At 37.4% G+C, this 142,500-nt stretch overlaps 5 protein-coding genes and 2 long non-coding RNA genes across 25 annotated transcripts in view; 2 read left to right on the top strand and 5 right to left on the bottom strand.

The window, feature by feature from the left end:
- The window catches only part of LOC141380883 (uncharacterized), an 18,803-nt gene extending 9,928 nt beyond the window's left edge, over positions 1-8,875 (top strand). The window contains exons 3-4 of the long non-coding RNA XR_015526170.1: positions 6,699-8,236; positions 8,573-8,875. This is a non-coding gene — a long non-coding RNA (uncharacterized LOC141380883). The remainder of the gene's footprint in view (positions 1-6,698; positions 8,237-8,572) is intronic.
- The window catches only part of syt12 (synaptotagmin XII), a 22,091-nt gene extending 10,432 nt beyond the window's left edge, over positions 1-11,659 (bottom strand). Inside the window, 1 exon segment of the mRNA NM_001128733.1 lies at positions 11,517-11,659. The gene's annotated coding sequence lies outside the window, so the exon portion shown is untranslated.
- Positions 11,660-14,361: 2,702 nt separating this feature from the next.
- prc1a (protein regulator of cytokinesis 1a) lies at positions 14,362-32,927 on the bottom strand. 2 transcript variants are annotated; one of them, NM_001004494.1, is given in 15 exon segments: positions 14,362-14,800; positions 16,393-16,421; positions 16,530-16,688; positions 16,775-16,873; positions 18,760-18,870; positions 18,957-19,103; positions 19,183-19,278; positions 21,724-21,860; positions 23,949-24,096; positions 24,404-24,553; positions 26,847-27,017; positions 29,339-29,572; positions 31,497-31,619; positions 31,705-31,837; positions 32,840-32,927. In NM_001004494.1, coding segments are annotated over 15 exon segments (1,797 nt in total). In that variant the 5' UTR covers positions 32,851-32,927; the 3' UTR covers positions 14,362-14,751.
- A 5,655-nt stretch (positions 32,928-38,582) lies between these two features.
- ubap1la (ubiquitin associated protein 1-like a) lies at positions 38,583-58,689 on the bottom strand. 4 transcript variants are annotated; one of them, XM_087311571.1, is made up of 7 exons: positions 54,704-54,803; positions 48,341-48,465; positions 44,490-44,616; positions 43,194-43,856; positions 41,042-41,209; positions 40,863-40,964; positions 38,583-38,890 (listed from the first exon to the last, which is right to left on the bottom strand). In XM_087311571.1, the coding sequence occupies exons 3-7, from the start codon at positions 44,610-44,612 to the stop codon at positions 38,756-38,758; spliced, it is 1,191 nt and encodes a 396-aa protein (XP_087167697.1). In that variant the 5' UTR covers positions 44,613-44,616; positions 48,341-48,465; positions 54,704-54,803; the 3' UTR covers positions 38,583-38,755. The 4 variants fall into 4 exon arrangements, 3 of the variants coding, with proteins under 3 accessions (XP_087167697.1, XP_087167698.1, XP_087167699.1); XM_087311572.1 differs by having other exon boundaries at positions 44,490-44,613; XR_015526020.1 differs by lacking the exon at positions 48,341-48,465 and having other exon boundaries at positions 38,583-39,706; positions 40,577-40,964; positions 44,490-44,613; positions 54,704-54,857.
- peak1 (pseudopodium-enriched atypical kinase 1) lies at positions 51,398-122,544 on the bottom strand. Its single transcript, XM_087311351.1, has 5 exons — positions 122,373-122,544; positions 69,512-72,705; positions 64,597-64,814; positions 60,459-61,189; positions 51,398-58,799 (listed from the first exon to the last, which is right to left on the bottom strand). Exons 2-5 carry the CDS (start codon positions 72,592-72,594, stop codon positions 57,654-57,656), a joined length of 5,178 nt encoding a protein of 1,725 aa, XP_087167477.1. The 5' UTR covers positions 72,595-72,705; positions 122,373-122,544; the 3' UTR covers positions 51,398-57,653.
- Positions 88,374-99,097, top strand: LOC141380882 (uncharacterized). The gene is made up of 4 exons (XR_015526142.1): positions 88,374-88,582; positions 89,509-91,448; positions 91,952-95,697; positions 96,843-99,097. It is a non-coding gene; the product is annotated as an uncharacterized LOC141380882 (long non-coding RNA).
- A 10,405-nt stretch (positions 122,545-132,949) lies between the features above and the next one.
- hmg20a (high mobility group 20A) overlaps positions 132,950-142,500 on the bottom strand; it is a 93,054-nt gene continuing 83,503 nt past the window's right edge. For 7 of the 15 annotated variants that reach the window (XM_087310446.1, XM_087310444.1, XM_087310445.1 and 4 more), the window contains 7 exon segments: positions 141,655-141,864; positions 139,003-139,135; positions 138,523-138,560; positions 136,836-136,911; positions 135,410-135,625; positions 134,285-134,417; positions 132,950-133,299 (listed from right to left, as the gene is read on the bottom strand). In XM_087310446.1, coding sequence (XP_087166572.1) covers positions 133,296-133,299; positions 134,285-134,417; positions 135,410-135,625; positions 136,836-136,911; positions 138,523-138,560; positions 139,003-139,135; positions 141,655-141,864 — 810 coding nt within the window. In that variant the 3' untranslated portion in view covers positions 132,950-133,295. 15 annotated transcript variants of the gene reach the window in all.

Below are 142,500 nucleotides of genomic sequence, written 5' to 3'. Positions count from 1 at the left end.
AAATTACATTGAAAAAACAATCTATAGTCCAAATTACATTGAAAAAACAATCTATAGTCCAAATTACATTGAAAAAACAATCTATAATACAAATTACATTGAAAAAACAATCTATAGTCCAAATTACATTGAAAAAACAATCTATAGTACAAATTACATTGAAAAAACAATCTATAGTACAAATTACATTGAAAAAACAATCTATAATACAAATTACATTGAAAAAACAATCTATAATACAAATTACATTGAAAAAACAATCTATAGTACAAATTATTACATTGAAAAAAACAATCTATAGTACAAATTACATTGAAAAAACAATCTATAATACAAATTACATTGAAAAAACAATCTATAGTCCAAATTACATTGAAAAAACAATCTATAGTCCAAATTACATTGAAAAAACAATCTATAATACAAATTACATTGAAAAAACAATCTATAGTCCAAATTACATTGAAAAAACAATCTATAGTACAAATTACATTGAAAAAACAATCTATAGTCCAAATTACATTGAAAAAACAATCTATAGTCCAAATTACATTGAAAAAACAATCTATAATACAAATTACATTGAAAAAACAATCTATAGTACAAATTACATTGAAAAAACAAGCTATAGTACAAATTACATTGAAAAAACAATCTATAATACAAATTACATTGAAAAAACAATCTATAATACAAATTACATTGAAAAAACAATCTATAGTACAAATTACATTGAAAAAACAAGCTATAGTACAAATTACATTGAAAAAACAATCTATAATAAAAATTACATTGAAAAAACAATCTATAATACAAATTACATTGAAAAAACAATCTATAGTACAAATTACATTGAAAAAACAATCTATAATACAAATTACATTGAAAAAACAATCTATAGTACAATCCGCTTGTTAATTGGTGACGTGTTTGTGATGTATGTAATACTGTTTCCGGGTCCAAGCCGCCGCTTATTTGAGTTGAAAAATTATTCGTTTATGATCACTTTTTATTCCTATCACACATTAAAGTTAATTTTATATAAAGTCATAGAGTACACAACAGTCTCTGGGCTTGCTGCATAACAAATACCAAAATTTTAACAATTTATTAAAAAATTAATCACTTTCTGGCCATCGGATATTAGACATGGACATATATATATTGTGATCGTGATTTTCGAAAGTATTACAGCACTAAGTAAACGTTTATTATTACCATTTCATGAGTCTCCCCATACAGTTGAATAGAGCCCTTGGACCCGGAAGCCGCTTCGCGTGACATCACACTTAACAATACAATACAATACAATACAATACAATACAATACAATACAATACAATACAATACAATACAATACAATACAATACATTACAATACAATACAATACAATACAATACAATACAATACAATGTTATTACAATGGTAAACATTCAATAAAAGTAGCGCTACGTTATTGCGTATCAAATAAATCATAGTATTACTTTTGTAAATGGCCAAAAACATTGTATGACCATGGTATTTTTAAAATCACAACTCATTTATTAATTTTCCCCCGGCTTAGTCCCTTATTTATCAGGGGTTGCCACAGTGGAATGAACCGCCAACTATTCCAGCATATGTTTTACGCAGCAGATGCCCTTCCAGCCACAACACAGCACTGGGAAACACCCATACACACTCATTCACACACGCATTCATACACTACAGCCAGTTTAGTTCATTCATTTCACCTATAGTGCATGTCTTTGAACGTGCAAACTCCACACAGTAATGCCAACTGGCCCATTAGGGACTTGAACCAGCAATCTTTTTGCTGTGAGGTGACAGTGCTAACCACTGAGCCACTGTGCCGCCCAAAATAATAACATACATTAGTAATATACTGGTAAATATAATCAGTTCTCAAGTAGAAAAACTGAAATATTATTGGCACAGTGATGACTAATCGCAAGTTACCGCAGTTTTAATATAGTAACTGCAGCATCTACGGTATTTATGATGAAATGCAATGGTTGCCATGGTAAACTGGTACTTTACTGACATTTCAAACCTGAGAGAGAGAAAGACTTCAGACAGGAGGAAGTCAAGACTGGGTCTAAAAGGAGAGAAAGTGAGAGGCGTGTTTGCTGTGAGTCACACCATGGTTTAAGATGAAGAAGAAGTGGGAAACGAAGAGAAGACGATTATGACAACAGCCCAATTAAAGCATCAGAGACGCCAGAGCTGAAATGCTCATCCGCCCGCAGGGTTATGATTCGGGGCGCTGCGGCTTTGACATGTCTGCTGTGAAACTGAATGTGTAATGAATATGTGTTGAAGCAGCAGTGTCAGGAATATCAACAGCTCTAGCGTGTGCGTAACAACCCACGCTTGGTCTGTAATGAACAACAGGAGCACAGATGGACACACACACACACACACACACAGTTGGAACAGTGCGCTCTGTCTGGACGCTGAAGCCAATATCCCAAAATAATTTCCCAAATGGCACATTCACTGGTGAGCTGTAAACCTTCATCTTGATAAACAATGAATCACGGTGAGCTGAGATCCTGAGCTTTGCTTTCTTTCCTTCAATTTGGGTTTCTTGCTTTATAGATTGAAAAAAAAAAAAAAAAAACCGCTGATCGCTTCTCTTGGCTTTTTTTTTTTTTTTTGAGGACTCCATTAGTGTAATAAGATTGACGTGGCTGCGGACAGGTTAATGTCTTTATGTTCCAGACGTAAAGGCTTTAAAGTGATGCATCAGGAGAAATTAAGCTGCGGTCACACTGGGCTTTTCCTCCCATAGACTTCTATCCATATGCACGCGAATGTGTCAGACCAGAAACGCAGGGTCATGTGTCAAGTTTCGCAGGTTGCTGCGGTGCAAAGTTGAAGCTTGGTGAACCCTGACCTGCGAAATTGCATCACTAGACTGCGTGAGACCAATCGAAGATCAAAACATGACCTCTCTGGACAGAAATTAAAAATATGGAGCAATCGCTCACTTTTTAAACGTCTAATCATCTTGTTTAATCCCGCCCCTTTTCGCTGAGCCGTACGACAGAATTTCACAAACTCTATTGTGACCGCAGCTTAATGTTGAGAAAATATATAAAAATAGATGTAAATTTTAAACTTTATTAAATTGGAAAATGCTTAGACTATATATATTTTATTTTTGTTTCCTTCAAAATCCATTTGAATCTGTTTTTAATAATTTTTATTCTTTGTTTTTATTGTTTTATGCTTTTTTCTTTTATTCTTGCTTATGTAAAGCACTTTGAATTAGGGCTGGGTGATGTGGCAAAAATGCAACCTTGATAATTATTTTCCATATTGAACGATCACGATAATTTCGAAACAATATTTCGATACAAGTTGTTAACGCTTCTACATGTAAACGAGTCCCCAACAATGGCTGAAGCCACAAAAATTAAAGGGTCCATTAAATGGCATTACATTTTCAGCCGAATAATTTTTGGTGGCAGAAAATTCGGTACATCTCTAATATCAACACACTTTTAGATTCCCATTGTTGCACATTTCTGCTGTGTGATTGGCTCTTAGATTAAAATAAAGTACAAAAGTCAAGTGCTTATCATTGTTACTGACAAATTTTCATTGCGATTCGATATAATATCGATTATCGGCCAAGCCCTACTTTGAATTACCATTGTGTATGAAATAGGGCTGCACAATATATCGCTTCAGCATCGATATCGCAACGTCATTTGCATGTGTTTCTGATGCCTGTGATTGTATAATGATTTTAAAAGCATTCAGGCATGAGAAATTGCACAGCTTGTGACTTTAACAACGATTCATTTTATTGAATTATTATTATTTTATCATTTAATTACTGTACCTGAATATTATTAGAAAACTAAAAAAACAGTTTATTTCAATTGTATCTTTTTCTTATTTGTATTTATAGATCGTATAGATCATCCCAATCAATCTAACATTATAAATTCTTTCCGAATATAGATATTAAGTCAATTTTTCCAATATCGTTCAGCCCTTGTATGAAATGTGCTATTTGAGGAAATTTGCCGATATGTGAAAATGAACTTTAAAAGAAATTATATATTCATCTTAATGTTTACTAAACAAAAATACTTTTGGCTCTGTATAAATTCTATGAAGTATATAAAGTCTATGGTTAAGAGAAGTCACACTAAAATGCAGTTCACTCTAATAATAAATTATTATACAAAAAATTACTGAACTTTTATTAACATTTTTGAAACATTAAATGATTTAATTGCATTTTTGTGTGCTTAATATATTTATACATTTACATTTGTAAAGCTAATCTTATTTGGCTCAAAGCCAAAATGCTCTAAACTAGGGTTGTCTCGATATCTATTTTTTGTTTTACAATATATTGCACCAATATATATATATATATATATATATATATATATATATATATATATATATATATATATATATATATATATATATATATATATAATGAGAAACGATATTATTGTCATTTAAGGACCATTTTATGCCACTCATTATATAATGCCAGATATAATGCAAGTACACTCTTCCAAAGAACACAAAATATGTTATTCTTCAGAATATTTAATTGAATTATAGTCATTTGAACAGTGTAATAATCAGGCATTGGCATCAAAGTGTGAAAACGCATATCCTAAATAAATAATAATAAATGTTAACCAAAAACTGTGAGGTAAAGAGTAACAGAGGCTGCGATATCTGAAAATATACTACTGACACTGACACCATCAATGGAGATACAGCAGTTGCACAATCAGCTATAATGTTCATAGAATTGTTTTTTATTTATGGGCGACATACAGTTGAAACCAGAAGTTTACATACACTTAAAAAAAGAACCATAAACATTATTAAAAAAATGTCTGATGGTAAGTTATACTAAACGTTTACTATTTTAGGTCTGTTAGGATTACCAAAAATGATTTACATTTGCTAAATGCCAGAATAAAGAGAAAATTATTTTTAGAGAATTATTTATTAATTTTTAGACAGTCAAAAGTTTTTATAAATTTTCTTGGTATTAGTTTAGCATTGCTTTCGAATTGTATAACTTTGGTCAAATGTTTTGGGTATCCTTCCACATGCTTCCTGACAGAACTGGTGCAACTGAGTCAGATTTGTCTTGCTCGCACAAGCTTTTTCAACTTTGCCCACAACCTTTTTATGGGATTGAGATCAGGGCTTTGTGATGGCCCCTCTAAAACATTCACTCTGTTGTCCTTAAAGCACATTTTAACTAATTTGGCAGTATGCTTAGGGTCATGGTCTGTTTTGGAAGGTTCGATTTCCTGGCTGATTTCTTGAGATGTTGCTTTAGTATTTCTCCATAATGTTCTTTCTTCATGATGCCATCTATGCTGTGAAGTGGACCAGTCCCTCCTGCAGCAAAACAGCCCCACAACATGATGCTGCCGCCCCCATACTTCACAGTTGGGATGGTGTTCCTACGCTTGTAAGCTTTCCCTTTTGTCCTCCAAATGTAACACTGGTCATTATGGCCAAACAGTTCAATCTTGGTTCCATCAGACCACAGGACATGTCCCCAAAAATTAGTCTTTTTTTCCCAGTGTAAATTAGCAAATTGTAATCTGGCTTTTTGTGTTGATTCTGGCTTGTTGACTTCCCCATGTTGTTACACAAGGAAGCAGTGTGTTTGAGGTTTTCCTTAAATACTATTCTACAGTTGTGCCTCCAATTAACTCAAATGTTGTCAGTTAGCCAATCAGAAACTTAGAAAGAAAGTAGAATACATAGAAATACATAATATACAATACATAGAAAGTGTATTGACTCAAGGTATCTCAGTGTGGTATGGAAACAGCTCAAACCAGGACCGCAAAGCACTTCAAAGAGTTGAGCGTTTAGCTGAGCGCATCTCAGGGTCTGCTTTCCCCTCCTTGCAGGAAATCTATCTTAAACGCTGTAAAAATAGAGCTGTTAAAATCTGTAAGGACTTAAACCATCCTGACAATTATCTATTCACTTTGCTTCCATCTAGAAAACGTTTCCGTAGCTTGATGGCAAAAACTGAGAGATTTAGGAGGAGTTTCTTTCCCCAGGCCATCAGGCTGCTAAATTCAGGCTGCTAAATTCTAACCCGGTGTTACACATTACTTGATTTTTTCGTATTTATCACTGTAGTAGTCATATTTATAAGTACCTTATATTGCTGCTATTCTTATTACCTTGTATAATTTTTTGCACATCTTTTTTTTTTTCCTTATTATTTAATTTTTGTTTATCTATACTTAAATATCTGGAGCGGACCTGACCTACATTTCACTGCTGGTCATACTTTGTATAACTATGTATGTGACAAATAAAACTTGACTTGACTTGACTTGACCTTCCAAAACCTTGACACCATGATCTGAGCTTTTTCAGAGGCATAATAATCTTATTGTACGTAAACTTGACTTTCAAGAAAAGTTATAACAATTTCTCAAAAATATCTCTCTCATTATTCTGCTATTAAGCAGAACAGAAACAAATGTGATAATCCTAGCTTGCCTAAAAGAGAAAAAGTTTAGTCACATTACCATCTGACTGTTGTTAAATGGTTATGTGCCTTTTTATACAGTGTATGTAAACTTCTGGTTTCAACTGTATAGTGCATATATTGTGTATTGTGACGCCTACTCTCACCAAATACTAAATTAAAACTTGCTTCTTACTGTTTAGGCCTTTCATCGTGTATGGGAACATTCTGGATAAAATCTGTGTGCTACGAAGAAAGAAAATTCCCTTCAAACATCAGAGCTAAACATTCTGGAAGGAGCATCTAAAAAAAAAAACCCGGAAAACGAATGGATTTTCTAGTGAAAGCACTGAAATTCCAGCAAACATCTGCAAACCCGACTGAATCAGCCGAGCAGATCAAGATGCTTTTAAACGCTCCTGTGTCGCTGATCATTCAGATATGATTGTTTTCCAGAGCGGGTGAAATAGTGGCCGTGATCAGGAGCTGCACTGTCAGCTACTCTCATGCGGGACTGAAGGAGGCGAGCGCTAATAAATCAGCCGTGCTTTTAATCTCCAGAATGACTCATAATAACACTTTCACTGAAACGCCAGCGACTCAGAGAGGCTGTCTGCAGGATGAAACCCCTCCGGAGGGAAAAAAACACAGTGAGTGACATATATTACTAACATTAATTCTCACAAATCAAGCCGTACAGCCGGGCTTTATTATCATGCCTGTCCAAGAACAATTGTAGTGTACTAAAATCATGGTATAAGCATGAAACATATAAACAAACGAGCAGTGAAAAACAGTGTCTAAATAATATTATAATTCTACTATGGTGCATATCCAAAAAACAACAACATGGGATTAACATATAGAGTAAAAATGTGGTAGTTTAATTTAAAAACACAAACAAACACACAAAATAAAATAAAAAAGGCTTTGTATCAATTCAAGAAATCAGAAATCATAGTATCACTGTGGTAAATTCACTAAAAAACAGCCTGACCAAAGTCCCATTAACATAACACAATGTCTGATAAAACGTGGTATTACTGTGGTACTTGTTGCAAGTGGAATAGCATGAGGCTTTTAAATATATATGTTAAAATACCTCACTATGGTGCTATATATATGCAAAAATACCATGGTATTAAACCAAACAAGGCTTTATTATCATACCCATCTAATAAATGATGGTATTACCATGTTAACATGTCCGGTGCCAAAATACTTTGACATTCCAGACCAATACTATGGTAGATATGCGAAAACAGTAACATACATATCCAATATCTATATCCATAGAATTACTGAGGTAAATTCACCAAGAATATAGCCCGTCCAAAATCCCATTAACATAGCACAATGTCTGATAAAACGTGGTATTACTGTGGTACTTTTTGCAAGTAGAATAAGATGATGCTTTCAGATATATGTTAAAATACCTCACTATGGTGATATATATGCAAAAATACATGGTATTAAACCAAACAAGGCTTTATCATCATACCCATCCAATAAATGATGGTATTATCATGTAAATGGTGGTAATATGTCCTTCGACAAAATAGCTTGACACTCTAGAAAATTACCATGGTACATATGTGAAAACAGTAACATGTGTACATATCCAATATGTATATCCATAGTATCACTGTGGTAAATTCACCAAGAACATAGCCTGTACAAAATCCCATTAACATAGCACAATGTCTGATAAAACGTGGTATTACTGTGGTACTTGTTGAAAGTGGAACAACATGATGCTTTCAGATATGTTAAAATACCTCACTATGATGCTATATATGCAGAAATACCACGGTATTAAACCAAACAAGGCTTTATTTATCATACTCATCTAATAAATGGTGGCGTTATCATGTAAATGGTGGTAATATGTCCTTTGACAAAATAGCTTGAAAATTACCATGGTACATATGTGAAAACAGTAACATGTGTACATATCCAATATGTATATCCATAGTATCACTGTGGTAAATTCACCAAGAACATAACCTGTACAAAGTCCCATTAACATAGCACAATGTCTGATAAAACGTGGTATTACTGTGGTACTTGTTGCAAGTGGAATAGCATGAGGCTTTTAAATATATATGTTAAAATACCTCACTATGGTGCTATACATGCAAAAATACCATGGTATTAAACCAAACAAGGCTTTATTTATCATACTCATCTAATAAATGGTGGTATTACCATGTTGTTAACATGTCCCATGCCAAAATAGCTTGACATCCCAGAAAATGATCATGGTAGATATGCGAAAACAGCAACATGTGTACATATCCAATATGTATATCCATAGTATTACTGTGGTAAATTCACCAAGAAACAAAGCTTTTCCAAAATCCCATTAACATAGCACAATTTCAGATAAAACGGAATAACCTGATGTTTTTAAATGATTGTTAAAATACCATGGTATACATTTAAACCAAACAAGGCTTTATTATCATACCCATCCAATAAATGGTGGTATTACCATATAAATGTTGTCCCATGCCAAAATAACTAAGACCCCAGAAAATTACTAATAGTACATATGCCAAAACAATACCATGAAATTAACATATGTACATATTCAATATGTATATCCATAGTATTCCTGTGGTAAATTCAGAAACAAACAATGTGGCATTACTACATGGTATGATAGATGACCAAAATCTCATCCTGTTACTGTTACAGGGGTTCTTCTTGTAAATGGATTAAGTTTTAGCTTATAGCTACATAAAAAAGCTAAAATACCACAGTATTACCATGGTGGCACCATGTTAAAAACATGGCAATAACATGTCTCATGTCTAAATACCATTGAAATTACACAATTACTGTGCCACGGATCTGCAAATACCATCTTCCATGGTAAACATAGCTTATCGTCATATCTATCCAAGAAATCATAGTATTGTTATGATAAATGACGAACAAATGGTATCACTATGATGTATGCAAGTATTGTTTTGATTTCACGTGTCTGAATAACATTGAAATAAGAATAAAAAAGCACTTTATAAATAAATAAACTTTGACAATTACTGTACCACATATCAGAGAAAACGTAAGTAAACGAAATCAGTCGTATGAAAATGTACGATTTTAAAACGAAGGCGTGGCACCTTATCCCTCCCCTAAATCTAACCATCATTGGGTGATGAACAAATCAAACTAAATTGTATGAATTAGATTGTACGAAATCATACGAATTAGCCACTAAATCAAAAAGTTACGAATTGCCGTGAGATTGCATTAAGAAAATGCCACCTTTCATGTTAAACAGCTTATTGTCATATCTATCCAAGAAATCCTAGTATTACTATGATAAATGACAAACAAATGGTATCACTATGATGTATGCAAGTATTGTTTTGATTTCTTGTGTCTAAATAACATTGAAATAAAAATAAAAAGCGCTTTATAAATAAATAAACTTTGACAATTACTATGCCACACATCGGAGAAAACGTAAGTAAACAAATTCAGTCGCATGAAAATGTACGATTTTAAAACAAAGGCGTGGCACTTTATCCCTCCCCCAAACCCAACCATCATTGGGTGATGAACAAATCAAACTAAATTGTATGAATTAGATTGTACGAATTCATACTAATTAAGCTGCGGTCACACCAGAGTTTGAGTTTGCGAAATTCTGTCGTACGGCTCAGCGAAAAGGGGCGGGATTAAACAAGGTTATTAGACATTTAAAAAGCGAGCGATTGCTCCACATTTTCAATTTCTGTCCAGAGAGGTCATGTTTTGATCCTCGATTGGTCTCACGCAGTCCAGTGTTGCGATTTCACAGATCAGAGTTCACCAAGCTTGAACTTTGCACTGCAGCAACCTGCGAAACTTGACGCATGACCCTGCGTTTCCGGTCTGACGCATTCGCGTGCGTATGAATGGAAGTCTATGGGAGGAAAAGCCAAGTGTGATCGCAGCTTCAGCCACTAAATCAAAAAGTTACGAATTGCTGTGAGATTGCGTTAAAAATGCCATCTTATATATGTTAATATAAGTTGTAATATAATATATAGCTGATCGTCCTATATATCCAAGATTTAATAGTAATATTATGATAAATGACAAAAAATTGTGTTACTGATGTCAGTAAATATTGTTTCAATGTCTCGTGTCTAAATAACATTGAAACAGCACACAATTACTGTGCCACATATCTAAAAATACCATCTTCCATGGTAAATATAGCTCTTTATCATATCTATCCAAGAAAACATTGTATTATTATTATGATAAATGGGGAAAAAAATGATGTCTGTAAATTTTGTTTCAATGTCTCGTGTCTAAATAACATTGAATGCAATTACTGTGTCGCATATCTAAAAATACCACATTCCATGGTAAACATAGCTTATGGTCATTTCTATCCAAGATATCATAATATTATAATGATAAATGGGAAAAAACATGGTATTACTGTAATGTGTGTAAATACTTTTAATGTACATTAAAATACCTAACAATTAGTTTGGTACGTAAGAAAATAATACTACGGTAACGGCATATCTAATATTGTACGTTCATTTATAAACGACTTTATAAAACACAAACACACAAAAAAAACTGCCTCACAACAAACAAAAGTGCAAAACACACTCACAAAATACACATGTAAACACACGGAACAAACAGCAGACCGGTGTCGTCATTTGCCAGCAGTTTCTCGCAAGCTGCTGTTTTAATTCACTCTTGGGTGTTAAATGAATATCCCCAATCAAAGGAGGGTCCATCATGATCTCCATGACAACCACCCGAGCCGCGGGCACGCGCACTGCATCAGCACGTGAACGGGCCCGAACTTCCAGTCCCATGTCGAGGAGACCAACAGGCGCAACATTGCATGACAATAATCTACACGAATGCGTCAGAAAAACACCTCATTATTTAAATACGAGTGCATTTTACAGCAAAATCGCGGCAGTTGTAGCATATGCACGTGAAATACACGCGCTCATAAACCCGGGATCATGAGCGTTTCGGAGTGCTCTTACCTTCAGCAGTGTCTGTTTCTCCCTCTCCTGCTCGCACACACTTTCATCCATCAATTAACGCGCATTAGAGCTTCAGATGCACGAGCGGGGATCCGATCGCGTGTTTAGATCAGATCTGAAGTGAGTCTGGGCTTTCCTCTGCGCATGATGAAGATCTGAATGCAGGAGTCCCACCCCTGCAATGCAACTTCAGCACCAACACACGCGCGCGCGCGCGCACTCACGCACGATTGAGAAGGGGCCAAGGGGGCAGTTATCATACTGGACAGTTTTCGATTTTTTTGCTACAATAAAAATGTAGACTACTGAACATTTCCACTTTTATTATTAGGTTTGGTGCAAATGGGCAAAAATTGGTGGAAGTGTCAGTCAGCTGAAATGACAGATGAAAGAGTGTTTCCTCTGTGGGTGGTTTGTCAAGTCCACTCACCTGCGTGAGGCACACTCAAAACTGCACAATGTTTAGAGCAGGGGCGATTTTAGGATTTTCTTTGTAGGGGGTAAAAAGTATCTATCTATCTATCTATCTATCTATCTATCTATCTATCTATCTATCTATCTATCTATCTATCTATCTATCTATCTATCTATCTATCTATCTATCTATCGTAAAATAATGCAAATCTCAAAAAACAAAATAAATAGCTTTGAGAAATAAAAAAATTTGCAAACAAAAATAAAGAACTGCAATTAAAAATCAAGCAGCGCAATAAAAAATATAAAAATTAAATATATATATATATATATATATATATCAGTATTGTCTTTACAAAAGCTCTCAAGTCAATTAATGCTCATTTTGATTTGCAAGTTTTACTGCTTGTCAATTTAAACATGAAAAAACAGAGAATTTAGCTATTTTACTTGATCTCGATTAGATTTATGACAGCGATTCATGGCTGATTTCCTGTGTCGCATGCTGTACACACCCCAGTTCCTGTGACTCCGCCCCTTTGTCAAATCAGGGGCAGCAAGTGAAAAGAGAAAACAGCGTCGCAACCTCATGCTTGACTGAAGAGCAAATCAAAATGAGCGATGCAACTGACTTGAGGTTTTGTAAAGGCAATACTGGAAAACAATATTTAGCAAATGTGTGTATACTTTAAAAAAATTGCAATATATATATATATATATATATATATATATATATATATATATATATATATATATATATATATATATATATATATATATAATAAAAAATTGCACTAGATTTTTATTTAGTTCTTTAGTTTTGTTGGCAAAACTTTCTTTTATGTTGCGAGTACATATGACCCTAGATTGACTCCACAGATAGATGGATAGATACGAATATAAACATATAGACAGACATACATAGCTATAGATAAATAGATGGATAGATAGATATGGATATAGACAGATAGATATACGTACATACATCGATATAGACATAGATGGATAGATAGATAGATATGGATATAGACATAGATAGATAGATAGATAGAGATAGATAGATATGGATATAGACATGGATGGATAGATAGATAGATAGATAGATAGATATGGATATAGACATAGATAGATAGATATGGATATAGACATAGATAGATAGATAGATAGATAGATAGATATGGATATAGACATGGATAGATAGATAGATAGATAGACGTACATACATCGATATAGACATAGATAGATAGATAAATAGATAGATAGATAGACATATGATATAGATGATAGATAGATAGATAGATAGATAGATAGACGTACATACATCGATATAGACATAGATAGATAGATAGATAGATAAATAGATAGATAGATAGATATATGATATAGATGATAGATAGATGATAGATAGATAGATAGATATGGATATAGACATGGATAGATAGATAGATAGATAGATAGATAGATAGATAGATAGACGTACATACATCGATATAGACATAGATAGATAGATAGATAGATAGATAAATAGATAGATAGATAGACATATGATATAGATGATAGATAGATAGATAGATAGATATGGATATAGACATGGATAGATAGATAGATAGATAGATAGATAGATAGATAGATAGATAGATAGATAGATAGATAGATAGAGACATTGATGGATGGATGGATGGATGGATAGATAGATAGATAGATAGATGATAGATAGATATGGATATAGACATGGATAGATAGATAGATAGATAGATAGATATGGATAGATAGACATGGATGGATGGATGGATGGATGGATAGATAGATAGATAGATAGATAGATAGATAGATAGATAGATAGATAGATAGATAGATAGATAGATAGATATGGATAGATAGACATGGATGGATGGATGGATGGATGGATAGATAGATAGATAGATAGATAGATAGATAGATAGATAGATAGATAGATAGATAGATAGCAAACGAAAAAAAACAAATCAAAGAAGGCACAGCAACTGAATGAATAAGCGGGGGAAAAAGATTGAACAGGATGAACAATCAAGAGATTTATGGAAAAGACTATAGCTAAATCATAACTAACAATAGAAAACAGAAGAAACAAACGAACAGACTAACAGATCTACTCACTTATAAAATCAGAACAAACAAATGATAAATGCGTCAAAGAACATCACAAATAACAAGAACTATATCATCAACAACATCTCTGACGCCCCCAAGTGGCCATAAATGAAAACACAGTACACTAATTTCCATCAAGCTGCAGTAAACACTGCGCACTACAAATGTTTATGATAGTGATGGATTAAGAGTGCTTGAGAAATGTTCTCACACTTTATCAAAATAACACACTCCTATTTTAAGTGTTCACGTATAGAAGATGAATATTACTTAATGAATCAGACTTTCGGAGTACACCGTGTCCCCATGAAAACACATTTATTTACAGAATGCCATCCACCAGGGTGAGTAATGCCAAGTAAACAGTGTTGCTGTGCAAATACAGAGAAGAAGATCTAAAACATCCTCGTGATTTTAGAGTATTAAAGATAAAAAAAAAAGAATCAAGATCAGTGTTGAGAGAGTTTTTAGAAAAACTTACATGTAGTCAAATTCAAAGAGAGAAAATCATCCGCTCGAAAGTCAAAACGAAGGTTTAAATAAAGGGGAAAACTAGACAAGAAAAATATTAAAAAAGCAGAGGTAAAATATGTACAAATCTGCAACAAATTTAAAGTGTTTACATTCAGTGTTTCCATAAAAGCTTTGTCTTCATTGATGCCCGAGCTGCTTCAGTGTGTGATGGTGGAGTTCAGAAGTCCAGTCTTGACTGTGGATTTAGAAGCGTTCGAGAGCTCCCGCTGCAGAAACAAACACAACAGATATCAAGTCATACTGTTTAACATGTTTCAGCATGTCTTAAAGGAACAGTTCCCCTAAAGAGAAAATGTACTGTTAATATAACCCCCCTCATGACAACTTAAAGGCTGCATCCAGAAATCATATACTTCCCATTATGCTACATTATGCTATTACAATCTGATTCCCATTCTGAAAACCCATAGAAGAAACCTGTTTCCACACATTTAAATTACTATCTTATTAAAAATAAAATAGGAAATGTAATTCAACATGTAAATCTAGTTAATCAAGATAAGACAGAAAATACTTCATATCAATAAACCCAAATGAACAGATATACTCTGATCACTCTCAGGTTTACACCAACCCTTTAGTTTTTGCAAACCTGTTCAAGTTTATTTTCTCTTATAAACGGAAGATAATTTAACAAATGTTGAAAGCCATTGATGATTTCTTTGGTATTTCTTCCTACTATGGATGTCAATGGCTACCGGTTTCAAACATTCTTCAAAATGACTTTAAAAAAAATGTATCGTTCAATTGAGTAGAGTAAATTTTTTGTGTGAACTTTACATTTAATTTAAACTATACATTTAATTTAGCATTTCATTACCCTGTACTCTACATGTGTAATGACAATAAAGTTGAATTTAATCTAATTACGGTTAAACCAAATTAGAATTTACTTTTTACCATGTCTTCATAAAAAAAAATAATAACAACAACAAAGCAAAAAATAAAAAAACAACAATTAAATGTAAATAAATATATAAAAATAATAAATTATATGAAAAAACAAACAAATAAATAAACAAACAATTACATAAAATATATAAAAAATTAAAACGTAAAACTTTTATAACTAAATTACAAATAATAAATTAAAAATATTTAAATATAACTAAAAATTTAATTAAATTTAAATAATTATTAAATAAAAAAAATTATAAATTACTCATATTTATTTTATTTTTTGTTTTAATTTATTATATAAAAATAAATAAAATTAATAAATTTAAAATAAATAAATATTTTATTAAAAAAAAACAAAATAAATTAAAATATTTAAATAAAAAAATAAAAACTTTATATTTTTATTATAGAAAAAATAAATAAAATAAATGAAATAAAAATACATATATATATATTTTTTTTTCTTTTTTTTTCTTTATCTTTTTTTAATATTTCAAAAATGATGTTTAACAGCAAAGAAATTTTTCACAGCATGTCTCACAATGTTTTTCTTTCTGGAGAAAGTCATATTTGTTTTATTTTGGCTAGAATAAAAGCAGTTATTAACTTTAAACACTATTTTAAGGACAAAATTATTAGCCCCTTTAAGTTATTAAACCCTAACCCCAGCCCTGAAATTAGTTATTAAAACTATTATGTTTAGAAATGTGTTGGAAAATAACCAGGGGGCTAATAATTCAGGGAGTTAATAATTCTGATTCAGCTGTATATGAAAAGCAGATAGGATTTTAGTTATAGTGTTTTTTTTAAAAGCACACACAGCCGATCCTCTATTAGTCGGGTTAGACGGGAAGAGCGTGTGTTAGTGTCAGACAGCTGATGTTTTAGCTATACAGACCTGGACGCTGCAGTGGATTCTGAATCCTTCTACAACAGAAGGCAGAATAAGCAGACGGAGGTCACTGGATAGCATCTGCTGCCTGTGAGTCTAGACTAATAATGCACTGTCTAGCAAGTTCTGGATAATGAACTTACTGCAAACTCCGAGTAGGAGGAGGCCATGGATGTGATGGAGTAGTTGCTGTGAGGGCTGGCGGTCATTGTGCGTAAAGCGCCGCTCAAGTGAGAAATATTCTCCTTATTCCTTTCCAGACCGCGAGGAGTTCTGCCGCGAGCAGGGGTTCGAGCGTTCAACTAGCAAAGCAGTTTACAATTTAATCCATTATATTTATTGTGTTATAGTAATGTGAAATATCCAGTTGTGAAAAAGCTGCACTCACCTTGCTGGAGGAAAGAGGCGGTCTCATAGAAGGGGAGGAGCATATGGAGCGGAGTGTAGTGTTGGGGGTGGAGCTACACATGCTGGATGCAGAGGTCAGCTAAAAAATAAAGAAGGTAATAGATATAACGGTCTAACACTGCATAGCGTACATTTTTTTAGCAAATTGTATGTGATCTTATTAAAACACTTTGCAGAGCATACATAAACTTACTTTTGTGCATATAGTATATATAGTTGCTAGCATTTTCATTTAAGTATTATATTTGTGATACACATTTGTTATCTGTATTATATCTGGACAAACACATAATAATAATAATAATAATAATACAACATTCTGATGCTTTAATATTTAGGTAAATAGTTATATCAAAACTTTTTATTTTATACTATATTTAACCTCTTAAGGCCCAAGGTGTTTTTTTACATGCATTTTTGCATTTCTTTTACTATTACTATTATTATTTTGCTATTTGGGCTTATTAGAACTTAATTAGAATAAAATTCTAAGTATTATCTTTTGATATGATGTAATTTTAAAGACAAATTATGTCCGTATATGTGGACTTGTGGTCCGAAATTATATAAAACACTTTTTCCTGGCTGTTTTGTAATGCATATTTAACATATACATTTTTTTGAACATGTTTTGACTATCAGAGAGTTAAAAAAAAAAAAAATCCCATTTTGGACAGTTAAAAATAGTGTTGGGACATTTGCAAAACAAAAACAGTTGCAGGATGACTGCGTGTCTGTAAGAAAATATAATACAAAGTATTTTAAATAGCTACTTAGGAGCTAAAATGTGCTGTCCTTGTATGTGGCCACTAGGAGGTTAATTTTGTGATATATACTCACCGGCCATTTTATTAGGTACACCTGTACAACTGCTTGTTTACGCAAATTTCTATTCAGACAATCACATGGCAGCAACTCAATGCTTTTAGGCATGTAGACATGATCAAGATGATCTGCTGCAGTTCAAACCGAGCATCAGAATGGAAAAAAAAGGTGATTTAAGTGACTTTGAATGTGGCATGGTTGTTGGTGCCAGACGGGCTGTTCTGAGTATTTCGGAAACTGCTGATCTACTGGGATTTTCACGCACAACCATCTCTAGGGTTTACAGAGAACGGTCCGCTAATGCCTTATTGATGCCAGAGGTCAGAGGAGAATGGCCAGACTGGTTCCAGTTGATAGAAAGGCAACAGTAACTCCTGTTTCGGATGGTCAGGTCAGAATTTGGAGTCAGAACATGAAGGCATGGATCCATCCTGCCTTGTATCAATGGTTCAGGCTGGTGGTGTAATGGTGTGGGGGATATTCTCTTGGCACACTTTGGGCCCATTAGTACAAATTGAGCATCGTGTCAACACCATAGCCTACCTGAGTATTGTTGCTGAGCATGTCCATCTCTTTATGACCACATGTACCCATCTTCTGATGGCTTCTTACAGCAGGATAACACACCATGTTATAAAGTGCGAATCATCTCAGACTGGTTTCTTGAACATGACAATGAGTTCACTGTACTCAAATGGCCTCCACAGTCACCATATCTCAATCCAATAGGGCTCCTTTGGGATGTGGTGGAACGGGAGATTCACATTATGGATGTGCAGCCAACAAATCTGCAGCAACTGTGTGATGATATCATGTCAATATGGACCAAAATCTCTGAGAAATATTTCCAGCACATTGCTGAATCTATGCCATGAAGGATTAAGGCAGATCTCAAGGCAGAAGTGGGTCCAACCGGGTACTAGTAAAGTGAATCTAATTAATTGGCCGGTGAGTGTATAATTCTAAAATATATAAATATACAGATAAAAGGTCAACTAATTATAAAAATGTACAATTAAAATGATAAATGGCAACCAACATACTGTACAATAATATCCGGTATTACCTTCTCTGCTATTGAAAATCAAAACAATGATGAATTTATATTTGCTTATCATTATTATTATGCAGCACGGGTACCTTGCGTGTTTTTCCAGGTGTCGGGGTTCCCGCAATTCTCCTCTTAGTTGGGGTTCTGATGACGGTACCGTACAACAGATCCTCCTCCGTCTGCTTTATTTTCTTCATTTGCTGCACAACACAAAAAAAACCATGCCTCTATGAAAAACGTCAGTCGTTTAATACCTGAAGTGGTCAGCTCAATTATCCATTCATACCCGCTCCTGCTTCTCCATCTCTTTCTGCATGCGGTGATGACTCCACTGCTCTTCCACATACTGCAGGAACTGCTGGCCGTTCACACGGAACTCTTTACACTGCGCCGCTTCCCATTGGTCGATCTGAGCCTTCAGACTCTTCTCCAGCTGACCAATCAGGAAAAAACAATTAGCATACAGGCTTGCCCAGTCAATCAAACGATCAAATTAAAAGAGCAGCTCAAACCTTGGGCAAACTCTTCTGCAGGTCCACCCTCTGCTTCTCCTCCTTCAGCAGGTTTCCTCCTCGATTGTTGAAGCGAGAGGGATCGGTGGCTTTTTTCTAGAGAAGGAGCCGTTAAAATTGGATTCAGTTTGAAAGTCTTTTTGAAATGCCTATATTTCAGATATGATCTTTTTATGTAGTGTAATAATATCTGTTTTAAGGAGCCATCAGTAAAGGGTTTCCACCAAATCAAATATCAAATTCTCAAACTTTCACTCACTAAAATTTCGCAACATCTAATGAACTGAAAAACAGTTTGCTTCACATAGTAAAATGGCTTTGGCAGAAATATCATTTTGCATGACATTAATGGACACTACTAGACTAACTTACCTCAGAAAGTGCTCACTCACTAATATCTGATAGCTCTACAGTAGTTTTACAAACTTTACATTTAGCTTTTCTGTCATGAACTTTAACACCTAGTCTTGAAAAGTCATTTTGAAGCCAAAGCTCTTACAATTTTCATTATCCTTAGTAACCAACTAGCCTTAGTTAACAGGTGCTTTGAAATGTGCATTTTTTATGAATGGGCATGTCAGATACTACAGAGCATTTGATTGGTCACGATTTGATGAGAAACTGAAGTATGAGGTTGATCCATTTAGGCGGAGAGGACAAACTGCAAGGGTCAGTGCATCTTTTGGTCACTGGATTTTCATTTTAGAAACAGATATTGACAAAACGAAAAATGAGCCGTTTTTTGATTTTCGTTTTAGAATTTTAAACGAAAAAAAAAAAAAAAACGGCGCTTTTTTATGGTGAAAAAGAGAAAGCAAAATTCAAAAGTGATATGATTTTTCTTATTTCGAATAACAAAAAACAAAATTACCAGAACACAAAAACAAATAAAGACTTGTTTTTTTTTATATTTCAAAAATAATAGGTCTACTCATTAACGTTGACGCAATGCTGCCACACGCAGACAAGCCTACTATAGGCTATTGTTTTTTCCCCACTTACTAATGTTAGAAAGCGGGATTTTGTTAAGACATATTTCCCTCATTAAGACAATATATTTCTCATATAAGGGCCAGTTATAGGCTATATATTTATTTTTTGTTTGCATGTTTTAAATGAAACAACCTTTATTTTGACCTTACATGCAAGCATTAGGTTGCTTTACTGAACACTTTTCTGAAAAGCAAGTTTTAATATTGTTAACACTATAATACTTCCACTTACTGAAGTTTAACCATGAATCATTTCAAGCGAGGACATTAATACAATTATAGTATTTTAAAATAAAAATTAACAATTAATTTTATCTGAAAGAAGGCATGCTGCACAAACACCCTGATAGGCATCCCGTGTCTTTTAAAAACGGACCAGTACTAAGCTTGCAGATGAGTTGTGTTGTGCGTGCGTCATCACCCCGCTACAATGGGTCTATCCACAGATTTTTAACACAAATTGAAATGTAAAAAAAAAAAAATAGCCAACTGCTATTATATATATATATATATATATATATATATATATATATATATATATATATATATATATATATATATATATATATATATATATATATATATAAAACGCTTTGAATTTCAATTTTCTAAATTTTTTCAAAAAAAAAAAAAAAAATTACTTGATTTTTTGTTTTTCAATATCCGTTTTTAAAATGAAAATCCAATGACCGAAAGATACATTGACCCAAAAGATACACTGACCTGCAAGCTTAAGATGTTTATATCGGTTTTAAATCTTCTCAATGTGAATTTGGTCACTGTTTGGGTCGTACTAGATTATAGATATTCAAAAAACTAAATACTGATACTAACATCTAAAAAAAAAAAAAAAAAAAAAAAAAAAAAAAAAACAACTTTATTTTCACGTCATGGAACCTTTAATAGGTGCAGCCTGGCGACTGCATTTGACTGAAGGGGTTTGCTGATTGATTAGCATAAAAGAAAATGGAGCTGAAAATAACTTAACCATAATAATAGGCATGAAACAGCGCTACATAAAAAATACGTTGAAAAGTGACAATTTAATGAATAAGACGAAAATCTGTGATATTCTACGACTTTAAATGTCTGGAATTGCTCCTCTAAAGCTCCTTGATATTGCAGAAATTCCATTACCCGTAGGCAACCCAGTCAGTAATTCAAGCCTTACTTTCTACAAGCCTATGTAAGTTTGTAACAAATCTGCATAATGCCAGTGAATAATGTCTACTTTGAGCCATTAACAGTGTACTTAAAGAGTTTGGTTTGACAAATGTCAAAACAATGCTTTACTGTGTCGCGAAACCAATCCGGGTCTTTATCTTTTGGAACTGGATTTGAATTAATACCCCTGAGCTGAATTTGACATGATAATGTGCATTTGGTTTCTGACACACCCTCTCACCGTCCCAATACTTTAACTATTTCAAACACTGAGAAAAAGAGTTGATGCTCTTAAAGTGTTTTGACCCTTCATGGATGTAAACAAACTAAATATTATCTGCTAGCAAAAATGTTCAATATTGATCGTTCTGTTGTAATTGATCACCTCCAGCTCCTGGTAGAGAGTCCAGTTGCTGCTCCAGGTGGAAACGGCGTCGTACAGCTCTTTGTATTCAGTGTAATTCTGCTTCAGTCTCTCCAACTCCTGCTCATGTTCACGCAGCAGGTCGTCGTCCAGATCATCTAACAACACAAGACAACATAATCAAACATCCGCCAACGTGTAGCTAATCACTTTAAAACATTAGAATTAGCATAAAATATGCACCATTTAATCTAATAGAATTTTTTCAGGCACAAATCTTTTATGTTTTTTCCAGATGTCTAAATTTTGCAATCATGTTTTTGTTGGTACAGAATTTAATTTATGAGTATAATGCAGCATCAACATGAACATTTTAGCAATTCTCTCCATGCTGGTATACCAGTAGTAAAAAAAAAAATATATATTATATATATATATATATATATATATATATATATATATATATATATATATATATATATATATATATATATATATATATATATATATATGTATATATAGAAAGATTTTTACAATGTTTTTAAAACTGTAAAAAAAATAATGATAAATAAATGTTGCATTTATTTGATCAAAAATGCAGTAAATTAGGGCTGGGCAATACAGGAAAAAAATTATCACAATAATATCATGTTTAATATCAAACCCTATCAATAATTATTGCATTTTTCTTTTTTACAATCCATTTCAAAACATTGTTTTTTTTAATTAACCATTTTCTAATAATTTAATTTAATCCACATTACTAAGGTTAGTAGTTTTCATAGTCAAAAACAATAAATAAACAAAAATATTTTGTCTCTTATGTCTCATAATAAAACACACATAAGTGCTAACTGTAAGTTAGAATGTTATAAAGTGTGTGCAATGGTGAGGCATAAACACTGAACAGTCAAAGCAAACTTTAAGGTTGATTAACATCTCTAAGGTGTCTAACAATCACACAGTAACACAAACTTTATTAACAAAAATTATGAGAATCAAATCTGAGCTTTCAAGTAAAGGAACCAACCATCATTATTCAAATACATTGTAAAGTTGAATGACTACATTACCCCTTATGCTACAAAAAACAACTCTTTCAGATGGGGTGTTAGTGGCGGGGATGCACGAGAAAAGAAACCAAAAAGCCAGTCTGGCGACATCCATTTTTATGTACAATCTCTTCACTGCTGCTTGCCACAGCACTTATTTTCATGCATGTTGTTATTCTGACTTGAGGTGGCAAAACCCAACCGGTGTTTGTTCACATGATGCGTCTAAAAGCATGTGAAAAGCGCAAGCACATGGATTCGGTTTCCTTCACCATTTTCAATGCGCTTTGTGCTCCTCTGACATTTCTCATAACTACCATCAACCATTTTCTCAGAGGATGACAAATGAACAAACCATTGCTGCCGTTCCGATACTAGTTTGTGTTTATGAAGAGAATGAAAAAGTACTGCAGTGTTTATGTGCTCTGTGTTTGTCAGAGTCTGCCATTATTACTGAAATGCGTATAATGCCGCTTGCATTGTGCCAAGCAGTGCTCCACAATTGGAAATAAGCTTATTGGCATTCCTTCCAAGGCGCACGCTCAGCAGCCACATTTTAATAAAGCTATATAGTTTCATACCAAAACTTGATGCAAAACTTTTTTTTTTGCATTATTGACAATGGTCTTTAGTCATAGGATATCGATAACATTTTATCGGCTCAGCCCTACAATGATGATGATAATAATAATTAATTTTTTTTGTAAATGGCGCATTTCTGGACACCTAAAGTCACCATACAACAAGCATCAACGGCCATACCAATAAATGTAGTTAATTGTTTTATTTGTTATTTAATAGTTCAAATATCAAGAACATTTAAATCATACATTTTAAATGTATTCATTGAAATCAACCAATTATTGCAAAAATGAAGCAAGTGGCTTTATAAACGACTCTTATGATAAAACTTCCAATTACAACAGATTCCTTCAGAAACACTAATTAATTATGATATCATAATAGGATGATGTTGGAATGATCTGGCAACACTAAAGGCTTGACTAATGAGGCTTATAAAGAAATAAGTTACAGTTTCCAAATCGAACGGTTGATAATTGTAATCATTTGCACAACGTCACCATTTGGATTACATTTGTATCAATTAAACGGCGTAAGACATTTCTAGTTTGGCAGCATCTGCAGAGCTGGTACATTCTGTCCTTTTAAGTACAACACTAGGTGTTCTCATACCGCTGTGGAAGGGAAGAAAGGCTCGTCGTTGCTCCTGGCTGAAGTAACACTTCTCCCAAAATTTGACGATCTCTGATCTGATTGTGCGAATGACACGCTCAATGTTTTCCTTCTTCAGCCCCTCCATTCGCTGAAGCTCTGCCTGCAGCTAAGAGAGAGAGAGAGAGAGAGAGAGAGGGAGAGAGAGAGAGAGAGAGAGAGAGAGAGAGAGAGAGAGAGAGAGAGAGAGAGAGAGAAATGATGAATTTTTTATTTTATACCATGTAAGCAACAAAAGATATTTTCACGGCAAGTACATTTCATTACTGCATAAACTATTAAAAACAACCAACAAATAAATACAGAAATTAAACAGAGCGAGCGAGCGAGAGAGAGAGAGAGAGAACATGTTTGATCATTCCAGCAGAAACTCTAGAAGAACATGACCTACTTTAGTGACAGGAGAGTGTACTTACTGCATTCAATCTGCTCTTTGTGCTGCTGTGGGTGTGCAGCATGAGGCCGTCTCTTTCTTCAAGTGGAATCTCCAACATCTCCCATAATTCCTCAATGCGAGCTTGGATAGACACGGTCAGCGCTTCACTTTCAGCCTTCCTCGTCTCCAGCTGAAATTCAACACAAACCAAAACCTTCATTTTTCGCTTGCCCTGATCTCACCTCTGCCACGTCAGTTTTATCTGCCTGTTTACTGGAAGTTAAAGCCTGGATGAATCAAAATTTCCTCCAATTAAACAGTTCTAAAACAGAGGTTCTACTAACTGGCACTCCTACCAATGTTAACCAGTGAAATGATTTTAAACTCTTTGTTGGTGATCTTCAAGTGTCTCCCTCTACCCAGGTGCGCAACCTTGGGGTGCTTTTTGATGCACAGCTTAGTTTTAACTCACACTTCAAACACTTAACTATAATAGCCTTCTTCCTCCAACGTAACATTGCGCAGATTAGACCTTTTTTATTGCGGCCTGATGCGGAAAAGCTTATCCATGCCTTTATCACATCACGTCTTGACTTCTGTAACTTACTCCTCGGGGGCCTACCAGCAAGCTCTCCGAGACGTTTACAGTACATTCAAAATTCTGCTGCACGGGTTTTAACACATACTTGCTCGCGCCCCCATATCATCCCTGTACTTCAGCAGCTTCACTGGCTTATGTTAAGTCACGTATTGATTTTAAGACTCTGATTTTATCATACAAGGTAGTGTATGGGCTAGCACCTGACTACATCTGTGACCTGGTAACTCTGGCCACTCCCACCCGCAGTCATCTACCTTCATCAGCAATTTCGTTGCATCAGCCATGCTGTAAACTGAAGACTATGGGTGGTCATGCTTTTTCATACAGAGCGCCTGAGTTATGGAATGGCCCACCCATCAGCATCAGGAATGCTGTTTCTCGGGAATGTTTTAAGAAACTTCAAGACTTACCTTTTTACCGTTGTTTTTAACTTAAATTGATTTTTTATTTTTTTTTATCATCCTTGTATTGAATCATTCATATTTTATTGTGGTATTTTTTTTTTTTTTTTACTTTTTTTATTGTTCTGCTTTGTTTGCCTTGTATACCTGTTAGCACTTTGTGGTCTGAGAAAAGCGCATTATCAATAAAATGTATTATTATTATGAAATGATTATTCAAGATTAGTTATTTTGAACACAATCATCTACTGAACGAACAGAAATGCTATTAAAACTATTAGTAGGAATAATGAACAGCTATTGCTAGATTATTATGGTAGCAACACGGTTTTTCCAGCTAGAAACTTGCGCTGCACTGCATTCTGGGATACCGGTCCCTCACATATATGAACTCGAGTTGTGAAATGCCATCAGCTGTTGCTGTAGTACTGGTACAAGAAAGCAAGTCATGCTAATTTATGCCTAAAATGCTAACACACTATTAGCATTTAATAAACGTTTATTTGAATAATAAACATGCTATATCATAATATAAACATGTTAATTCATGCTCTCCTCTCAGCATACTAATTTGTACTAGAAGCATGCTAATTTATGCTTAAAATGCTAACATTTTAATTCATGTTAATATGAACAAAAGCATGCTTGCATTGTGCTAACTAGTTTATGAGTTAACAGGTTTACAGTCATTTTAGCATATTAACAAATTAAAATGTTTGCATTTAAGCATAAATTAGCATGCTACCAATACGAATAAACCCGTTCATGCTATAAACATGCTAATTCATACTCTAAACATGCCAAGATAATGTTAAATTGTGCTAAAAACATGACAATTCACACTATAAACATGCTAACATAACTCAAACTAGAAACCCACCAATTAATGCTAATTATTAACTTTCAATATTTTAGTGTCTGTTTCTAATCGTTTTAACGCCTTCTTCCTGAGTAAATACTACATTTCATAATTGTTTAATGCAATATTATGACAGACTGATTCATGTTAACATGCTCATATGAACTAGCAGCATGCTAGCAATGTGCCAACCTGTTCATAGCATGAATTAACAGGTTTACAGAATGCGTTAGCACATTGCTAGCATGCTGCTTGTTCATATTAACATGAATTAAAAAGTTAGCATTTTTAAGCATATAGTAGCATGTTTCTAGTACGAATTAGCATGTTTATACCATGAATAAACAGATTTACAGTACATGCTAATGCTAAGAATGTTAAATTGTGCTAAAAACATGACATTTTATGCTATGAAACCAACTGGCGTTAATATAATTCATGCTTAATAACTTTTAATATTTTAGTGTTTGCTCTGTTAATCATTATAACGCCTTCATCCTGAATAAAAATTCTTGTTTTCTAATTTTTTTGTAATGTAATACTTTGACAGAATCAATGGTTAAACAATGGCACTATTTCTCATATTAGCCATGAGCATTTAATTGAATAAATGTGCGAGTACCTGCCGCAGTAGCACTTTAAGAGAGCTGATGTTTTCCACCGACAGACAGAAGGCATCTTCGTCCTCACACACTGCATCTTTCTCAAAGGTGGTGTCAGGACTCTGCTCCAAATCCTCCATCAACACGGTGATCTGACGCTTCATTTCCACAAACTCAGCATGACGGCGCTCCTGCAAACACATACACACCATCACAATTCCAGCACCCAATGGATGTGTTTTTATAATCCGAGAGGCAATCTCTACTGCAGGCTGATGCCTTTAAATGTGAATTTATATATGAAAATATGAAGTGTCATGGCCATTTTCAAAACTGATAATGAACAATTTTCTGAGCATGAAATCAGACTAGAGCCACTTCTGGAGGAGTTATTAATGGATGAATAGACCATCCCATTGAACAACACAGGAATTATTATTATTAAATAAACTATATTTAATACAAAATATTACAATAAGTCATTAAATCATAACAATTAAAAAAAAATACAGTTTTATCTACCACTAGCTATGTTTTCATCCACCTATTAATATGCATATTTTGGATATGCGCATAAAAAAACGGATGGAAATGGCAAAATGAACATTAATTTTGAAAATGCACATATCAGAGTATGATAAACTTTTTATTCTATATGAAAAGATGCCCATAAACTAAGATGGAAACACTTTAATCAAACAAATTGTAGCGTGCGCGCTAAATTGAAAAAAATTAAATAAATAAATTGAATAAAATAAAGTCATGTGATATTGTTGTAAGAGATCACGTGATGATAAAATGTGTGTGGACAAACCAGCAGGCTGAGCACATCGTAAAACATCTGAAATGCTGTTTTGTTTTGGGGCGATGCAGTAGCGCAGTAGGTAGTGCTGTCACCTCTCAGTAAGAAGATCGCTGGTTCGAGCCTCAGCTGGGTCAGTTGGCGTTTCGTAGTGGAGTTTGCATGTTCTCCCTGCGTTTGCGTGGGTTTCCTCTGGGTCCTCTGTTTTCCCCCCAGAGTCATGCGGTACAGTGAATTGGGTAGGCTAAATCGTCAATAGTGTATGTATGTGCGTAAATGAGTGTGGATGGGTGTGGAGTGTCTCAGGGATGTGTTGCGGCTGGAAGGGTATCTGCGTAAAAACATGCTGGATAAATTGGGGGTTCATTCCGCTGTGGCGACCCCAGATTAATAAAGGGATAAAGCCGAAAAGAAAATGAATGAATTAATGTTGTTTTGGTCATTCTAAAATCTCTCAACCGTTTCAGTGTTAGTGTTATTATATTATATTGTATTATTAATCATCTCTAGAATGGTCAAGAGCATCTGAGCTTCGCGTCTCACGCCTTCAAATGCCAGCATGCATTCATTGCATGTTCACATTTGTCTTTTAAGGCACAAGTCATTTATGAAATATGGAAAAGATTCACGCAGCTTCTACCGCAGCAAATTAAGCTGTTACTTCAGATATTTGGCACCAGACAATCAGGAAGTGACGATTGGAAATGCTGCTTTATTCGCATGTCTTTTATGCGATATTCCAATTTTGCTCATAAATTTAATTTGCATCTTTGGATGGAAACAAAGCTACTGTCACTAATTAAAATATAGATATAAACGTGCACCAAGCAATAATTAAAAACCGTTTTCACCATAGTGTTAGACAGAGTCCCAAAACACGCTTTCATCCAATCAGCATTAAGGGTGTGTCTAATAACCACTGCAGAGATTTCAAAAAAGGGGTGTGGACTTGTTGGGCTATGAGCATGTTTGTTTTGGTGCTTTCAAATATCAACATTCATTCTTTAAAAATTCAGAGGTCGCCACAGCCAATGAACAGCCAACTATTCCGGCATATGTTTTAGGGAGCGGTCTAGTACTAGGAAACACCCATACACCCATTCACAATCATACACTACGGCCAATTTAGTTCATCTTATCCACTTATAGTGCATGACTTTGAACTATGGGGGTATTCGGAGCACTTGAAGAAAACCCACATCAACACAGGGAGAACAAGCAAACTCCACTCAGAAATGCCAACTGGTCCAGCTGGTACTCAAACCAGCAACCTTTTTGCTGTGACGCAACAGTGCTAACGATTGGGCCACGCTGCCAACCAAATATCAACACTGATAGGCAAAACTTACTTGACTTGAAAAAAATCTGCATGGACTTCTGATGTAATGATTGCTTGCTAAAGTAAAGCACAAGACTTATTTCAGTATGTTGATCTACTTCCCCACCCCATACTCAACATTTCGGTTGGCTTTCTTTTTGCGCATTATACCCTCAACTAATGGTAAGAGGTTACGAATATTGTGGGTAAAGTGACAGAAGCAGCACTACTCCAAATGTGGAAACAAATGTCAGATTTCAATTTAAGATTGCCCAAAAACATTTTTTTGTGGGTTAACTTGCACATTAAATATTCACCTTCTGAAAACAATATACTCGACAGCTTTTTATACCCTGAAAAAGACAGACAGTACGAGACGTTGATCTTTTTACCTTCTCCTGGTTGCGTGTGTTGATGTGCTGCCTGTAGTTCTGCAGCTGCTGCTGTGAAGGCACGCGTTCGGGATGGATGGGGAACAGGTCTTCACACAGGACATCACACAGATCTTGATCCTGCTGAATCAGAGACTTCAGCTCAGTCTGGCGAGAGCTCTTTTCTTTGAGCATCAACTTGACCTGCGTGCGGAGGTCCTTCTCCAACTGCAGCATCGTAAGGCCATCTTCCTCCTGCCAAAGCACAAACAAAAGCCCAGTCAATTAGATGAAAGCTTTGGATAAAAGCGTCTGCTAAATGACTTAAAGTAAATGTATAAAATGAGTGGAAGCTAGAAAACCTTACTGTTAAAGGCACAGTTCATCCAACAACGAAAATTTTGGCATCATTTATTAACTATCATCTTGTTCAATACACTTTTGAGCTTCTCAAAAATAAACTATTTTGAAAATGTATAAATAATGTATAAGAAAAAAAATATATATACATATACGGTCAGAATTATTAAACCCCCTGAGTTGTTAGCAGCCCCCGTTTATTTTTTCCCCTATTTCTGTTTAACAGAGAAAAAAAAATTCTCTCAACACATTTCTAAATATAATAGTTTTAATAACTAATTTCTAATAACTGATTTCTTTCATCTTTGCCATGATGACAGGACATAATATTTGACTAGATATTTTTTAAGACACTTCTATACAGCTCAAAGAGACATTTAAAGGCTTAACTAGGTTAACTAGGCAGGTTAGAGTAATTGGGAAAGTTAGTGTATAATGATGGTTTGTTCTGTAGACTATCGAAATATTATATATTATATATTATAACAAAATATTATCAAACATACTGTGAAAATTTCCTTGCTCTGTTAAATATCATTTGGGAAATAAAAAAAAAATCTATCTATCTATCCGTCTGTCTGTCTGTCTGTCTGTCTGTCTATCTATATATATATATATATATAGCATACACACATTTATTTATATATGAATAAAGCAATAAAATAAATAAAATTAAAATAATAAAAATCTGGAAACCGGCAGCCATTGACCTCCATGTTTTTATTTGTTGAAAGTCAGTGGTTTCTGGTATCCCACTTTTTTCAATGTGTTCAATGAAAAAAAAAATGAAAAAAAGAAAAAGAAAACAAACTCAGTACAGTCAGACAAAACCTCATCATTTGAAGAGTTTATGCCTTCTCAGAGTTTTATAGAGAAAATGTTTGTTGAGGTATAAACTCAAAACTGCAAAAAATGAGTAGCGAGAAGCTTAGAACCTACAAATTGAGAAACAATTGCAATTCAGAAGCGGGAAAAAGCAGAATAGAGAGTGAATCTCATAATAGGAAAAAACTAAAAAAAAAAAAAAAAAAAAATCTTCTTATTCTTAAAAGGAAAAGATTCCAAAATGTTAACTCAAAATCATAGATTGCAAATATTATATGAATACGAGTATAACATCTTTTTTTTTCCTATTTCATGGAGTAAAAATAGGCTTTTACCAATTTTAAATGCAAGGTACATCCACATGAACAATATTAAAGGCTTATACATGTCAACGCTATATTGGTAACATCAACTCCTTTAAGATTTACTTAAAAAATTAAATTAAATAATTTAGATAAAATTAAAACGAAAAAAAAAAACTACATAAACTAAAACCCTACTTAAACCACAGACAGATGCCGAACATATATATGAACATATACATTTTTATTTACTTATTTTTACAGCAAGAGCAATTCATAAAAAATAAACACAAAAGCACAATCAAATAAACACAAAATAGTTTGGATGAGATTTTTAACATTAATTTATGATAAAAATTAACCGAATATCATGCAATAAAAAACTGCAATCAGTAAAATTGGGAAACTTCTAAGAAATTCTACGCCCAACAAGCACCATTTTAGCATGTTTATTCAGCAAACAACAAGCTCCAACAGGCTAACAATTATCTTGAGGAAAAAAACAGACAAAGAGTCTGTTGCCACCTATCTGCCTCTATTGCTGGGGTGTGAACGGAGTTTAGCAGATAATGTTTGCCAGGGCAACAACATTTTAACTGAAAACCGTAAAACTTTTAATGAAATCGATAATAACCGAAAACCACAAATTAGTGATGCAGTTATCCAAAAAATCCTGAATCAGTGACTCTTACCTGAAATTCCTGCAGCTGGAGTTCATCACACAGACTGGACACTTCATTTCTGCATGCTTCAATACTGGTCAGCAAGCGCTTCTTCAGTCCTTCCTCCTCTGCAATCATCATGTCCAGCAGATTCTGAAGTCATTACAGGGAGGAATTAATTAACACTGAAACTCTGAGAGTGTCCGGTTATTGAGAAATGTAGACAAGCTGAACTGACCTTGATGTGCATGTGCACGGCATCGGTACGCTGCAGCCTCTGGTCTTCTGGGATCCCGATCTCCTCCCAGATGTCCTTTAGCTGATTGAGAGCCTTGTTCAGACTCGATACAGACTCTGCAGCGTGGATCTCGCTGAAAACAGTCAAATCCAATCAAAATGGATACGTAATTTGTTTTCTTTTCGGCTTAGTTCCTTTATTAATCAGGGCCCAATATTCCTCAAACCAAGACAATAGTTTTACTTGCCTAGAAAATGCTTCTTGATTTAAGAATTTGTAGATATTTGGACTAGAAACAAGACAATCTCTATGTAAAAAAAGCATTTTTGCGGTGTGTATATGCATAAATGTAATTAATTCCAAGTAAAGTATTTAACGTTCATGTTTAAAACACATTTTCAGAAGAAAAAGTGTCAAAACATGGGTGAAATAATGTTATATTTCTATTCAGTGCAATAGATTGTTTTCATATGTAACAAATCTTAAGACAAATAAAAAAAGCATTAGAGATAATGATTTTTTGGTTTTCATATGACTCGTTATAAATATGACTTGTGTGTGTGTGTAATACATATGTGTAATATATATATATATATATATATATATATATATATATATTAATAACGTTGTACATTTTAGTATATTCTTTTGCTAGACTGAAAGACATTGATGTAACGTTAGGATTCTTCTGTAAATAATGGTAGATTTCATACTATAAAAACAAAAGGAGACTAAGTTAGATTTAAAGGTGTATTACTCTTTTAACCCTTTGATGCACAGCATAGATTTAAAGTTTTTTTTTCTAGATCTATATTATAGTTTGTGCATCAAAGGGTTAAAATAATGAATTGTGTATTTCAACAAATACAATTTGATACCATAGATTAGCATCGCTATTAACTTCCTTAAAACATGGTTTCACGATGATTATAAGCTCACATTCTCTTAATAACTCAAGTACTAATGTTAAGCCAGCGTATATATTTTTAATTATACCCACAATGTAGAAAAATATCGGCCGAACACGATGTTTACTAAAACAGTTGTATCGAAAATGGAAGCTAACAGTAATGCATCATATACCAAACCAGCGTTATATATATATAATACAGCACACATAAAGTTGCCCTCTTACCTCTTCCTCATGCTGTCCGCCTCACGCCGCAGATTGCGGTTTACACAACCTATAAGTGCTGTTTTGACACCTGTACAACTTTATTTACGTCTTATTTCGATCCGACGCTGGGCTTTGAAACCTCTGACTAAAAATTCAAACGCCGCATTGAAACGCTCCTGCGCACTGATTGGCCGAAACTAAGCAAGGCAACAAGATACTACGCGCTGATAGGCTGACAGACGTCATGGGGACTCTTCCAGCGCACTGATTGGATGCAATTGAAGCCAGCTGACTGACCAGTTTAACTGGTTGCAATGATGAATGGAATGAATGGCGTTGTTGAATTCAGAACCTTTAATCAGCAGAACTGAACGTTATCTTACCTTGATTGATTTGTCATCATATAATCTATTGTTATTGTTTACAGAGTAATGTTATTTCTCTTTTAATTAGATTTTTAAATATGTAAAATAATTATAGTCATTTATAATTCAATTCTTACTGATACTCGAGTAGTTTCTTTTTAATTTAAGATGTTTAAATTGATTAACTACACTGTGAAAATGCTGGATTCCACACAACTCATTTATGTTGTTCCAACGCAAATCGAATGTACGAATCAACACAAATGTAAGTGGACTGAACATAAAACAATTAAGTTGTATCAAATACCTCAAGAATTTTGTTCTTTTAACTCATTTGAACATTTTACTGTATTTTTATAAATGATTTTAATAGATACAATGCTCATTGTTTTGTTGAGAATATGAATTTATTAGTTTATTATTCTGTTATGTGATTTACGAAGCTACATTTTTAAAAACAACAGCAAATATACAATTTGAACATGACATCCAAATAATAAAAATGTAACTTGTAGCATAAAATAAACTAAAATATAAATGACATAATCAAAATAAATAAAAAGACAACTTCAACATAGAAACCTTTACAACGACAATATAACTAGATGATTTAACTTACCCAATTGACGGCAAGTTAGTAGAGTAGAAGTAAGTAAAGGTTTATTTATAAAGCACCTTTCCCAGACATTGAGTAACAAAATGCTTTGCAATAAGAGAAAACAACTAAAAGAACACGTGACAATAAAAGAAGACCTAAAACATATTAAAACTATTTAAAAATCCAAATACAGAAACACTAATACTGGTATTTAAAAGCTTGACCAATAAGGGTCAACTTATCTCAGAGTTCTCAGTGCTATCGGGAGAGAGTTTCCAGAGCCGTGGGGGCCACCACACAGAAAGCATGGTCCCCCTTGAGTCTTAAGACGAGTTCTGGGAATGGCTAACTTGCCAGAAGACCTCATAGACCGGCTACATGAGTGACTGCTTGAAAGACCTTGAATGTACAGGGGTGCTTGACCATGCAGAGCTCTATATGTAATAACCAGATTCTTACAATTTACTCTAAAACTAATAGGTAGCCAGGGAAGCGCCTTAAGCACAGGTGTAATGTGTGACCTCCTACTGGTGTTAGTTAAAAGCCTCGCTGCTGCATTCTGCACAACTTGCAATCGCTTCATAGAGGATTTGTTCAGACAAGTGAACAAAACATTACAATAATCCAATCGAGAAGAGATGAAGGCATGGACAAGCATCCCCATCTCTTCCTTTGAGACAATATCTTTGATTTTTGCAATGTTCCTCAGGTGAAAAAAGCATGAACAACAGATTTAACATTAAAACACAGAGCTCGATCAAAAATGACACCAAGATTTCTGATATTACTGCAATTTGAAGATGACAAACCCCTCAAAACTTGCCTGATCATTGGGGTGATGCTATCTGGAGCAAAAATTAACATTTCTGTTTTATCAGGGTTCAGTTGCAGAAAATTGTCTGCCATCCATTTGTTATGACTAAACAATCCAGCAAGAGAGACAGTTTGTCAAGCCTGTCAGGGCTAAAAGAAAAATATAATTGTACAACATCTTCATAGCAGTGGTAAGATATACCTTTAAAACTACTAATAATCTTGCTGATTAATTGAATCTTACTATTCAATTAACTTCAGCTCCTTTGCGACTTTAATTGTATCTTGACATTTCTTGCTATCAATAAACTGGAGCGAGTCTATATATAAATGAAAATCTATATTAGAAACCTTTAAACAAGGTTTAGAGTTATTCAATCTACATTTTTGAATATGAAATTTACCAAATACAATCAAAAGATTCATTATAAATTCCCCAGATACATTGTATGAGCCAAAATAAAATATCTTTGGGGGCCAAATTACATAAAAACAGATTTGTTTTGGACAAACAGCGATAATTCTTCCTAAAACTTGTTTAAATGTTGACATTTAAAAAGGTGAATTTTACGGAGCTACATACCAATAGACCATTTCAATGTGGTGAAGTCATTGGACCATCAGCAATTGCAGCTTGTCGCATGTAACAAGAGACTATTCAATCATATCTTAACATTAAAACAGCTCTTATAACATTATTTATCAATATGTGGACCTTTTCGGATTCTCAGAAGCTATACAACTTAAAAAATGTAAAACAGGAAATAGGTTAGGACCATTGTTATCGTTTACATCCCTCAAAATGGTCTATAGTGCTTCAGAAAAATCCAGTGAAACAGGGTGAATTTAGATACTGTTGGACAACTCTTATGAGAAATTCTTTATTAAATTCTAAACATCAGAAATACAGTTGTGAAACGAAACTATTCCTGCTTAATAAATGATAGATCGGACCATCTGTAGCAGAGATGCCCAAACTAAAACCCACAGGCCAAAGTTGACTCATGGAAACCTTTGATTTGGCCCGCCATCCTATAGGGAAAATGATGGGTAGGACTTGGAGAATGCCTTTAATAGAGTTTGCCATTTCTAATTTAATGTAATTTTGGTTTGTTTGGTATTGCTGAGCTACAAAAAAGCAAACTTAAGTTAAATGTTTGAATCAAGGGCGTAGATTTGCTCTAGACATTGGTGGAGACATTCATCGTTAGTTGCATTGAACAGCACAAATTCTGTTTCGCGCTTTTAAAAATATAAATAAAGCCTATAATTTAAAATAAACACTTAATAATACAAATAACAATCACGTCCCATAATGCACATGTCAATTTACATGATTTTACTGCAGTCAGGCTTTAGGGAGGTATGAATCGGGGGACATTTAGAGCAATTTAAGTGTTTTATCCTGATAATAGTTTCTCATAATCATAAAGACCAAAATCGAAAGTGAATTTCGATTAATTGCTCAGCCTTTGTTAATAGTATCACAGTGAACTCGTAGCGGACTTGGCTTTTTGCTCGTGAAGGTTACTAAAGGTTGACGGAACATAACTTTTTTTTTATGAAGTCGATTTGATTATTGGTATGGACGTTTCAGTAATTGGTGGATATTGGTGGGGACAAGTCCCCTCCGTCCATGCCAATTCTACGCCCTTGGTTTGTATTAAATGTTCAGATTTTTTTAACCCTCTCAAGGCAGGCGTTGCTGATTTGGAAGAGTAAAAATTAACTACCTTATTACTCCATATACATATTTTATGAGTTTTTTTTACTAGTTAGTTTACTAGTTACTTTTAGAAGTACCACTGCAGGACTTGGTTGTCCATTAGCAACAAACAGTTACAAAAGACAAAACAACTATTTACAAAAGACAAAAACTGTTTCTTGGAGTACTTAAAGTGATTATTATTTTATTTTTTTTTATGTTTACGTTTTATGTCTTAATGTGCATTTGTTGTTGTTACTGTGAGTTGCTTTGTGTGGCACTGTTGTGAGATGAGGGCTCTTGACTGCAAATCAAATCTACCTTCGGGTATAAATAAAGTAACCTACCTACCTACATGACAAAGTGACTTGGAAACATGACCTACTCAATGAGGATTTGAGATATTGGATTTGGATCCCATATTGTTTTTGTTGTTGTTCTGCCACTGAAAAGCAATTTGTTACATTGTTTGAAAAGTTGTAAATAAAGTACGCCTTGCATGTGAAGGTCTCTCTAAAAAAAAAAAGTCTGTATTCTATTGTACTACCCCATATGATAATTTCCCCAAATATTAGATTTTTTCTGTTTCTAAAACTTAATTAGAGCCTGAGAGGGTTAAATGTACACACTGTCACTCATTGGAGAGATGACAATGCACAAGACAATGTGAAAGGATGTGCAGCTTGACTAGTGTGTTCAGCATTGAACTCTATTGTGCTTTAAATCAAAGAGCATAGAATCACCAAGAGGCAACACTCTGGTGCGATTTGGGAAACCATTTTGGAAACCAAGGCGGCCATTTTGAAATGAAAATTCCAACAGAGCAACAGCAAATTAGAAGTCTGTAAAATAAACTATTAAAAGTGCTGATGATTGTGATAGGAAGTGTTGTAGTGTCGTCTTTCATGTTCTATCTCAGCTTTAATGTGCTTTTTTAATAAACAAATATAAAACAAAGCAGCTGCTTGCCATCGTGAAAGCAATAATATCCAATAGACGGCCGATCGCTTTCACTCCAAAATGGCGGAATCGCAGGGCTGTTGCTGGGCGCTGCTGTTCTAATGGAACGTTTTATTAAGTGTCGCCTCTTGGTCATTCTAAGCTCTTTGTCTAATTGGAATTGCTTGTTTTTATTCGAATATGTTCCTCATAAAATGTAATGTTATGCCATTAAAGTTACGTTTTATTATTTTTTTTGAAATATTAATAAACGAAATAGGAAATTACCCCTGTCGACTTTAATGTAGTATAGTTTCTCATATTAAACTTCGGCCCACAGCCCTCAATCAGATTTAGGCCGTACTCACACTAGGTACAGTTGCCTCGAACCGGGCCAAAGCACGTTTGTCCCCCCTCCCGTCTCCCCCGACGGCCCGCACTCACACCACAAATGGGCCTCGGCATGCTTACGTCATCGCTGCTGCGCTGTTCAGTGAGAAGCGCTCTCTCACTCTGCAGCACAGTGGAGATTTCTCTAGTTATATCGTTTCAGTCGGTTTGATATGCAGTGACATGCAGTCAAATATTTCGCCAAACAGTCCTTAGGGATGCAGTGACATGCAGTCAGATATTTCGCTGAACAGATCCGCCACTTTTGGCGCTCATAAACAATTATAAAGCTCTCGTGCTGCAGGAATGAGGAGGTCTGCTTAAGCCGCGCAGCTGTCTTGCTGTGAGGAGTTCTCGTCTTTAATAAACTACAGCAGTTTGCCTTCACTGAACAGTAAGAATGACTAATAAATCCATATGAAACAGCCCCTTAAAAGTCACCTCTCGCTTTCAGTTTCGGGCTTTGGCGCGTTTTGCACTCACACACAAGCGTACTGCGCCAAAGCCCAAGTGAACTGCGTTCAGGCACACCTCTTCCAACAGGGCCAGAGCCGGCCAAGTTAACCGTGCTTGAGCCCGATTCAGTGCACTCACACTTCTCAAACGATCCGGGAAACGGGCCTGGGCACGGTACAGATGGCATAGTGTGAGTAGGCCCTTAGTCTTTGGCCATTTATAAGAACAAATTTGGGCACCCCTGATTTATAGACTTCTTGTTTGAAGTCATTCATGCCCAGCTCTTTTCAAAATGTGTTAATCTTTTCTTTTTTTTTTTGCTAGCTGATGAATCTTCGTCACCATTCCCCTCATCACCTAGATGATTAATCTTTGTCAGTACGCAGTCAGATCTACAGATCATCAATATAATATATATCAATCACCAAACACGACTTCTTCAAGGAAAAACTGAAGTATTAAAACTGCGAAGGATTCAAAAGGCCTCATACATAATTTATAAAGCTGAATATAGGGATTTATTAATTCATTAAAGGAGATGAAGACTGATTCACATTCTCATATAGAGTAGCTGAGGGTTCATTCATGATGCTAAGGATTTCTTCAATTCCTCATTCATGCTGAAGCCATTCATTTGTTCACATAAGCGAGGATCGTCTCTAGTGTCCTCAGCCGCTGCGTGTCATAAGCTCCTCCAGGGCTTTCTCTTTATGGTTCTCGTGAACCAGTAGAACTTCTTTAATGGTGCTCTGCTGGAAACCCATCTCACAGAACTGAGACAGCAGGAACAGGAACTCAGAAGCCTGAGAGAGACACAAAAACATCATGCTGATTGGATGTGTGCTTTATGAACTGAATTAGTTGAATGTTTAGAGTGTTACATGCTGATTCTATGAGTGTTTGGGCTGTTAAATGGAACTTTGATGATTAGTTGATGCATTGTTTGATGATTAGTTGAGTGTTTTTGAGAGCTAAATGCTAATCTGAGAGATGTTTTTTTTTACTGGATGCCGATTGGAGTTAAAATCTGATTTGATGAGTGTTTGTGCACTAGATAGTGATTGTTTGAGTGTTTGAAGTGATAGATGCTTAATTTGAGATTTTTAAATTCTTTTTTATTTTATTTGATGCAAATTGAAAGTGTTTGAAATGCTAAAAGCTTATTTGTGGGCAATTTCTGTGCTAGATGTTAATTGGTTTGTGAGTGTTTGGAGTGATAAAAGCTAATTTGTTTGCTATGTTTGTGCTGGGTGTTAATTGGCTGAGTGTTTGAAGCTCTAAACTCTGTCTTGTGAGCTAATTTTTGAGCTGGATGTCAACTGGTTGAGTGTTTGGAGCGCTAAAAGCTGAATTGTGGGCCATTTTTCATGCTTGATGTCAATTAGTTGAGTGTTTGGAGTATTAAAATCTGATTCGTGGGTTAGTTTTCATTCTTGATTTCAATTGGTTGAGTGTTTGGAGTGTTAAAAACTTATTTGTCAGCAGTTTTTTATGCTGGATGTCAATTGGTTGAGTGTTTGGAGAGCTTAAAGCTGATTTGTCAGCAGTTTTTAATGCTGGATATCAGTTGGTTGAGTGTTTGGAGCTTTAAAAGCTGATTTGTCTGCTATGTTTTTGTGCTAAATGTCAATTAGCTGAGTGTTTGGGGTGCTGATAGCTGACTTGTGGGCTATTTTTTGTGCTGGATGTCAATTGGCTGATTGTTTGCAGCGTTAAAAGCTGATTTGTTTGCTATTTTGTGCTGGATGTCAATTGGCTGAGTCTTTGGAGCGTTAAAAGCTGATTTGTTTGCTATTTTTGTGCTGGATGTCAATTGGTGTAGTGTTTGGAGTGCTAAAAGCTGATTTGTGGGCTATTTTTTGTGCTGGATGTGAATTGGTTGTATGTTTGGAGCTTTAAAAGCTGGTTTGTCTGCTATGTGTTTGTGCTGGATGCCAATTGAAACTGAGTGTTTAAAGCTCTAAAAATCTGATTTGATGGCTGTTTTTATGCTGGATGTCAATTGGTTGAATGTTTGGAGAGCTAAAAGCTGATTTGTTGGCTATTTGTAATGCTTGATGTCAATTGGCTGAGTGTTTGGAGTATTAAAAGCTGATTCATGGGTTAGTTTTCATGCTGGATGTCAATTGGTGGAGTGTTTGAAGCTCTAAAATCTGATTTGTGGGCTATTTTTTATGCTGGATGTCAATTGGTTGAGTGTTTGGAGAGCTAAAAGCTAATTTGTCTGCAATTTTTAATGCTGGATGTCAGTTGGTTGAATGTTTGGAGCTTTAAAAGCTGATTTGTCTGCTAAGTTTTTGTGCTAGATGTCAATTGGCTGAGTGTTTGGGGTGCTAATAGTTGATTTGTGGGCTATTTTTTGTGCTGGATGTCAATTGGCTGAGTGTTTGGGGTGCTAATAGTTGATTTGTGGGCTATTTTTTGTGCTGGATGTCAATTGGCTGAGTGTTTGGGGTGCTAATAGTTGATTTGTGGGCTATTTTTTGTGCTGGATGTCAATTGGCTGAGTGTTTGGGGTGCTAATAGTTGATTTGTGGGCTATTTTTTGTGCTGGATGTCAATTGGCTGATTGTTTAAAGCGCTAAAGGGTGATTTGTGGTTGATTTTTTTTTACTTAAGTGGTAATAAGCTAATGTTTGGAGTGCTAAAAGCTGATTTGTTTGCTATTTTTTGAGCTTGATGTCAATTGGCTGACTGTTTGGAGCGTTAAAAGCTGATTTGTTTGCTATTTTCTGAGTTGAGTGTTAATTAATAAGTGTCTTTTGCAGGTCTTACTTTGCTCTCGCAGTTCTGGAACATCTCCAAAGCTTCTTCCACTTGAGTCTTCTCATAACCCAGTCGACACAGACGGTCACATGACATCAAATAACTCAAAATCTGGATGAATTGAGGAAAAAGTGAGAGATAGGTATGTGTGTATTTAATTACATATGTGTGTATGTTGTGTGTGTTACCTGATCAGGGCTCTTGGGTCCTGTCTTCTGCAGAGCTAGTATAGCAGTGTGCAGGGTGTAGCCGTGTTTTATAACGCCTTCAAGAAGATCCCTTTCTTCCTGACTCAAAGCACACAGTAGATCTGCTGGAGCATCCTGTAGTCCTGCAGACGTCCGCGGACGCCCAACCTGAAATAACAAATTAAACTTAACACTAATCCTTAAAATCAGATTTTTTAAAGGATGTAAGTGTCCAAACCTGCACCTTGAGGGGCACATACTGAACTGTTTAGCTCCTCTCTAAATGAAACATAACTGAACAAGAAAATCAAGTCCCTCAGACCTGCAGCAAGGGTGTCAAACTTTAGCCTGGAGGGTCCTACAGGTGTGTTTGATTGAGGACACATGCAAAATGTGTAGTGTTATCAACTACTTATTAGGTTGACCCACTGTTCTAGTCAAGTCCATTGGAGAGGGTTGTAGACAAATTCTGAAGAATATTGACCCCCCAGGACCACTATCTGTCCTAGATAATTCATGACAAGTATATTGAAGCTGGTTGTAAACAACTGCAGCCATGTTACGACAGCAAAGTTCCTTGTTTTTTACACCTGAAGGAGAGTATAGTCCCTAGTTATAGTAGATGGGACTAGAATGAGAATTTAGTTTCTAATTAGTTCCTGAATATAGTAGCTGATGGGTCTAGAATGAGAATTTAGTTTCTAATTAGTTCCTGAATATAGTAGCTGGGTCTAGAATGAGAATATAGTTCCTAATGTTTGTAATTATAGTAGCTGGGTCTAGAATGACAGTATATTTCCTGATAATAGTAGCTGGGTCTAAAATGAGCGTATAGTTCCTGGTTATAGTCGCTGGGTCTAGAATGAGAATATAGTTCCTATAGTTTCTAATTATAGTAGCTGGGTCTAAAATGAGAGTATAGTTCCTATAGTTCCTGATTATAGTAGCTGGGTCTAGAATGAGAATATAGTTCCTATAGATTCTAATTATAGTAACTGGGTCTAGAATGAGAGTGTAGTTTCTTATAGTTCCAAGTTACAGTGGCTGGGTCTAAAATGAGAGTATAGTTCCTATAGTTCCTGATTATAGTAGCTGTGTCTAGAATGAGAGTATAGTTCCTAATTATAGTAGCTGGGTCTAGAATGAGAGTGTAGTTCCTATAGTTCCAAGTTATAGTAGCTGGGTCTAAAATGAGAGTATAGTTCCTATAGTTCCTGATTATAGTAGCTGTGTCTAGAATGAGAGTATAGTTCCTAATTATAGTAGCTGGGTCTAGAATGAGAGTGTAGTTCCTATAGTTCCAAGTTATAGTAGCTGGGTCTAAAATGAGAGTATAGTTCCTATAGTTCCTAATTATAGTAGCTGGGTCTAGAATGAGAGTGTAGTTCCTATAGTTCCAAGTTATAGTAGCTGGGTCTAAAATGAGAATATAGTTCCTATAGTTTCTAATTATAGTAGCTGGGTCTAAAATGAGAGTATAGCTCCTATAGTTCCTGATTATAGTAGCTGGGTCTAGTATGAGAGTATAGTTTCTTATTAGTTCGTGATTATAGTAACTGGGTCTAGAATTAGAGTGTAGTTTCTATAGTTCCTGATTAAAGTAGCTGGGTCTAGAATGAGAGTGTAGTTCCTATAGTTCCAAGTTGCAGTAGCTGGGTCTAAAATGAGAGTATAGTTCCTATAGTTCCTAATTATAGTAACTGGATCTAGAATGAGAGTGTAGTTCCTATAGTTCCAAGTTATAGTAGCTGGGTCTAGAATCAGAGTGTAGTTCCTGGTTGTAGCAGATGGGTCTAGAATGAGAGTATAGTTCCTATAGGTCCTGGTTAAAGTAACTGGGTCTAAAACAGAGGTGCCAAACTCCATTCCAGAGGGCCGGTGTCCTGTAGGGTTTAGCTCCAACCTATGTCAACAGATCTTTCTGGAAACGTCTAGTATGATAATGAGAGGCTGATTAGCAAGTTCAGTTGTGTCTGTTTGGGGTTGGAGCTAAACTCTGTAGGACACTGGCCCCCTAGGACCAAGTTTGGGCAGCCCTGGTCTAGATTGAGAGTATAGTTCCTATAGTTTCTGGTTATAGAAGCTTTATAGTAGGGTTTAATGGCCCTCCAGGAACAGGACTGGACAACCTGATCCACAGTGACTGTGTTACATGCGATGAAGGTTTCTGGCGCCTGCAGGAGGGCAGTGGTCCTGCAGATGAGGGTCTGGGTTGAAGGAGAGTGTGTAAGCTCCGTCGGCCGCTGGTTCTCACGATAGCAGGTTTTCGGCGTGGTGCTCTGGAGCTGTGAGGACTGCCCTGCGGCGTCTGGCTGAGGGCAGGAGGGACCGGCTTCCGTATGTCCTTTACAGAGGAGGCAGAGCTTGGGCGTGGCTTTGGGAGATTGACAGAAGGGGTGGGACGAGGGGTGGAGCCTCGCTGAGTGTGATGGACTGAAACTCGAGGACACTGAGAACCAGAACTCTTGGGTCTTTCTTTGCTCCAAACAGCTTCATCCTCACTAGACGAGCTGTCGTTGTCTTCACCGTAGCCGCTCTCACAGTCCGTGTCAGCGATGAGGAACTGGACCGCCCGCAGTGGGCGGAGCTTACGTGAGTCAGCAGCACTCAGGCTTAAGCTGCGGGGGCGTGGGCTCAGTTCCCATAATTCTGCATTTCCGAGGCACCACATGCGGTTCTGCTGCGGGCTGCTGAACATTAGCCAGTGCGGTGGGCAGGTGGGACACACACTCTGCGGGATCTTTTTGAACTTCCTGTTCTTCCGCTGCTGCTCTTCCCATGCAGCCATGATCCGCTTCTCCAGAGAGAAGGAATACTGCCAAATACAGGACAACATGTGAACATCGGTGTGTGTATATATATAAGATTTAAACACATCAAACGTACAGTTGAGTGAGTGTTACTTGTTCTCTTGTGAAATTTAAATTCTTTTAACAATATTTCCCAAGTGTTGTTAATGAACAGATACTTTAAACACGTTTTTAAACACAATAGCTTTAGCAATTAATTTATAATATCTTATTTCTTTTGTCTTTGCCATGATGATAGTACATTATTTAAACAATTATTTTGCAAGATACTAGTATTCAGCTAAAAGTGACATTTAAAGACTTATTAAGGTTAATTAGGCAAGATAGGGTTGTTAGGAAAGTCATTGTATAACAGTGCTTTGTTCTGTAGCCTATCAACATTTTTTAAGGGGGCTAATAATATTGACCTTAGAATTTGTCTTAAAAAAATAAAAAAAAAAGCTTTTATTTTAAGCAAATTAAAATAAATAAAACTTTATTCAGAAGAAAAAAATATCATAGGGAATACTGTGAAAACGTCCTCGCTGTGTTAAACATCACTTGGGAAACATTGGAAGAAGAATAAAACTTTCGGGCTAAAAATTTCTTTAACTGTATATAATAAATATAAGCAAACACACATATCATTGGATCCTGACCTTTGTATCGCGCAGTATTTGAGCGCAGTCTGGGATGTTCAGTTCAGGAGGTGTAAGCGGCTCTCTTTGACCCATCTGTATCCCCAGAGCAAAGTTAAACGGAACCTCATCCAGGCTACACATTCTGCTGACATGCACACACCATTTAGGCAAAAATAATTAATGTTCTGTTATTTAATAACACTGTAGATGACACATGCCGTGAACACACACACACACTCATATTTTAACTATAAAATATTACACAAATAAAATTAAAAGTTAGTTTTGAGTATACATTAATGTGTTCCACACCTCGAATTATGACTTCATTTTATGCTAAAATGGTACATCGATGTACTGAAAACTTTTTACTTTATTAAATAATTATTAAAGTATTTCAGTTGACATAATCATATTTACAATTAAAAAATGTAATGTTTTCTACGCAACAATAGTCAATATAAAACAATATTCACTTTGTTGTAGTAAAAACTAGCATGAAATGATCAATATTCATAATTTGCTTTAGTTTTATCATTTATAAAATCCATTATTACAATGTGTAATTGTAATAAAAGCATACAAATAATTTATTTTTAATCCCATTTGTATATCTTTAATAAAACATGCAATACTAGAAATGATATTCATTTCATTTTTGTAACACACTGTGTACATTAATAACACACAACCGGGGCCAGTAACCTGTGGGGGGTTCGGAAGACACACCATCCCTACTGACAAAGTCCAGAATTTAGCCCATATGAGCTCATTTGTCCAATATTTGACAGTATACCATCCTAAATTGTGAAAATAACCGATAGAAGAAGACTTTAAGTAGTTGCTTAGGTAAGGAATCCTCAGTATTCATGCTCGTAGCCAGGGGGGGTTTGGGTTGTTCCCCACGACCAAAAGGTCCAGAATTTGTCCTTTTAATTATTTTAAGTAATTTAAAATTATATAATAAATGTATTGTAGAATTAATATATTTATATTTAATATATTGTAATAAAGTGCAATCTTAAATAACTCTGGCCAGTATTTTGAATCCCATGGAGCCTCAAAGCCACAATAATGTGATGAGAGTCACGTGACAGAACCCACTACACTGTAAACCCTAATGTTGTCTTTACTTAACCAATTAAGTAAAGTTGACTGAACACAACTTAAAATTTAGCATTTTGGTCCTATTACTTAAAAAATATGAGTTAATTTAACTTAATTTAACTCTGCCATAAAAACTGTACCATACAATGTATAAACTAAAGATTTCAAGTTTAGTGAGCTCAAAATCATAATTAATCCTAAGTAATTAAGTAATCATAAGTAATGTTCACAAACTTGACTGTAAAATTCTAATATGTGCAACTTTTAAGTTTCAAGGTTTTTAAATCAGAAAAAAATGGCTTTGGGTATAATTATTCATCATAGTGTGAATAAAAGGCCACTTATTTATTGTTTAAAATTTATTTAAACATTTTTTTCACAGTATATTATTACATACAGACATTTACACACACACACACACACACACACACACACACACACACACATATATATATATATATATATATATATATATATATATATATATATAAAGTACTAAGTTTGGTGAACTGAACAATTTAATTATAGTCTACAAAACCGGCAAGTTAAATAAACTTAAGTATGCAAGTTTTGGGAAACTCCATTACTCAATTAAATTGAGGCAATGAGTTTACTCAATTAATTTGGTTCAGTCTACTTTTTAGGGTTTTCAGTGTACCTGAGTGGTAACTTTTGAATCTTTGATGCGACATCCATACTGAGTAAAGCTGTGAGTCAAAAAGAGCCGTCAGATGTCACTTCACAGCAAAAGTTGCTAATCTCATCACGTCTGTGTTTGAGGCTGTTCGGTCACTTCATTTGTTTTATTCAGACCGGATTTAAATCTGATCGTTTAAACCACTTTAAAAGGTGATCTGGGATAAATTCTAGATGAAACTGTGCAGGTCTAATCATTTTTTAGACATCATTAATATAAACAAAATAAATTATGACCTGGAGAAAATCTGACCGGCGCCTGAAACACCTGTGGGTGCGCTTTTACAGCCAAAATTCTACTAAACATGTTAACTATAAGCATAAAACATGTTCTAACTTTTCAGGCCGAACCAGGCTTTGTCACCCCTCAATGACAAAGGTCAAGAATTTGTCCCATACATGAGCTCATTTGTCCTATTGTGACTGCTATGCCATAATAAATAATGAAAATAATATATCCAAAAAGGCTTTAGGACCAAACGGAATCCTCTGTCAGCTGTTGCTTCGGTGTGACTGTAATCTGATGTAGAGAAGTCTTCTTTAACTTCTGTATTATTTATAAACAGAGAAAACATTTTACAGGTAACTTTATTCTAAATCTTGGATCTTCTTCCTGAAATAAAAATGAGCAATAAAAAGGTGTGAAGCACCAGAAGCAGACCATGTTAAATTCATTTGAATATATTTTGGCTATTGTTGATATATATCCAGGACTTTTGATACTTTTTTAACCAAAGAGGCTAGAAAAATTCTGAAGAATTCATTATTATTGTTTTATTATTATTATCATCATCATTATGTTTTAATTATAATTTTTTATTGAAATGGAAAAATTGTGACTGAGGACAGTTGAATGTGCTGGCCAGTTTGTTTTTAGTCTAATAAATGACAGTAGGCTACAGTTTTTTTTTACTTTAAAACTTTAACAGATTGCCTTTCTCCTAATGATATATGATGTAATAAATTTGTATTTTAAAAATTAGTCTTGTTTTAATTTTTCTTTACTGCAAATTTTTAGGACATATTTTAGTACATCAAAAGGTGTGGTTATCCTGACTAGCTAATCCAGCAAAAAAAAAGAAAAAAGTACTGCTTAAAATGACACTAAAATGCACTATTTAAATCTCATAGTTAAATGGAAACTGAGGCGTAAATAACTGCAAAAAGGTGCACTTTTTGAGAAAAAACAACCACCCCGTGCACCAGACTGGCTACCGGCCTGCATATCCAAGTTGAAATCACCTGTTGTGAGCAAATTTCCTGTCATTATTCATAATCCGTCAGTCCCAGCTTTTAGAGGCCTTTTGAAATGAAAGTTTATAAATATTTAAAGGGATAGTTCTCCTAAAAGTTTACATTTTTTATCGTAGTTTTATGTCTTTATTTCTCTCTAGACAGAAGACTTTAAGACAAATTTAAGAATATATTAGTATTATTTTTCAAATTTCTTTGTTCAAAAATGTTTATTTAAAATTATAATCTAATTACATTATTTAAAATCTATACAAATTTTCATAAACATAAGGTAGTATGGTAAGCACAGAGACCCTATGTAGCAATGAATGAGTGCTTAAAATGTTATAACATGCAGCACTTGAATCTTATAATTTAATAGAAAATGAGGAAAATAACTGCAAAAAGGTCTACTTTATGAGAAAAAAAAAGAACCACTCATTTTATTAGGCTGGCTACGGGCCTGACACCTCATTGACAATAATATTAATAATAATATTTTATTTGTATATAATATGGATAATAAACTAAAAATACATTTAATGTTTTGCCATACATCATAATACCAAGATATTATTACGACACTGCATTGAAGTAAATTGGTTCCTGTATTAAACATGACAATATAATGTTATGTTGTTGTTGTTTTTTGTACATTATTATCTAATTTAGTATTTATAATAAAATAATATTCTGGTATTGGTATACTTTAAAGATTTAATTATTATTATGTAATTAACTAATATAAAGGACGAAACTAAATCAATTTACAGTTTATATCCTGCAAACAAATAGCTTCATACTACTAATTACAGTAAACAAAATGTTCTTACCTGCAGGTATTGGTGGTGTGTGTGAGCTGAGGGATGTGTGTAGGCTATACTTGTGTTATTCCTCGTTTGCAGAGTGTCATGTACTACTCACATTCACGTGTGTATAATAACACAAGCATCATGTCCTGAGGAGAATCAACAACGGCTTTACACACACTGACTCACACTGTAATCTGTTCATACACCGGAACAAACACACACACGCACAAGATGATCAGCACGTCCCTTTCCATTTCTCAGAGAAATGTAAGATGCTAAAGAGATTGAAGAGGTTTAAACTCCTCGAGAGACCCGATCATGTCTCTACAGGACTGTAATGGGTGTTATTACTGTTAATGTCATTCGTTTTCAGATGTGTGAAGAGTCTCGCTGCGTTATTGTTATTGATCTGAGGGCGAAGGGTTTGTTTACTCTGAAAAAATGCTGAGATGTGAGGAAACGACACAGCGGGTGCTATCAGAGATTATACGAGCTTTATGAGCAGCATATGGTGGTGTTGGGCTATAATGTTGTATAAGCTGTGTTGTGGCGCCCTCTTGTGGCAGATAAAAGGTCAAAGATTTTTTAAAAATATGAAGATGGTTGTTGACTCAAAAAATATTTGTAGTTTACGATATCTTTTAACGGTCTATTCTAATGTTTTTTTTTACATTAACCCTTGTGCACTGTTTAAATTCACAATCCTTATGTTATGTTAGTGATGAAAACATCCACGGCTATAAAAATGCATCAAATCAATATATATATATTGATCTGTTAATTATGGAGTCGTCAATTTAGGGCCATATATACTTGCAACATAAAATAGGTTTTGCAGACAAAGAGTATTGAGCAAAAAATTGTAAAATAATGCAAATCTACAAAAAAAATAATAAAAAAAATCGCAAAAAATAAAAAAAATGACGCAAATAGCAAAAAAGTAGAATAATGCAAATCTCTAATAAAATTGTAAAATTATACAAATCTCAAAAAATAATTGTAGAATGCAAATCTCAAAAAAGCAAAAAACTAAAAAATAACGCAAATCTAAAAAAAGTAAAATAAAGCAATTCTCTAAAATTTTTAGAATAATGCAAATCTAAAAAAAGATCTGCAAAAAATTGTAAAATAATGCAAATCTTTTTTTTAAAAATAAAAATACATCTTAAATGATCTTAGCATATCACTCCAGCTGTGTTTTTATACTGTTTTCCAGTTAAATTTAGGATTATTTCTGTTATTCATTTAGAATAATAATTGTATAATAACAATACTTTTATTTAAAAAAAAAAAAAAAAAAATATATATATATATATATATATATATATATATATATATATATATATATATATATATATATATATATATATATATATTATTATTATTTTTTTTTTCAACACAGGAGTTCGTGAAAAATGCTAATTTCAGAAGAAATTATCAAATGGCTTTGAGAGGTTTTTGCATCTTAACTCGTCATATATATATATATATATATATATATATATATATATATATATATATATATATATATATATACGCCCCAGTAGAGCTTTATACCTAGCAATGCACCTGGGCTACTCTCTGTCCCAGCCTCTCCAGATTACGTCAAACATCAAATAAAAATCCATATTTCAAAGCACTTCTTCATGTGACCTTTAAAACAGGCAAAATTAACAGAGGAAATAGATCCTATTGGTGTATTTATTTTTTAAATAATAATAATAATAATAAATTAATTTTCTTTTCAGCTTAGTCCCTTTATTAATCAGGGGTGCTACAGCGGAATGAACCGCCAACTTATCCAGAATATGTTTTACGCAGTGGATGCCCTTCCAGCTGCAACCCAGTACTGGGAAACATACACTCTCATTCACACTCATCCACTACGGACAATTCAGCTTACCCAATTCCCCTATAGCGCATGTCTATGGATTGTGGGGGAAACCAGAGCACCCGGAAGAAACCCACGCGAACACAGGCAGATCATGCAAACTCACACAGAAATGCCAACTGACCAAGGCGATGCCCAATAATAATAAAAATACTATTAATAATTACTATCATTTAAACACACAAAACTAAGAAATATTACCATACTACTGAACTTTTTAAAATCACAATATATATTTTATAATAATAAATCATATTGTAATTATCAGGACTACTGAATAGTGAAACATTTAATTCATTACTAATAGTTAATTCTGAATGATAAAAAGTGAAAATAATTTTAAAATTCTATAGACTCAAATTTCTGACAAATCCATTATTTGCATGCCTTTTTCCAGATATTTCTGACTACCGTTGTTGTCTTTTAAATATTAAAAAACTTGCATACTCACTAAAAAAAAATAAATAAATAAAATTGCGTAAAGACAAAACAGTTATGTCTGAAAACATGATGTCTGCAAAATTGTTAAAATTTTTTTATATTGGCTGAATTTAAACAATCAAATTCAATTTAGTATTGTTCAACTTAATTTGTTTGTTTAAATTCAGCCCAAATCAATTGTTTACAACTACTTACCTTAAACTAAATTTAATATATCCAAGGAATTATTTTTTTAAATTAATGTATTTCTATTATATTTAAATAATGTGTTTGTGTAAATTTAATTAAAGACATTTAGAAAAATATATTTGTTATTTAAAAAATGTCTCTGATAAACACTTGCTTTCAATAATTCTACATGTGAAGATATAAAGTTTGCTATTCAATAAAATTATGATTATTAATAATTATGATTATTATTATAAATTAATATTTTCTGCAAGTGTGAATGCTACGATCAGAATCTGGAGTGACTCCAGTTTGATTAAAGTGTGTCAGATAAAATCCATGCATTTAATTTAGGTACAGTAGGCCATTTTCCTTTTAAAGAAGAGTATTAATATCTTCATGTTTACCATGTAAAATGTAAATTAATTACATTTAAGCCACATACCTAGAATCCAAACTAAACCGTATTTTAATTAAGGTTAATTCAGGTAGCTCTTTACTGCAACACATTATTAAGAAGCATTAATAACCAATATGAGAGAGCAGTGTTTTTTCTTAAAGCACACAGACAAGTCATGTTTAAAAACATATTCATAGATTTATTATGAGCAGTTAACTCAGTAATGTCGAGCTAAATACCATGAGATATGCAGTTGTAGGTAAAAAGCCGTTCTGTGAAATCACTGGCAATAAACATGTGTAAATAACAGTAAATACATGAGTTGAGTGAAATGAAGTGAAAGAAACTGATAAGACGGATGGTGGATGAGTGACAACACACACACACACACACACACACACACACACACACACACACACACTACAGACATCTGCTGACACTTTCATTCTCACTCAAATTCACCCGGTGACTCGTAAAGCTAAAATGATGTAAAACTACACTCAAAAAATTAATATATACAAATATAATTCAATACAACATATTGCTAAAGTGTGACCTGCGAACATCACACTCACACATACGCCTCTAATGATGGAACTGGAACTATTTCTAACCGATGGTCCCGCCCTATTGTGTGATTGACAGCTTCTTGAGCCAATGACCTCACAGGAACCTGTTCTCATACACTATCAATCATCATTAAATCCCTTTCTGTAATTTACCCTAATACCTAAAAGAAAAAAAAACAACACGACAACATCTGCATCCCAATTTGCATACTATTAAATATGCGAGATTAGATTTAGTTCGCCTCTTAGTTTACATAAAAAGATATCTGGGTGATTTACTTGAAATTTACAGGGAAAGTTCAACCCCAAATTGAAAAAAAATATATTATTTATTCTCTCTCGTGATGTTTTACACCTTTTTTTTTTTAAACACAAAATAAGATATTTTGAAGAATGCTGGTAGCTGGCACCCATCAACTTCTTTAAAACACTATAAAAATACTATGGAGGACAATAGGTGGCAGCTACAGCACTTCTCAAAGTATCTTCTTTTTTGATTAACCAGCTTGATCTCAAGAGAAAACGCAAGTATTTTACGTTTTGTCAGTTTAGTGGCTTATTCGTACGAGTTCAGTCGTACGAAAATGTATGATTTTAAAAAAGAGGCGTGGCACCTAACCCCACCCCTAACCGTCATTGGGTGATGAGCAAATGGTACTAAATTGTCTGAATTAGATTGTACGAATTCACACGAATTAGCCACTAAATCAAAAATGTATGAATTGCTGTGAGATTGCGTTGGTTTAACAGATGAAACAAGTGAAAAAGTAAGTAAAATTCTTTAATTTTTGGGTGAACTATTCCATTAAGTAACTATTATCCATAAATATGCTACAAAGTATGGAGCTAATAATATGCCAAAACAATCGGAATTTAAATTGTGTTAATTCAAATTATTGACAATTGTAATAAATAAATCAGATTTTTTATATGCCTTGAAAAGTTTGAATTACTCAATTTGAATTTCATAACTTGAATGTTGAATATTTGAAATTTAAGACAACAGATTTTTTCAAGGCTGAATTTTTCCATATATTTAAAGATATGACATTACTTTTGGCTAAAATACATTGAAGCCAAAATGTCCAATAGGTGGCGCCAAATCTCTCTGCCACTGAATTTTTCATTCAGATTCACACGAATCAGCTCATTTATAAATGAATTACGTGACTCACTATGAATGACTCGCTCAGAGATTTCTCGTTTACCTTGTTTGTTAAGTGCCTAAAACTTTGTTTCAAATGGTAACAACATAAGAGGTGTTAAAAAGTCTATATTGATGTGAATAGAGTACAGGGAAAGCCACTTAACGAGTTTTCAACATAATGTATGTTCTATGTGACCTGAAACCGAAAGCAGCCTTCAATATATACACGAGTTTGATTTTACATTAGGCTATATGTAGATAAAAACCTTTATTTTTACCTATTTCCAGACCCTACCAAACCCCCCACCCTCGTAATTCGCACCCTATAATTCGTCCATAACTATTAATCAAGCAGAGGCGAGTGATTCTTAGGGTGCTTTCACACCTGCCTTACTTAGTTTGGTTGAATTGAACTGGAGTTCGTTTTCCCTCTTGATGCGGTTCGTTTGGGCAGGTGTGAATGCAGAAATCGTACTCAAGTGTGCACCAAAAGCAGACCAAAAAAGCAAACCGAGACCTGCTTGAAGAGGTGATCTCGGTACTGTTTCAAACGAACCCTGCAGCGGTTTGTCTGTGGTGAGAATATGATCTAAACTAAAACAGACCAAACCGCAAAAAGTGCCCAACCTGTGCCTTTTGGACTAATCCAGCTACTGTAGTCCAATGCGCTGTGCATTATGGGATATTGAGGAAAAATATTTGTTGACAGCGCTTTACCAGTAAAGAGAGGGAAATCATTAGCTGATGAATCGTTGGTAATATTTCCGCAGGATGACCATGTCGCAGTTAAGCTAAATTAATTCACGCCTCCTATTGCATTAAAACATTGTTTTCCAGCCCCAGCCGCGCTTCATTCTCAAAACGTATAGTTTGTCTAAAGTGATGTATGCAAGCTATATAGTAAACTATGAGCAGGGATACAATCAGTCAGTGCAGTCGACCCTCCATAGTAAAAAGCGACTTTTTGTGTCTGCCGGTTTGTTTACCTGAGGGAGTCCATTGGCATTTTCCCGCGCGTAAATTCTGAACAATCGATGAGCAGTTCAGGAAACATGTTCAACAACATCTGGCCAATGAGAGATGTGGATTTTGTCAGATGACTGCATTTCGGTTTAATTCAACTGGTTTGGACCAAAGTATTCGGCAGACGGCAGAAAATGCTACAATGTATTATTTATTGCCCTTGGTCCGGACCAAATGAAGCGAACTACAGATGTGAAAGCACTCTTAGTTTGACTTTTCGGTGGTCGTCTACTCTTCCCTGTTGATCACCCCTGACCTTCTTTTTGCTGAATTTGAATTTCACGATCTGAATTTCTGGTTTTGAATTTTAGGATATTGAATTTGATGTTCTGAACTGATTTGAAACTGTACAAACCCAATATCTGCAGTCTATGAACTCAGAAGACAAATTTTGTTTACAAATGCGTCTGTAAAAAATTCAGCCTTGAAAAATTCCGTTGTCTAAAATTTCAGATGTTCAATATTTAAGTTATGAAACTCAAATTAAAAAAACATTTTTAAAGTCAAATAAAAATTCAGATTTATTTTATCACAATTGTCAATAATTCAAATGAACACAATTCAAATTCAGATAGTTTTGGCATAACATTACCTCCATACAAAAAAGGCAGATTGTAACAGTTTTACAGTTATAATAATGAAAAACTGTACATCTAATCTTCGACATGGCATATAAATACAAAAAATAATTTAGCAAATGCATTCAGACATGTATATTCTCTCCCATCACCCCTTTAGTACATACCTGTGTGTGTAGTATGCGGTAGTAAACAAACTGGGATGCAGTGGCACATTTCACTCTGAAGTCCATCTCTATATTGCCATAGTCTGAAACACAAACATTCACACCTCAAAATAATACTACAACAAAAGACACGATGCTGAAGAATGTGCCGTCCCTGCTTCAAACTAAAGCTTCACACACACACAATCGAATAGGATTTGATCTGGCATTTCTCATTAATTATGTGCCGAACACGAACAGCAAGATAATAACTGCATGCTGAGAATATCAAGTGCGTTAAACACATCTAAAATACTGTAACAAATGTTAACACTTGCTTTTAATGATTGCACACACATGCGCATTGGGATATTCGGTTGGTAATCGGGGTTAAGTTCATCCTGATATGTCTCAAAAAGCAAGTCGTAGTGTTTTCTGCAAGTGTGAATGCTACGGTCGGAATCTGGAGTGACTCCAGTTTGATTTAGGACGAGTTTGGTGAACTTTGAAGGCTGCTGGAGATCCAAACTGCATTCGTTTAAGATACATAAGGACACTTTCTTGATAAGGGAGGGTATATTATATGATCTCTTCGCTTATGTAAAAAATATGCGGTTCAAAGTGTTGAGTCTTTGGTAAACTTTACAGTGCTTTTGTTGTGGTAGAAAAATATCCAATCTGTACTCTCTCGAACTAATCGGTATGATATTTCAGGATCTGCTAAACATTTGCGTGAAATGACAGACGGAAGATGAAGTATTTGCCTCTTTCCATAAATCAATATCTCTATTTATATACACACACAGACACATATAAGGTAAGGCATGACAGACTCGAATCCATTCATTCAGTGACCTAATGTGACTCTCGTTTTGGGGGTCCTAACATAACCTCCAACATGTGATGATACGTAATACTCAGTCAATCGTTTCATGAGTAACTGGAATCATAAATCATGATGCCGCTAATGTTGGATCAGTGGTTTCCTGCTGATAAACACAAGTCCCTACAGCAGAACGTAAAGCATAACTATTATAAACCCACGACATACTCACGCACACACATACACGCATCATGCAGTTTCACTTTGTTTATAAAAGCAGCTCTATAAATGTGCCATTATCTGTGGAGTTAAACATGACTTCACCTTGTCACTTTTCATCCTGTAAACGGTTTGTTCGGACTCTCTGCATGGTATCACAAGTCAGGCTGGGACAATAAACTGATTCGTGTAGCGTTTCTTAGATGTTCGGAATGCATCACGATTCTCTCTGGAATCAATTGCGAGCTTAGTCTATAACAGCAGATGGCGCTGTGGGCTATTATTTAAAAGTAGATGCTCTGTAGGCTAGTCTATAACAGCAGATGGCGCTGTGGGCTAGTATTTAAAAGTAGATGCTCTGTAGGCTAGTCTATAACAGCAGATGGCGCTGTGGGCTAGTATTTAAAAGTAGATGCTCAGTAGGCTAGTCTACAACAGCAGATGGCGCTGTGGGCTAGTATTTAAAAGTAGATGCTCTGTAGGCTAGTCTATAACAGCAGATGGCGCTGTGGGCTAGTATTTAAAAGTAGATGCTCTGTAGGCTAGTCTATAACAGCAGATGGCGCTGTAGGATAGTATTTAAAAAAGTAGATGCTCTGTAGGCTAGTTTATAACAGCTGATGGTGATATATGCTAGTTTTTAACAGCAGATGGCAATCTACGCTAGTTTTCAATAGCAGATGGTGCTCTAGGCTAGTTTTTAACAAGAGGTAGTGCTGTAAGCTATTATTTAAAAGTAAATGTGCTGTGGGCTAGTTTATAACAGCAGATGGCACTCTAGACTAGTTTTTAACAGCAGATGGTATTCCACGCTAGTTTTCAATAGCAAATGGCGCTGTAGGCTAGTTTTTAACAACAGATGGCACTGTAGGATAGTTTTTAGCAGCAGATGGCAATCTAAGATAGTTTTCAATAGCAAATGGCGCTCTAGGCTAGTTTTTAACAGCAGATGGAGCTGTGAGTTAGTATTTAAAAAAGTAGATATGCTGTAGGCTAGTTTATAACAGCGGATGGCAATCTATGCTAGTTTTAACGGCAAATAGCACTCTAGACCAGTTTTTTAACAGCAGATGGCTATCTACGCTAGTTTTCAATAGCAAATGTCGCTCTGTTAGTTCTTAACAGCAGATGGCGCAGTAGCCTAGTTTATAACAGCGCATGGCGATCTATGCTAGTTTTCAACAGCAGATGGTGATCTACACAAGTTTTCATTAGGAAATTTTAACAGCAGATGGCGATCTAGGCGAGTTTTCAATAATAAATAGCGCTCTAGGTTAGTTTTTAACTGCAGATGTTGCTGTAGCCTTTTATTTTAAAAAGTAGATGTACTGTGGGCAAGTTTTTTTAATGGCAGATGGCGCTCTAGGCTACTTTTTACCAACAGATGGCGCTGAAGTCTAGGTTTTTTTTTTTACATAGACGTCGCTGTATTTTAGCTTTTCAATGCAGATAGCACTGTAGGATAAGTTTTCCCATTACTCACCACTCACGAATGAGACTGCTTGTGCATTTGGCGAGTCATATAAATGTTCAAATGTACCTTGGATTTTATGTCACAAGTTTAATGTAAACACAGCTCATCACTCTTGTAATTCGCTCAAATCTTTCTTAACTTTATGAATGATTATTTTAGTAAGTAGTGTGTCTAAGAAATTGGATGCAAGTATGGCTGCAAGCGTCATCGTTTTAATAAAACTAAGCTCTGAGTCAATTCAAGAGAGAAATCGCAATGAATTCGTAAAAATCTCAAGAGTTGATGCAGAATCATTTCTCAATTCGCAATGCATCAATCTATCACCACAGTCCAAATCACAAGTAAACCAAATGCAAACACATTCACCAACAAAGTCAAAATATTAGGTTCCTCGAATAAAAATCACACTTCTGTACAGCGCACAAGTGTCATTAGTGTGATATAAGCACATAAAATCATATAAGCACACCCTGCGGCTGCTGCAGGATCTTTATCACTCTACTGAGAGATTCAGTGGTGGAGAAAGCCAGATACTGACAGCACAACCAGTCCTCCAAACTCACACCGCAGCCCGATTCCAAAGAACGCTCCGCAAACTTGATCATCATAAGTGTTCGCTTCAGGTCCAGCCAGTTCTGCAGGACAGTGTGTCGTTGGACTGTCCCGGCTCCAGGGTTCAGCGAATTAAACAGATCCTCTCGTGGACCCCATAAAAGACACTGCAAACATGCCCTTGCATCCGCCATCTGGATGCGTTCGGAAGGGTTAGGGTTGAGAAGCAATGTGGCGAGTTGTTGAAGGCCGTTGGAGTAGAGGGATCGTAGTGGCAACTGGGGCAAATCAGAGCTGCAGTATTCCCTCTCCTTTAGCTCCGGACTATCCTCAAATGGGTTCGGACGATGTAGCATCTCATAGATTAGTATGCCGGTCTGGAATTCATCGCACTTGCGGTACTGGGTGGCAGTGAGAAGTTCGGGTGCCAGACGGGAATGGTCTCGGAGCGAAGCAGGCTCCAGTACCACGTTCTTGAGTTTGGCCTGAGAAAAGTTGCTGATGATGAGGCGAGCAGGACATGCAGAAGCTGCTGCGGTGGAAGATCCGGATGCGGCGTTGTTGTTCGGTTCCAGGAGCTCCAGGTTCCAAGGGTTTCCAGGCTGACAGTGTACCAGGAGGAGGTTCTCGAGGCGCAGATCGCAATGCGTGACGTGGTAGGGTTTCATGTGCTCCAATCCCGCACACAACTGCAGGAGCAGCAGGCACACCTGCCGTTCATAGAGCTCAGGGTTTCTTGCGTGCCGCTCCACACCTTCACGTACGAAATCCGCCACTGTCTGGAAGGGCACCTCACGAGTGATCACTACAACACAACTGCAGAGTTTCCCACCTGGACCTGCTGCATCCTCTTTTTCATCTTCTCCTCCTTCTGTACCGCCTCGCTCATCTTTATCCTCCTTTTGCTCCCAAGGAAGCAGGCGTGCTGGAACGTCTGCCAGAAAGTGCCCGCAGTCCTGCTGGATGTTGAAGTGCACAGCAATGCTCTGCCGAACGGCTAGGCTGTGGAAAAACTGCTGCTGGGTCTCCTTCACCACACCTCGACAGATCTGAGATCAGACAAAACAGGAACATTAATATTCATCAGAAATATCTGCCAAGGCTGCTTTTTTAGGTATCATAGAAAAGCTGCCAGCACAAAGGGTGCAAAACTGATAGAATACAAGTAGAGCTTGATCATATTTGACAGGGGCCGAAAATATAGGTGATAAGATGTTGAAAATAGTTAATAGCAATAATAGCATTAAAGCAACACTCTGTTTTTTTTAATAGCTTAATTTTACAACTACCCTAGAGGTAAACAGTGGAGTTTTACCATTTTTAAATCCATTCAGCTGATATCCATCTTAGGGTGCTTTTACACCTACACTTTTGTTTCGGAACGTGTCTCGTTTGCCCAGTTAGCGCGGTTCGTTTGGCATATGTGAACAGGGCAATCGCGCTCTGTTCCGCGCCAAAGTAATTGCTCCGAGATCGCTTGAATGAGGTGGTCTCGGCTCTATTGAAACGAACCCTAGAGCAGTTCGATTGCAGTGAGAAAGCGATCCGATCCGAGCGCGGTTATATCACAGTGTTTTATGGATATGTAATAGGCATACGGCTATATGAAGAGAGAATTATGTATAGCAGGAAGTTTCGGGAGTCTCCAGATGCCCGCAAACGAGTGATGATCTCCCGGTAATCTCGTGTCTTCCTCCCAGTCCTCAAATAGGCATCGTCGCGCACCCTTCTCACCCCTCCCCACCGCATCTCTCCTCAGACACGTCACGTGCGCGCACCCTGTCAATCACCACCAAACCACCACCTCTCCTGACAGCTGAGCGGGATGCTGCAAAATAAACCCTGACACTCTGACCAATGTAAGGAGAGTTTACTCGCACGTGACTTGTTTTAGCTCTTTTGGTCCGATTAGAAACTTTGCATTGTGAAAGCGAACCGCACCAAGAGCAAAGAGCAACAATGTAACATTTGTAATCTCTGTTTCGGAGTAACTGAATCGATTCACAGGTGTGAAAGCACCCTTAAAATTTTTGGTCAGTCTTAGTACATGATGTTACTACAGCAAACTCAAGCTTAAATAGGAAAATTACTGAAACTCAGGTCAATTTTCAGTGAGATGCTAATAATCTAATCTAATTTAATGATCTTTGCTAAGCTAAGCTAAAAGTGCTCCTGCCAAAGAAGTGGAGTTTCATTAAAGGAAGCAAAATTGATTGGCCTTGCTACGATAGACCCCTTATTTTAGGGAAGTAACCACCAAATGCATCCGTTGTGGAAAATGTTATAATGCATTGTGACAAACTCAATGTGTGCAATAATTTAGTTTTGCATATTAAAGAAATAATCTGTTAGCTTAGCAACATGCTAAAAAGAGATTGTATTGAAATCAAGTGTCAGATCAGGGCTGGCAAACTAAGTCCTGGAGGGCCGGTGTCCTGCAAAGTTTAGTTCCAACCCCAATTAGCCACACCTAGGCTAGCCAATCAAGCTCTTATCAGGCTTTCTAGTAACATCCTTGCATGTGTGTTGAGACAAATTTCAGCTAAAATCTGCAGGACACTGGCCCTCCAGGACACCCCTATTAGACGAATCCCCCAATTGCAACTTTTGCAAGAATCAATGTTTCTGAGTTGCGCAATTGACCATTCCTCAACTTTCTGAATTAATTTCCTGGACATGCACCAATAAATACAAGTAAGAATTCTAACCTTGACAGCGTAGTTCATCAGAGGCTCTTTGGCGAAAGATGCAGTGTAGTACACGGCATCTCCCGCCTCACAGCAGGGTTTTCCTGCAGTCAATCGGAAGTGAGACCAGCTGTCTGTCCCGAAGCGAAGATGATCTTTTTGTCCAGCCATGAAACGATCTTCACATCTGGTTGCCAACTTACGAAGAGTATCTGTGTGCAGGCCTCGGATCCTCCCGACCACTTCCTCCCAGCTCTCCATGCCTCTATATGGCATCTGTTTCTGTCCTTTAGTGAGTCTCCCAGGGCCTCGTGTGCGGGCTGTCAGACTCTCTGTACTGCGGTAGCCCCGCCGGTCACATCCTTGCATGGAGGTGCTACTGGTCAAACAAGACAGGCTTCGTCCACCTACGGGACGCTCCAAAGAGTCTCCGGATTCATCATGATGCCGTGCCTCTGAACTTAGCGAGGAGCTCTGACTGGCCGTGTCCCAAGTGGACTCGAGATCATAAAGTGGATTGGCAACGCTCAGACTGGTCCCACCAGGTCTGGCTTCTCCTTTGGGCCGTGGGGCAAGTTCTTTACCTGCAGCAGACGAGTCTATTTGAGCACGTGGAACTAACTTTTTGGGAAGTGGAGGAGGGGTGGATTTATTCGTGAGCTCAGAAACCTCGGGGTCAGAGGTTAAGGTGTCATCGGATGCTTTAGGATGCCTGGGATGTTTGACAGGGATCATGTTGGCCCTGGACTGACCTGTGGAGTGAGAGATGACGAATAATGACTATAAAATAAACACTAATAAATTTGCAAGGAATATAAACAAAAAAGGAATCATTTCATGATTGTTCTAAACAACAAAGCTTGTTAACTTTTAAATTTACTTTGGATAACTCGTAGCATCGCCTAACCTTGCTTTCTTGTTCCCTTTTACCATGTCTCTATCTGCTGGATGAACAGTCTTATAGCAGTTCACACATGCTGTGTCCACAGGGACGTGGAATATGAGTTAGGAATTATTTAACAGCGTGAAACCTCTTCTAACATTCCTCACTAATCTGGTTTAATCTCCCAATAATCTCAGACGGAGGCTTCCTCTGAGGCTCTTTCACCAGGACAGGGATTTTTGTAGGTCAAGTCTATAAAATGATCAAAGAGTCAGCACAAAATTAGAAGGCAGCGATTTAACCCCTTTGAGACCCATTTCGCAGCACAGTTCAGGGGTTCATTAGTCTTAGTGATCATGGTGCGATACTGACGGTCAGCTATGTGGAATATAAGAATATGGAGGACAGAAAGTAGCCAACAGAAACCCCAGTCCCTCATCACAGCTGAAAATTACCTATTTTCTCACATTCATCCCTATAGATGGACTCAATTGGATAACCATTCAGTCTCTCAGAAATGTGATCATTGAAGTGTCTGAAAAAACTGAATCCCTGATTTTCACGATTACTACACACCTGGGAAAATTTGAATGCATCTTGTTTTTTTTGCATTCCATAGAGAACTAGTAGTTTTATAAACAATTAGCTCTCAAAGTCTTATTTGAGGTTAGATTTAGGACATATTGGCAATATTATTAGTCTTTAAATATTGCACTGACCAAAACTAGAAGCAAAGAACTTGCATACATATTGCACATTATAACACATTTAACATGGTAAAGGTAACTGACATTTATTAACTGACTAAAGCAATTTAAAGATTGTGGATCGGTCTAGAATCAGATCTTTAAACATATTTTAAAAAGTCCCAGACAAAACAGTACCAACACTAGGGATGGTTACCAAAACTCGGAACAATATCGTACCAGTGCTAAATTATAAAAGACAGAAGTATCGATAAGCTCTGACGTTAACAGTTCTGCTATCGGTACTGGAGAATTATTGCTGAATAAACATTACGTACATAAGCATTAGTTAATTGACCAACCTTTTCTAATTTGCGATATTCAACTGCACAGTTGGCAATCTCGCACAAGAAATGCTTGCGTTTTCGGCCAATAGTACAACACGCATCAAGTATAAAAGCCTTCACAGTTCTCGGCTGTGCACGTGCGCTCGGTGGAGGCTCGCGCTAATTACACACATAGCTCGCAACACAGACTCCCACTCACACAGCTCGTAAGCTTGCGGAGTGGTGGAGAGAAACAAACGAGTTGTATTTTAAATCAAATCAGATCACTTTTATTGTCACATCAATAAAAGGGATTTGATTTGATTTATTTCCCAAGTGGATCGCGACAATGCCTGTTGCAACAAACGCAACAAGCTGTTGTCTTGTACAAGCGAAAACGCAAGCAATCTGACTTTCAAAAGTGCATTAACTGCAGAAAGACAAATGAAAAGTTTTCGACTGACTAGCTTAAGGTACATCATCCACATCATTATGCTAGCAGTCAATCACATAGGGTCTCTCAAAATTAGTATAATATTAAAACACACACATTCGGTTACAATGAAGACAGTATTTTTTTTCTGCAGTAGCCTAAATAAATCTTAAACATTAAAAATGCATTTACATTACTGTATTTGTACACCACTATGTACTTGCATTAAAAATATAAATACAGTGTACTAACTGTGTTCATAATGTATTTGAGAACACTTGTGGTGCTCTTGAGTTGGGACAGGGGTTAGATTATGGACAGGTTTGGTGGTATGGTTAGTTTAAGGGTGGGTTAAGGTGTAAGGGATGGTCAACAGTGTATTTACAAATGTAATTACAGAAGTTAATTGGTAACACTTTACTATAAGGTTCATTAGTTAATGCATTTACTAACATGAACTAATCATGAACAACACTTGTACAGCATTTATTAATCATAATTGAACATTTACAAATGCATTATTAACATGCTTGTTAACATTAGTTAATGCACCATGAGTTAACATGAACTAACAATGAACTACTGTATTTTCATTAACTAACGTTAACTAACATGAACAAATACAGTAGTAAATGTATTGTTCATTGTTTGTTCATGTTAGTAAATGCATTAATTAACATTAACTAGTGAACCTTATTGTAAAGTGTGACCAGTTAATTACAGATGCATTTACATACAGGTATTTAATCAAGCATAAGTACATAGTAAATACATGCATTTACACAATAATAACATTGTAACAAACTAGTAATTCCTGTGTAAGTACATATTAGTTAAGGCCACTTAATATAAATTGGGACCACTAATCTTATTAAGAAATTATAAAAGAAAACGGCTTATTTTTACATTGTTAACTCCCCAAACACTGGTGACTCATTTATGTGAATGTGTTAAAGAAAGATTGAAAGCATTATTTGATTATTTAACTGCATTTTGTAACTAAAGGAGGGTATTTTCAACTGCAGGGCGCACAAGAAACTAAGAAAGATCCCGACTTCTGCCAGAAAAGAAAAGGCAAACATGTGGATTTTTCTCCAGAGGAAAAAAGGTTAAAAACTAATTTTCCTTCAAACCATTGTCCATTCTTTAACAGGAAAATTTAAGATTTATTTGTTTTACATTTATTGGTTTTGCATTATTTTACATTAAAAACTTAATAATAAAATGTTGTCAATTTTGATTAATTCAGTTTGTTTTTTTTAAATAAAAAAACAGTACAAAAATAACCGATATTTGAACCGTTAAAGTACCGAACCAATAAGTGGTATCGATAAAAGTAGTAATATCGTTAAAACCTTAACGATACCCATGCCCAACCATCACATCATATCAGTTACCAGCCTTAATATAAATATTTTTCCACCATGACATACAAGAGTTGCAATTTAATTTTGCTGCGAGCAAGTCTACATAAACCATCCAGTGCAACAAATCTTACAAATAAACCCAACAATAACTTAAAAAGGGAGCAAAGCAATTCAGTGACAACCATACCTCACTTCACGGCACAACTTCAGGGCGACTCAATCAACTAAATGACTTCAAATTGAAAGATAGAGAGAACAGATCTTATTTATGGGTCTAGAAATGCTCTCGCGCACACTGCTGCCATGACAACCCAAATTTATCAGCGTGAGCCAGCCAAATCAGGTCAGAACCTTACAATGCACACACAAATAAATGGACAGAGTGTATAAAGTGAACCATCAAATGTGTGTGTGTGTGTGTGTGTGTGTGTGTGTGTGTGTGTGTGTGAGAGTGTTTGCCTTACCCAGGTTGGTGTACGTGGCCCTGCAGCTGTTGGACTCAGGAGAGCGTGAGATGGTGTGAGCGATTCCCTCTTCCTCTGGATCTGCCTGCCTGCTGCTGTTTGAGGTGGGCGACGCAGGGGGCGGACAGGACGCGGGCGGCTCGCGCAGGGGCGACAGCTCCAGCTTAGCAGGAAGAGATGTGGCAGAGGAGATCTCAGTCTCCTGAACTGGAAGTTGACTGCACAAACAAGAAATAAAACAATTGTTTGAGAATTCTTGCTCAAACCAAAAGCAAAAACTATACTGAACACATGATAACAGTGCTTTATATAAGCATGTACTGTAGTTCTGTTGACTGCAGCTTTAAATGCTCTGTAAAGCTCTTTAAAGAGAGCTACATTCTGATTGGTTGTCAATGTTTTTATCATTCATTGGAGGGGGAAAATCATTCTGACAGGGATTCCCACTGTTATCATAATAGCTGTAGTGTGGTGTTCTTCAGTTGTTTTTTTTTTTTTAATATATTTTGATTCTTGGGGTGAAAAATCTTTTATTCCAGCTCAAAGATGCCAATAAACCAGTAGGATTTAGTATTTAAAAAGCTAAATTTAGAACTTCAGTCATTTTAAAGGGGAAGCTGTTTACTGACTTTATATATGTTTTTAGGCTTTAATTTATAGGCTTTCAAGTTTTCTTTCGAAATCACGTAATTATTGTGATATGATATGTGATAAACAAACTAAAATATTAGTCAGTGTTAAATTTCCATTTCTCAAATTAAAGTTTTCAATACATAATTTCTACAAGACTGCACATATAGATGACTCCTATACTAGTTTTATGGCATTTTACACCATTTTTTAAGCTTAAAAGCTTAAGTTACATGTCTACTTTTGTGTCCACTAATGAAATGAATGCCACGTGACTCATCTTTTTTAGTCCTGCTACTGCCAGGTTTTATTCCGCACTTGATCGCTCTCACCGTATATTCAGCCTTTGTTCACCCGCTACTCATTTTCTTTAGTCCCGCTACCGCCAGGTTTTATTCCGCACTTGACTGTTCGCGTCGTATATTCAGCCTTTGTTCACCCGCTACTCATTCTTTTAGTCCCGCTCCCGCCAGGTTTTATTCCGCACCCGACTGATCCCGCCGTATATTGTCTTTGTTTACCCGCTACTCATTATTTTAGTTCCACTACAGCCAGGTTATATTCTGCACCCGACCGCTGGCGCCGTATATTCAGCCTTTGTTCACCCGCTACTCATTCTTTTAGTCCCGCTCCCTTAAGGTTTTATTCTGCAACCGACCGATCTTGCCGTATATTGTCTTTGTTTACCCGCTACTCATTTTTTTTAGTTCCACTACAGCCAGGTTATATTCTGCACCCGACCGCTCGCGCCGTATATTCAGCCTTTGTTCACCCGCTACTCATTTTCTTTAGTCCCGCTACCGCCAGGTTTTATTCCGCACCTGACCGCTGCCACAGTATATTCAGCCTTTGTTCACCCGCTACTCATTTTCTTTAGTCGCCCTCCCTCCAGGTTTTATTCCGCACTTGACCGCTCCCACAGTATATTCAGCCTTTGTTCACCCACTACTCATTTTTTTTGTCCCGCTACCGCCAGGTTTTTTCCGCACTTGACCGTTCCCGCCGTACATTCAGCCTTTTTTTGTTCACCCGCTACTCATTCTTTTAGTCCCGCTCCCGCCAGGTTTTATTCCGCACTTGACTGTTCGCGTCGTATATTTAGCCTTTTGTTCACCCGCTACTCATTTTTTAGTCCCGGTCCCGCCAGGTTTTATTCCACACCCGACCGATCCCGCAGTATATTCAGCCTTTGTTCACTTGCTGCCCGCTTGAAATAATTTTTCTACCTGACCCAACCGTTCCCGCTAAATTTAGATCTGGTTTCAAAAATTTCACGTTTAAATTGGGTACTACTAAAAGTGAGAGATAACATAAAACGGTTGTGCAAGGTGGTTGTGCAAGGATTGTAGGCTAAATGTCAGTTTTGTTTGCCCCTTTGCGATGAGACATGAGTGCCGCCTGAGATTCCAGTCTTCCAAAAAAAACATAATTTTTTTCCAATTGCCTCATATAACGCATGAAAAAGACTCCCATACATAAGACTTGCCGAATGTGGGCTTCTTAAAAGTAAATGACCATTTTCTAATGCAAGCTAAATCATTTTGCTCTTCCATGGTAAAGTCCGCACTTAGGACCATTATGCAGATGATACGTGCACAGACAAAAAAAAAAAAAAAAGGTTTTGAGTGTCTAATGGTGCTCAATAAAAATGAGGAAAACACAGATATGCTGTTCCAGAAATAACATTGGGACTCAGAAACGCTACATTGTTAGCTACCACGTTTTATTCTGAAATGTATTCCTGCGCCGCAAGAAATCTGGATCGGGTCCTGAGCCTGTACCTCTACCAAAAGCATACTTCAACTTTGGATCAACATTAGAGAGAGTAAATAATGAGATGAACAATGACTTATAAACAGTAACTGTGTGAGAGAGTGCTTTAGTTTTTTAGCAAGATGAAATTTTAATTAGCATGGTGGCATCCATCCATACTGGACTGATCAAATACAACAATCCTTTGCTGAGATTCCAAACTATCCTTTCTGTATCCCAGTGCCAACCTCACTCTCTTAATAATCCATCCAGGAACGCTAAAAGGGAGGAATCATCTGCAGCGAGAGCATGTCCGGACATATAAAAACATTCTGTTCCATTAAATTATGACACACTCAGAAATCTGAAGTAACACTTAAAGTGCTCTCCCAAAATGAAGCTCAGATTTTTTATGTTTCTATTGCAAAAATTAGTTTACACAAACATATCTCTTTTTAAAAGTGTTTTTTTTTAAGTGATAGGATATCTTGGTGTCTCAGTGTTTGAACTTGTTGAAAAAAACCTGAACCAACGTGTCCCAAGTATCTCTCTCTTTGTAGATAAACGCTCTGCAAACACTCGCACACACACACAGCAGATGAAACAAACATCCAGCTGAGAGTTTCAGTTAAGTGTTGGTCTGTTTAAAAGGAATTTGAGGAAGTAATGCTTACCCACCATATTTGCTCACACAGTCACCCATTCGATAAGATCAGAGAAAAGGTAAAAGTTAAAATCAGAAAACTCAACCCTTGCTTTCGAACACTTAATAGACAAAATTTCTCTTGGAGTTTGTTTTTCGTACTCCTCCTCTCCCTGCTGTAACATTCGGAGTGAATATCTCTTCCTTCATATGATTAACCCTTAATAGACGACTACCAACTAACTGTGGCTGGCTGTTCATCAGCTTACAATTGTGAAACATCAGGATCAAAGGTCCTTCAGGTATGACCAAAATAACAGGAAGCGGTTTATGTAGTTGAGAAATCACCAAATAATACAGATACTTTTATTTTACAACTAAAATAAACAATTATAAATGATAATGCTGAAGAATTAGAAATATTAGTTAGACGGTGACTCAAAGCATATCATATTGCTCTCGCTCTCATAAATGTGATTTTTTAAGTGTATTTAAATAGCCTACTACTTTACTTTTAAATATCACTGTTTGTTTTGTGCAATTTGTTCATTGATATTAAATAAGGGTGTGTTAATGGGACGGTACGCCTGAAGAAAAGGAGTGAGTCACACCTGTTTTTGAACAGCCTTGGCTATTTAAAAATCCATCTTAGTTTTATCTTAGTTTAATGTAGGTCATTTGTAGTTATTTACAAAATAAACGAGAAAAATAGCCTTAATATCAGAGGTGAAATTAAGAGCGTCCAAAAAAAAAAAAAACAACAAAAAAAAAAGGACGACATGTATTGTCAGATTGTGTTAATAAATTAATCGTGGCTACTTTTGTCATTATGATTAGTGTTTTTAAATTAATTAATTAATTAATTAATTAATTTGTGAAATAGGCATAGGTTACATTTTTTATTTGAGTATATAGCAGCAACCAATAACATAACCTGTAATTTTACCCGCAGTGCTAATGTAAGATGTTGATCTGCTCCAAACGTACACACATATGCTATATTTCATTTATAACACAACAAACTTGTCAACGCAAGCAGATAATTATTATTTTTAGGGGTTTTCACCTTTATTGATAGGACAGTGGAGATGTACAGACAGGAAAGTGTGGGGAGCAGAGATAGGGGAAGGATCGGCAAAGGACCTCTAGCCGGAAATCAAACTCGGGTAGCGGCGAGCACATCGCTGCTATGTGTCGACGCACTAACCACTAGGCTATTGGTGCAGACAGGCAGATCAACTAAAAATTAAATTGCAAAACATGTGTTTTATAGGAATTTGAAAGTGAAGCAAACTTCGTCCCTCAGCACTACTTATATTAGCCTAGAGTACTCATGGTTGCGAAATTCAAAAGCAAAAACACAAAATATGTGAGCATGCATTCAAAGCAGGCGCCTTTGATGTTCATCGTGCCTAAGAATGAGCATTATGACTGTAGCATGTATCCGCTTCATTCAGAAGGGTTCGAAAAAACAGACTCGACTCTGGGAGTCGATTCCTGTCCTGGAGTCAATTCAGGTACTAGGTCCATTGAGAGTTGAGGAATCGACTCTTTTGGAGACGACTACCATTCCCTAGTGTGTGTATTTTTATTATAGCACTATATAAAAAGCTATCATGCACTTTCAGTTTTCTCATACAGAGAATGCTAAGATGCTACCAGGATTTCTGGGAAGGCTTTTTTTTTTTGATCAGGCATTACATAAATCTACCCCTGGGGGCACCCACTTATCATAACAGTGTCTAAGCATAAACTAAGCTTTTTATCTGGGGTGAATATAAAAGCCTGTTGATAAAAGCACACTGAGTCACAGCAAGAGAAGCAGACAGGAAGAACCAAAGACTATGTTTCTATAAAGAAAGCTAAGAGAGACTGAGAAAGGTAGCTTACTTCATGACTTTGCTAATGAGGAGACTGGCTCTGCTCTTGGGTGGAGTGGACAGGCTGGAGGCTCCACCTTCTGCTGTGACACTTTCTTTGTGCTCCTCCACACGTAGCTCTGCCTCCTCTCCACCTGTGGCACTCTCTGATTTGTAGGTGAATATGATTGTGGGTTTCTGGAGAGGGTCATCTGTCTTGGATTCTGAAAACCACTGCTGTCTCTGTAATGGTGGAGGAGGCAGTACGGTTATGACAGTCCCATCCAATCCCAGCAGCTTCCCTTTTTCCTTTTCACGCTCCATTTTCTCTTTCTGTTCATCCTCATCCTTCCGCCGGCGGAAGAAACTCTTGAAAGATATCCAGCGTTTTGGCTTGTTGCCATCACTGGAACGCCTGCCCTCTGCACCAGGACTGGTCTCTCCATCAGTAGATTTGGCCCCAGCTGGTCTGGTCCAGTTGAAGTGCCTTTGGAGCAGGTTGCTTGAATGGTAAGGAGAAGAGCTAGACCGGACCGGGGGGAATGGGGCAGATGTTTCAGATTTGGGGCTTGTGGGTGGTACAGCAGCAGAGGCACTCTGAGATTTGGGAAGGAGTTTGTGTGGTGTTTCTTTGTGAGGTTCTGCAGAACAATGGAGTGACTTAGGTCTGTTCACAGTAGTGTCTCTGGAAGCATCTGGTGGCAGTGAGTAAAGCTCCTCAGCACTGCAGGTTTTACTCTGGCCGGCAAGAGACTCTGGTGGAGAAACCGGCGGCTGAATTGAAGACACAATCTGAGACAAGACAGCACTTGCTTTCTCTCTCTGACCTGAACTTCCACTTGATGCAAGTTGGCAATCTTTACTGCCCTCTGGGGGTTGCTCACTGCTGGGGTTACGAATACGATCCAAACTGCTATGGGCTAAAAAGGCAGGGTTAGTGCTCTGGATACCAGCATGGAATGCAACACCTGTTGTAGTCCTGTATTTGCCATCATTTACTGTGGTTGTCCTCAATTCCCCGGTAGCAGTTAAATCTGCGCTGATTGGAGGAGGTTTTTGCTCAGATGGAGAGGGCTGAGAACTTTCAGAAGATCCAATCTCCTCATATGTGTGGCTGGCCACTCGCTCCCCAGCGCCAGGTTTGGAATGTGGCAGTTCACCGTTGAGTCCCAGGAAACTCTTGTAAACAGCCAGGTTATCATAAGCACTGGGATTAATCACTATGGGAACCTTCACTGCTTTTTTAGAGCTGCGTGCATATGCAGGCTCATCGCGGATGATGATGGGAAATGGGGGCATGCCAGCATTGTTGTAGCTGTTGAATTTAATCTCAGACAAATTGGGGGATTTAGTTGGCACTGTGCGAGCTGAGCCGAAGGCTGCAGTGGGAGATGTGGGAGCAGATTTGTGATTGATGAGTCTTGGATCGGCACTGCCACTTGTTAAATCAACCTTGGGAATCTTCTGTCGAGGGCTGGTGCAAGACGTCCACACTTCTTGGTAACGGATGCTACCAGGTTTTGTGCGGAAACCGCTGAGTCCAGAAGAAGAACCTATGGGAGACTGAGGCATCAGTGGGGACAAAGAAATAGAGGGGGATGTCACAGGTGACATGGGAGATCTGGGGGACTGAGGGGAGATGGGTGAGACAGGACAGGGGTCAACTGTAACACTTGACTTTGGAGTAATTTCACTCAAATGAGTGTTATCTTTCGTGGCCATAGAGGCAGACACATCAACCACTGTATAGGGTTTACAGATAGGAGCTTTCTCAAGATTCACTACTCGATAGGGCTTGGCCTGCTCCTCTGTTGGGCTGAAGCTGATTGTGATTGGCTGGCCTGGAAGAGCTTGTGGGAGAGCCCCACCCTCTCTTTGACTGTCATCTTGTTCTTCTAGTCGAATTGCTAGAACAGCTTTATGAGTTTCATTGGATTTTGGAGAACTTGGTCCTCTACTTGATGTTTCTTTGTTAGGTGGGAAAGGAAAACCATTTCTATGGTCATCAGTGTCCCGACTGCTCTCAGTGCAAGTTTCTTCAGGAAGAGATGCCAAGGACTCAGGTGAGGTGGTGGACTCAGAAGTGGACAAAAAGCCACTTCCCTGGTGGTCAGAAGTATATGAGAGAAGAGCAGGAGCTCCATTTGAGTCAACAGATGGGTATCCATTGAGAATCTCATCATAACTGTCATCATAATCGACTGCACAGAAACGCTGTAGTGAACGGTTACGTAGAGGCACTGTATTCCACTTTTTCACTAAAGCAAAAGGAACTGGGGACAGAGTGGCGGCACGAAAATTAGCAAAACGAGGTTGACCCCGCATTCTTATCCCCATTGCTAGCAACTCTTCGTCGCTTTCATCCCAGCTGTCATGTTCTCCATCATCATCCTCATCACTATCTTCCTCCTCATCATCACCATCGCTGGAGAATTCTGGATAGCAGAATCGTCCACCCTCAGTGCTAATGACCTCTGTGCTGTCACTGAGGGAAACTCGTTTCATCGCTCCTCTTCCGCTACTTCCAGCATGAAGACAGCTTGCCGCTGGAAGGCCCCTCTCTAACGAGCGTCGATATGAACTGCAGATCCTGCCAAAAAAGTCATTTCTACTTGTGCTTGGAGAAGATCCCAATCCAGCAATCTCTTTTAGCACATCTGTCAGTCCATTGTTGTTGCTGCTAGTTGGCTGCAGGGAGATTGCACTGTATGCCTCTGTTTGCCCGACCAAATCCTCCCCTTGATTGTTGTTTGTCCCTGCAGGTCTGAGGCTATTCAGGCTGTTGTGGTTCCACACGGTAAAAGGTGAGCTCTTAGTGACCTGTGGTCCCTCCGCAAGCCTTGGCACATTTCCCTCAGAGTCCAATCCTGGTGGGGAGCATGGCAGCATCATTGTAGGCTTTACGGCAATAGTAGGTTTCTTGGCGACAGGTGGGCGGACCTGCCCTGCACGGGATGAGGAAGTGCTCCTCTGGCTGTTTGTGAGTTTGGCATTGATATTCGTCTTGCACTCACTGGCTGACTCTGGTGATCGATGTAGGCTCTTGGGCTTAAAGCAGTTTTTGCACTCCCCTGGTTTCCATACATGTTCAGTGAATGTGTTGCATGCAGACATGACTGCAAGGCAGTGCTGCAGCGTCAGTGGACAGGAAAGCCCTCCATCTCACACACAAACTGCAGGCTGAACTTCACTCCCACGCACAGTAAGAAACTGTGCTTTCAGTACCTGCAAAGACAAATAAATAACAGAGTCAGCCAGGGTTATTCTGATGCCAAAAGCAATCACTGTTTTCATCTCACAAAAACAGCTATGCTAGGCTGCAGAATGAAGCACTCATTAATCTTTTCCAGCAGGGGTCAGAGTTTCACTCTCAAAATGAATTTCAAGTGTCTCTCCCTTACACACATATACCACAAACACAGGCCGCCAGACTCTCACAGCTCTATTTTTGGATCACAAGGCAGTGCTGAGTAGTTGCAGGTAAACATCATGCCTTGTGACATACTGACACCACATACACAAACACTGTAAAGCTTTTACACCTATACACTTGTACCTTTCTAAGATTACTATTGCTTTAAATGATAATTAATACATCCAAACATTTAACTATAACCCAAAACAAACACTCAGCTGCAATTTACAGAAACATTATATGCATTGATCAGAAACTCAAGACTTGGCCCACATGTGAACCTTTTTTACAACTAAAGGTCATCCTAACAAGTCAGTTTAACAAGGTTTTACCAAATTTATGAGGACGCTCCCAGACATCTGAACTTTACAAGTAATTATACAACTACACCTGTTGTATTGTGGTCCATGTCTCCCAGTTTTTCAACATTTATAGAACTTTTCCAAGCTCCATACCAAAAATTCCACCCCACAGTGATGTTAACACACTGGTATTTTCGTGAAAAACTGGGTCACTCGTTAGGGACTATAGGTAGGGTACTGGCTGTATTTTCTTAGACAGTAGAAGGTTGCATTAATTTATATGTGACTAGGCATGGGAAAAGTCAAGGTTTTAAAACAGTCAAAATTTTCTGCTATACCGTTCCTAATGTATGAGTAAAGCTGCATCCCAAATGGCACACTATACACTATGCTCTCATGCACTATGTACTTATGCACTTGCACACTCAACAGGATAGTATATGTATGTAGTGGCGTCCCAAATGGCACACTAATGTTTTTTTACTAAGCGGAAATTCAAACCGTTTCTCTGATGACATTTAACGGTTGCCAAATCAGTGAAAATAATGACCAAACTATCAAATAATACCTGTCATAAGCAAAACCGCGTTTACCATCAGGAGGCGCTATAATCACTCTCGTAGGAGAATTTTGCTTTCACCATCAAAAATAAATAAAGTTATTCAACATGTGCGTCCGATAGCTCCGCCCCTTCCGCTACATAAGCAAACATGCGGTCGTTGAGTGCGTGAAGTGTCCATCATTACACACTTCATTTTAGCGCCTGAATAAAGTGCATTATCCGGGTAATTAAAGTGCACTTATGATTTTTAGAGTTTTCAGTGTGAACACACTACTTACACTATTAATACTACAAAATGGCGTAGAATAGTGCATAAGTATGCGATTTGGGACGCAGCTTAAGATTTTTTATTTAAATTTTTTTTGTTTTTTTTAGGACAACAGCATCTCCAGCAGAAAAAAATATCCAAAGATGCCGTTTTAAATTGTAAAAAAAAAAATTGTTTTAATACAAATGAAAACAGCATGCTGCGTCCCAAATCGCATACTTATGCACTATTATACGCCATTTTGTAGTATAAATAGTGTAAGTAGTGCGTTCACACTGAAAACTCTAAAAATAATAAGTGCACTTTAATTAGCCGGATGATGCACTCATTTAGCCGGTAAAATGAAGTGTGTAATGATGGACACTTCACGCACTCAACGACCGCATGTTTGCTTTGCATTGTTCATTTACTCTGGATGGTGAAAGCAAGATCCTCCTACAAAATGTATTATAGCGCCTCCTGATGGTAAACGCGGTTTTGCTTATGACAGGTATTATTTGATAGTTTGGTCATTATTGTCAATGATTTGGCAACCGTTAAATGTCATCAGGGAAACGGTTGGAATTTCCTCTTAGTAAAAAAAACATTAGTGCTCCCTTTGGGACGACACTACATACATATACTTTGCTGTCGAGTGTGTAAGTGCATAAGTACATAGTGCATGAGTGCATAGTGTGCCATTTGAGACGCAGCTAATGATTCATTTGAATTATTTAGCCTGCCATGTTTACTGTCCTAAAATATTATAAATGTTTCCCAAATTAAAACATATTGTGTACAAAGGTGGAAAAAGGTTTTGTTTTTTACCCAGACATTTAAAAAGAATATATTTTAAAGCAGTTATCTCCATACCGTGATACAGTGATATTTATATCCAAGGTTATCACACCATCAAAATGTTATACCGTCCCATGCCTAGTGACACAAGAACATACACTCAGCGGCAGCTTTATAAGGTACACAGGTGTAACTGCTCATTAACGAAAATTTCTAATCAGCCAATGACATGGCAGCAACTCAATGCATTTAGGGATGGTCCAGACAACCTGCTGCAGTTCAAACAGAGCATCAGAATGGAGAAGAAAGGTGATTTTAGTGACTTTGAACGTGTCATGGTTGCTGCTTCTAGTCTGGCTGGTCTGAGTATTTCAGAAACTGCTGATTCTACTGGGATTTTCACGCACAATAATCTCTAGGGTTTACAGAGAATGGTCTGAAAAAGAGAAAATATCCAGTGAGCGGCAGTTCTGTGGGCGCAAATGCCTTGTTAGGAGCTAATAGAAAGAAAACAGTAACTCAAATAACCACTCGTTACAACCGAGGTCTGCAGAAAACCACGTCCAACCTTGAGGCAGATGGGCTACAGCAGCAGAAGACCACACCTGGTGCCACTCCTGTCAGCTAAGAACAGGAAACTGAGGCTACAACTTGTACAGGCTTACCAAAATGGGACAAAAGAAGATTGGAAAAACGTTGCCTGGTCTGACGAGTCTTGATTTCAGCTGCGACATTCGGATGGTAAGCGCAAATCATTTCAGACTGGTTTCTTGAACATGACAATGAGTTCACTGTACTCAAATGGCCTATACAGTCACCAGATCCCAATCCAATAGAGCACCTTTGGGATGTGGTGGAACAGGAGATTCGCATCATGGATGTGCAGCAGACAAATCTGCATCAACTCCGTGATGCCATCATGTCAATATGGACAAAAATCTCTGAGGAATATATCCAGTACTTTGTTGAATCTATAGTATACCATGAAGGATTAAGGCAGTTCTGAAGGCAAAAAGGGGTCCAACCTGGTACTAGTACGGTGTACATAATAAAGTGCCCAGTGAGTGCAACTAATAAAGATGAACACACAGAATTTTTCAAACTGTTAAGGAGTGTACAAAAACAACAATTCAAATGAGGGTCACCGAGTTCATATCTTTAGGATCATGTCACCATGGAGTTCACCACATGTTTAACAACAGCAAAAGAACAAGACAAACTTAGGCTGTTTCTCAATTCCAAGAATGCAGAGAATGGACTTGTGTTCTTGTGGAGAGCGGTCTTGCCAGGTGTCCTCGGAAGAACAAACTCAGGAGACCGCGAGGGCAGAGAACGCGTCCTTTGAGAAATGGGATGCTGCGTTCTTCCTGATGGTCATGTGACCTTCACGCGTTTTAAATGGAAATTATTTAAACATTACAGCACTCATACAATGATTTATTGTTTTTCCCTTCTTCAAAATATACACTTTGCATAAAAGCATTATAAATATACTCTGCACAATATAAATAAAACAGATTTTAATACGAATTTCAGCAAACAAACACCCTTAATGTGTTTATTCCTTTATTAAGATGTTTATGTTAATGTTTACTTTCACCGTTTCATTAAGGGAAAGTCCTGAGGTAAATAAATGATATCTCTGAACTTTAATAATAAATCTAAATAAAATGCAGCGCTTCCCATCTCCAGTCGCAATGACTTCTGGGACTTCCAGAGCGAGTTCGGCGCTCATGTCTGCATCGGTGCGTCCTCGATATCAAGAACACATCCAGGAAGTTTTACACGTCCTCCGTACTTGCGGTCTTGAGTATTGGAACTGAACTTAGGCAGCTGATGATGACGTTGCACGAGAACATGAAGAAGCAAGACCGCTGAAGAACGCATATTGAGAAACAGCCACTACGTATACTTAAAGATTCTTAATGTACTTAATAGGAATGTAACGGTATTGTAAATACCGTCATACCGCAATATAAATTTTTTTCGATATTACCAAAGTCGCATGACTCGGTAAAACTATAGGTCTTCTGAGAAAATTTGCTCAGGCGAATGAAGCGAACGGGAGGTAGCGAAAACTACAATTCCCATCAGCTCATGCTTGACCATCATCCCTTGCAGTCTGTTGTCGCTACAGATCCAGTAATGCGGAAATGAAGTGTGCAGCTAGAAGCGGGGATGTAAAAGAGCTGGAAAACTCTAAAGTGGGTGTTGTCGCCTCGCGCGTACTGAATAGCGGTGTTGTCAGCACACTGTTCAGATTGATGCAGACCTCTATCTTACTCATGGTTTGTTCTCTCAAGTGGGGGAAAGACAATGCACAACGTTACCCACTGCTGTCAACCTGGGCCAAGTCATATCTCTCTTGTCCCAGAAACCTCAGTCCCAAATGAGAGGGTTTTTTCTGTTGCAGGGGACATTGTAAATACCCAGAGATACCAGCTTTTACCAGATTATATTTATATGATAATTTTCCTTTAAACCCATCTCTATCTAAGTGAGTGAGTGATTAAATGTTGAATGCGATGAGTTTTCAACAATACTAAATTGAAACTTTATTTTGGTTTAATATTTTTTTGTTATTAAAATTGAAGTTCCTGTTTCAAAGCTTACAGATAGATGACTAATTTGTATGTCATTGACACTTTTGGCACTTTTTTGGAGTATTTTCATAAGTTTTGTTTTTCCCTGTAAATGATTCAATAAATACCGTACCGTGACATGCATACCGAGGTATTACCGTACCGTGAAATTCTGATACCGTTACATCCCTAGTACTTAATGTATCTAACAGAGGATCATCTGTTTTGTTTACTTCAACTCCTAATATAAATCATAGGCAAAACTGCTCACTGCACAATCCTGACCAGGACCTTTACGATTATGCGTTCATAATGAATTTAAGAAGTTAAGAGTTTAATTATGAGGTTCAGAGTTTAATTAAACAGTGCAGTTACTTTATAAGTAATCATGTCTCTATCAACCTTCTAGATGAAAAACTAAGAACCAGCATTGATGAATCGCATTTAAATACATGTTAAATTATAAAAGAAATACACGCTGAATGCTTTTGTTACTTCTCTGACCTCTGAGACACCAAGGGTTAACCTGGATCTTTCCTATTGTCATGAGTGTATGAGTGAGTGAATGTGTGTCTAGGGGCAGATATATTTTTGTGCTCTCTGCTAAATCTATCTGCAGACTGAAAACAACATTCCATTGCACAACATCTGAGATTAATGAGAGAGAGAGACAGGAAGAGAGAGAGAGAGAAAGAGACAGAAAGAGAGAGACAGTGTGTTCTCAGGAGGATGCGGCAGCTCGTGCGTTAATGAACCTCTTTATGGCTTTCAGACAGATGGAGAAACATCTCTCTACCCTTCATTTCCCTCCACAGAGTTCCTGTCACTTCTTTGCTCATTCTTAAAGGTTGTTTTTGTCAGGATGGTATTTGAGTAATAATGCATATTGTTAAAACAATTAGGTTAAAAGCCAAGTAATATCACAGTAAATACAAAAAAAAACCCTGATGTAAACTCTGGGTCTCGTTCATTAATAATTGTGTACATTTTCCATATTTACACATTATACTCACATACACGACCTGACAAAAGTCTTGTCGCCTATTCAAGTTTTAGAAACAACAAATAATAACTTGACTTCTAGTTGATCATTTGCTATCAGAAGTGGCTTTTATGAAAGGCAAAGGCCTCCAGATTATGCTTATTTTACCAAAATGAAATATGATCATGCCTTGATTAGAATTATTTAATTAGGCCTGTGAAGTCTTGTTGCTTAACGGTAATAATGTACAGTATTGAATATAAAGTCATGCTGCAGTGGAAGAAGAATGAATATTGTGTACGACTCCCATGAGCTTGGAGGACTGCATCCATACATCTCTGCAATGACTCAAATCACTTATTAATAAAGTCATCTGGAATGACAAAGAAAGCATTCCTGCAGGACTCCCAGAGTTCATCAAGATTCTTTGGATATGATCTTCAATGCTTCCTTCATCTTTCCCCAGACATGCTCAATAATGTTCAATCAGATGCACACTTAATTTCATTGGAAGTTGTAAGTCATCCATGCTCTTTTATGAACACTATAGATACTACTCGGCTTACATAATGTATTAAAACTACTATAGAGTATGGCCCGTTCATAAAAAGCATCCCAAATGAAGGGCTTGAGAGATATGACTTGCAATAAGTGATGACAGAAAACCATATAAGAGCCCATATGTTATATTTTATTGTTATATTAAAATATTAATATATTGTATTTTGAAACTACATAACATCACTGCATAGTACAATAGGCTTTTTCTACAAATATTCAAATGTTGTATTTCAAAGCAAAACAAAAGCAGTGCATTGCTAAAGTAGGCTTCTTCTTCATTCAAACTCATTCATATGTTATATTTAAACTGCATAATTATGGATGGAACAATTATAGATTTTGGTTGTCTGAAGAATAATCATGGTTATCACGTCTAATGTAAAGTTATGCTTTATATAAGGTAAATTTTTAAATGAACTGTTGTTCACATCTGCATTCATAATCATTTTAATAATTAGTAATAATTCGTCGAACATATCTTTTGTTCACATTGCACTGAAAGCCACGGACAAAACTTTTACCACTATGGCATGAGATGTTTTCTACTTGTTGCATCTAGAAGACGTGAGTGCATCGCTCCGCTTGCTTGCGCATATTGGCATATATTCTAAAATTGGAAATAACGAACTTGAGCGCGGAAAAGACGCGATATGTGAATGGCCCCAGCTATAGTTAATCCAGTGTGTGTGCGTATTAGCCTTGGTGTATAAGCTCGGAACTTAAAACTAGCGCACAGGTGGCATAACTTTTAGTTGCAGCAGTTTTGTTCTGTGCAACAGAAATGCGGCGTTGTAAAGCTTTTACGATTAAGTATCCAAATGTTTTCAGCTGCTCACGCCACTCACTCGTTTATGCCTAGTTCAGACTGCGTGATTTTAGCCCCGATTTTGGCTCGCCGACAGGTTTTGGAGACAAAAATGCCTGACAAATGCCTGAAATCACAGGCAAATCGGTGCTCGTGCATGTGAGTGACAATCACACAGTTTGAACTATCAAAGACGCGATCTGAGAGAATCGCCGATGATGATGCCTGCGAGATATTGTAAGATATTGCACATGCTAAATATCTGGAGTTGTCGGCGATTCAAATCATGCCGTGTGAATTGAGTTTTGACTGAAAATAACATCAGCGATCGCCTACAGCCAATGAGAGAGCGGCATTCACTTGTGTGTGCGTGTGTGTATACCTGCTGCAGGCCAGCGGGAGGCTGGGGGAGAAGTTAAAAGCGCTCTTTTTCGGTTTATTTGGACCCACAAATTGAGGAAAAACTAGTGGAGGATTAACAGGACTCAGGAGCATCCGTGTCTGTTTGACGTTTCATACAGAAAGAAATTAGTTTATTATCAACGTTGAGGAGAAATGGCTAATTCCCTTTAAACCCAGGTGAGCAAACATGTACATGTTCAACCCCATTAAAGGCTTCTTTCTCATTACGTAGTTAATAACAAAAGATATACGACGTGTTTTTGGCTGTGAGACGTAGTTTGGACGAAGTTGTCGGCGATTCTTCCTATAGTAAAGTCATGAAATGTGGAAGTCCCTGTCGCCGATCCATCTTGCAGTGTAAACAAAGCAGCGACGAAACGCTAGCCCAGATAGTCATGCAGTGTGAAAACATCTGTGACACGACTAGTTTGAAAATCATGCAGTCTGAACTCGGCATTAATGTCAGGTGACTCACTCTCCCCGCAGCCTTCAACTGCAGCTTGTGCTGTATTGAACAGACGCATGTCACTTCATAATTATAGCGTCCAGAACTACTCTTATTTTTAATGTTTTGGTCACACTATTTGGAAGGCCGGAACAAAATGCCTTGCAGGCAAAGTTCAATCTGTGGGCCGCCAATTGAATAGCCTTGGAGTATGGGTACAGGCGCATTTGGATGTAGGGAATGTTTAAGATCATAATACCTGATGCGACTTTTCATTTTCAGATTCAATTTAGATTATCCTGGTAACTTTTCTGGATCTGACCTGCTTATCGCTTTCAGTTTTGTTTTGACCCCATTAAGAAGTTAGCAGAACTTGACCCACCAACTGCTGTCTCTTTAACAAGCACACTAAGAAATAACTCCCATTTGTTGCACCACACCAAACAAGCAAGCAGAAACTCTCTTAAAAAGACAAACTATCTAAGTGGAGCCGGACAATGTGTGTATAGTCAGCCCAAATGTCCTTAGGCTGAATCACATAGGCAGCGAACAGGTAGATGTGCTGATTTTTTTTTAGAGATTGTGTTCAGGACAGCGCCAGAAAATGTGGCATAACTGTCTTGCTGAGGAACAGGCTGCCACATTCCCTAAAAAAAATGACAAAATCTGTGTGGTTTATTCATGAAATGCTCCTCCAGACAGCGGACGGTGACAGGAACCAGGCACAGTTTTGAGAAGAACCTTATGGCTTTTGCTTCTGTAGGCCAGAGCTTGAGCGATCTTGGAAAATAGACCAGCGCTGGTAAATTGAAACGCTGTCATTTCAAGCATTGATTGATCAACCTCCAACCCTCCAGCAAGACACACAACACCAATTTGTTAATCACTTTGAATAAACCATGACCCATCCTGTCAAATAAATGACATTGAGTTTCTCGGTCTCAGTACGTTCAGCAGTTTGTTGTTCTCCGGCTCCTTCACTGAGACTCTCTCGTGTTTCACATACCTGAGTGATGACATCACTCCGACCACTCAGATCTAAACTCCACCCCCACACTCTCTCCAGAGCAGCCTGAGAGTGTGTGTGTGTGTGGGAGAGACGCTCAGTGACTGAAAGGAGTGGGGTGTTCAGTGTGCATGTATGGCGTTACAGATGATTGATCTGGAGGAGCAGGTACAGATTGAGTTACAGATTTAGAGCTATAGCAGATTGAATAGCGATTAAATTGCAGCAGACTGAACCAAAGCTGCTACAGGACAACAGATGACTGAGCCGGTGTGTAGTAACAGAGGTTAAAAGAGATGTAAAGATTAGAGAAGGTATACAATTTAGTGGTAGTTCTGCAAATTCTGTACGGCAAAAATCATGGTCCAAACCAGTGTAAATAGCACCTCTCTGATGACATGTGTTGATTTGATCGTGTCAGCAACTGTTTTAGAATAACAGATACTACAACAATCAAACAAGCAACTAATTTTAAATCATACAGTACACTCTCAGAAATAAAGGTACGAAAGTAGTCATTGGGGTGGTACCTTTTCAATATGTATACTAGAGGTGTGAACCTATACTGGTCTCACAGTTCAGTTCGGTTACGATTATCATGCCTTCGATTTGGTTCAATACGATATCTCGGTGCATCACGGTGCATTGACGATGCTTTCTATATACAGTGTTATATTTTAGGGGGAAGGCTATAACAAGCTGTCTGTATAAACACACAGACACACAGCACCACACTGTCTCTCATTCAAACACATACACAAACATAGACAGCACCAAACAAACAAACACACACACACACACACACACACACACACACACACACACACACACACACACACACACACACACACACACACACACTTAAGCCCTTGCAACAGGGAGAGCTCGCGCTGAGCGGAGCAGAAAAACGGAAAAAAAAAAAAACACGAAAAAACTGATACTTGCGCTCACCTCCCTCGCGACAGAGCGCATAGGAGATAAATGAATGTCAGTACATAATAACCGGTTATGATTATTACTGAATCGATACAGAATAGTCTGCGTCTGCATCGCGGTGCACCGAAGGAACAATTATTTTTGACACCCCTAATGTATACATTTGTAACTAAAGGGTTCTTATTATTGCCTTAAAGGGTACATATTAGGGCTGCACGATTAATCGAAAAAAGAACACGATCTCGACCCAACACACGATCCTAATTCAGCTTTTTCTACAATTCTGCAAATTATATTTTCAAGGTCAGGACTCTCAGGAGAGAAGAAAAGACGGCCCAAAAGTCTTCACAGCAACATTGACACCTTCAAATGGCGTTCAAAGTGTCACATGCTGTATTTATAAAGTATATTTCACCAAAAATGTCATTTCTGTCTTCATGTAATGATGTCGGTCGCAAACTCACAGTTGAGCTGACGTACTGTCTGTTTGCTGACGAGAAGGCGCGCGCAAGCACGCAAATGACGCCTACTTCAGTGAACATAACCTGCATATGCTGTGAATAACGGGTAATAAAGTTGTTCTGAATAACGTTTAGTTTGTAGCACAGAGCGATCGTTTGAGGGCCGTGACAGCAGCCATGAGCCACACTCTAAAGTGAAAGTGAAACCTTTGCGCACACTTAAATGAGTATATTGCATTTTAGAGATATGATATTATAACAACCCTAGCCTATATATAACGGAAATAATGGTCTATAATGCTGACAGATGACAAGCACATGTCTTAAACATAATAAATCAACTTTATAATTATGAAGTTACATTCTGAGGTCATCATTTTACTGTGAATTAACAAACAGGGCATATTGAAAGTCTGTTCACGTCAACTATATTACAAAATTTAGCATTTTAAGCAACAGTATACCTATACATAGGCCTAATATTGTTGTTTTACCATGTCTTTGAGAATTAACAATAATAATAGGGTAATCCTATTAACTTTTATTTTACATTTACAGAATTGAGAGAAAGAATCGTGATTCACATTTTTGCCAGAATCGTGCAGCCCTAGTACATATTACTAGTAGCTAAAAAGTACAAGTGTACCTCTTGAAATTTCTAGGTTGTAATGTATACATTTAAGGTATTAATGTGAAACCTTTAACAGGGCTCAAAATTGCGACCATTTTGGTCGCATATGCGCCTGAAATTTAAGCTATGCGACCTCATAATATATATTGTGAGCATTCGTGCGTCTGCATATAATAGTTGTAGTGCGACCTGTTTTTTTTTTCTTTATAAAAACATGTTAAAATTGGTCTTCCCTGCCGCTATATTGGTTCATATTAGCTGTCAATCACTCAAGACTTTCCGCTGTCAGTCGACAGGGAGGGAGCTTTGTGACTGCGGGGAATGCAAACGGCTGAAGAGTGAAAAGTACACTGAATCTCGATGCGTTGCATGCACTGCGTGTTCAGCCAACACAATCTCACGGCAATTCGTAACATTTTCATACGTTTCCTTGTGAGATCAAGCTGCAACAGCGCAAATGTCCACCATCGCCAAAGAAGCTTGCCTTTACTGAGTTTAAACTGATGCGGATTATACTTATAACAAAGAACAGTATTGCGCTGGTGGTCATCGGGAGAATACTGCTCTGCCCCCCTCAAATTGGGCCGGCTGACTCCACGCACATGCTTTTCCACACACAGAAAGTTGTAATTCAGCGCGTAACGAGGCTGAGCATTAAAACGAGACTAACCGAAACCAAAACTTTTATAAGTGAGACTTTTCTTCCTTTCTTTTGTCTGTTCTTTCTTGAGGTGTATATTATTTTTCTATTTAATTACTGATGACTGCTTTGCAGTTTTCAGCATTGAATTGAATGATTTATTATTATTTAATAATAATTATTTTTGTTAAAATTATTATTATTTAATAATTAATTAATAATTATTATTATTAATAATTATCATTATTATTTTGTTTGTTTTGTAGCAGAAATATTATTTGTTAAATTGACATGCATATAAAAACAATAGCACAAAATAAATATTTCTTACTACAATGCTTCATTTGTGTTTAATGCAAACCATCAATTTATTTTTCATAAAGTAACAGTAGGACTTTATATAGCAGATAACTTACATTAAAGCACATTCAAGGCAGCATGATGATGAAAAAATATAATTTATTATTAGTATTATTGTCATCATCGTCATCATTAATATTTTATAATTATTCAACATTCATTTTGGAATTATTGCACCAATATTAAGTCATCAGAGCATTAGTTAGATAGTTGGTTCTGGGTTTTGTTAGTCCCAATTAATGTTGATTACAAATACAATAAATCCCTTAATATACAACTTGTCAAATATATCATTCATTTTTGGTGGGTGCTCCTAAATATTTCAGATTGGGAGCACCGGTGCTACCAAGTAAGAAAGTTGATTTCGAGCCCTGTTTAAGTACAAAATATGTACCTTTTGAAAAGGTACCATCCCAGTGACAGCTCTTGTACCAATATTTATAAGATTTTCTTTGGCATTTTGTCTCTGCAGTTTTCTATTGATGGTAAAAACTTTAGCTCATTTGTATTAAAAAAACATGTAGGTCGGAGTCTGCATACTTCCCTACTACATAATTCATGAAAAACAGTATGGGAGTCAAGAAATATGTCATATAATTCAGCAGCCAAGTACTACAATGAGATCCTTAAGTGCGAATCCAATGGACACTTTACTATCCCATGAGGCTACGTGACTGAATTTATGAATGGGAATGATGCAACACAGGGAGATAATTACAAAATGGCAGATATAGTACATTTGAATTCCATACATATACTCTCAGAGATAACGATACTAAAGCTGTCACTGGCACAGTACCTTTTCAAAAGATACACTTGTGTATATTAAGGGTGCTTTCACACTTGATTCAATTGCCTGGTTCGAACCCAAGTTTGATTGTTCCCCCTATGCTACCTTCTCGGCTGGTTTGTCCCGTCTTTTTTCCTTATGAAGCCCAGTATGCTTGTGTCATCAACCTGCTGTTGTGTGTACAGCTGTTGCTAGGTGATTGCCGCGAAAGCCAAGGCATCAAATAGAAAAGACGTACGCACATCATGGTCATTTTGCTTTAACTGAATCTTTTGGTTTTGGTAACATACAGAGAGTGAGAGTCTATACGCCACAAAAATATTAAAAAACCTAACATGATGTCAGCAGAAGTCGTTTTTGACAAACAGTCATTACCACTGTATTTGCCCTGGCTCAGTCCCACTTGTCGCCAAGGTAACATTAAGTGAACGAAAGAATGTTATGAAAATGAAAGTCTGTTGTACAGCTGGCAGTTCACTTCCATTATTTGGTATGACTGCATTCATATCAAAAGTGAACCGTACCAGAGTTCGCGCAAACCGTACCCCAGACCACCTCTTTAAGGTGGACTCTGTTATGGGTCATGGGTATGCACCTGAGTTCAGAAGACATTGAACCATACTCTGACGTCAAATGAACCCGGGTGTGGACCAACAGTGCTAGTGTGAAAGCACCCTAGGTCCACATTAGTACTTCAGAGACTGTTGTAACAGACAGGTCTACAATGGTAACTTAAAATGTACATGTTTGCAACTATCTGGATGTAAGTGTACCTCATGTTACCTTAAAAGCACACAAGTGTACCTCCAAAGTACTAATGTGGACCTCCCTGCTGAAAAATCCAGCTTAAACCAGCCTAGGCTGGTTGGCTGGTTTTAGCTGGTCGACCAGGCTGGTTTTAGAGGGGTTTTGGCCATTTCCAGCCTGGTCTTAGCTGGTCAGGCTGGGAGATGACCAGCTAAAACCAGCTTGACCAGCCTAGCCAGGCTGGGAGCCCAGCCAAAACCAGCTATGTCCAGCTTAAACCAGGCTGGTCAAGCTGGTTTTAGCTGGATTTAGCTGGTCATTTTTCAGCCTGACCAGCTAAGACCAGGCTGGAAATGGCTGGAAACCAGCCTGGAAATGGCCAAAACCCCTCTAAAACCAGCCTGGTCGACCAGCTAAAACCAGCCAACCAGCCTAGGCTGGTTTAAGCTGGATTTTTCAGCAGGGCTTTAATGGCCTTTTTCCACTGAGTGGTTCCGGACAGTGCAGGTCGGTACAGGTCACCTTTACCAGGCCTGCGTTTCCATTGGTACTCTTTTGGTAGCTGTGGTGTACTACAAAGTTTTAGTCAACAACATTCTCGCTCAAGGAAATGTCAAGGTAAAGCTGTATATGTCATCCACATATCATATGAGAAGCACTTCTTACAAAACAGATGCTTTATACACATAATTACTTGTGTATAAATGTTCATTACTAACCTTTCTATGAACATGATTTGATTATAACTGCAGATCAATGATATCAATATCAATGTTATTATCATCAACTCAAGAAGTTCATTATTTTAAATATGGACATGCGGCGAACACACGCAAGAAAGCGAAACCACTCATGCTTTAGATGGCCTTGTTAAAAACAACAGGACACAGGGCACATTTTGCACCTCTTGGCTTTGTGGCTGTTCATCAAGGTGATGACAAGGTTTGTTTGAGCTTAAGTCGACCATGGTTTATTATTATATTTATATATTAATACGGTGTACTTTCTCAGCTGTGTTTTGAAAACATGGCGCTTCCTTTGTTTTCATTCTGGCTTGTTGCACGAGCGAGTGGCGTATCTCTGTAAACCAATAGCATTCAAATGCATGTCTAGCTCCACATTTTGGTACCCTTTCGTTGTGCTAAGTACTCTTTGCAAAAGGTACCCAAAAAGTGGTACGGTTTGCTTTTAGGTACCTTTTGACAGCGAAAACGACCTTACAATCGTACCATACCGAACCGTCCCACTTAGAGATGCTCAAAATAATTGATTAACCGTTAACCGAAAGGGTGCGTTTGTAACCGATTAATGCTATCAGTTAAACGATTAAAAATATTATTTTATATATTTTTAGTTTGGCTGCATAAGGGGCCGATTGAATGCGCCTTTGCGTTAAGAGGGGCATCTTTAGCACGCGGCTCATCTCAGAGCAGCAGTTTGTGTTGTCAAGACAACTACAGAGAACTTTTAAAGAGCTTGGTTTCCGCTACATTCATTCTTCCATGGCGAGGAACAAAATGCATCCCTCCACGGCTACATTACCCTTTCAAAACATTCAGTCATTGTTGTTGTTTTTAATAGCGGATTATAATCGCACCGAAACGTATTAAAAGGTAAGTGAATTATAACAGCGCAAACTAAAAAATGTAAAAGGTTTTGTGATTTATAATAATAACAGCGGGGCATTAAATAAAGGCATATTTTCCGTGGAGCGGGCAATTTGAGGAAGTCAGCTATTTTTATTTGACGGAAGAAAAAAACATATGATAGGAAAAAAACAGCCTATGCCAGTTATTAAAAAGAATCAGTCAGTATTTTCGTTCTGTAATATAAATTAATTATTTAAGTGAAAATTATTTAGGGCAGTCCTATTTATTTTATTAATTTTATTTAGATTATTCTGCTCTTCTGTGCTAAACACTGCAGGTGCGAGAAAATGCTGTTGTGATATTCTATTATTTATATGCTAGCATATAAAAATAAATCAGTATTTTAAAATGCAATATTTAATGTGTCAGACACAAAATAGACACGTCAATTTGTTTAATATAAAATTAATAGTAATCTGACCAGTTAACCGTTAATAACCGATTATTGAGCGGCGGTTGTCGGTTAGCAAAATTAACCGAAATGAGCATCCCTAGTCCCACTCATTGGAAACGGCCATAAGTGTACCTTTTGAAAAGATACCATCACAGTGACAGCTGTTTTATCTTTATCTTTTAAAGAGTGTACACCACATTTGAACTATAAAAGAACATCATTGTCATAAAGATCAAATTAAAAAGAGTTTTGTTGTTTTGCTAACTTTTATTGTCTTGATTTTTAAGTCATTTGCATAAAAATAATCTGCTAAATGAGTACATGTAGAAGAATTGCAGTATCTAAAAAGGTAGAGTTGGGCCAGCAAGAGAAGATAAAGGAAAAAAAGTGTTAAATAGAGCTGTGAACCTACACTAGTTCTCACGGTTCGGTTCGGTTACGATTATCATGCCATCGATTCGGTTCAATTCAATATTTCGGTGCATCACGGTGGATTGACGATGCTTTCCATACACAGTTTTATATTTTCTTCACAGCAGCAGTTCTTGTATTAAAATGTATGAATATATTTATATTTATATATTATTTGTAATACAATTTTGTCGTTTAATACACAAACTGTTATTAGATATACAAACTGTAACTTAAATGCAAATAATATAAACAAATATAAACATTCAGCTCAATTTCTGATCCTTGTCTAGTTCTCTTACACCTCTTTGATTGGTCACACCCTCAACAAAAACGGTTGCTATTGGCTCTTGCGCGCTGCGCTCTTCAGATAAGTGACACTGATAAGCGGCAGGCGGCAGCGGCGATCTCACAGCTGATGCATGATAGACACGGTGGAGAAAACTCTGCAGACACGCGCTCGTTTCTGTATCCAAACGTAATGCTGTAAAACAGCCGAGAGGAGAAGAAAAGCCACCCCAGCAGGTCAAATGGGCCACTGGGTGTGTGTGTGTGTGTGTGTGTGTGAGAAAGAGAGAGAGACAGAGCGAAAGCGAGAGCGAAAGAGAGAGAGAAATGGAGTAGGCTACTTTCATTCTCTCGATCTCAGTGAAATAGGGGCTATTGTTGTATATGTCAGTGAAAGACTGATCCAGCAAACACACACAGTGAAATTGTGCACAGTTTATGAGTTTTGAGTAGTAAAGCGCTGTAAATACTCGCGATCGCCTCCCTCGCGACAGAGCGCATATGAGGTAAATGACGTCAGTAATAACCGGTTATGATTATTACTGAACCGATACCGAATTGTTCGCGTCTGCATCGCGATGCACCGAAGAAACAATTAATTTTGACACCCCTAGTGTTAAAGCAGCTGGAGATGGACAGATTTAAAGAATTACTACAAGTGTTCCAGAAAAGATAAATTGGAGAATTTTCCCCCCACAAATACGCAGGAGCTGCATAAAGTCTAGTGCCCCGTTGTGCCTTTGATAAGAATACATATTCATAGGCATTACACACACAGCCAATTAGATCACCAGATCTAGAAAACAGCACCAAACAACTAATTATATTTGCTCCACAAACCCCTGGAATAGAGTTGTTTGTGAACAGCAGGATGTACATTCATTGTGCTAGTATAAAACTGATTGGAAACAACTCAACACCTCTGGCAGGTCTTGCTGGGTTACCATGACAACCCAAAAGCTCAAGCACACAGATCTGAAATGCAGCTTCCAAAATTACCCTTCTTCTTAGCTCAGAGGGAAAATGTCTCAATGCTCCCAGTGATTACCATACCACCTGAAAGACCATTAAAACTATTTGATTCAAACCCCTGAGCCTGAGATCAGAAACACAGAATCCTCCAAACGTTTGACCCAGAGATACACCAAACCAACAGCTGTCTACAATAATCAGCAACTGACACCATGATTAATGTCCATCACTGCCAACTTTGAAGGCGAAAAAGCGCCCATGGGTTTTTAAGCAACAACTGTATGAACGAGAAACAAAGAAACAGTGAGGGAGAAAGTACTCACAACATGATCTCCTCTTTGCTCCTAAACAAATTAGCTTGGGAAACCCGAGTCGTTGGGAAGCTAAGAGGAAAAGACATTACGATAAGATCCATTATGACATTAGAAGCTCTTTGCTCTGCTTGGGAGTCTCTCTTCCCTGCGTTTAAATGATCTTTAAATGAATCCTCGGGTCTGGGATGTTACTCGGTGACCAATGGGATATTCAGGATGACGTTCTTGGACAACAGAAAGCATTATCTGTCTGTGTAATGTAAAGTGCCACACAGAGTCTTTATGTTCCTTCAGTCTGAACGGATGGCTGCTGGTGCTTGGCTCCCTGTTGTCTGACTGAATCGGCGCGGTGATGAATGCATATAGTGCCCCGTTGACAGAAATGCATCATTGGATCTAAAGGTTTCGTGCTGTGCGTGTGCATTTAACATTTCTCCTGGGGTTTTAAAGTTCAAAACAGAGAATGTCTTCGCTTGCTGTATAACATCCTCATAAAAACGGAAAACCTAAATGCACTGGAGAAAAAAAATGAATGAATGGCACTTGAGGTGCCAACAGTGAAGGTAATTACCGCATCAAATTTTAATACGTGAGCTTGTTCACAACAGTCTCGAGAACAAGCTTTATGTCGTATAATGACACCTATCTCAGCAGCTGATAATGTCATGGGGCCGTTGAATAAAAGGTAATGATATTGAAAATTGTGTACAATTTCTCCGACAGAGCTTTAATGTATTGTCAAGACCCATGGGTATTAATTATGTTTTGCCTGTATCTATTTGTCAATGTTAGTAGCCCTTGACTTGAGTTTTACTTTTTGGGTAAACTATCCCTATGACAAAAATGACTCTTTTAGGCCCTGGCCACGGGTTCATGGGTATTCTCGAACAGCAGCTTGATCAACATAGTTTGGCTGTTCTTGCAAACACAAATGCATTATCGGGTCACTGAAACCAAAACTTTTTGAAATCTCTTATCAGGGTGAAAAGTTTTCTCCAAAACGGTGGAGTTAGCGAAAGTTTTTTTGGCTTGTCCATGCTGTCATTTCCGAGTGTGCACCACAATCTTCACTGTTTATATGACGCGTATCTGTGAAATGGCCGACATAATCAAAATGTTTCTGCTAATAACTGTGCTAACTGGACTTTTAACATATATACTAAACAGAGGCAGAATGCCGTGCTACACAGGTCACTGCTTACTTACAGCCTACACGGAACCAATAATAACCCTTTTTTGCGGCTTCTTCTCTGACCTTACATTTAAAGGCTGATTTATACTTCTGCGTCAAACACCGGCGTATGCTACGGCCCTTCGCTGTGGCCTTCGCCGTCATTGACGTGCACCTCTCAAAAAATGTAACTACATGTCGCAACAACGCGTAGCGCAAGCTCTATGATTGGTGCGAATGGCGCGAACACAATGTAGCGATTGTTTACAAGTGTGGAGTCCCGTGAATGAGCTCTGGATGGAAAGTTTTGTTTTGTGTTTACCTCATAGTTAAAGTTGCTGCACGTCCGCCGGTTCCTGCCTCAAAATGAGCGAGTTTGAGCCACTTGTACATCCCGGAAGTGTTCAGGAAAAGCAAAAAAGCAGAGAAGAAACTCGACACAGAGGAACATTTACACCTCACTGCCAACTAGCGTTTCGTAAGTGTTAATGCAGACCGACAGAGACAGCGCGCAGAAGTATAAATGCACAGCCACGCGTGTTGCATGCGCCGTGGGTTACGCCGGTCACTTGACGCAGAAGTATAAACCAGGCTTAAGAGTATATCAGCCAACCCAGAACCAAAGATAACCATTTTTACAGCATAATCTTTAACCTTACAATTAGGAGTATATCATCCAACCCGGAACCAATAATAACTATTTCTTGCGGCTTCTTTGAACTTACGATTAAAAGTATATCAGCCAACCTGGAACTAATAATAACTCTTTTTTTTTGCAGCTTAATCTTTCACCTTGCAGTCAGGTCAAAGATTAAGCCAAACTTTTACCAACCCACAACCGATAATAACCCTTTTTTTTGCAACTTCTCCTTTGACCTTAGGGTTAGAAGTATTTCAGCCAACGTGGAACCAATAATGACCCCTTTTTGTGGCTTCTTCTTTGACCTAACAGTTAGGAGTATATCAGCCAACCCGAAAAGAATAATAACCCTTTGTTGAGGCTACTTCTTTGACTTCATGGTTAGGAGTATATCAGTCTACCCAGAATCAATATTAGCCTTTTTTTGCATCTTGATCTTAGACCTAACACCACATTCATACGGTGCGTCAGCATCAACGCTTCTCATTCACTTTGAATGGGTGACGTCAGGCCACTTCAGAGGCGTTGCTCACTACAGAAGTTGGGACCAGCTCAACTTTTCAAGCACCGACTGAAGCGTCAGCCAATCAGATCGCTGTATGCAAATACACCAGCTAGACCTATTGCTGACTGAATTTCATTGGCTGACGCTTCAATGACGATCACTTCAGCCCCAACTTCAGTCAAGCGTTAACGCTGAAGCCCCGTGTAAATGGGGCGTTATGGTTAGGAGTCTATCAGCCAACCCGGAATCAATAATAACCTTTTTTGCATCTTCTTTTTTGACTTTGCGGTTAGGAGTATATCAACCTACCCAGAACCAATAATAACCTTTTTTGCAGCTTTCTTTAACCTTACAGTCAGGACTATATCAGCCAACTCGGAACCAATAATAACCCTATTTTGTGGCTTCTTCTCTGACCTTACGATTAGGAATACATAAGCCACCCCAGGATTAATAATAACCTTTTTTTGCGGCTTCTTATTTAAACTTGCGGTTAAGAGTATATCAGTCAACCCGGAACCAATTAATAACTCTTTTTTTGATGCTTAACCTTTGACCTCATGGTTAAGAGTATATCAGCTAACCTGGAATCAATAATAACCATTTTTTGCAGCATAATCGTAGACCTTACAGTTAGGAATATATCAGCCAACATGGAACCAAAAATAACCCTTTTTTGTGGCTTCATCTCTGATCTTAAGGTTAGGAGTATATCAGCCAACCCGGAATTAATAATAACCCTTTTTTTTGGGCTTTTTCGTCGACTTTTCGGTCAGGAGGAAATCATCACCTGTTGCTTTGACATGCTTTGTCAAACAGTTGTCTCATTTCATGTAAAGATTTTTATCAAACAAAGGTGGAAAAACTAAAAAGTATGATAGTGTCTGACTTTTCTAGGGAAAATTGAATTGATGATCCTGGACTTACTATCAAATACTCTTTAGAATGAACCCTCAAACGATCAGTACCTTACTTAAAGCCAAACAAAACGAGAGTAGTTTTGCACGTTAAATTTACCCTTATTTTATTAAGAACATGAGTAAACCTCTAAATATCCTGTCCGCTTTAATGATTTATTGATCACCTTTGTCCTGTAGGCTTGTGTAATATGAGCAATCGCCAAGTCAATTTCCTCGTAACCTGACCTAACAATGCATCTTGCTGTTTTTCTGAACACAAATCAGAGGGGCTGATTGTCCTAAATCCCAATAAAAACCCAAGCACGTTTCTCATGTTTAACAGAGCGGTGTGAGATGAACATGCTCCGTCCGACTCATGCAGATTAACCATTGTGTGAGCGTGTGAGTGTGTGTGCGCATCATCAAAGGCATGACAGATTCCCTCAGTGAGCTGAATGCGGGATCAAAGCTTTACCCTAATCACACAGTGAATAATAATGAGAAACTGATCTGCGGCGCACGCTCACGTGTAGGCACTGGCATCCCCCAGCAGTGTGCATGCAGCTTCCATATGGGAGCATTACATAACAGAGTCATCTTCACTACGCAAGCTACATCATCTTCTTTCATTCTGGCCATCGCTTTGGTCTCCCTCCCTTTCTCAGGAGGTGATCAATTCCGCATATGTTCGACAAACCCGAGACTGAAATAATTCTGTGGCGGTTCACTGAAGAGCTAAACACGCTCGATGCAACTAGGACAGCAAATTCATGAATACGGCTCACAGATAATGCGAACACATACACACAAACAGCTGCTCCAAATCATTAAGAAGAGCAACACTATAAGTCTGTTCCAAAACCCAGTGAGCTGAAACAAACAAAGGCAGTTGTCCTTTAAAAGCCCTTCTATACTCACAGCAACAATCTTTTTCTTTCTTTGCAAAAGCAGTTTGAAATAAATCTGTTAAAGCTGCTGAAAGTGGAGCCTAGATGAATATGTAAATCTGTGCAGTGCATTTTCCCCTATGTAACAAATTGAATGAAATGAGGTTTCAGTGAAGAAACTAGGGCTGGGCTGATGCATTGCGATTCAAAGGTCGATACTTTAGGGCTGGGTGGTATATCAAGTTCTGGGGATATATCGATATGATTCCCCAACGCGATGCGGGATTATCCAATATCGTTCATATCGATATGGTTTGAGGGCACACATGCGCATTCTGCGTGAAACAGACCACTCCAAGGAAGCACGCGGGCTCCACTTGCACAAATGTGCGCATACGCAAATGAATGATTCACTCCATGAGTCATACGAAAGATTTGTTTGAAATGAACGAATCGTTCAAGAACGACCCATCACTGATGCGACACGGAGGAACGCATCCCACAGCAGTTTATCCGAAACCATTTATTGATAATTTTTCCACAATTGACAGCAAGAACGAACTTAAAAGCCTCGTCAAATTGACAAGCAGCACCTGTATGTGTTTTAAGAATAAAAAACGCCAAAATGGGACAAATTTATAACTCATTTCGAAAGTGAAACCACCTCATATTCACTGATTATAAGTTCTGTATTTATCACACAACGGTCTCTTTTTTACATTTATTTTATAAAAAATTTAGCTCTGCGTTCTGCTGTTATAATGACTGTTTATATTTATATGCTTAACCAGTATTTCATCACTGTACTCTGAAACAATTTCATTTCTTCTCATATCCATAGTCTATTAGTTTTCATCTCCTTATTTAATATTTAGGAAAACAAGTTTAGTCAACGTTCCATCCTTCCCTCACTCGTGAACAAAACCCAAAGATACTTAAACTCCTCCACCTGGAGCGTGAGACTGACAGGCGGATTGGTGCAGTGGCAGCAGTAAGATGGAGCTGAGCCGAAAGGCAAAGCTCTTGATTTACCGGTCAATCTACATTCCTACTCTCACCTATGGTCATGAGATTTGGGTCATGACCGAAAGAGCAAGATCTCGGATACAAGCGGCCGAAATGAGTTTCCTTTAAAGGGTGGCAGGGCGCACACTCATGGATAGGGTGAGAAGCTCGGAGTAGAGCCGCTGCTCCTCCACATCGAGAGAAGTCAGCTGAGGTCGCTCTGGCATCTGTTTCGGATGCCTACCTAGGGAGGTGTTCCAGGCATGTCCCACCGGGAGAAGGCTTCGGGGAAGAACCAGGACACACTGGAGGGACTATGTCTCTCGGCTGGCCTGGGAACACCTTGGGATCTCCCCCGAGGAGCTGAAGGAAGTGTCTGGGGAGAGGGAAGTTTGGGGTTCTCTCCTAAGGCCCCGTTTACACTAATGCGTTTTAGTTTGAAAACGCATAAGTTTTGCTACGGTTACGCCATCCGTCCACACTACGCCGGAGTTCTCGAGCACCGAAAACGGAGCGTTTCGAAAACGCTGGAGAGGCCGTTTTCATTCTGAAACGCAGCTGCTCCGTCTCAGTGTGGATGATGGAAAACGGAGACATTTGAAAACGGAGGCGGGGCTGCAGACATTCGCCTCTCTGATTGGGGCTTTTCCTGAATATTAAGTATCCTAACACGCACAGTTCAGTCCTGCATCTTCTCCGTGTAAGTTAAAACTTCGCAAGTTTGATCATGGCTGCAGTCTCTTCTTCTCAGTTTGATATGGAAAACAGACTATACCGAGGACACGGGTAAATCTTCAAAGGGAACAGTGTACTTTATAACTTCATTCACATCACCCTGGCTACGTTGTTTTACTTTCTCAACAATAAAATGTAAACATGATATAAGGAACTGCCTATTTTCATTTTAAAATTAACAACTAAACAGACAGCAGAAATGTTGAGGCGCCGTGCTGCAAATATGAGCGTCATCTTCACTGTGTGCATATTTATAACAAAACGGAGCCTACAACAACTGCCTCCTTTCAATTTCAGTGAAAATACGAAACACACCCTCTCTTTGCTGAATATCAGTTTTAATCGATAATGGCCATTATAAAAGTATAACATACAATAAGTTTATACATTATAGGAAATAAAGGCAAGCGATCAGTCAATATACAGAATGTACGTGCTTACATTAATCATTAACTTATCTTTGCGCTTAGCCAAAACACGTTACCTGAGAACAAGTAATAGATTCCAATGTCCAATGAATATGTCGTTAAATAAAGACAACAAGATGAAAGAAATATTCCGTTTAATAAATATAGTGAGGTTAGATCCAGCGGGAGATGCTTGATGAGAAGTCCGACTAGCACAGCTCTCATCTGGGTAGATTGGCTACAGAGCTTGCCTGAGAGTGTGTGTGTGGTCACGTGATGTGCGTTTTCAGCGTTTTGGTGTGGACGGAGAGCAGTTCAGAAACGCTGGGTGAAACGCGAGTGTGGACGCGGATCGTTTTCATTCTAAAACGCCGTTTTAAAACTAAAACGCACTAGTGTAAACGGGGCCGAAGACTGCTGCCCTCGCGGCCCAGCCCCGGAAAAGCGGCAGAAGATGAATGAATGAAGTTTAGTCAAAACAAAACAAAAAGTGTAGGATTTTTTAAATGGAGTGAAAGACTTATCTTTAGATGAAGAATAAACAAAAGTTTTCTAAAAGTCTTTAGAAAAAAAGTATCCATCTGGAGCTACTTAACGGGACTCCACACTTGTAAACACTCGCTCCATCAAGTTTGCAGCTCTCAACACCATCCACACTCATCACCACTACCAAGCTGACCAATCAAAGAGTTTGCGCTACACGTGGTTACAACGTGTAGTTACAGTTTTGAGAGGTGTGCATCAGCGTCAGCCACAGTGAGGGCTATGCGACCGCACAAAGGCTGCGCCACACCATACCCGTGCGATTAACAAAGAAGTATAAATCAGCCTTAAGACTGTGGCTGATTGTACAGTGCCACCTGGTGGAAAAAAAAATTCAGAATCGATGCTGAATCATTTCCTGATTTGCAATGAATTGATGTAAATTGTCCCAGCCCTAGTAGAAATCTTTTTGCACTGCAATTCGGAAGTCATGTCACATTCATTCTTAATATGACAGATTACTTTCGAGCAAGAAGCTTTACAAAAAGTCATTGTTGCTTTTAGATTTAGAAAGCTTGAGCTTGAACTGACTGAGCTCAAAAACATTTATCATGAACATGATCCTCCACATCAAAAGCGAAGCCTCAGAGTCATACCAATGTATTACATAATCCCCATGAACCCATAGGTGTTTATAAGTTTTATTTTTTTGCTTAGCTTAGCTTTTTTGGTTTGCTTTGACAGGCAGCTTCAAGCTCCTGAAATTAAGCCAAAAGAAGTTTAGTTTTGTTTTGATTTTATTCGAAATTGTCACAGCACTTAATTCCTTGGGATTTTAAAATGATCCACTGGCTAAGATGCTAACCAAAAAAAAAATAACACAGGGATCAAAATTGCAACCGTTTTGGTTGCATATGCGGCCGAAATTTTATCTATGCGACCTCAAAATATATTTGGGAGCATTTGTGCGAATGCATAAAATTGACATCATGCGACCAGTTTTCACAGCAAAATGTTCACCACATGCACGGAATTAGGAAGCATTCACGCATTAAGCATCTTTGCACCTAAAAACACCAAACGCAGCGCTCAGGAGTGGTTTAAAATAGTTGACATGTCAACTTGCGGCAGTAAACAAAGCCCGCAATGCTTGCCCCGCCTTCAAGCTCTTTTTATTGGCCCACTGCACAAGAACAGAACGCGAATGGATTGGTTAATATCAGCTGTCAATCAATCAGTTCCGGTGACAGGGAGAAACAAGGTCTGGACCCGAGGAAATGAAAACAACACTGACAGATTTAGTTTTAGAAACCACCTAAAGTTACAAATAATGGCACATCTGACTAGTGATCATGTGCTGAATGTCAATAAAGCATTTACACTTTTAGAAGAGTGGATAAAAGACTTCCAGTGGTTAAAGTCCGCTATGAAAATGATTAAAGTCATTCACTGTAAAGCCGGTGGGACAGAGTTTTGAGGTAACCGTGTTTGCCACTGAATCTACACATTTTAAGCACGAGACGTTCTAACATTACTTAATCCTTCATCTAATCATCCCGATGCTGTCAGTCGTGCGACTGGCACTGCGTTCACCATCACTAAAGAGCTTGCATTCACTGAGATGAAACTAATATTGCAGCTCATGAAATTACTTACTGCTATTAAGATGACGTATGCAAATAATAAGTTATATGTAGGGCCAGACGCAATCTGCGGACGTTTTTTGCTATTTCTGCGAAGAATTTTGGTAAAAACCTGCGGAATTATTTTGGGAGTATCATAACTAAAACCTTAATATGTGAAATAAAAAGTAATATCTTTTTAACTTCCATTTAATGTTTAAATTGCAAATCTAATTAGATTGACTTTATTTGGTAACACAAAGCAAGAGTCTCATATAAGATATCTACTAAAAGACAGAAAATATTACTTTACAAACTGCATTGTACATAAATCAGATGAACATCTTCATATTAATCAATAATATTTCTGTAACTAATTAAAAAACTAAATAAATATAGATTTAAACACATTTACTCAAGTAAAAAAACAGAATTAATGATGGGCTTAAAATCTGCAGATATCTGCGGAATTCTGTGGAAAAGGTGCGGAATATCTGCAAAATTCTGCGCGCGCAGATTCCGTGTGGGCCTAGTTATATGTCAATACCATCTGTGCAATATTAGACAGATCCCGTGAGAACAGCACAGTTATTATTGCGTGCAGGGCTGTTGAGCGCACGTAGGTTTTTGTTTATTTTTTTAGCTGTGATTAGAGTGTTAATATGAAATAGAATCTGTTAATATAAAACGTCAGAATTTTTGGTGGGTGCGACTACATTTTGTCTGGTGAGCCTACATTTTTGAAGTTAGAAGCGCCGGTGCTACCAAGAAAAATGGTTAATATTGAGCCCTGTAATAATATTTAAAGATGCAATTTTAAAACAATCATAAACATAAATAAAAACAAGAAATCGAGAAGTCAACAACCTTCAATTTTTATTTTTAAAAAAATATTTCTTCTTTTACACTCCATGCGGCTTTGCGAAGACATGGCAGTGAAAAAAAAGAGGAGAAATGTATTATTTTTTTGCCAAACTATCCCATCCTCGGATGCAATGCATGATTCTTAGTGTAATTGTAAAACGCATCCTATTGTGAAGAGAAATCAAAATGTAATAACTTTCTTCGCTTTTGAAAAAGACCTTGCCTTTCTTTTGATGTTACCAAGACTGCGGGGCTGAGAAAAATAATATTATTTAGTAATATTATAGACTGCTATGTCTTACTTCCTCACAAAGATGTCCTATTTCCTTTATTTTGACCTTGGTTTGCTTGTAGAGGTTTGCAAGGCACTATAAGTTCTTATAAATGATTTGCATTAAAATGAAAAGCTCTCCACACACAAAACTACATTTAATCAAATAGTTCTTCACAATCAAATCATGATGGATACAATCAAGTTCTACCATCCATTTTTCCCACGAACTATTCAGTTTTACATTGAAATGAGTCATATTATGCATGTCGCCGGGTCTGTTTTGAAATTATGAAGAACGAGAGAGTGATTTTCCAGTAGGAGAGAATGAACGGTACAGCCAGAACTTCGAGCATCCTCGCAGCTGCAATAACAGGCCACACTGAGCTGGGCAGGCCGGAGCAGGAGTGGGTGAAGTCGGATGACACAAAAAGCCTTCAGGATTACACCGGACCCCTGGGGGCCGCCATGGCCTGTGATCTTCCTGCACACATTAAGCTGGTCAAAGCAGCTGTCCTGAGGAAGTTCTGTGAGAATCCAAACACACACAGAGACGCTTTGAACTCAGACTGTACGTTTCATCAAGTAATCGATACCTGAACCACAACAGACTCCAAACTTGAGTCTTGCGAAGTCAGACTTTTGACTGGCAGAAAAAAAGCCTGGGCCTGCATATATGAGCCAAGACATGCCATCTTGGTTTGTTGCCAAAAGCCCTGATCTGCCTTTTGCTTTAGTTCACTGTGCAGTGCTCATGAATGCACACAATATACTGACTCTGAAGAGAAGAAACTGTCCAATAAAGTCATTCTTTTTGTTTATCTGCACACAAATGCATTCTGGTAGCGTGATAATATTCTGATTAAACCAACAAAGGCATTTGGCATTTGTTTTGAGGATATTTTTTGGTATTTTTCTGCAGTTAACCTTGTAATGTATTAGGGTTGTCACGACAATATGGGCAATACTGAGCAATATGGGCAAAAAAGTCATATTTCTTTATTTTTAGAAGGAATGACGGTATACGATACGTAGCCAGAATTTTCCCATACATCGTTACTTGACAGTTAAAGCCTTTATTAAAACTTTATTAAACTGTTTTTGAGAAAAAATATAACTCAAACACAGGAGGTTCCCTCCCTGTTATTATCATCATTATTATTATCATTCTTCTATTGTTAATTGTTAAAAGAGTAGCAAGCATGGTGATAATAAAATAGAAAAAGTTTAGTAGACAAATGCATTTTTTTTGTGTTTTACTTTTTTTAAATGTTTATTAATCGTTTAAACCACCAACCGTTTGTACACTAGGCACACACACAAATCAAATCATGTCTTCTAGTTAAACAGAATAAATAAATATTTTAGAACCTAATCGGAATTGAAGTCAATATGCAATAGCAAACCAGAACAGAGCTAAATGTGTTATAATGTAAATGTAAAGAAGAGAGCGTCGCAAAATGAATACTGAACTTATAATCAGTGAATATGAGGTGATTTCACTTTCATAATGGGGTATAAATTCCTCCCATTTTATTTCTTTTGAACACATTCAGGTGCTGCTGGTCAATTTGACAAGGCTTCTATGTTCGTTCTTGCTGTCAATTGCGAAATAAATTACTGATAAAAGGTTTCTGTTAAGCCAATGTGACAGCTGCAGGCGCTGTGTGACGCATGCACACACGAAGGGGAGTCAGATTTCGATACAACACTCAAGAACTCAATATACCGCCCAGCCCTATGTCACGATACTAGAATTTAGTACCAATCGATACTGAAATTTTAGTATGAGTTTTTTTGGTTTGATAATAGTGGAGAAAGACTAGCATATGCGTTTGGATGTGTTTTTTTTACCGATGCAATGAGCGCAGTCTATTTGTAGAGGTCTCTAAATGGCGCCGTCTCCGAAAAGTTCAATAAAGAGTGATATCATGAACGTAACCGGACTTTGACCCTCTAATCCAGACTGTCTGTCCAAACTCGGTCCTGGAGGGCTGGTGTCCTGGAGAGTTTAGCTCCAACCCTAATCAAACACACCTGAACCAGATAATCAAGCTCTTACTAGATATACTAGAAACCTCCTGGCAGGTGTGTTAAATCAATTTGGAGCTAAACTATCTATGACACCGGCCCTCCAGAGCTGAGTTTGGACACCCCTGCTCCAACCCCTCTGGTATTCCAACAATCATAAGATTTCTCTAAATCATCCACTTTAAGTTAAATGAAGCCATATTCTTTTATCAATGCGTTGCACAGTGCGTCTCGATCGCTGTCAAGCGGCCGTCCGAGTCATTAAGTGCAGTTTCAATGTCCACAATCTTCTAAGTGTATTCTATATAATATAGTAGATTGCAGCGTGGACACGGCAGAACGAAGCTCGGATAAGAACTCAATTCGTAATGTTGACCCTTCCGTGTGAATGGTGGCTGTAATTATCTCCTTCAAGAAGCAGGTGTTAGCTCGTCCTCTCTCTGTAAAGCGTTAGCATTAACAGCCAGCTCGCCTCCTCTTTCAGCAATATTTCGTCCTGATTTACCCGGTTTTGGCATTTTTACATTTAGATGTGATGCAGCGTTGCTTACTTTATAAATGTAAGACAAAGATAACTGAGATTAATAGAAAAAAATTCATTAATGCTCATGGAGTTACTTCCACCTGCGTCTAGTCTCCTCGAGGCATACCGAAAGTCTCCGATACTGAAATTTAAAAAAAGTCCATTTCCCTCTAACATTTGAGCATGTTGAGCTCGTTTTTAAACAGCGCTGATCTGCCACTGTGTTCAAATGCTCAACAGAAAAGACTGTGATTAGCGTTGAAGGTCATCAGTTCACTGAACTCACCGCTGTTTACTGAGTGTAAACACTGAGTGTAAAAGCTCGTATTTCAGCTTATGGACAAACCAGATGATTGACGATCGAACGCTCCAGTGTCCCTGTATCAGGGTCAAAACTAAAATGTCTAATTATTAAATTGGTAAAATGACTATAATTAAATGATACATTCTTAAGAATAAAATATAATGTGCTTTTTACCTGCATTATGATGCTATTATATTGTCATTATATATTGAGTGGCAAAAAAAGGTATTAAAATGACAATATTATCGTTTATTGTGATGTATTTTGGTGCAATATATTGTACAACAAAAATAGATCGTGACAGGCCTAATATCAAAAAGCAATTATAATAATTATAAAACATCATAAAACCAAAACTCATTCCAACCCTGAACCTTTCCCTAAACCTACCCTTAACTTACTTAGGTAATTATATTTAATTGCCTGAAAGTGCACATACCATAAAACAAAGCACAACCTCATTTTCAGCTAAACAAAGAAAACCTTTTTAATGACTGTTTGTACTCTTTAGTACATCACAGCCATGTAAATCTACTGTTATAGCCAAAATTTGGGCCCACTTTATATTAGGTGGCTTAAACTAATATGTACTTACACTGAAATTAATAATTTGTTACGAATGTATTTATAGTGTGACTAGATGTTTTTACATTGTAATTATGACTGATTAAACACCTGCACGAAATTACATCCTTAATTTCTGTATTTGTAATTACACTGCTGACCAACCCTTACACCATAACCCATTCTTAAACTCAGCCATATCCCCAAACCTGTCCCTAACCCTACCCCTATCCCACCAGACGTGTTCTGTAATACATTATGAACACAGTCAGGGTTCAACGCTAAGGATTTTTTCTACTGGCCCAATCAGACCAGTGGTTCAGATTTTTACTTGCCCTGCCAATATTTTCACTGGCCCCACCAAAAAAAAAAAAAAAAAAAAAAAAAGTTAACAGTTATTCCTTAACCACAAATAAAATAAAATAAAAAACATGAACATGTCAAAAACATGTCAAAATGTTTGTAAATCTAGAGTTTAAATATTTAAAAATGTTAATAAATGTATAATGAGAAAAATTCAAAGTGTTTTGAAACAAAAGATGGCTGACCTGCCAAACTGACAGCAAACTGTACAAAACATCACTTAATTTTTTTAGTCGTGGTGTACCCTCGTAAATGTCTGCTTTCAAAACGTTAGAAACAAATGTTTTCCCTTTAGCGTAATCATTTGATGTTACCGCCATGTTGCAGTCTCTTCGCTGTACTGGTTGATACGAAAAAAAAAGTGCTCACAACATCCAATCAGATCCGAGAAGGTAGCATTTGAAGGCTTGAGAACACTGTTTCTTATTTGAAGGCTTGAAAAAAACTGTTTCTCAATTCTAAGACTGTATTTGCACGCAATTGACAAAAAGTCACAGGCAAATTAAACTTTAGTGACAAGGCAGCACTGGCCCAATCGGGCCGGTAACGATCCTGTCTACTGTCCTGAGCATCTCACACGCTGGCCCCGGGCCACCGGGCAGTCCTTATTGTTGAGCCCTGACAGTACTGGCCCGTTTCCACTGTATGGTACAGAATGTGTCAGTACACTTTTTATGGCCGTTTCCACTGTCAAAAGGTACCAATGAGTAAACCGTACCTTAACACTTTTTGGGTACCCTTTCGAAAGGGTACATTACACAACCAAAGTGTACCAAAATGCAGAGCAAGTCGTGTATCTGAACGCTATTGATTTACAGACATACGTCACTAGTGCTGGGGATGCACGATTCAGAGTAAATTAAGACTCTTTGTTTTTGCTAATATTTTTGGGTGAATTATACCTTATAAATACAGCATGTGACACTTTTAACGCCATTTGGAGGTGTTCATGTTGCTGTGAAGTCTTGTGTGACCGCCTTTATGCTTCTCTCCTGACCTTAAAAAATAATTGGCTGAATTGTAGAAAAGCTGAATTAAGATGGTGTGTAGGGTCGAATCGAGATTGTGATCTTTTTTTGATTAATCTTGCAGCCCTAACTAGTGCGTGCACAAGCCAGGAGTAATACCGTAATAATATATATATTAACGAACCATGGTCGACCCAAACTTAAACAAACCTTGTCATCGCCACAAAGTTAGGAGGAGGAGCAGAATCAACCTTGGACCCTGTTGTTGTTTACAAGCCCGTTTAAAGTGCGAACGGTCTCGGTTTTTTTGAGAGAGCTTGCCGCGTGTCTATATTTGAATAATGACCTTCTTAAGCTGATGATAATAATGTGGGCATAACTATTGAAGTGCTTCTGACAAACACAGAAGTGACACCCAAAAAAACAAAGGAGAAGCCCCCCCCCAAAAAAAAAAAAACAAAGGAGCAAGGAGAGGTTTTCTCTGACTGTGGGCTATATGTTGCGTGTCGTTTTGAAACCCAAATAAAGACTAATGTATTCCGCGTGTAGTTTTTCTATAATTGGTAACAAATCTGAGTCTGTAAGGGTCTGTACGTGTTCATATATGTTGCATTTATTTATTTATTTATTTTATATAATTGCAGAGATGTGAACGACCCATAGAACTTTGACTTTCACTTGAGTGAGAATGACGTGGACTGAACCTTTCTGTCGTACACCACACCCGCCATTGGTACCCTTATAGCAGTGAAAACACAAGCCTGATAAAGGTGACCCGTACTGTACCGTACCATACCACTCAGTGGAAAAAGGCCATTAGTACAATATATGTATTATATGATGCAAATACATGGTATTTAAGGCCACCTAATGTAAAGTGGGACCCAAATTTCTTTTTTTTTTTAATTAGAATATGCAAAAATCATACAAATACAAGAAAACATCAACAAATAACAAATACAAAGCACCAAAACAAAAACAAAACAAAAACAACAACAATATAGTCATGTACTGGTATGTGCGTGAGTGTGCGCGTGTGAGTGTGTGTATGCATGTAAAGGTAACTTGGTGGACAGGTCAGAGTACATACATAAGGAACAATACCAGTCAACAAATGAAGCAAGTGTCACAGATATAAAGAAAGCATATAGAAAGAAACCAGTCAGAGGTAGGGAGTAACAACAATGCTTATTAATGTATGATAGAAAAAATGAGAGTAAAAAGAAAGAAAGGACAACAGTAATAAATGACAACAATAATAATAAATAACAAGTGCTACACCAACTACTACTACAGAAAGTTACTTATATTACAACTACTACTGCTTCTACTACAGCCACAACCACGACTATTACTACTACAATGTCTACTAATACTGATACTACTACAACGACTACCACTACTGATACTACTATAGCGTTTGCTACAACTAATACAACAACGTCTACTGCTACTACTACTACTACTACTACCACAATCACTTCTACTACATCTACATCAACAACATCTACTACTGATATTACTACACCAACAACGACTACTACTACTACTACTGTAACAACCACACCATTACTACTTCTGCTACTACTATACCAATGACATCTACTACTCCATGAACTACTACTTCAATAATCTCCGTAACAATTACTCAATAACAATCGATACTATTACAATGACTACTACTTCAACAACTACTACCGCTACAACTACAACAACTGCAACCTTAATAATGATAATGGTATAAATACTTGTAATAATGATGATGAAAAGATAACAGGACAAGTCAGAACAGTAATAATAATAATGATAAGAAAAAGTAAAAGTAATACCATTTATGACAAAGGTGTCGAGGAGAGGGGAATATATTTCTTTAAAGGGTCACGAAACACCAAAACACATTTTTTGAGCTGTTGACAGTCGTATATGTGTCCCACACTGCTAAAAACACTATTAGGACACCTATATTTCACTAAAAAGTGTAAATTGGTTGTTTTTGCGTTATTTCAAGCAAATTCGTACTTCCTGTTTGAAACAAATTTTTGAAGCTGCGTCACGGTCATGACATAATAGCGTGTGTTCCAGTGTGCAGACTGGACGCCTGTGCCAGAGTGAGTCTTATTACGTCTTACAGTGTGATGCATTAATGCATGAGTAAGGCTTGGTTCAAACCAATCAGCGCGCTCTATTGTGCAACTTCATTAATATTCATTACTGTCATAGTGTTTAGACGGCAGAGACGCCACGTTGTGTTGGCAAAACAAGCGTGAAGTGTTGCTTTTATAGTTTGCTGCAGTTAAGTTTCGTTTTCATTTTCTCTCTGTGAGAGCGCAGACTCAAGTGTGGATTAACAGTGTACGCGACGCTCGACGACAATAACTTACGTGTCTAAGGAGGATTATTGTTTACCTGAGAGCTGTTCTCATCTGCAAACGCTGAGATCTGGATTCGTTTGTAGTCTTCTCTTCATAAAGACGCGGCTCTAGTTGCTGGTGATTGTCCTGTCTCTACAGATTTGGTAAGTGAGCGACCAGTGCTCTTTGTTTATTCAGTTTGTTCGTATCTAACTAACTATTGCACCGAGTGTAAACACGTTAGCACCACAACCAAACTTTAACTTCGTGTAGGGTTTTTACCGCATTTAGTGACCGGAATAACACACGCGGCTTTCTGACACTACCTGCCGAGTGCATCTAAGTTTTTTTTTCTCACATTCGCCGTGCGGTATCAAACATTGCATGAAAAATACACGCTTAGATCAGTTCCTCGAATCAAATATATCGTTTGTCGCGAGGGGCATGAATGAATTCCCTGAGTGAAAGAGCCAAACTGCAGTTAAAGTCCACCATTTAATAATTTGGCAAATAATTCGACTACAGATGTCCATGTAGGTTAAACACCATCACTTTCTACTGTGTGTGTGAATTTTGACTCTGAAACTCAGCGGGTGCCCAAATAGACACTCCCACACCATCCCACTTTTCTTCCTCCGACACTCCCCCCTAAACAGAGCTGGACACGCCCACTTTTCTGACTTTTTTTAAAGTAGAGGTGTGAAAACACCCTGCTGAAACGAGGGGGTTTCATGGCCCTTTAAGAATATATAAAGAAAATATTTCTTTTTAAATATACAGGCACACCTGAAATGCATCATACCACAATAATATCCCATGACCAAGCGCTATACTAGTACTGCAGTAACCCACTTGGATTTTGTAGCTGTCCGAATAGTTTTCATGGCTTCCCTAGACAACCGTTAATGTCAAGCCCCTTGAACCGACACAAACTGCTCTGATCCGAACCATAAACTCCCCCTCCCCTTCTCAAAGCCAGACCTCATCAACACACTCAAAGAGATGCACACACTACAAGCACAGCCAAACTATAACACAAATACGAAACATCATAAATATTCAGATCTGTTACAATGCGCGAGACATGCTGTTCAGTTTAAAGCCCGAACAACTGAAACGTGATTCACGATAGCCTGTTCCCATGCCACAGCACATTCCAACCGTGTCTAAGACTAAACAGCAGCTAGAGTGATAGAAACCAGAGGAATTCAGCGCTGTCACCCACTCAAGTGTGTGTGTGTGTGAGGGGTCTTTGCAAGGGCATCAGTTTATTTGCGATAATTGGTTTCTGAGTGCCATTTGGCAGATTCAACGCTTTCAACCATTTTTGAAACGTTAATTTAAGAACTGTTGCTGAACTGATACAGATATTAGCCGTTTTCCTTTCAATTTTGTATGCATTTGGTGCTCACAGGATGTGGCTTTGGGAAAACAGATCTCATTCCCGCATTCCTTGGTCACCATAATGGCCTTGCTATCGGCCAATCAGCATGCAGAACCAATTATGGCATTATGACCTCAAAATTTCCCTGGAGATAAACAGAAAAGCAAGACGAAGACAAGCAAGTCCATTTTTCCACATGTAGGGAACTACCTCGGCTAGACAACTAAACAACATACACACACAATTCTATATAAGGCGTCGTCTTCCACTGGGCAGTGAGTCACACGGTTAGTGCTTTATAAGGGTGCAGGACTAATATTTACACTACAGCGAGGTCAGAGAATGTGTGTGTTTGTGCTACAACTGTTTATAGGAGTCCTAACACACACACCCATTAGAATAATCACTTCCTATGGGAGTAATAAGATAGGGTGGGGGGGTTTTGACATCACTTCCTGTTAGGCTGAGCGGCAGGAAGTCCCTGAGGGTTAAATGAGACTGTATAATTAACAATCTTCAGAGCTCTAGCTGCTTACTGCACCGATTGTTTTTTTTCTAAATGCATTAGTATGCCGTGCTATTTTTTGAATTGGTTTGATGTTAAATTTAATGTGTTGGTATGATGAATCCTGCATCTTGGTCACTTTATTTTAATGCACAATTCACAGTATGAACAAACATGCTCAACCTAAAAAAAATAAAACACTATTTAGCTGCTTAATAATAGGTAGAAGTTGGGTTTAGGTATTGGGTATAGGGCTGTAACGATACACGATATAAAATCGAAATCGCGACACTCAGATCTACGATCCTGTGTCGCGGTGTGATAAGGGAGAATCGCGACACACCCCGTGATACCTTTCCAATAACGTCACGCGTGCCTGCAAAAGTTGAGCTAATTAACACTTTTTTTCGTTCGACATTACAAGCACTGCCCCGTTTAAGCCCTCGCAATATTTAGCCGGGAGAGCTCGCACGGAGCTATTAGTAAGGGACCGTCTGAATGTGTCAGGAATATCAAAAACAAAACCAACTTAACCCCGCTTGACAACCGACAACCCCAGACACATTGCCAATGCTGTCAAAGCGGCCGGATTTTCAGCGCATATACAATGATTTGCTCACACTGTTAATGTGGCTGCGCAGAGAGGGATGGGCGGTCACCAGATGTCAGGTAACAGCGCAAACTTTTCTGTAACCGTGCTGTGCGATTTCTGTTTGAACCTTTGCTGACATGTGCGCGATGCGTGAGGTCAGGAAACAGGATGAAGCTTTCAGTTAAGATGAACACAGTTTCTATAGTTATACTTTATTTAGAGATAAAGGTATATGGCTCTGCATACAATCACTCTATCTTGCTGGAGTTTAAAGCCGTTTCGCTTTACTTCAGGACTCATTAACGCCGCTCTGAATGTCTAATCGCTGTTTTAAGTTATCCAGAGCTGTATGAATATACAAATCTTGAATATCACAATAGTATTAAATATTACTATTGTAACAACACAGACAGCAACACTTTTGCACAATCGATACCCAGCTGATTCAGTTGTTTCATAAGAGGACCGCGCCTCTTCTTTTTTCCTTGCCAACATAAAGGCAGTGAGGTGCGCCTCGTTTTCGCCCCTTGTTTAACTGCAAGGCATATTTAATTTGCGGTACCATAACGTGTAACCCGTGCCTACAGACACATTTGCCAAAGAAGCAAAATGGAAGAGGAATATTGCTGTTTGATACAGACCTGTTGATGCTTAACCAGCGCTTATGTTGACCTGGATCTGCGTAATAAACGCAACAAATAGGCTTTACTTTTTATTTTACAGCTTATAAAGCATGTACGCAGATTAATGCAATATCATATTTAAACAACAAAAAGTCTACATATGCGCGCGTTGTTGCTGTCTTTTCATCACGCAGCGCGCGCACTTGAACCGCGAGGGAGAGAGAGGAAACCATAGGCTATATCAGGACATAATCTTTAAAATAATGATTACTATTAAAATGTAAAAGGTTTTGTGATTATAATAATAACAGCGGGGCATTAAATAAATGCATATTTTCCGTGGAGCGGGCAATTTGAGGAAGTCTGCTATTTTATTTGACGGAAGAAAAAAACATATGATTGGAAAAAACAGCCTGTGCGGTTATTAAAAAGAATCAGTCAGTATTTTCGTTTTGTAATATAAATTAATTATTTAAGTGAAAATAATTTAGGGCAGTCCTATTTATTTTATTCATTTTATTTAGTTTATTCTGCTCTTCTGTGCTAAACACTGCAGGTGCATGAAGATGCTCTGTTGTTCTGTTCCGCTATTAATATTCTAACATATAAAAATAAATCAGTATTTTAAAATGCAATATTTAATGTGTCAGACACAAAATAGACACGTCAATTTGTTTAATATAAAAATAATAGTAATCTGACCAGTTAACTGGTAATAACTGATTAATGAGCGGTGGTTGTCGGTTAGCAAAATTAACGAAATGAGCATCCCTAGTAGCTATTTAATTTACTTTTTCTATGTAAGAGAACTTGATTGAAAAAGAATTTTCAACATGCTTGAACCATCTACACAATGGAGTTTAGTTCTGTTTGGTTTTTCAACAGTATTTTGTTACAAAGAAAACAGAAGTGATAGCTTTGGCTATTTATTTATTTTATATATGGCTATTTATATTGTTAATAATTTGCATAGTTAATATTGTTCTTTGATGTTTAGTTTATAAAGATTTTTCAAATGTTATTTAATAAAAAATAGCTTTAAAAATCTTTTTTTTTTCCCACCCCACACGAAAAATAAAAATAAAAAATCGTGATACGAACCGAATCGTGGGTCAAAAATCGTGATACGAACCGAATCGTGGGTTTGGTGTATCGTTATAGCCCTAATTGGGTAGGATTAGGGATGTAGCACATGATCATACATTATAAGTACTAATAAACATGTAATATCTATATTATTGGCAGGTCAGTAATAAGTCAGTATTGTGTTACCAAACATTTTAACAAATTTGTAAGAAAGTGTCTCTAAAATATGGAGCCAGATTAGTCTCAAAAATATTACATTTACAAAATAAAATTAGTAAATACACAAATCCAATGCACAAACTCAAAACACGATTCATAAATACACTAATATAATTTGTAAACTCAAAACACAATTCAATAATACGCAAATCCAATTCTTAAGTTTAAAACACGATTCAAAAATACACAAATCTAATTCGTAAGTTCAAAACATAATTCACAAATACACTAATATAATTTGTAAATTCAAAACACAATTCATAAATACACAAATTTAATTTTTAAGTTCAAAGCACGATTCAAAAATACACAAAACCAATTATTAAGTTCAAAACACGATTCAATAATACACTAATTTAATTAGTAAATTCAAAAAACGATTCATTAATACACAAATCCAACTGAATCAAAACATGATTCAAAAATACAAAAACCCAAATCCAAAACAGTTCAAAAATACACAAATATGCTTAAGATTAAATATGATTCAATTATATTAAAATCCAATTCGTAAGTTCAAAACACGATTCAAAAATACACAAATCCAATTCATAAATTTAAAACAAGATTTATAAATGCAAAATTCCCATTTGTAAATTCAAGAAATGATTAATAAATACACTAATAAAATTACTGAATTAATAAAAATTAATAATAAATAATACAAAAATTTAAATAACTTCATAAATACACAAATCCAATTCTTAAGTTAAAAACATGATTCAAAAATACCCAGATGCATTTCGTAAATTCAAAACAAAATTCAAAAATACACAAATCTAATTTGTGAGTTTAAAACAAGATTCAAAAATACACAAATCTAATTCGTAAGTTCAAAACACGATTCAAAAATACACAAATCTGATTTGTAAGTTCAAAACACAACTCAAAAATACACAAATTTAATTCATAAGTTCAAAACACAATTCAAAAATTCGCAAATCTAATTTACGATAGTATTAGATTTTTCCTTGTGAATTCAAATTGGATTTCGTAAAATGTAAATTGCACTGTGCGCCAATTAAATTAAATTGTATCTCAAATAAAACAGTTGTAATGCCAACTTGCTAAGGTAAACAGAAGCTTGCACAGTTTGCGCCGCCTCAGAGTTCTTCTGATTGGTCCACTGCTTTGGAACTGACATTGATGAACAGCCCAGCATTTAAAAGCTCACAGCGTCTTAAAAATGCGGTGCTCATATATGACGTGCTTCCAAAAGCCGCTACGGTAATGGTTCTGTGTGAACGGCCCCTCACTTCAATGTCAAATAAGATCAGAAAACATGCTCCGAGCAAACCAACAAATCCAAAAACAATACCCATGCATACTTGAAATGTAACTACATAAAGTCTGCCACATTGGGAATAGAATCCTATTAAAAATACACCAGAAAATGCTGGAAAAAAAGAATGAATGAGAAAATAAGCTGGCCCTGAGAGAATGGTTCAGTCTGAATGCTTGATGTGCGGCTCGAAACCCTTTGTTCAGTTCTGTATGAGTGCATGTCTGTTAATGGCCAGGCAATTATGCAACCTTGATGGGAAACTTTCGAGTGAATGAGTGGCAGCGCTACAGCTCTTATATCAGCATTAACACAATTCCAGCCTACATGGCTCTCATGGCCAACCTCAAACCACCTCCACTCTTTCTTTCTCGCTGCCGGTCTCTCTTTACTTTGGCGTCTCACATTCTGTGGGCTGTATCTCTTTCTCTCACTCACGCTTGCTCGATTACGTTATCTGTTACTTTTATCCCCAAGGCGGTTCTGCAAGAATCTAGAGATCTTTTTATAATTCAAGCAAGTCGTCTGTACCAAATCCAGCTCATTCATTTCACTTCCTGACCCTCACGCCGAGCCAAATGCAGTTCAGGGCGGTCAGAGTCTGGAGACTTATAAAAGTCTCTTGATTTAGGGAGCTGATAATTAGAGGTGTGGCTTAAGTATAATAGGCGTGTCCTATGCTGTAGGCGGAGCTGCACGGGAAGTACCAAGCCAAATTCCGCAAATTCCTATTCAATGACAGAAAGGACAAACCATCTTCTTCACAATTAGGGTGACTCGTGCAGTCCGTCTGGAGCAAGCATGTTTTTCATATCATGATTTCCAAGGGGATCACTTAAAGTGAAGCACGCTGTCATCGTGATGGCAGACACGACTCGGCGATGACATCATGTGTGAGATCACCCTCTATTATTAAGCCTAATATTCCCACTGTGGATTAGCAGATCATAAAACAAGCCAATAAATCACATTTAGGTCCTGAGGTGCTACAACAGGCAGATGGTGTGCGTTATTCATTGAAAAACACACACACACACATAGAGTACACACATAAACAAATCCTGGATCAGAATATAAAAGACTCCCATTCCAGTTTTGTCAAGTCAACATCACATGAAGGCACATCACAGAGGTTTTTTTGGACACGGTTTTCGCACACCCTGCCAGCTTCAGCTGCACTCAGAGTAGCCTTGAGCTAACTGGCACCTTGTTGCTATGGGAACTGCTGATGCTGTTGTCGTGTTGTCACTCTGACTGAAACTCAACATTTTTTGGCATTTGACCTTGTCATTGCTGTGGAGATGATCGTGTACTTCTGATTCCCAATTCACAAACGAAGGATGCGCACGAGTAATCGAATAGGAGAGACACAATTCAAGCTGCAACAATTGATTTTCCTTCACCTTTCCCTGCCGCAGGCAACAACCAAATGTACTTTCCTAGCGAATCCTTCTCCTAAATCTTGCTGTTACTTCTGAATATGTTGGCTAGCACCCGACTGTGAAACTGAGGAGATGCAGTGTGCTTCCAAATGGCAATATTTAGATTTTTATTAGCATATTCGGTTCCTATTGGAGTCATGCATCCGCAGTATAAAAATGAACACCTGTTTACAAACCAAATGTGGGTTCTTTAGGTGTTTTGCCCATTTAGTTTCTCAGATTGACATTTAAAGAGCACCTAATATGGGTTTTTGAAAATGACCATGCAGTGTGTCGTTGTTATTACTTGGGGTTAAGAGTAAAGGCTGATTTATACTTCTGCGTCAAACGCCGGCGTATGCTACGGCGCTGACGCATAGCCCTTTGCCGTGGCCGTCACTGACGTGCACCTCTCAAAAATTGTAACTACACGTCGCAACGACGCGTAGCGTAAGCTCTGTGATTGGTCAGCTTGGTAGCGCTGACGAGTCTGGGCGGGACCGAGAGCCGCGCGAATGGCGCGAGCGATTGTTTACAAGTGTGGAGTCCCGTGAAGGAGCTCCGGATGGAAAGTTTTGTTCTGTGTTTACCTCATATTTAAAGTTGTTGCACGTCCGCCGGTTGCTGCCTCAAAATGAGCGAGTTTGAGCCACTTGTACATCCCGGAAGTGTTCAGGAAAAGCAAAAAAGCAGAGAAGAAACTCGACACAGAGGAACATTTACACCTCACTGCCAACTAGCGTTTCGGAAGTGTTAATGCAGACCGACAGAGACAGCGCGCAGAAGTATAAATGCACAGCTACGCGCGTTGCATGCGCCGTGGGTTACGCCGGTCACCTGACGCAGAAGTATAAATCAGGCTTAAGATTTATACCCTTAGGGTCTGTGACTGTAAGATTTCACGCGAAATCAATTGAGCTCATGAAATTTCAAAGTTGGTATCTTTAACAGAAATTAATTGTATTGAATTATTAATTCAATAAAGAGAATTCAGCATAGTTTTTCCTCTGGTTTTGCATTTCTGTACTTTGAAGCTTAAAGACTTTACAGAAAAGTTTATTTGTATTTGATTAATTGATCTGATTAATTTATTATATTTCATAGTTACATTTCAATCAATGTAAAATTATAAATTATGTCCAAATTACATTCATATCACAATATATATATTGGGGAAAAACTAACTATCAATTATCAAAATGACCATTTTCATTCTCCAATATTGCACAGTCCTAATCGTAGTGGCTAGTTTGTTCTTAAGCATGCTCATTTCTAAACTTTTATCTTTTAGTTTTATGATTAGGCCCTAAATAATGACACAAACAGCATCACATCAGTGAACGGCTGCTGACTTCAGCGGCCAATAAAGCTTTATTGAACTTGAACTTGTGAAAAAGTCGAAGCGCTCTGGGAGTGTTTGGGCACAGGGCTAGTGGAGGTGTATATTTAAACCTGTCTGGCTGAAACTAGAGATTATGTGTGTCTCATACCAAACACCTGAGGCAAAATGCTCTCACACCGCTCTATCTGTCCGACTCACGCCAGCTGCATAACACAGACTCATCGCAAAACAAACACCTTTTTTTTTGTCATTGATGTGTCACACACACACACACCACTTGTTATTTAACAAATCCACTAATGCCCTTGTCACACGCAACTGCACAGAGGTGAATGACCGTCAGCTTGGTATTTGTGTGTGTGGGTGCTGGCATGTATGCGTTTGTATTGTGTGACAGCATTGTTTGACTGGGTCTGTATCACCTCACACACATAAGGGCTGGGGCGATGTGACAAAAATCTTTTATCACAATACAACTATAAGTGTCTCATATCCTGAACATGATATATATCATGACATATGAAGATGTGAACCACGCTGTGAAGCTGTTACAATTATCATGCTATCGATTCGGTTCAATACGATATCTCGGTGCATTGACGATTCTTTCCGTACACAATTTTATATATTATTTCACAGCAGCAATTCTTGTATTAAAATGTATGAATATATTATAAGGGTGTCACGATCCTCCAAATCCTCGATTCGATTACATTTTCGATTCTAAAGGCACGATTCGATTCGATTTTTGATTATGAATAATTAATTAATTAATGACCAATTAATTATTTGTAGCCTACCGTTTAAACTACCTGACCTGGATGGTCTTTGTTTGACCCATAAACAAATCATACAGTAAATGAATAAAGGCAAGATACACACATAATTTCCACCTGTCAATCACTTTTTCTGCGGGACTCGTGAATAGGCAGTGATCTGTGTTGTTATAATGGCGTCGGTAAAAAAGACGCACAACCAACAGGAACCAGCCAACAGTATCTGAGGTGTTCGCTAAAATGACTAAGTACAAGTGAGTGAAAGATTGAAGCAGTCCTCTGACTGTCTGGACCTGCTGTCTCGAGCGCATGGCTGTGAGTGCGTCTGTGTGGTCAAGTGATGTGCATTTTCAGCAGTAGTGAAGGAGGGCTGCACAGAAATGCTACACGCCACTGTGGATGTCAAATCGTTGTCGTTCTAAAATGCCATTTAAAAACAAAGACAGTGTAAACAGGGCCTGAGTGTGTACTTTTCGCGAGCGAATTTGCAACGGGGGCGGGCGGAGGATCGCAATGCCGGTGTTGTCTATCGGACGAACCGTACGTAATACATACATAGCAGAGCTTGCAAAACTGTGTTTTTTTTGTCGACAACATTAACGTTGTCAACATAACTCACTGGAAATCCAAAATGCTTCCACACCGGCGACTTCATTGAAAGAGGAGAGGGTTTAAGTTCTGTCGACGGGTCTCCTGCTTCTGCAGTTTACCAAGCACTTCAACAAGCCTGTTTTTTTTCCCGCTTGGCAAGCCAAGCTGACGTGACATGGGGGCGTGGCAGCATCGATGATTCTATTTTTTGATTCGATAATCGAAATTGAGCATAAATTTCGATCGATTTCGATTAAAAATCAAAATTGTGACACCCCTAATATATATACATATATATATATATAAATTAGGGCTGGGCGATTTCTTTTTAAAGTACTCAGAAATGTACTCATTTATATATGATTATATTTCTCAATATATCTTAATAAAAGGTTTGTTTAATTGTTTAAATAAATATTAATAAAATATAAAACACTTGATATTACTAAAGCATAAAAGCTAAGAATTACAGGTACAACATAAAAAAATTACAAAATTTCTAAATAAAATGCTATTATTCTCACAATGATGTTATGTTTTTGTCTACATAATGACGAGTAATATTGAGCTAGGGCTGCATGATATTGGAAAAAACTGACATTGCAATATTTTCAATTACTGTGATATATTGGGATATTAATACAAGACGACTTGAAAAATACAGATGACTTGAATAGCTTGTAAAGAATTGATCATTTTAGATGGATTGGGATGATTCTGTAGGGAAGTGTATCTGCATAAGATTTCATTAAAAAATGACAAACAAAGTTAAACACAACAGAGAAAACACACAAATAAACAATGATTTATAATTTTCTGGGAAGTCAAACAGTATTCAGAAGCAGAAATTAAATAATCTCCATATATTAATAATAATGATACTGTGTCATTTAATTCAGTAAATTATTCTATAATGTACAATTAATCTTTATGCTACAAATGTACTAATTTATTGTGCCCAAATGGCTTAAATTCACTTGACATACTTACAGTCAGGTCTTAAAAACACACGCAAATAATGAACTTTCACTTTAAGATTAAAATATGAAATTACACTATTATGTTGTTAACTGTAACGTCTGGTCAACTATAATCCCAACTACATTGCAGATCCCTGCGGTGTGACTATTGCAGACTCGCACATTGCAATATTGATGCTGAAACGATGAAAATATGCTCATTTTAAAGATGAAAAAGTATTACCGTAGTAATTCTAGAGGACTCTCAACAGACTATATAAGATTAGAACGGGAAAATGAAGTAGGCATTATTCTGAATCAAGAATGTGCCGTGAGTTTTGTGGGAAAAACTTAATTCTATTTTTTATTACACCAAAAATGAAATCATTACAGTCGGGGACTACTCATCCTTGTTGGAGGAACTGTGGGGTAAAAGAGGCATATCATGCGCATATATTCTGGCAGTGCTCAAGAATGAATAGTTTTTTAGGAAATGGTGCAGTCCGCCATCAATGATATTTGTGATCTTCATATTCCAAGATCATTTGAAGTACTTTATCTAGGAGATACTCCTCTTAACCTTAAAAAGGAAGATATACATACACACATATATATATATATATATATATATATATATATATATATATATATATATATATATATATATACACATATATATTTAAGATATTTATGGCATTAAGTAAAAAAGCTATAACTCGGAAATGGTATAAAGAAGAGCCACCAACTAAAGATAAATGGTTGAAAATTATAGCAAAAGTTGAGGAAATGGAAAAAATGACACATGCACTTTGATTATAATTAGAGATCTTTGAAAAGAAATGGAGTAAATGGCTGGCTTTCTCCTCAACGACAATATAATTCTTTATAGTTGAACATTTACATAAATCTAGAGGTTATGCATCGTTGTGAAAATATGTTTGGGAATCTTTTATTATTTTATATTTATTTATTCATTTATTTTGATGAGGTTAATTTAATATTTTTATATATGCATTTAGATATACATGTGTGGAATGGATGTGTTAGCCTATATATGTATGTGTACATATGTATACATTTATTATTTTTTATTTGTTTGTTTTGTTTCCACTGGTTATATGTTCCTAAAAAAATCAATAAAAACTAAGTAAAAAGAAAAAAGAAAAAAAGAAAAAAAAAGAAAAAGCATTACCGTAAAAGACTTGGCTATAGGTCAATAAGTTAGACAGATTTGCCACGAACAAATTTGCTGTCTCTTTGATCAAATCTGATTTTTGCTCGGCAGTCTGTTCTCAATCAGGTCCTGATCTGATTCAGTGTCCTCACTCTGTGAACATATTCATTTATACACACACACACATCAGCCCCTCCTCCCCAGAGTGCTCATCACACCTGTTTTCTAGAGCTCAAATCCTTCCCTAACCAAATCACAACCCTACGAGAACCATTCACCAAACATGAAACTTCACTTAAAGCTTCTGGATCAACAATTCCAAAAAAGACTCCTTTCCAAGCGCTCGCAGCATCTCACAAAAATTTAACATGGTAACAACAACAAAACTTTGGTAACTTGCACTGTGGTTTAAATGTTGGAATGTTCTAAATGAATAGGGCATAGGAGGGATAACTATACAACATACAGCCAGGAACTATGTTTACAACTACAGCTCCAGAGGTGTACCGGTAGTTGCAAGCGTACAAGTTTGCAATGCAGTTTGCGAATCTACGTTGGAACGACGAATTTGAGAAACGCCAAATCAACGAACTATGTTTGTAACAATGGAACTTGCGACTAGGGTTGTAACAATATACCGGTATGATGGTTTACCACGATTTGAACGTGCACGATTATCATACCATGAACAATTGCATATCAACGGTTTTAACCCTTAAAGACCGAGACAGCCGCCCGCGGCTAAAAATAAGTATTGCTCTTAAATGTTTAATAACTTTTGATCCGCTGATCTGATTCATACAATTCAAAGATTGGCATAAAGAAGAGAATCTCAGCTTTCCAGTGCCGTATCACATAACATTCGCAGACTTTCAAAGGCTCCGGAATCAGTGCGGTTACGTCATCAACATTTGACAATGCTGATTTGACAAAGAAACGCTCGTCATTGTGTCTCCGGACAAATCAGACACGATACATTGATGCATTGTCCCTCCTCCATGCCCAGATTGGTTCAAACTCGCTATATCACAACCAATAAGCATAGGTTTCGCTTTTGTTTGTGGACCAAGCTTTTTGAACAACACGGAATGAGAGATAGGCATACATTTATGCGCAGCTAAATAAAACGCAAAAAAAAAAAGTTTTGCATGAAATAATTCTCATACTAAGTACTTTTGCATGCACAGCAGCACAGAAACATGACAAAACAGTGACACAGCAAAGACGAACTGCTGCTCTTGCTGTTTTCAAAAGACGCAAATGAAGGTGCAGCTGTTTGTCTGCATTGCAGACAACCATATCCAAATCCATATCGATAGACAACCATATCCATGCTGGCACATAAAACCTAAGGATGTTCCATATTGAATCTAGTTTCGTTATGTAACTATTTATAGTATAGTAAATATTTATATCTATTTTTTACTGAGGATTTGCACCATGTTTATTTGGACTTTATTTGGACTTTGACACATTATTTATTATTTTCTTATTTTTATTTGTTCATTGTAAGTGGTGTTGTTTATAGTAACTAAAAATATATTATTTGGAAAAAGTCAAATTTGCTTCACTGTTCTATTATTTTGTAACATTTGTAACATACCGTATACCGCGAAACCGTCAAACCGTGGTATTGTTTTAGACGATTATCATACCGTGAAAAATTCATACCGTTACAACCCTACTTGCGACCTTAGTTGGCTAACGATGGTTTTCGAAAAAGAACCCCAGGTCATTACAATACATATAAAAAAATTAACCCCAATAACGCACAAAAAAATGTGCTTTTAGGTTTTTTGCAGTTGTAAACAAAACATTTTTCCAGGATGATTTTTTTCAATTACTTTTCATACTTCGCGTGGAGTCACATGACCCCAGCCTTTGTTATTACTTTGCGCTACATTAACGATAATTGGAAGCTGCTCCGGAGATGCCTTGAGATGGCATAATTTCCATTACATTCAAATTATTATTTACACTCAAATATTTGTTTACAGAAAATGCAAGAAATGCACTGTTTAAAATATTATTTACAGGACATACAACAGTTATTTTTTATTTAGAGGAGATACTGCTTATAAGAAAAAGTGACTGTTTGTTTTAGGCAATGCGTGTTTTAATTTCAGTCGTTCAATAAATAATCATAAATAGTAGATAGAGGCAGTGTGGTGGCTCAGGAGTTAGCAATGTCGCCTCACAGCAAGAATGTCGGCTTCTGTTATTTTAAAATCAAGCAATGCACCCTTCATTCAAAAATCTCTCACCTGTATTTGAGCATATCTACAGTACAAAACCTGTCAGTGAAATATGAGGGCAAAATAAATTAAATAAATAGAATTATTATTCCTTAATCGTAATTGAGTTATAAAGTTTAACTATTCAAGATTTTGATATTAGGCCAAATCACCCAGCCCTAGTTAAGAGCTAATTGCCTGTGATTCAAGCCTCTCAAGGCGTCTTTTCACTGCCTGTGACCTCTGGATATGACTACTGAAATTCCTGTTTATCTTCTGTCAGACTCCGAAGCAGTGAAAAAGCAGGATTGTGCTGACTATTAAAAACCACAAACCGAGGAATTATTTGTAAACTTCAGATTAATAAAGCATTTGTGAGTGAATGTGAATATACAGTCGAAGTCAAAATTCTTCACCCTCCTGTGCTTATTTTCTTTTTCGATTATTTTCCAAATTATGTTTCCCAGAGCAAGGAATTTTTCATTCACAGTATTTCTGATATTTTTTTCTCCTGAAGAAAGTCTTATTTGTTTTATTTCTGCGAGAAAAAAAAGCAGTTTTTAATTTTTAAAAGCATTCCAAGGTCAATAATGTTAGCATTTTCCCCCATTGTCTACAGAACAAAGCATCATTATATGACTTGCCTAATTAACCTAGTTAAGCCTTTAAATTTCACTTTAAGCTGAATACTAGTCTAGTATCCTGAAAAATATCTAGTCAAATATCCTGTCATCATGGCAAAGATAAAAGAAATCAGTTATTAGAAATTAGTTATTAAGACTATTATGTTTAAACAGAAACTGGGGAAAAAATATATATATACGGGAAGGCTAACAATTCTGACTTCAACGGTATATAAAACGTATATAAAGTAAATTAGACAGTTGTCTTTACAGTTAACGTTACTAAAGTGAAAGCTGAAATACAAACTGATCTCTCTCTCTCTCTATCACACTCACACACAACACAACAGCATCCTGACAGAAACACAGAGGAATTCTCCAGAACCGGCGTGAGATCTGCTCAGGTTTTCCCCTCATGAACTTTCCAGGCAAAACGACACTTTATCTCCTCACACAAATGATTTAGCAGAAATGACACTTTATCCTCTCCACACAATAATTACTCCTGGAGCTCTTGCGCACCACAATCAGACATATAACGCGCGGTGACGCTCCAAACGCGTCCTGATTCCGTTTAACCGTTTAAACACCACAAAACAAACGTGTCGCGTCATTTCTGAAATGTTCAACTCGTTAAACTGACTATAAACTGGCTTTGAAATCCCAGCTGGCCGTCCCCGTCACGCGTCTGTGGCGTCTCGCGGACAAATATGCGCCACTCGCAGGCGCAGATGCGTGTCGCCGCGTGGATCTTTCTGTGAAACTCCGAACGAACTTTCTGCTCTTACCTTCAGCGAACGACAACGCTCTCCTCACGCGCCCGTGTGCGCCATCGTAATCCAGATATCGCGGAACTGTCGTTAAACTGGACGCAGGCTCTGGTGGGTATTTTGATCGGGAGAAATGTGTGATCACACGTCCGTGATCCACCACCGCTCCGTTAACGGCTCGAGCCCTACTGAATCGGGGACGCGCAGAGGGCAGGGCGATGTGGACGCGCACTTCGTGTTGGAATGTCGGAGACGCGCTTTGCTGCCTGGCAGTTTTGCTGTTTTACTTCTCAGATTTCAACTAACATTCGTTAATTTTAATGATTCACATTTATATTTTGAGGCAAAAGTTTACCTGAATTATAACTTTCTTAGCGAATGAAATATTACATATAACCCATTTCAAGTGCAAGTGTGCACTTGTCTTAAAAATGCTTAAGTAAAACACACAATGTGTTCATACAGGCCCAGTTTTGCACAAACAATCGTTCATATCTGGGTTGTCATACTATTCTTGTTGTGTTGTTGAAAGTTCATTTTGTGTTGTTAGACGGTCATTTTGAAGTGTTTGCGTACTGTCTTAAAGGGATAGTTCACCCAAAACTGAAAATTCTGTCTTATTTTACTCAACCTTCACTACTCACAAACCTGTTTGAGTTTCAATTCTGTGTTGAACACAAACTAATATATTTTGAGAAGGACTGTAAACCTGTGACCATTTACTTCAATATTTATTTGTTTTTATGTTTATGTTGTGTCGCAGTGGGTATCGCTGTCGCCTCACAGTATGAAGGTCGCTGGTTCGAGGCTCGGGTGATGTCCTCTGGTTGCTCTGGTTTCCTCCACAAGTCCAAAGACATCCCTGCTGAAAAATCCAGCTTTAACCAGCCTAGGCTGGTTGGCTGGTTTTAGCTGGTCGACCAGCCTGGTTTTAGAGAGGTTTTAGCCATTTCCAGGCTGGTTTCCATCTATTTCCAGCCTGGTCCTAGCTGGTCAGGCTGGAAAATGACCAGCCAAATCCAGCTAAAACCAGCTCAACCAGCCTGGTTGAAGCTGGATATAGCTGGTTTTGGCTGGACTCCCAGCTTGGCTAGGCTGATCAAGCTGGTTTTAGCTGGTTATCTCCCAGCCTGACCAGCTAAGACCAGGCTGGAAATGGCTGGAAACTAGCCTGGAAGTGGCCAAAACCCCTCTAAAACCAGGCTGGTCGACTAGCTAAAACCAGCGAACCAGCCTAGGCTGGTTTAAGCTGGATTTTTCAGCAGGGATGTGCCTGTAGGTAAATTAGCTAAATTGCTCACAGTGTATGTGTGTGAATGAGTGTGTATGGATGTTTCCCAGTGATGGGTTGCAGCTGGAAGAGCATCCGCTGTATACAACATTTGCTGGATAAGTTGGCAGTTCATTCCACTTTGGCGACCCCAGATTAATAAAGGGACTAAACCGGAAAAAATAATGAAAGTTTTATGTTGTGGTTACAGGTTTCTAGCATTTTTCAAATTATCTTCTTTGTGTTCAGCGAAAAACTCTTAAAGGTTTAGAAACATTTGAGAGTAAGTACATTCTAATAATTATATTATGCTGATGACAATGCCATTTTAAGTCTTTTACACAAAGACATTGACCTATCATCCTACCAGTGAAGTTGATCATTTCATTCAGTGGTGCGATAAGAACTGTCTTGTGTTAAATGTAAAAAAGACACAAGAAATGCTCCTTGACCCAAGAAGTGTTTCTGAACACAGGCCTGTGATCATTAAAGACACAGTGATACAACAAGTTACATCCTACAAATACCTGGGGTTCTATATGGACAGTCTATGCAGTGGCGCCCCCAGAAAATTTTCTTACAGGTGGCCAAGTAAGGCCACAACAAATCTTGGGGTGGCACACAAAAAATTATGAATTGTGTATATATTTTGAATAAGGACTAATGTTATATTTTTGTTTTTGGTAAAATAAATAATGAAGTTTTAATGAATTCCAATAATTACTCTTGAAATATTGTAATTTATTCCGCAAGTACAAGTGCAAACCAAATAAAAATCAATATTTAGTCTAAAACCTCTTTCAGGTAAGTTATTTCTTGTACAACATACAATATATGCCATGTCCAACATTATTGAATTATGAATAATGAGTATGATTAATGAATGAATTAATAAACCAACAAAAACCCAACAAAATTTTGAAAAGCAGATTTCAAAATGCATCTAGTTATTTATTTTGGATTTGTGGTTTTCAATCAGATGAAACACAACTTTCTCATTTCAAAAATAATAATTTCTTAATAAAAAGTGTGCAATCTCAGTGAATCAGCTTCGTCAGTGGCGCTGATCAATCCACAATAATTTAGTGGCTGCATTTTATTTATTCATTTATTTATTAATATCAGCAACTATCATATTGGGGTGGCCACAGGGGTGGCCAGAGTTTACACAAGGGTGGCCGTGGCCACCCCTGGCCACCCCTTGGGGGCGCCCCTGAGTCTATGGACAGTGTTAATACACATTGACAGCTTATGCTACAACAGAGGCTTTATTTTTTTTAAGAAGGCTGAGATTTTATGGGGTGGGTATCTTGCATGTTTTTTACAGACCTATGTTTGAGAGTCTTATTCGCTATGGAATGGTTTGGAAACATGTCTGTTCAATTGAAAAATAAACTGGTTCATATTCAAAAAACAGCCTTGAAAATAATAGGAACAAAGCAATACAAGCCCATACAGACTCTAGATGAACAGGCGGTTATGAGAAGAGCCATAAATATTACTGCTGATTCCAAACATCCTCTTTTTAGTGACTATCAGATGTTACCATCAGGAAAAGGGCAGAGAATGCCAATGTCTAATAGACTGAAGCTTTCGTTTGTTCCTACCTCAATTGAACTCTACCAATAACACTGCATGTGTAGTATATTAGCACCTTGACTGGGTTCTGTGTTTTATATATTTCATATTTATATAAGGTCTTATCTTGTAAACAATGTATGTTCTTAATTGTTTGTTCTTAATTGTTTTTTGTTTTTTTACTGTCTGCAATGTTGTAGCACCTTTTTGCCCAAGGCAAATTTCCTCTCGGGGACAAATGAAGTGTATCCTATTCTATCTTATCCTATTCTAAATGGTTGGTAAATTATAATTTTTGGGTGAACTATTTCTTTAACCTCACCCACAATATATTTTCATCAAAGCAGTGCCACACTCTTAATAAGTAGCCAGCAGGGGCGCAACTGCACATTTACTGATGGGTATGCGGCTTCAACTTTTACGCGCCCCCCTTCAATCCAACTATATTTTATAACAGGCAAGTGATAAAATGTGGAAAATATTTCCATCAATAAATTAAAGATAATTTTTCATAAAGATATCAATATGCTTCAAAAAATACAGTTTCGCAGTTCTGAACACAACTGTAAAACTGTTTTATTATTATTCACTTGTGAAGATTATCCTTATGAACACAATGTGTAAGAATCTTGTTTGACATGACGTTTCATGTTTGAAAACACATATGCTGTAAAACGACAAGTTAAAAGATCTTATTTACCACAGGCCTTATTTCAGGCATCTTAGTCAAAAAGCTCTTCAGAAAAACTGTTGAACTCAGGATGAGTGAGGTAACCAGAAATGCTAAAATGCTAACTTGTTAGCTACAGATAATGTAGATGCCAGATTCGACAATTCCAGACACGTCTGCTATTTTAAATGATAATTCACACAAATAATTTCCAAGATGCCACTACTTTTTAAAACCTCTGGTTTGTAGATTTTCATAGCAGAATAAATTGAATACCCTTAAGTCAGAATCATTCATTCTCTTGTCGGCTTAGTCCCCTTATTAATCCGGGGTCGCCACAGCGGATTGAACCGCCAACTTATCCAGCAAGTTTTTACACAGCGGATGCCCTTCCAGTTGCTACCCATCTCTGGGAAACATCCACACACACATTCACACACACACTCCCCTGCTGAAAAATCCAGCTTTAACCAGCCTAGGCTGGTTGGCTGGTTTTAGAGGGGTTTTGGCCACTTCCAGGCTGGTTTTCAGCCATTTCCAGCCTGGTCTTAGCTGGTTAGGCTGGGAGATGACCAGCTAAAACCAGCTTGACCAGCCTAGCAGGCTGGGAGCCCAGCCAAAACCAGCTATTTCCAGCTTAAACCAGGCTGGACAAGCTGGTTTTAGCTGGATTTAGCTGGTCATTTTCCAGCCTGACCAGCTAAGACCAGGCTGGAAATGGCTGGAAACCAGCCTGGAAGTGGCCAAAACCCCTCTAAAACCAGCCTGGTCGACCAGCTAAAACCAGCCAACCAGCCTAGGCTGGTTTAAGCTGGATTTTTTAGCAGGGTCATACACTACGGACAATTTAGCCTACCCAATTCACCTGTACCGCATGTCTTTTGACTGTGGGGGAAACCGGAGCACTCGGAGGAAACCCACGCGAAGGCAGGGAGAACATGCAAACTCCACCCAGAAACGCCAACCTCTACGCCAGAATATCCTGTTTTATATTTTTATTTACACCAAGTCAACATTGCAGGGTTTTAATGTGAGGTAACTTTTTACTCTTGCGTTAGTTAACATCTTCATCTTGTTTTATTAAATAAGTTAAGTAAAATCTGTATAAATATTCATACTATGGTGGCAGAAGGTTGCAAATCTTGTTATTATGTGTAATTGAGTATTTCCAAGCCCCCGAATCCCTCTACAGAGACCAAATGAGTCTAATTAATTTCACAACATCTTTTTGAGAGTTTCAGTCATTTGATAGGCAGATTTAGGCCAATTTTTATCTTAATCATTCTCAATATATTCACAGTAAAGGGGGCAGCAGGGTGGCTCAGTGGTTAGCACTATCGCCTCACAGCAAAACGGCAGCTGATTCAAGTCCCGACTGGACCAGTTGCCATTTCTGTGGGGAGTTTGCATGTTCTCCCCATGTTGGCGTGGGTTTCCTCCCGGTGCTCCGGTTTCCCCCCACAGTACAAACACATGTGGTTTGGGTGAATTGGATTAATTAAATTGTGGAGTCAATATGGAGTGAGTAAATCAGTGGGTGTTTCCCAGTACTGGGTTGCGGCTGAAAGGGCATCCGCTGCGTAAAACATAGGCTGGAATAGTTAGTGATTCCTTCCATTGTGGTGACCCCTGGTGAATAAGTGACTAAGCCAAAGGAAAATTATTGAAAGGATTAATTCACAGTAAAGCAGGGTGCAAATTAAAGGGGGGTTTGACCCCCTTAACTAACACGATCCCCTCTGAGGAACGTCAAAACAAGATGTATAGGAGGTCAGCACTTTAATACAGAGAAATAGTTTGCTATGATGTTTTTTAAAATAATAATGTTAATAATTACATAATAAATAATATGAATATACATCTGACCACCCCTATAACGGCTCATACCATTGTGAATGCATAATCACACCTATATGCGAGAAAAAAAATCATTCAACAGTCTGGAACTGAGCAACTCTAGAGCACCGACAGACATCAGAAGTGTTCACAAGACTGTTTTCTCATAAAATATGTGTTTGTATCGATATAAAGCCTGAAAAAAGTCTAATTAGCAGCAGTTTTGTATAGTTTGACCTACAGTAATAGCTGCAAGAGCTAATCAGAGGATACTGTGAGTCACTAAATATCCCTGGAAACCTTAATTTGCTGTATTAATAAATTAGATTTAGTTAAAAATAAATAAATGACTGAAGCTAGTGTTACACAATCTGAAAAAGTTGACCCCTTTATTCATCAATGTAAAATTCGTACGCTGCAGTACAATTCAAAGTGTGTGACACAAATGAGCTGACCTCAAAGCACAAATCCCTTCTGACTTCATGTGTTATGCTTCTTTCAGCATTGTAGAGATTAATAGAGTGGCTTTACACTTTTATCAAGTGTAAAAATGAGCAGCGTGAACATTCAGCCTAACGTTCTTCTTTTCATCTCCTGTAGAAGAAAGGGCATGAATTATTCCTGATAGCCAATAGGGTTTTTTATGCTTTTGCGTCAGCTCAGAGACTCATGCATAAACCATCAGCGCAGTATCAATCTAGTACATATCTGACCGCAGCTCTTCTTTGTGAAATATCAGAGAAATATTTTTCCCTCTATTGCACGGCGGCTCCATTTACAGCAGAATATTGAAGGATGACAGAAGTGGGTTGTCATCAGCTTCAGGAAATGCAAGAAAATCCTATTTCCCCCCCCCTGACAGGACAAAGCTGATTCAGGGAAAGTGTTGCTGAGCTCATTGTGTGTGGGTTATTGGTTTGTGTGACTGCATTGTCTGCGGGTTCAGGGTGGATGTTCAGGAAATGAGCTCCACAATCTCATGACTCAACCGCGCCACATCCTAACCCTGATGGATCCTGTCCTCCTTTCTCCTCTCCTCTTTAATATGTTGTTTCTCTCTCGTTTGAGGAAATGAAAAACATCTCGAGGGTCGAAGAGAGTCTCGTATTGTGATTATGAGTTCTTGCATTCACAAACAGCAGGCCCCAGATCAGCTGTCTTTTGGTCGCTTTGGGCGAAAGAGGAGAGATAAAGATGAACAGTTGTATGGTTTAGAAACATGAGGTTTGAAAGGAAAAGGTCATCAAAATGGCCGGAGGAATACTAAAATAAGTAACTGTGACTTTTTATCTTGTAAGTCTGAGTTTGTAGCTCACAGTTCTGACTTACTCTTGCAAACCTGAGTTTGACTTATCATTCTGGCTTTTTTTCTTCATCTTACCCCAGACATGCTCAATAATGTTTATGTCTGGTGACTGGGCTGGCCAATCCTGGAGCACCTTGACCTTTGCTTTCAGGAACTGATGTGGAGGCTGAAGTTTGAAAATGAGCTCTATCCCGCTGAAGAATTTGCCCTCTCTTGTGGTTTGTAATGTAATGGGCAGCACAAATGTCTTGATACCTCAGGCTGTTGATGTTGCCGTCCACTCTGCAGATCTCTCACATGCCCCCATACTGAGTTTATATCTCACAATTCTGACTTTTTCTTCAAAACATGAGTTTGTCTCGAAAATTTGGCTTTTTTGCCTTCATTTTACACCAGACATGCTCAATAATGTTTATGTATGGTGACTGGGCTGGCCAATCCTGCAACACCTTGACCTTCTCTGCCTTCAGGAACTTTGATGTGGAGGCTGAAGTGTGAGGAGTGCTATCCTGCTGAAGAATTTGCCCTCTCCTGTGGTTAATAATGTAATGGCAGCACAAATGTCTTGATGCCTCAGGCTGTTGATGTTGCCGTCCACTCTGGAGATCTCTCACATGCCCCCATACTGAGTTTATATCTCACAATTCTGACTTTTTCTTCAAAACATGAGTTTGTCTTGAAATTTTGTTTTTTTCCTCTTCATTTTATCCCAGACATGCTCAATAATGTTCATCTATGGTGACTGGGCTGGCCAATCCTGCAACACTTTGACCTTCTGTACCTTCAGGAGCTTTGATGTGGAGGCTAAAGTGTGAGGAGCGCTATCCTGCTAAAGAATTTGCCCTCTCCTGTGGTTTATAATGTAATGGGTAGTAGAGGACTGTACTGTGGGATCCGCGAGACCCGACCAAATTTCTTGTGGTGGGGGAATAAATTTCTGAATAAAACACGTTAGCGGTTGGTAACACTGGAGTAATTTGAACGGGACTGGTCGGTCTAACAGTATAGCATGTTCGACAGCTAGAGAGAGCGTGTATAAGCCGTGGTGCTGTGTGTCACCAGTTATAGGCTATCGGGACTCAGTAGCATCCAGTTGGTTGTTTTTTTGGGAGGCAAATTTATTCGCTATACATTTTATATCGTTCCTTGGCCCAATATGTGCCTGCTATGTGCATAGAAATTATACAGATATGATATATGAAACACATTCAGTGGTTGGCAAACATATTGAGTGGATATGTTTGTAAATCTGACTCTGAAAGAGTCCTTGCCTCACCAGCTACAAACTTCACCACACGTCACTCTTTAAGGTGGCACTCATGTCTCATCACAAAGGGGCAATCAAAACTGACATTTAGCTTACAATCCTTGCACAACCTAGTTTTATCTGTTATCTTTCTCTTTTGGTTGTACCTAATTTATTATTATTTTTTAATGATTATTTTTATAGGGGTTTTTTACCTTTATTAACAGGACAGTGGAGATTTACAGAAAGGAAAGTATAGGGAGCAGAGAGAGGGGAAGGATCGGAGAAGGACCTCAAGCCGGGAATCGAACTCAGGTCACCACAAGCACCTGGCAGTATATGTTGACGCACTAACCACTAGGGTATTGGCGCTGACATTGTACTAAATTTTAACGTGAGATTTTGAAAACCAGATCTAAATTTAGGAACTGGTCAGGTAGAAAATGAGACGGGTCGGGCAGCGGGTGAACAAAGGCTGAATATTCAGCGGGAGCAGTCGGGTGTGGAATAAAACCTGGCGGGAGCGAAGCTAAAAATTCAGTCATGTGCAGATTTCTAATGGGCAGCACAAATACCTGGTACCTCTGTTGATGTTGTGATCCACTCTGCAGATCTCTTCCCCCATACTGAATGTAACCCCAAACCATGATTTTTCCTTCACCAAACTTGACTGATTTCTCGGAGAATCTTGTGTCCATGTGGGTTCCAGTAGGTCTTCTGCAGTATTTGTGATGATTGGGGTGCAGTTCAACAGATGATTCATCATAAAACATCGACCTTCTGAGACTTTTCCAAATGATCAACTACAAGTCGAGTTATTATTTGTTGCTCTTACAACTGAGATAGACGACAAGACTTTTGTCAGATAGTGTAAGTCATATAATAGCACTGAGGAAAGTTATAATCATTGAGTCAGTGAGTCTCAACTTACTAAACGGAAAGGTCTGAATCACAAATGAATCATTTGACCTGGTTTTGTGATTAAATGATTCAATGACATGTTTCCAAAGAATAAGTAGTTCACAAAACCAACACGGACAAAATGTCTCCAAAGATATTAAGTGCTTTCGAGACAGAGAATAAAGCTGAATAAATAAATGACAGAATTTCCATATTTGGGACCATTTCCATATTTTGTTTTTGTCTTCTTTTTTTATACACAATGAAGGACACAAAGTTCAAAAGGAAGTTAGATCATCTGGACGGTGTTCGCTCCATTCCTGACAGATGACAGGAAGTCCTGCAGTCTGACAGGAAATGGACATGACAACAGACAGGATATTACACATGTCCTGGAGTCCTGTGCAGCTGTAGCCAACCTGTGCTCTCTAAAAACATTTACAGAGGGCCAAAAATAATTTTTACACTACATTTAGATCCAAAATATGATTTTTGTGTGCAAAAATTGTAGCTATAAACTATCATTTTGAGTTTGATTAAATTGTGACAGTCTTATTGTTTATATTGGGAAAAAAGATAACTTCTGAACCATTGGTGGGGTGGGGGTGGAACCTGAGTAACGCTAAAAAAAACAAAAAACAACATTACCCATGATGCCATACCAGTTAGCTCCACTCACTTCACTAACTGATTAAGTCTAGCGGTTTTAACTATTTGTTTAATATAATAATAATAATAACAACAATAATAAACTGGATCAGAAAATATTGAAATAATAGAGTTTGTCTCGCTATGTTCCCACAGCATAAAAGCGTTAAATATTGGTTACAAATTACATCAGAACGATTTTTAGCTCCACCCACTTCCGTTAGGTTTCTGTATCATGCAAAGGGCTTTTAGTTCCGCACACTTACATAATCCAATTCATCTTACTATATTCTCCAAGTATTTCAATATTTATCACTTAAACTCAAAATATTTGTGTTTAAACTACTTATTTGAAATGAGCTGAAACAGCACAATTCTTGAGATTTTTTAGGGAAAACTTAATGGCTTTATGTTCAGTTCGCTTAATTCGTTAATAGTTACTTTAATTGATTTGTGTATTTGTGTATTGTGGGAAAATATGAATGAATTATGTGAAACCTTTTTTTTTTTAAGTGTTTATAATCACCAAAACAGCTTTTTTCTTTCCTCATTAATGCCATAATCAAGTTGATCTCACTTTGTTCTCAAAATATATACATATTTGCTCTTGAATATTCATATATTCAAGGTACACATAGATACTTTTAGCTCCACCCACTTCTATAGCCTAACTGAGGCGCTCTCCATATATTTAATTATCATTTTCTCATTATGCTCGCAAATATCAGTACAAAATTGCTCCTCAAAGCTTTTAGCCCCGCCCACTTCCACAAATATTTCACAATACTCTCACAATACTTTAATATCTGTGAATGAATGCCTCCAAAACAAGCGAAGCTAAAAAAAATGGCGCCATTAATGGATTCCCTCTTATACAACCTACTTGAACGATTACATTAAATAAAAACACTGAAGTACCTCACCCCAGACATGTAGAACCGTTAATTAATTCACACCTGCTTGAGCCCAACTGGGTTACAGCTGTTCAGTACCTGCCTTCCGGAGCGTGTGCAGTTGAGCAAAGCGTCTGTGCTGAGAACTATAACACTGCTGTCTCGAGTGCTTAATCCCAGAAGAGCAAAGTCTAATTAATTAAACGCATTCGGATGAGCCTGAGGAGAAAGAGAATCAGACGCTCGTCAACATCATCATACGTTTGCTTTATTCAATTCTTCCAATGTCAAGAACAACATACAGAGAATTCCAGCTACAAATGAATCCACCTTTCACAACGTCGCACTTTCTTACGCAACATAAAACGAGTATAAAATCGAGCCTAAAATCAACGCACAAGTGTACATGCAGATGAACTCGCGCTGTTGTTAAAATAACGTGGCAGTAATGCATGGCAAAATAATAAAAACGAGCAGATAAAAATGGCATCGTAAAAATATAAATAGGAAAACAACCACTTGACCCTAAAAAAAAAAACATGGTCGTCACAGGATAGGAGGAGGGGCTACTGCATTGGGGGTGGGGCCTCTCAATTACCTGCAGGTGAATCAGAGCAGATTATTATGATGTTCAGATCATATTGAGATATCCAGTGGGGGAAATAAGCATTGAACTTGTCGCCATTTTTCTCAGAAAACATATTTCTAAAGGTACTGTTGACTTGAAAATTTCACCAGATGTTGGTAACAACCAAAGAAATTCAAATCTGCAAAACAAACGCATCTAACTACTATGCACATCTACTTTACAAATTAAGTTATGAGTAATAAAATGAAATGACACATGGAAAATGTATTGAACACATGAAGAAAGGGATGTATAAGGCATGGAAAGCCCAGACAGTAGCTGAAAACTCTCAGTAGTTCTTCAGCAACCCTCTGCCCGTCCTCATTGTAAATGAATGTTAGCTTCTTCAGAACAACGTTTACATTAGCAAGAAGATAAAGATGAAACCGGGGTGGACAATTTAGCAAGACAATGATCCAAAACACAGCCAATGAAACTCTCATATGCTTTCAGAGAAAGAAAATCAAGCTATAGAATGGCCCAGTCAATCACCTGACTTAAATCCAATAGAGAATACGAAATAAAGATCAGATTTGATAGACGAGACCTACAGAACCATCAAGATTTTTACACTCTGTTGAAGTCCGTGTAAAAAAAACACACCTGAGCAATGCACGTTTTTTATTTTTTTTATTTTTTATATTGTACTATTGGCCTTTTTGCCTTTATTAGATGGCACAGTATTTAGACAGGAAGCGTCGTTGGAGAGAGAGAGAGAGGGGGGAAGGGTAGGGAAATGTTCTTGAGCCAGGATTCGAACAAGGGACGCCCTGCTACTGCTCCATATGTTGACGCACCAACCACAAGGCTATTGCGCCGACATGAGCAATGCACGTTTACCAAAACCTGGTTCTATTTCACGTCAACAGCTCCTTTAGAAATATTGTTCCCATAAAAACACATGACGTGTCCAGTACTTATTTCCTCCCTCAGTAAATCAGTGGCATGTGGTTACCTGTCGAGACGGTTGACCACGTCCCGGACGGTGCTGATCAGGTGCTGGTGGTCCTGCGGACTAGACAGGATGAGGCTGTGGAGCTTTTTCATGTAGGAATCGATGGATTCCAGTGTCGGCGTCTCTCCACTGCCTGCAGGAACATGCAAAGATCAGTCAAGACAAAAATATATACTACTTATAGAAGTCTTTCACATGATGCAAACAGCTGATCCACTGAAGAAACATCATTATCATGGGGTTATCTGTAGGATTTGGGCTCACAGTGTATTTATTAATCACATAAAGAGATCTTGGTTAGGGAATAAAACTAATATATCTTTCAGGATGGAACCACAGGCAAACATATTTTTTTATCAAAAATGATCCTGCAGGAAAATGTTTTTATCTAATCATTATAAAAACAAAATTAGTAGATAATTATGATAAAGATAATAATAATAATTAGGAAAATGTAATTAGAAAATCTCCAACTTTAAACTGTTTTTAAAAAATCCATAAAAATCTTTTGAAAGCGGCTAATTGTTGTTGTTCAGTTTATTTTAACGTTTTTTTAAAATATATTTTTATATTGCGGTAATTTGTGTTTTTTTTGTGCTTGGGGTTAAGAAAAACACATGATAAATATATCTAATTATATTAATACTTTTAATATATTCATTCATTTTCTTTTCGGCTTAGTCCCTTTTATTAACCCGGGGTCCCCACAGCGGAATGAATCGCCAACTTCTCCAGCATGTTTAACACAGCGGATGCCCTTCCAGCTGTAACCCATCCCTGGGAAACATTCATACATACTCATTCACACACATACGCTACAGACAATTTAGCCTACCCAATTCACCTGTACCGCATGTCTTTAGACAATGGGGGAAACTGGAGCACTTAGACTTTTGTCTAAGCAAAGTCAGACCTTACTGTCCTAATTAAATAAAAAATCAAGGCATGATCATTTTCATTTTGGTAAAATAAGCGTAATCTAGAGGCCTTTGCTTTTCATATAAGCCACTTCTTATACCAAATGATCAACTAGAAGTCAAGTTATTATTTGTTGTAGATAGACTTTCGTCAGGTAGTGTAGACTGTATTAAATATGTGAATTGCAAATGTATTGTAGGGTCTGACCGGGGAGCGGGACGGTGGAGAAGCTGTGCGTGAGGGCTGAGCGCAGGGTCTCCAGGTGCTGCAGCAGGAGGCTGTTTCGGGTGCGCTCCTGAAGAACATCTCCTTCCAGACGCTCCACAGCGGAGCGCATGCTCTCCACATGCTTCTGCAGCGCCGCGTTGCGCTCCTCATACTCCATATTAGTCTTTCTCAGCTGCCGCATTTCAGCCTCACGCGCTAGAGCAAACAAACACACACACAGTCAATGTCAAAGGCACAACATGTACACATTTTTTCATTAAATTCTTCAAAAAACAACTAGAACAGGGGACTGATTATGCCCCTTTTTACAATATGTAAAATAAGTGGTTATTCAGCAACAAATCAGAGCCAGAGTGTGACTCAATGATGTGATGTAGCAAGTAAACAATTCAAGTGAAGAGGGAACACGAAGAGACTGGCTGTAGTTTCGCTTGATGGTGAGTGACAATTACTGTGATAATAATGATGATGCTAAAGGCCGCTTTGTTTACAGCTTGCTTTGCGCTTGTCAGAAGTTCTGGTTTTGCCGTCCTGAACGAGAAATGTGGACGATGTGGAAAGACACATGCTCTTGCAAAGACACAAAATGTGTGCTCTTGAATCAGTTGGCTTTCGTCCGTTTGGTGTGTTCACGGGCAGCTTTTTGCTCCAGGCATGAGCTAACATGAGGCGACAACCCAGTTGGGTTTTGTCGCTACTAGTTGTTTGGCATCAGCTTGAAGTTTACCGGCCGTTAAGGCTGATTTATACTTCTGCGTCAAGCGCACATGTATGCTCCGGTGCAGCCTTCACACGGTCGCAGACACATCGCCACCGCTGAGGCGCACCTCTTAAAAAATGTGACTACATGTCGTAATGATGCATAGTGCAAGCTCTGTGATTGGTCCGCTTGGTAGCAGTGACGAGTGTGGGCGGTGCTGAGAGCTGCGAGCCCGATGGAGCGATTGTTTACTGTTAAGTGTCGAGTCCTGTGAAGGAGCTCCAGATGAAAACTTTTGTTTTGTGTTTACCTTATGATTAAAGTTGTTGCACGTCCGGCCAGTTCCTGCCTCTGAATGAGTGAGTTTAAGCTACTTGTACATTCATTCAGTATTCAGAAAAACAAAACACTTACAAAGAAACTCAACACAGAAAAACATAACCTACTGCCAGCTAGTGGTTCGGAAGTGTTATTGCAGAGCAACACAAACAGCACACAAAAGTATAAATACATGGCGCCGTGAGTCAAATTGATCCCTTGACACAGAAGTATAAATCAGCCTTAAGACCTTTCAGGCTCAGCCGAAAAGTTAATTTGCTTTTCATTTTGTTAAGTTTTGTTAAGTCTATTCAGAATTGTGGGAGAATCATGATCTCTATGTTAAACAGCAGACAGACTCACACATTGATCAGCGTCTGCTCTCACCTTTACTGTGATTCAGAAACTCTTCAGTGAAGATAGGAATGTCAAACACAGAGCGATCCTTCATCTCCAGATCCTTCTGAGAGAAGAAACAACCTTTGAGTCGTTATGTTACTTATGCAGAACAGTCAGAAATGCACATACAGACCTGCTCAGAATCTCAAAACACTAAACCTTAATGTTTAAATGAGGTGAATTAAGTAGAAAATAAGGAACGTCGTGTATCTGTTTCTTTGCTCTTCTTTATTCTTTTTTACGTACAAAAGAAGTATGGGACGGGTTTCGGTATCAGTAGATACTCAAAATCAAATGACTTGGACTCGAGGGCAAAAAACCTTATCAGGACATCCATAATGCATGCCCGTTAACCCTCTTTTTTTTCCCGGGATTCTCCCGTATTTTACTGTTCTATCCCGCTATCATCCTGTAAAGGTATTTTCCCGCATTTTCAGTCTTTCTCTAAACAGCCGAGCCTCCCTATACGCAACCCATACCGGCAAACCAACAGGGGTCGCCCCTTGCTCTAAAACGTGAGTCTTCTGTGCTTTCGCTTTGTATAGAAATGAAAACACTTATGAATAAATATTAAAAACGGCGCGATTCCATTTCCTTTTGATTACAGGTGCCGTCGTCCATCCTATACAATCCTCAAAAAAGTCATATAATGGTGCATGACTGACAGCTGACGGTGATAAACAGATGCTGTTTCCCAAACTGATTCTGTACACGCGATTTGAAGCGGAGAGAAAGTCTGGCTTTTGGGTGCGTGTTTAAACAGACATACACACATATTTAATAACAATAACATATAAGGTTGTCGATCTTGGTGGGTTTTTTTTTTCAAACACAACTAATTTCGTCTTCAATGAGCATAAAAAGTTAGGAAAGCAGTCAAATGCTGTCATTATAACGTTAGATGTGTGTATTTTTAAAGTGACACCTTATTTAATGTAAAAAAAAATCTTAATAAATAAGAGATTTTTTCGTTGCTGTTTGTGTGTAAGTTATTCAGTGGAGAAATGGCTAATGAGATTCATAGCTTGATTTAGCTATTTTCATTATAATAGCTATTAATTTTAATAAGCTGAACTGTTTGCTAATGTATTTGCTGCTTATGTATATATTTATTTTTCTTTTGTTAATAATAAATGTAAAATATATTACTGACCATTTAACTGTTTATTTACAATGAAACAGCTCCAAATTAACATATTTAGTAATTTGGGGATTTTTTTTTTTGGGTGGGTGGTGGTGGTGGTGGGGGGGGGGGGGGGTGGTGATCCCTTATTATGGTGGGCATATCCCTTATTTTCACATCCCAGTGATGACAGGTATGCTATAATGCACACAGTTGTAAAAAATGTATTTCATCATTAAAACTACTATAAACTTTTTCAAATAAATTAAATTCACCTGATTTGTAAAACTTTCAGTGTTTTTGGTTATTATTGTTTTCTACAACTTTATCATAGAATACAGTGATTACAGCATCATCCCATAATTGTATAAAACTCTAGCTAATTACATGTTTTCAGAAATCCTGAAGTTATTGTTGACGTTTCCAAGATCCCAGTTTAAGATTCCACAGTTTTTCATTCGAACCTCCAGGCCTGAAACCCACAGTCTCTTGTTTATCCCAGCTTCTCCACAAAATGACAAATGTGTGCAGATTCTGAGCGGGGCATTTTACCTCATGAAGGGATTCACCAGGCGCCTGCCTTCCAGCATCTGATAAACACAGCGACAGAGAGGGAAATTTAGATTTGACGTGATTTAAAGGACCAATTCACCTAAATATATTCACAATGCACATCCATAGCAGGAATAAAAACACTCTGGAGGTCAGTGGCTGCTTTATTATTACTATTAAATATTATTTCCAACATTGTTTAATATATATCATTTGTGTTCAACAGAAGAAAGAAACTCTGTTAGTTTGGATTAATTGAAGAATAAATATTGGGTGAAAATAGGTGAACTGCCCCTTTAAGCTGCACAACATTTCATCCTTTCTGCTTTTGTAGTTTGATCACATTGGTCTAAAATCCTGCTCCACACACACCTTTATAGTAAACCATCAAGTGTGTTCTGATTGGCTGTGTCGTCACTCTTCTCTGACCCATTTTCTACATTCACCACGTTCATTTTCAATGTGTCTGTGTGTTCGTACCTCCTCTGTGCCTCTTTCCTTTTTGTTTCTCCTGCACTTTCCTGCTGAAGTGTTTATACGCTTCGGTTTTCTGATACTGCTCCAGTTCTCTCATGTAGCGCTCCTTATCTTTGTCCGCTTCATCCAGATACCGCTGAGACAGAATGAAATAGTTTTATGTTAGTCTCTGAGGCTGTTTCCACCTGTTAATTACATGCTTTCAATCAAATGTGTCTTTTGAGGCCACTTGTGTTCAGATTTCGTCAAGACACTCTTCCTTTTTTTTTTTTTTACAGTATAGGTCATGATCTGCTAAAAATAGTTATTAGTCTTTCCTTCACAAATCTTTGGCCAATCATAATAGACTAGGCTATGATTGAACTAATAAGAGTAGAGGAAGCATTTGTTTAGAGCAGGGGTCACCAACATAGTGCCCGCGGGCTACCTGGATCACATGTGTTGCCCGCAGGCCTGTTCTAAAAATAGCTCACCATAGCGCCACTTACCAGTAAGCTTCATCTAATATAGAAGTAATCAATCTAAAAATGTCAATATTTGAAGAGATATATAAAAATAAAGTGTTGCACATTGATACATTAAATACAGGGTATTTCCTACCCTGTTAAATCATTGATGACTTTTGTGAGAATCATTAACATGACCAGTGTCTTCACATGGATGAATATCATTAATTATTACCAAAAACATTACGTATAATTAAAAGTAAATTGAGCAAACTTGTTATTTGAGAAGTGTTTATCAAACTGGTAGCCCTCCACATTAATCGGTACCCAAGAAGTAGTTCTCAGTTTCATAAAGGTTGGTGACCCCTGGATTAGAGAGACCGGATCACTTAAATGTGGACTAAGCCTATTTTTCCAAAAGGTGCTGCTATTTGAAAGAACCAAAAACAAACAGTCCATAACCCAACAAGACCACACCCCTTTTTTGATATCATCACTATATTTACTAGACACGTCCCCTACTGTTGATATGCTGCAAGTGTTTTTTATAGAGCCTCACAAGCGCTGCACTCTAAAATGCAGTTAGCTTGTTTTCCCTAAATAAACTAAGTAAATGTGCTGCGTTTGGAGCAATTAATTGACCACTTTAAAAGCAATGTGTCTACTTGCTTTTTTAATAGGGCTAGGCGATCCTGCAAAATTTGGTATCGATACCAAGTAAATACAGGGCCAGTATCACCGATATCAATACCGATACTGATATTTTTACTTTAAAAAGCGTGCACTTGAACCTAAATGTAGGGGAGAACAGTGTGTTGATTTATGAGTTGAATGCTCTCGAAGCAGCTATAATTAAATGTATTTGTTAAAACCAAGGACAAATTTTAAACACTTTTAAGCCAAATAAAAACATTTGTATTATTGTAATGATCTGGATTTGCAAACACAAACTTATTGATAGAGAATGATGTATTTTTTTTAAAAAGACACCGACGGCAAAAGCTCAGTTTGATTTTCTCAGTTGCCGCTTTAAAGCTAAACGAGCTAACGCTAACTTGTCATGCTTGTCAAGCTGGATAACGAGTAAAACATCAGCACCAGGGACTTTACAGTTCTCACTTCTAAAGGGAACAAAAGCAGGACCCTTTTGTTGAACTCCCTTCCTCCTCATCCCTGTCTGAGGCGATGAACAGTGTGCGAGAAAGCCCGTGATTACTCCGCTCCGAGCTGAACTAAAGTATTTTTTAATAATCAAACGTCCCCGTGTCGCGCGACACAACGAATCGATTATGAAATTCGTTCGCAACAATTTTAGTAATCTATTTATACTGATTTCATCGATTTTTTGTTGCAACCCTACTGTATATACATAAAAACTTAAATTGAATTCAGCATAAAGATTACAGTCATATAGGGTGAAGGATTCATGACCAAATTAATGGCTTATTTAAATTCCTGGGTGAACAAACCCTTAAAGTTATCTTTTTCTACAGGGGTTCCCTAACTTTTCAGCTTATGACCCCCAAAATAACAATGCCAGTGACTCACGACCCCCAATATCCTCTGAGGTGGTTATCAATACAGAAACCTTGCACGCAATGGCGCACACACACCAATAGACCCAAGTCTAATCTTCGTTTAATTTTTTAAAAATGTATGCGAGTGCTGTAAATGGGCCAGAAAGTTTAAGCTGGTGTTATAAAATCAATCTGCTGCATCTGACGCTATTGCTGTGTCTTTAATATAATGTAATTACCCCAGGGGTCGCAATCCAATAGAACTAGTAACTATAAGCAACTATAGTAACTAGTATATAGTAAATATAAATGACTATTTTTTTCTCTTCAGTAGGTTATGGATAACATATGGTATATCTTATGGTTTAATAAAAATAAATACATTTTTGGAAATCACCAGGCGACCCCCTTTCGTTGTCCCGCGACCCCTTGGTGGGTCCCGACCCCCACTTTGAGAACCACTGTTCTACTAGCATGGTATACAAACACTAAAATCCTTCAAATTCTGAATGAAGAACATCACATTATTTCTGAAAGAAAAACCAAGTGGTCTAATTGTTCTCCTCTGGATATTATGATAATACGACCAGTACAGTAAACTAACAGTAAACCAGGTGCAATAGGCAAAATGAGCGGCCTATAAAACAGTTCCAATGTTTACAGGTCTATACATTAGATGCGCATGTCCTGACCTGTTTCTCGTCCGCAGGCAGTTTGCTCCACTCATTGCCGAGCATCCTGGTGATCTCTGGGAAAGGCACGTCGGGTCTTTCCGCCCTCAGCTGCTCGCGCCGCTCGTTCATGAAGCGCACATATCCTGTTAACGGGGCTTTGGGGGCATTACTGTCCTTCAGCGGCTTCTTCCTTCTCCTGCCTTTGGTCCAGCTGCTTCTGCGAGGTTTCTGACAAAAACATTTTTTTTTTACATATTAGGGCTGCATGATACTGCGATATTGTTGTCAAGTATTCCGATAACGTTATTCCCTACAATATAACATTTCCCTAGAAAAAGGCTATTTTTATTAGCTATGTTTTTAAATATTTTACTTATATTACGATATTAAAATATACAGTTAAAATATATTTTTCAGATCTAATTCACTAATTTTAGACCTAAGTTCACCTTTCGGGTCGCTCCAGCCAATAGCAGAACAGCAACTACTAGGGAGGCGATGATAAAGATAGTAAGGCCCCATCTGATTGGTCAAATTTAGATAATCAACTAATGGATAAAGTTCACATGTCTGCGATACATATACTATTATCACAATAATGTACATCTTGCGATATATTGCTGCACAATACTGTGAAAATATACGATATTGTTGTCGAGAATTGCGGTAACAATATTTCTTAGAATATAACATACCCCTTTTTATTAGGTATGTTTTTAAATGTTTGATATATGTAATGATATTAAAATAAGCAGCTAAAATATATATTTTCAGATCTAATTCACGAATTTCAGATCTAAGTTCACCTTTTGAGTCGCTCCAGCCAATAGCAGAACAGCAACTACTAGGGAGGCGGGGATAAAG

The sequence above is a fragment of the Danio rerio genome, chromosome 25 (genome assembly GCF_052040795.2).
Source record: "Danio rerio strain M-AB ecotype USA chromosome 25, GRCz13ab, whole genome shotgun sequence".
Classification (NCBI taxonomy): Eukaryota; Metazoa; Chordata; class Actinopteri; order Cypriniformes; family Danionidae; genus Danio; species Danio rerio.
The sequence above is the reverse complement of the archived record's forward strand: the minus strand, read 5'-3'. Positions and strand labels throughout refer to the sequence as shown.

What these genes read in the sequence shown, in the direction of transcription:
- prc1a (XM_087310292.1), bottom strand. An exon ending in TCCAGCTGCAGGAATTTCAG is followed by an intron (nt 29,573 to 31,496) that starts GTAAGAGTCACT and finishes GTGCTTTGGCAG; the next exon opens with GAGGAAGATGGCCTTACGAT. An exon ending in CTTTCTTCCCTTCCACAGCG is followed by an intron (nt 21,861 to 23,948) that starts GTATGAGAACAC and finishes TTGTGTTGTTAG; the next exon opens with ATGATCTGGACGACGACCTG.
- ubap1la (XM_087311573.1), bottom strand. Translation starts at nt 44,612, where the DNA reads ATGTGTAGCCTGGATGAGGTTCCGTTTAACTTTGCTCTGGGGATACAG. An exon ending in GACCCAAGAGCCCTGATCAG is followed by an intron (nt 40,965 to 41,041) that starts GTAACACACACA and finishes CAATTCATCCAG; the next exon opens with ATTTTGAGTTATTTGATGTC. An exon ending in TCCAGAACTGCGAGAGCAAA is followed by an intron (nt 38,891 to 40,862) that starts GTAAGACCTGCA and finishes TGTCTCTCTCAG; the next exon opens with GCTTCTGAGTTCCTGTTCCT.
- peak1 (XM_087311351.1), bottom strand. Translation starts at nt 72,594, where the DNA reads ATGTCTGCATGCAACACATTCACTGAACATGTATGGAAACCAGGGGAG. An exon ending in CTCATTAGCAAAGTCATGAA is followed by an intron (nt 64,815 to 69,511) that starts GTAAGCTACCTT and finishes TTGTTTGTGCAG; the next exon opens with TCAACTTCCAGTTCAGGAGA. An exon ending in GGCCACGTACACCAACCTGG is followed by an intron (nt 61,190 to 64,596) that starts GTAAGGCAAACA and finishes CTCACTCCACAG; the next exon opens with GTCAGTCCAGGGCCAACATG.